The sequence below is a fragment of the Marmota monax genome, unplaced genomic scaffold (assembly GCF_021218885.2).
Source record: "Marmota monax isolate L192 unplaced genomic scaffold, Marmota_monax_Labrador192_F-V1.1 WCK01_AAM20220418_F8-fsc00090, whole genome shotgun sequence".
Classification (NCBI taxonomy): Eukaryota; Metazoa; Chordata; class Mammalia; order Rodentia; family Sciuridae; genus Marmota; species Marmota monax.
In genome coordinates, this window is record NW_026695219.1 from 1184152 (window position 1) to 1304239 (window position 120088).

The window sequence follows — 120088 nt, forward strand, 5'->3', positions numbered from 1 at the left end:
GAGTCTCACTCACCCTTTTCAAATATTGGAGGTCTTATGACATCTGCCAGTGCCTTAATTGCAATTAATGGTAGCAGGCATCTTGAATTGGCACCAGGAGCCTAATTCTACAATTACACAAAGGTGTTGTTTGTAAACATGTCTGACCAAACACAAGTAAAATCACAGCTTTCTTAACTCATTAAAAACTTCCTTCGTCCCTTTTTTTAAATTATGAAATACTTCAAACATATGGAAAAGGATCAGGTTAATGAGCCCCATGGAGCCAGTTATCTAAGTTTTCTTACTTTTAGTGCATCCATCCTTTTTCCAGTTAGTTTTAAAAATGGAAATTTATTTTTGAAGCTTAGAAAATACAGAATGGTATAGAGGAGAAAAGCTGTCATAATTCTGTCATTCCAGATCCACAATGATTTCCATTCAGGAACTTTTCAAGGCACAGTGTTTGGTCTCTGTGCTACCATGTTGTTACCTTTAGTGCTTCAGTTGTCATCTCTTTGAGCCAGTGACTGCATAGGCTCTTCCCCACTTGACAGGTTTGTAGGCAAAAGAGTTCAGATGCCAGACCCTGGTCTCAGTTCTACCAGCAGCCAGCTGTGTGGCTCTGATCCACAAATGGAGGCTGCTGAACTCACATTTTCAGGCCCCTTCCAGCTCTGATCTCGGATGTCTCCAGGGCTCATAGGCACACTTGACTCATGTCACCTCAGGGTGGGCCATGTGGGCTGATGACTGCTTGTTTTCAGGTCAGAGTCCCCTTCAACCTCATGTGACTTCATCTTTCCTCATCAGAGCAGGAAGAGAGGAGCCGGGAGGCCGTGGAGCAGTGGCGGCAGTGGCATTATGATGGGCTGTACCCTTCCTATCTCTACAACCGCCACCGCATCTGACCCCACCCTGAAGCAACCCAGGAAGACAGAACATGAACCATAGCTGCTAACCCAGGTGTACCAGCACTTCTTTCCACACAAATGCCCTAATAGGGACCTCAGCTTAGGGTGTGCTGTGGTCAACAACTCTGGTAAATACACATGCCTTTCATTCTGATGCATTAAATGTCCTGGCTTTTGCTTTTTTGTGGATGATTTTCCAAGATGAGCAACCACCTGTGGCTCATCCTAATCCCTAATCTATATTGGTTTCCCCTCACTTAGTCATTGTCCCCAAAGCAGATCTCCTGTCTGATTGGACAGGAGAATCACAGTAAAGAGAGAAATTTTGTGTTTGCTTACAGCTTACAAATAAAAATGCTGACTTAACCATATGTATTATCATCTCAAATCTCCAGTTGAGCAAGGTATAGACTTGACCCCCCCACCCCCCAGTGACAATGTTAATGCTGCTGACTTGGTTGTTAGAAAAAAATACTAATACATTTGTTTTGGTAAAAGCCTTCAAAGGATTGCCGAGTCCAGGGACTTCATTCCTCCAGAGTGTTAAGATTCATTCCTGATTCTTAATTGCACCCTTCAGAAGCCACAGTTACAGTAAGGCCAGTTGTATAAACAAAATGAGAAACCCTTGGTTGGCATCATCTCACTTTTCTTTATAGTGTCTTATATTTGTTTCTCACTGTTGCCATTAACAGAGTACCACAAACCAGGTGACATGAATCAATGGAAATTTATTCTCTCACAGTTCTGGAGCTGAAAAGTCTGGAACCTTGGTGTTGGCAGGGCCACATTCCCTCCAGAGCTCTAGAGGTATCCTTCCTTGCTCTTCCTGCATCCAAGAGCACCAGGCATTCCTTGGCATATGGCAGCATGATGCCACCCAGCCTCATCATCATATGGCTGCCTCCGTGTGTGCTTTCACATCACCATCCCTCTCATGTATGTCTCAAGTCTCTTCTTCTAAGGACACCAGTCATATTGAATCAAGGCCTCACTCTACTAACCTTGTCCTAACTTGATTAGGACCTAAAGACCCTATTTCCAATAAGGTACCATTCACAGGGACTGAAGGTTAGGACTTCAAAGTATCTTTTGAGGGGCACACAATTCTATCCCTTCCTTTCCTCTCAACCACTTTGCTTTCTGGTCCCAGGCTTATCACCCCTACTCCCACTATTGCTCCCCACTGACCTCCAGAAATTGCACACTAAGAATGGGAAGGAGTCAAAACAACTTAAGTGGGCTCTAGAAGATAAAGAGGACTCTAGGTGAAGAACAAGCACCCACTCTTCCCCAGATTCCCATCTCACCTGTGGGCCCTTGCTTCCCTCATATCTGGGGTCCCTGGCCAGCTAGCCCCCACCTGCCTTTGAGGTTGGGCTTCCAGGGCAATATAGGGTGATTTTATATAAGGGTTGCTATGAGGAAATTTTACCTTCATGGTCACAAAATATTACACCAGAGCTAGGGTGATCAATCATGTCAGGAGACTTTTTTAAAAAAATATTTTAAATTTTTTTAGTTGTAGTTGGACACAATACCTTTATTTTGTTTACTTATTTTTATGTGGTTCTGAGAATCGAACCCAGGGCCTTGCACATGCTAGGCAAGTGCCCTACCGCTGAGCCACAACCCCAGCCCCAGGCCAGGAGACTTTGTAACAATACATGTATTTTTAAGTTAGTTTTTTAAAAAAAAGTCTTTAAAAATACTCCAGTTATTAAGTGATTATGTGCCAGATCACCTCATATTTAACAATCAGTGCTATCATTTTCTTCCCACAAACTCCAAGCAAGAGCTGACATGACCTTGGGAAGATGAGGTGGGCAGTGGACAAACTCTCATACTAAATATAGTTTTATCTTTTTTCAGTGCTGAGGACTGAATATTGGACCTTGGTCATGCTAAATACATGCTCCACCACTGACCTTTACCTGCAGTCCTATCATTAAATGCTATTTGTTGTGCAGGAAGATAGAAGGAACACTAGGGTTCACAATTTGGAAACTAGTGTTAAGTTTCCAAGCACAACAAAGGGCAAATGGCACTGTTTTTAGTGGCATGATTTTAGTGGCATAACTAAGGAGAATATTTTGAGTTAGTCTTCTTTACCTGTGGCCCAGGTGTACCTTCCAGATACTTCTCTGTTGGGTAACAGGTGCTCAGGAATTATCTGTGCTCGTTTTCCCTCTAAGGACTATTTTATATTTACACCATTAGTGGCGGTACTGGGGTGTGAATGCTCCCTCCACATGTCATTGAACAGGCTGGACTTTGTTCACCCATTTCTTCACTGGTAAGATAGATGAAATGTGAGTTGCAACTTCTATGCATTTCAAACTGGCTGCATCAAACTTCCCTGTGAAGATGTTAAGTGCTTACTATCACTGGGACATCTTTGCTAGTCTTTTTATAAAGCAAGCAAATTGAGAAAATTTGCAGAAAAACTCATGGTTGGGGGCCCTTGAATTATTAACTATTTATGGATCTCCTTGGACCACTTAATCAAGTCAGACCTAAACAGGTAACTAGCGCTCACCTCTCTGCATGATCTGTGTATTTCTACCTGAACACCTTTGGACCTGGTGCAACAGAAAGTTTGTTTAGGAACTATAGTTGCTATAGTTTGGAGTTGGAAAGTCCTCGAAAAGCCCATGTGGTAAAGGACATGTCCTCAGCTTGGTGTATTGGAAGATGGTAGAAACTCTAAGAGGTGGGGCCTAGTGGGAGATCTTCAGTTGTGGATGTGTCCTTGAAGGGGATTGTGGGATCCTGGTCCCTTCCTCTTCCTTTCACTTTCCAGCTACAATGTAGGCAGTTTTGCTCTATTGCATGTCTGCCATGGTGTGCTCCTTGCCCAAAGCAATGGGGCCAATCAGTCATGGACTGAAACATGACTATGAGCCAACATAACCTTTTTCTCCTTATAAGCTGCTTATCTCAGGTATTTGTTATAGAGATGGGAAACTGACACCTCATTTATCTCCACTCTCCTGGAGAGTGTCATTCTGGAAGAAACTGAAATAAAATAAAAACTTGGAAATGCCTCAGCTTTTCATTGCTATTTTTACTGTTACCTGGTGAGACTGGTATTACTTGGGAGAGACAAGGATTTCAATGTTTCAAAGCATAAATCTCAACAGGAAAGAGCTCTGCTGCTTGCCTTCCTTTGCCCCAGTCTCTGATCCAAACTGGAGAGAGCAATCAGTTTGAGCACAACCAAGATGAGAGATGTTCCTGCCTGAACTACTGGTCAAGAGCCACACATGAATTTCATTTGCTTCCTGTCCCATCCCCGAAAATGAGACAGAACTGGAGCATTAGCAAGTTAGTGAAATACACTCCCAGCTCAAGGATATTCTAGGTCTGTTCTTTTGGGGCTGGAGCTCCTCAGCACTTAATCCACACCTAGATTAGAAATTCTAAAGCAGCATGTGCCTATTCTAGATTGGCTAGCAAGCGAAGTGGGCGAGTGTGAGTCCTCAGGTTGGCAAGTGGGCACTGGTGTGGGTTTAGCTCAGGTGATCTCAGATTCCGAGTTCGAATTGCAGATTTTCTGGCCTGTGGTATAAGCAAGGATGGACTCTGGCCACATGCAGTTGCCCTTCTGGCTGTTGAGGAGCCCGATGGGCCTTGAGGACCCTATTCCCCTAAGGCTGGTAATCTCGGATGACAAGGTGTTTCTTAAATGAATTATAGTCGTTCCTTGAAATCTGAGAGGGATCAATTCTAGGACCTCCCTGGATACCGAAATCTACAGATGTATTCAAGTCCCTTAGGTATATGGCATGAATTTACATGTAACTTGCACATATCCTCTGATATACTTTGAATCATCTCTAGGTTTATTAAAATATCAAACACAATGTAAATGCCAAGTCAAAACCTACACTGTATTGTTTGGGGATTAATTGCTATATAGACACAATTTTTTGGTCTATAGTTTCCTCAATCTGTGAATACAGAATTTGTGCATACAGTAGGCCAACAGTACTTTTATTACCTGCCCATCTGTATATAGAAAAAAAGCAAAGGACTGTTCTTATTTCAGCTGCAAATCAAAAGGAGCCACAATCTGGTCCATATCAGTCAGGATAAAACAGCCCATGCCTTCTGGTAAACCACCTGCCTCTCCCTTGTGCTAGTAAGCAGGTGGATGGCAGCAAATAAATTCTGACTCAGGGCCACACCACACAGCCACCTGCCTGTTGTGTCTGCAGGAAGGAATGTTGGGGCCATACAGATGTCAAAACCAGAATGGTTTGGAGGAGAGATCGTTTAAAACAGAACAAAGTAAGTTTGTCCTTGCCTCTTCAATGACCAAGGTTGGCATGTTGGCTCTAAATAAAGAATTCCAGCCCAAAGGGCCTAAATAAGAATTTGATTACTCGTTCACTCCCATCCCTAACAAGGCCTCCATTATACTTCAGGGTTTTCAAATTTGGCTCAGAATTCCTTTGCTAAAATCCAAACGAAGTCATTTCCTTGGCTGGGGGAAGGATGCCAAAGGTAACATGACCAGGAATTTGAGCAGCCACATTTAATAGGAAATTAATGACAGAACAATTTGTATTTTTGGACACTGACCTTGTCCAAAGTGTGGCCTTTGGACATTCTTTTGCTTACTCTTCTGTTCTTTTACTACTATCCTTTGTTCTTAAGGGCTTCCAGGTAAGTGGTTGAAAACAAATTTGTTAAAGATTAATTTTGTTAATTTTTTATCACCAGTTTTGCACAGTGCCCCCCTGCCCCCCCAAATAATGCTCTTAGGTTTGATTCCCAGAACTGAAAACAAACAAATTGTGCGTGTGTGCTTGTGTGTTTGGTGCATTCCAGGGGAAATTTTGCAACTTCTTATCATATGCCTTTATTTACTTAAGATTTTTTTGAAAAGAGATAATCATTTTTGTGAGTCCCAGAATGATTTTTAGTTTTTGAAGTCTTGTTAGGAGAAAGTTTCATTTCTAATTTATTTTCAATGATATTCTAATGCTCTCACAAGTTTTCTACAATTTAGAGGTTCTGTTTCAAGCTTGTAAAAGATTTGTATAAAAGCAAATGGGTTAAATATTAATGTTCTAGTTCATAGTTGATAACTTTGGCATACTCTGTGATCCTATAATGCTGCGCCCCTCCCCTAACTCAGGCAAAGGCAGGGCCCTACTGAGGTGGATGGCGCAAGGTGTCCATCCTCTGGAGGAGTGCAGCATGTTTCTGGGAATGGGCTGGTTTGTTTTTGTATTCCTGTTAATAAGTATAGTTGCAACTTCTCTTATGACCATTAAGCATAAAGGAAAAAACATGACTTTCCCAATTAATGCAACTATTTCTAAAGAATAAATCTATTTGCAATGATTCAGCTGTGGAACGTAAATTGTTAATGTTTAATGAGAAACCCCCATAGGAAAAACAGTCAAGGAAGTTTTTGAGAAATTAAATCAAAATCTAAAGAAGAAAAATTAATATTAAGACAGATTAATTAATATTAAGGTACTGGGCAACTTGTTCTCGTTCCTGTGCACAATGGTTTGATGCTCTTACTCTTGACTGATTAAAATTAGTAGCCTTTCTTTTCAAGTTAACCATTTGTCATAACCATGGCGCCGGTTCTAGTCTGTAAGTCAAGAAAGAATCATCAAGGTATAGGCCAATAGTCTAGGACATTTCTAAATATTATTAAAAGCTAACTAAGCGGAAACAGCTCAAAGTAAAACGCAAACTGAAAGTAAAAATGCTTGCTTATGCACAAACCAAGATACATTCTTCTTATCCAATTGTAGCTACGTAAAATTTTCTTTCCTTGAATAATGTTTCCTGTTTTGTAACCACAGAATACTGTGAGCCTGCCAAAATGAAAAGTATATATGATTAACTTTACAAGTAAAGATTGGGATTCAGCACCTTCACTCTTGTGTCTGTTGTTTCTCCGCCCCCTTTTGCTAACTCCTCACCATCCATTCATCTCCTGAGACCCCCTGCTGAAGCTGGACACTATAACAAATCAAGACTTTAAAAAAAAAAAAAAAATCCAAAAGATGCCTACTGAGATGTTTTCCAGCTCACCTCAACTCAGGGTGCTTTGGGTGCTGCTTCCTCTTGAAGGACCACCCTCCAGGAAGCCTGGCCTTTCCTCCTGTGGGTTGGCAAAGGACAGTGAAACGGGGAACACACAAAACTACCCTTTGTGTGGCTGAAGACTGGTGATCTTAGAGCATCCTGGGCCTTTCACATCCATGGAGGGAGAATGGGGCTCTGTGCCAGGTTTCCTCACGTTTCCTCTGGAGAGGGCTGAAGGAGATCCTTCCTGAGGCATGATATCTTGGGAGGTTTGTCACTGCTGGAAAGCTTTGCCCCTTTCCACATTGCCTTTTTTAAAAAATTAAAGTTTGAATACCTAGCATGTGAGGCCCTTGGGTTCGAGCCCTAGCACCACATACAGACACACAATGTGAACAGGTAATCTACATACATGCTTTCAAACTTACAAGGGACAGAAAGGAACATAGTAGAAACTACATCCCTCTTGTCTCCAAAGGAGACCACCGTTCCCACATCTTGAGGATCCTGAAGGTAATCTGTGTACACCTAAGAATCTATGGAAACTTTTTGTTTTTATTTTTTAAACATTAAAATTCATTTTTGTCCAGTAATGATTACTTTACCTATCGAACCATTTTTATCATATAAAAAAGATGGTATAGCTAATTTATAGTTAAGCAGTTTTCAAAAAGTTTCCTACAGGAACGGCAATTTTTTTTGAGGTTTGGGATATGGCTGGTTTTCCATATGAAAACTAAAGTGAATATTTTTTCTAGACAACTCCTCATTGATTTAGACACCATAATACTTTGGGGTCTTAAATATTACACTTGTGATTCTGAATCATTCATTGTATAGACCCCTATCCTTAAATATTTCCCCAAGTAAAAACAATAACAATAATCTCATTATTATAAAGCACAGGCCTTGCAAAACAATTTTTTTTTTTTTTTTTTGGTAATACTTGTGATTGAACCCAGGGTCTCACACATGCCAGGCAAGTGCTCTATCACTGAGCTACCTTCCCAATCCCATCTAGTTAATTCTCAGGCAGGGGCGTGCTAAATTGCTGAGATAAGCTTTGAATTTGTAATCCTCCTACATCAGCCTCCCTAGAAGCTGGGATTAGAGGTGTGCACCACCATGTCCAGCAAGCTTGTGATCTTATCAGCTCATGGCTGACCATTTATCATGCACTCAGCAGAATTACGGCACCAAGAGGCAAGATATTTAATATTTTGTAAATTGATTTACATGAGAAACAATCTCATTACACCATTAGATTGCTCTCCTGAAGTCATTATTGAAAAAAAATAAAATAGTACAACTTTTAGTGAGGACAACCTTTTTTATGCCTTTAGCACACAAACAAGTACCTGTCATAGTTTGGATCTTGAGTGTCCCCTAAAGGTCCCTGTGTTAAAGACTTGGTTCCCAGCCTGGTGTGATTGGGAGGTATAAATTTTCAGATGTGGAACTAGTGGGAGGTCTTGGGTCACTGGGGTTGTGGTTGTGGCACTGAAGAGGACTGTGGGTTTCCTCTTCGTCTTTTTTTGCTTCTCAGCCATGAGGTGGTTTTGCTCCATATCATGTAATCCCAACATGATACACTGCCTTGCCACAGGCCCAAAAGGAACAGGGCCAACCATCCTCCAAAACTGAGCCAAAATAAACCCTTCTTTATAAATTGAATACCCCAGGTATTTGTTATAATGATGGAAAACTAACACAGTACCTGAATAATATACAACTAGACATTACTTCCATTTTGATATATTTGCTAATTATGTAAAAATAAAGCTAGAATCAAAAACCCAGGAATTTACCAAATCCAGTACTTGAATTGTTCTCTCTCAAGGTCGAACCCACTTGTGCTGAGCTAATAACATCACTCTGGGGAATTATGAGAAGACAAAAACTAGACTACTTTCATAGATCTTCTGCCCAACATTACTCAAAATACTTTCATGATACTTATTGGTGAAAGAAAGCACTTGTATCCAGAATATACATAACTCAATACAATAATTAAAAAAAATAAAAGTGGATGAGTAGACATATGTTATAAAGACACATGAGGCTGGGCGTGGTAGCAAAAGCCTATAATTCCAGCAGCTTGGGAAGCCAAGGCAGAGGGACTGCAAGTTCAAAACCAGCCTGAGCAATTTAGCAAGGCCCTGAGCAACTCAGCAAGACTCTGTCTCAAAGTAAAAAAGGTGTAGGGATTTAGCTCAATGGCTAAGTAGCCCTGAGTTAAAAACAAAAACCAAAAAAAGGACATGAATGGACAGTACATGAAAAGATGCTCAAATAGTATTGGTTACCAAGGAATTACAAACTAAACCATAATAAGATGCCACTACACACCCATCAAAATGGCTGAAAAGACAATATCAGGTATTGGGACTATGGAGCAAACAGAACCCTTGCACATTACCAGTTGGTGTGTAAAATGGTACAACCACTTTGGAAAACAACTTGGCAGTTTCTTATGAAGCTTCCCATATAACCCAGAAATTCCACTCCTAAGTGTTTGCCTGAGACACAAAAATACTTTTACTGCTAAAATAATTTTAGCAGCTTTATTCATGACAGCCCCAAACTAGGGACAATCCAATCCAATGTCTATCAACAGGTGAATAAACAAACCATTTACAGGGAAGCCAGCAATAAAAAAGAAAAAAAAAAAAAAAAAAAAAACATTGATAACACACTAAAATGTGAATAAATTTAAAAAATTATGCTACGTGAAAGAAGACAGATACCAAATATGCCCTGTATGATTCCATTTATCTGAAACTAGAATGTAAATCTGTAGGGGCTGCGGTGCAGATTGATTGGCAAGTGGTTCAAGGCCACCTTTTGGAGGAGAAAGCAACATCTTGCTTCACGTTTGTGGTGTGACTACATGGGTATAAACAGTTGTTCAAATTTTCCAACTATACACTAAGGCATGTGCCTTTTACTGTATGTAATCTATACCTTAATAGAATTGATTTTAAAAATTATTGTTAGCTAAGTCTTTGCTTAAGAAACCTTACTAGGGCTGGGGTTGTACCTCAGTGGTAGAGTGCTTGCATCACATGCATGAGGCCCTGAGTTCAATCCTCAGCACTATGTAAAAATAAATAAATAAAAATAAAGATATGTATTCATCTACAACTAAAAAAAAATTTAAAAAAAAGAAACCTTACTAAACTTGTTTCAAATAAGTCTCAGCGTTTATTTCTAAACTACTTAACCAATTTCTAATCTGCAAAATAGAGTATACCTGATCTGGAACTATTTGGGGAAATACTATATAGTAATTGGTTATTTGTGGTTCAATGTTTGCAATTTCACCTAATTTGATTTATAGCTTCTAAATCAGTTCTTGAAGTGCTTTTGTGATGACTTGCATGCAGAGTAACATTTTCCTCATTGAGGATAGTCCAACAGTGTAGCCATTCTTTTAATCTTCAAAATTTCTAGACCTTTTTCACAAATTGTTGTCAACCTAATAAGCTAACTGATCTCTTCTACCTTTAATGCCACTTAATCTTTTTTGTTTTTTTAGATGTCACCCAATTCTTCCCAAATACTGGCATGGATCAGAAATGCTTATCTTCCTGGCAGAGCAAAAGCTCTGATGGGTTGCTACTAGTGATGTACTTAAGCAAACAGATCTATGCTCCAGATTAGAACAAACAAATGTCATTAGACATTAATTAACCTGCTATAAACAGCATTAAGCTTTTCTTTTATCATGAACTTTTCCACAGAAACCCGGTCCATGCCCTCTCTTCCTTGACCAATGTGAAGCTTTTCATATTTCCCCTTTGGGGAAAATTCTACACCAGCCATTCAGAAGTTCCTTATTAGCTATTCTGAATTATTTTTACCTAAAATACTTGTTTTATTTTTGTTGTTTAGAAAGGGAAAACATTTTATCATTATAAAACTCAATGAAAGGTGATTTTATTTTAAAAAGCCAAGTTTTTTTCCTCCAAAAAGAAAAAGGCACAACAAGAGTACCAAAACCAACCAAACAAAAACCCCCCACAAAACCAAAAAAAAAACAAAAACAAAAACAAAAACAAAAAAAAAAACAACAAAAACTATTGTAAAAATTATAATCTTCACATCAGGTTCTCCACAAAGGACAAACGGCTTCTGCTCACTCTGCTTACTTACCCTGCTCCGATGGCCTGTGATGACACAATACCCTACTAATGACAGGTTAAAAAAAAATTAAACACCTGTTCGATTTGTATGAAAGCATTTAATACATGTTGATAAACAGGATTAAAAGACTGATCTCATTAGGAATGTTTTCAAGGCCTACAAGTAAGTTCCCCCACCTGTGCTGCACCCCTCACCCCACCCACTCATTGCTCAATGTTCTAAAACACCTCAAAGGAAAGCCCTGTAAGATTTAGTGTAACTAAGGAGTAACTCTAAAAATTTATGTGAATGCAGTAATGCAGTCATCTAAAGTGAGAATAGGAAAGACCAGGATATCTTGATTTTCCATTTGTAAGTCAGTTATATTTGGTGTAAAATTAATTCAACAGAAGAAAGTATTTAAGAAAAGTGGACCGGCCTATTAACAAGTTTTTGTTTCTAATGGTGTCAATCAGAAACATGGGTAATGCAGAGCCAGTCCCTTGCTTTTCCAGAACCACAAGAAGCAAGACAGGTTGTGAAAAAATGTCTGAAGTTAGGGTCATTTAAAGCTATTCAGAAATTTAGCATGTTCTTCTCCTCTTGGCAATAGGGTTTCTCCTCCAATCTTTGGACCAGTCTTTTCCTAGAAAAATGAGAGTACTTAATAAGAACTGGTTTAACATTATTTCCCTGGGTCACTAAAATGGGTCACAAATTAACACTGAAGTGATTCCACCTCTATAGTTTGGATCTAATATGTCCCCCAAAGGCCCACATGTTCAAGGCTTGGTTCCCAGCATGGCATTACTGGAGGTGTGGAACTTTTAAACAGGTGGGGCATAACAGGAGGTCTGAGGTCATTGGGGTTGTGCCTTTGAAAGGACTGTGGAACCCAGGCCTCTTCTATTTCATTCCTAGCCATGAGGTAAATGGGCCTCCTCTGCCATGTATTCTCACTACAATGTGTGGCTTTACCACAGGCCCCAAAGCAATGGGGCCACAGCTAAAATCCAGTTTAACCATGGATTCAAATCCCTAAAACTCTGAGCTGAAATAAACCTTTCCTCTTTTTCAATTGATCAGCTCAGTGGTTTGTTAAAGTAACAAAAAGCTTATGAATACACCTACCTTTAGCATTCCATCTCGTTCCCATTTGTAGAGGCCACAATTACTGAAAGAGAAAAGATGGATTTACTCAGTGGTGGTGTATATGCCCACACACTTAAAGACAATGGGGCTCACTGTGCAATTAAGGAGAAAAAACCATAGGAAATTATCTATGTACTTTTAAGGTGGGGATGGGGTAAGAGAAAAAGAAAACAACCAGAAAAACAACAAAAACCATAAAAGTACAAAGCTGGGAGGTTAAAAAAAGAAATTCCCTAATGATTTAACTTAAAAACCAATAGTTTCAGAAGAATATATTTGCAATGATCAAAATTATATGGGACTAAGATCTTAAATACTGAAGACACATCTACAAATCTACAAATAAGAAGAAAAAGAAGCTCCAGTAGGATAATAAGAGATAGTAACAAAAAATACAAAAAAGAAAAGCATATGAACTGATATTAAAAATATCAATAACCAAATACATAAAATTTAAACAAACTATCAGAATGCCACTTTGTACTCTGGCAAAAATGTTGTTGAAGATGGGGATATGGAGGCCCCTGTGTAAGCCTGATGGAGGGAAGACTGGCCTAGTCACTCTGGAGAGCGACCTAATACTATCTGGTCAGTTCTAATCCTGGGTACATGCCAAAACATCTCCTATACCAGACCCTATGAGGACCTAAGGGGTGAGTAAGGGGTATGGAAATCCATGGTTGAATGAGCAGTATTATCAATTGATGGAATACACTAGAGCAAACAGAGAGCAAACAGAGGTATCCTAAAAACACTGAGTGAAAAGAGACATTAAGATGAGACATTTAATATAGTGCCATTTCTGCAAAATAAAAGTGCATAAAAACAAAAAATATTTTACAAAAAAACAAAAGCATAATATTAATCATGTGAGAATGGTTGATTATGATGTTAAGAGATGGGAAGAGGGGGTGAGGAAGGGGATAAAAAGAACAAATAAATGAGGAAGATGGTGAGTGGACCAGAGATGGAGGAGGAAGGATTCCTCAGCCTCCCCAAGAGGATGACATCACAGTATGCCTTTGTATCTGAGCCCGCCCACAAGTATACACAAAAACAAATAAAAGAACATTAAAACATGTATACTTTCTCATATGTTAAGGAGATTTTAAGTGAAGAAAAGATTCTTGGAATGGAGAGAGAAAAACAGTTCTCTATCTTAGTCCCTAATAAGTACATATATTCATTCACCAGCCCAACTTACACATATTTCATTTATTCCATGAACATTTTTGAGAACTCTATGGGCCAGACACCACATTAAGAGTTGGGGATATAGCAGTAAAAAGGAAATGTCCCTGCCCCCCAGGGATTCCAACTGTCAACTATAGTCTTGGGGATATCCAGAAGCTCTAAGAAGACATGGAATACTGGTCCTATCACATAGCATCACATAGTAACACCAAAAGACTTAAGGAGCCCTGCATGCGACAGAAAACCCCAAGCAAAGCTCATACCTGCAGTGCTTCTTTGGGAGCCTGTCAAGGGAGATGCTTCTGTTTCCACAGGGACACTTGAAAAACCTCTTGACACCATCATGCCAGTGGTAGTCATGTTGCTCGCTGACACAGGTCTCCAAAGGTTTGAAGTGGGTGTAGGCACACTGCACAAACCAACAGACCACATGTCCATGAAGAGCTTTTAAGGAGAGACTGGGTAACCACCGTCTGGTCCAAGTACACAGTGTCATCCCCTTACTGCCTAGGTCAATGCTGGGGATGTTACCACCTTATCTTCTAGCTCTGTGGATCAAGTGATTTCTTGACTCTCCCTCATACTGATTACTATTTTTTTCTAATATCTACCTGAACTTCTAGCCAGGCATGAAGTATCCAATAACTTCTGTGACATTAGAACAACACTGAGGGCCAAAGGAGCACAGTGTTGTAAATTTCTCAACAGCTTAGGATGGTCTGTCTTAGACTCCTCCTTATAGGCTACTGATGATAGATAATGAGGCTTGGGACTTATTTAGAAAGGCTGATCGGTAGCTTTTTCACTTTCTCCTACAAGATCTATGAAAAATATATAAGCTTGTTATCACTCCAATTTTACAAGCAACAAAACCAAAACATAATTCATCTTTAGTTTTGATCCCTGAAAGGAGAGAAGAGAAGAAATGGTAGAAAGTTGAAATGGGTACACTCACTGTCTTACACGTCACTACTCGACACTTCACTTCTCTGATGCTTCTCATCTTTTCTTCCATTTGTTCTTTTTTTATCAGTGGCTCGAAATAGCATTCCTGGAGCTCAGCCTCCAACTGAATGACAAAACAGCCAGGAGTATTTGCACAAATTCCAACATATGCTCAGGCAGTTGGATAATAACAATAATCAGTTGGGATAATAATCAAAATAGAACTGAAGAGACAGGCTAAATGTTAGAGAACCCTACGTAGTACCTCAAGAATTTCAAACCAAAGATGAAGGTAAGTAGAAATGAGCTCTTAAAATATGTATCAGGGAGAACCAAAACCATGAAAATATTTGGTGATTTATAAAACACCAAATACAAATAAAAACAGCTAACATATTAACACTGTCATTAGGTCCAGTGTGCACCAGCAGACAGTTATTTCTACTGTTCTAATACAGACTCTATAGGGGGGAACATGCTCGAGAGATCTCCAGTGATGACAGCCCCATTTACTAGGCACTGGTCCCAGGTTGAGCACTTGGCAGAACTTCCTGGGTGCTGAGAACAAGAGAAAGGATGAGGGGAGGGAGGTGTTTTCTATAGAATGTGGACACAGCTTGAATTGGCACAGCTGCACAAGGCAAAAGAATTCAGTGTCTGAGGACCCATGAGGAAGGAGCTCATCTCTACGGCCTTTAGGAGTCGGCTCTGACATTTCAATTGCCTGAGTTTTAAGTCCAGTGGAAAGATGGTTTATAACCGTCTTGTTACTTGTTAATCAAGAGTGAAGATCATCAGGCATATCAGCACTAAGTGGAAACAACAGTAGCCCCAGAGACATTTTGAGAATGTGTGGTGCTTTTTTGTTATCGTCATGATTGCTATCTCCACCATTGGCAGAGAAAAGGGATGCTATGCTGTCTGCAATGCACAGAACAGTCCCCTACAAAACAAAGGATTGTTCCTTATCCTATTTGGCTTCTGTGTATTTATGGGACATCCATGTGCATGAGAAACCTAATTATAGGTTTTACATATAAATCTGTTTTATATATAACCCTAAGTTATTTGTGCATGGTTTTAACATAAATTGAATATTCCAAGAGCACAACTAGGTAACTTCTGTGTACACTGAGGGTTTTCCAGGATAATTCACTGTTTAAAACAAAGATTATTTAAAAAAAAAAAAAAAATAGGCCCATGGTACTTAACAAGAAAACACAGCTACTACGTGAGTTCTCATTTCCAGCTGTGTCATGTACATTTATAGATTCAAGCCTCTAACTACTTCATTATTTCTCTTAGGGTAAGCTATGCCCAAGCACTTCTAATAAAAAATGTTATTTTCCTCTTTTTAAAAATTTTTATATTAGTTAGGATACCATGCTAATATCTTTGAAATTTTAAGTATAGGTAATACATATCATTCATGAATTTTATTTTATGATAAAGAGCAATAAAAAAGTACTTCTGATTAAAACGGTCTTTGGGAGTAATGAGGTTAACTATTGATGCAGAGCATTTGAAATGTCAACATTAAAATATTTGAATGGAAATAATACCTTTCCATATTGCAAGGCAGAAAATATTAAGCAGTATGGGGCCATTTATACGTAATCTCATTGTCATAACTACATGGAAACAATTTTATATACTGAAGTCTGTTTAAATAATAAACAAATTACTATTCTTCAGTATAAGGACAAGAGCAAAGCTAAAATTATTTGAAAATATTCCTGCCTTTCAAAACAAACCCAAACAAACTGCCCTAGTTACTTCTTGACATATGTATAAGAAAGTTCTTTGTTCTACAACAAAGCACCTCAGGTTTGAAGGACATTGACATTGCTCTGATTTTTGGGGTTCTTACCTCTTTCTGGATGCCTGTGTGCTTTGATTTTGCTTTTAGAATTTTCTGGAATTCCTCAGATTCCAGGTAAGAGAGCTGCTCTCTCCTTTTTTTCTTTGCAGGCTCCAATTCATCCTCAGCTAGAGCAGAAAGAAAAAATGTTAAATATAACAGAGAAATCTGAGACAGCATAGATCCCTGTTCTCTGCCAATGGTGCCTCAGATGTTTAGCTTCCTCCGACTGTCTATTGGGTCTTTCAACCTTGAGACCACAAAGAAAGCTTAGGGAGTAACCCAAGCGGTAGAACCTAGAATACAGGGGTGACCTGATCGCTGGATTAGAATATCTCTTTCACTTTAACATAAGGAGCTGATTATGATAACAGATAACAAGAAAAATCCTATTTATAAACCAATTAAAAAATGGCAACACCAACCACAGAGTTTTAAAAATGAACCACAATTTAAAACAAAGGAATTCTATTTATTTCAAAGTAAATCTTCATGCTAATGCATTCTGCAAAGATTCAATGAGGAACCTTTTTCCTGATGGTTCAAATTGTGTATTAATTTCATTCCAATTTAATGTGGTTATAAAAACACAATCAGTTTCAATCTTAAATCTTATGTGGGGGAAAAGCAAGTGAAAAAATGACTTGGGCTGGGCATAGTGGTGCATGCCTATAATCCCAGTTGCTCAGAAGGCCAAGGTAGGAAGATCACAAGTTCAAGTCATCTCGAAATATAAAGGGTTGGGGACATAGCTCAGTAATAGAGCGCTTGCCTAGCATGTGTGAGTCCGTGGGGTCGATTCCCAACACCACCAAAAAAAAAAAAAAAAAAAAAAAAAAAAAAAAACTTATCATCAGAGCACTGGTTATGGTTTAGAAGTTAGAGCATTTCCCTAATAAATGCTCTCTTTCTCCCATTGCTAACTTTAAAATGGTAGTACCTTGAGGAGAAAATGTATTGTTCTTTTCTACACGATTCTTCACTTCCAGGACATTCTGGGAGTCCTTTTGTTTCTTTGTAATGTTGTTTGGATCAGTTTTTGTAAGAATCTGGCCTTTTGCCCTTAATTTGGAGATAGCAGCCAACTAGAAAAAGAGAAGAAGCTAAGAATCTAAAGATGAAATAGGTACCCAAAGCATCTTCCCCTTTCCAGCTATTAACCAGTAGAGTCTGGCTATTTTCTGATGGAAATTGACAAAGTATTTCTTCATCTTACCTAGAATTAGTAACAATTATTAGAATCTAATAACAGAGAGACAGGTCTATAAACTGATGAATGAAATTTCAGTTTACTTAAATGAAACAAATAGTTTAATATCATAGACTACAGGCCTCTAGATCTATAAAGGGGATCACATGATCATTTTGGAAGTTTTAGAATCAGAATTCAGGTAGAATTCCAGCTCATGCCCTGAGTAGCATGTAATATTACTTTATTTCTCAGTCTCAGTTTCTACATTGATAAAAGGGGATGATGATAGCATTGACCTGTCTTATTATAAGGTTCTAGTTGTCTGGATTCAATGAGACAAGGCGCATACCTGAACATAGGACAGGCATGGCACGCGCAGAGTAATATTACTCAATATGTGCAACTGCTGTTATTATTGATGTTACTGTTATCATTATTATAGGTAAGGGGCTTGGGCTTAGAGTGAGCTTTCGCCCTTAATTGGGTTATTCCTGGTGATTAGAGAAAAGCAGAAAGAAGTTCAATCAAGGGACTAGGGCAGTTGACAGATGGTATTCTGGATACCCCCCACCCCTACTTCAGCCAAAGCATTTTAGCTTTCATCTATTGACAGACTGGACTTCTGTATAAGGTTCTTTTTAAAGAAGAATTCTTTTTTATTTTTTTTGGTTGCTGGGATCCAACCCAGGGCCTTGTGTGAGCTAAATACACACTGTAGCACTGAACTACACCCTCACCCTAAAGAAGGAGTCTTTAAACCACTAGTTTTTAGTCTTGCCTCAAAAATTCCAATTTTTTCCTTAACAGCAATGTCTCTAGCTGCAAAGCAATATTTTCCTGGAGGCTATCTCCTTTAGCCTGATTCAGAACAGTTGAGACAGGGCTCAGTTTTCTTAGATTAAATGAATGGTATCAGACAGGGCTCAATTTTCTTAGATTAAATGAATGGTATGTGGATACCATTATCATTTAAAGTTCCTTTTACTCTACATAACATGATTGGTAAATAACCACTAGGCATCTAGTGAACATGAGTTCATAGTTTGACACCCAAGCTGTGTCTTACGGAATGCAAAATCAAGCACTAAAGAAAATAGAAGACAGTTACCTTTTTAGCTTCTGCAACTGCACTCAGTTTTGGTCTTGATGGTGGTGACTCATCAAAAAAGAGAACATCTTCCCCTTCTGAGATGCCTCGGCCAAGCTTAGGCACCTGTGTGGCCACTGTGCCTTCCAGCCCTGGGAACTCAGCCACTGTTCTCAAAGACTGAAAAGTGGGAAGCTGAGATGAGCATGGAACAGCTGGGCTCTGGACTTTGCTGGAGCTTTGAAGAAATCTTTAAAGAAACATGCAGAAATAAAACACAGGGTTTTACACAGATGGAAACTCCAGAACTCAAAGTGGACTGAGAGACTCTAGAAGGCCACCAGCTGATAACTAGTTGTTAGTAAAATAATTTCTTCCTAGGTTAATCATTCAAGTTACACACAAAAGAACAACTCTAACACTTAGATTAAATGACTTTTCATTGAATAAGTTCTGACTGTTGTATACTTTAGTACTGATGAACTCTTTCACCACCAACTGTCTTTCCAATGGGTATCTTCTGCAGGGCACAGTCCTGAAGCTAAGGTGTGGACAGAAACCCAGCCTATGATTAGCTCTAGGACCTGCAGGACCTTACTGAATCCCTCTGCATTTTAGTTTACTCAACTGGGAAGACAAAAAACATAGGATACATTTGGAAGTCCTTAATAGAGAGGCATTGTAACCTTCATGGTGATTATACATGGTTTTAAGAGTTATTTAAAATGAGTGAATCTCCAAACTAAAAAGCTTCTTCTCAGCAAAGGTAACAATAACATGAAGAGAGAGCCTACAGAATGGGATAAAATCTTTACCATACACACCTCAGACAGAACACTAATCTCCAGGATATATAAATAACTCAAAAAACTTAACATCAAAAAAACAAATAATCCAGTCAATAAATGGGCTAAGGAAGTGAATAGATACTTCACAGAAGAAATAGAATTTACCAACAAACATATGAAAAAATGTTCATCATCTTTAGCAATTAGAGAAATGCAAATCAAAACTACTCTATGATTTCATCTCACTCCAGTCAAAACAACGATTATCAAGAATACAAGTAATAATAAGCGTTGGTGAGGTTATGGGGAAAAAGGCACACTCACACATTGCTGGGGGAACTGCAAATGGTACAACTACTATGGAAAGCAGCATGGAGATTCCTCAGAAAACTGGGAATGCAACCACCATGTGACCCAGCTATCCCACTCCTCGGTTTATACCCAGAGGACTTAACATCAGCATACTACAGTAACACAGCCACATCAATGTTTTATAGCACCTCAACTCAGAATAGCAAAAGTATGGAACCAACCTAGATGCCCTTCAACAGATGAATGGATAAAGAAAATGTGGTACATATACACAATGGAATATTACTCAGGTTTAAGAAGAATGAAATTATGACATGTGCAGGTAAATGAGAAAATCATGCTAAGTGAAATAAGCCAAACCCCAAAAAACCAAAGACGGAATATTTTCTCTGATAAGCAGATGCTAATCCAAGTGTGTATACATGGGCAGGAGGGAATGACGGGGGAAGGGAGTTTGGGAACAATGAAGGAACTTCGGCTTGTGCAGAGGGGAGTGAGGGGAAGGGAGGGAGTATAGGGATGGGAACGACAGTAGAATGAAACAGACATCATTGCCCTATATACATGTATGATTACACTACTGGTGTGACTTTGCACCATGTACAGCCAGAGGAATGAAAAGTTATGCTCCATTTGTGTACAATGTGTCAAAATGCATTCTACTGTCATGTATAACCAATTAGAACAAATAAAAAAATTAAAACAAAAACCCTTTGGTAGTCTTCAAATTCTTTTTGGAAAATGCCCTTATATTTAAAAAAAAACAAACCCACAATTTAAGAAATACAACAACAAAATAGTGAACCTCAAAAATCATTTCGTTCAAACCCTTCATTTTTAGATGAAGAAACTGAGGCCCAAGGTCACATTGCTTACAAATGACAGACTCACAACTGGTAGCAGGTAATCTCAGGCCAGTATTCCTTTCTCTATCATTGAGCACTCCTGTGAGCTCTAGGCTAGTTTGCAAACTGCCTATCAAATCCTGCCTGAAGGTATGTTTTGTATTGCCAGCAAAATCCTGAAAAATGTCATACTATAATGCCTTCTAGCTGACAGGTAATATTTATTTCCCAATAGGCTCACAACCCACTATATTTTAATGTGCATATACATATTTATGTCACCTGGAGGCACATGATAAATACCTCTGTAGATATCCTATCAGAATCTCAAACTAAGCTGCCTGAGATCAAACCCTTCTCTTATTTTTCCAAAGAATTTCCCCTTGACTTTTAATTGAGTTTCCATGTAACCATTCACCTTTTTAGCAGCCCAGACTTGGGACAGCAGATTGGTTAAAACAGTGTAGTAGAATGGGTGGAGGCTGAAACTCAGCTATTACCTTCAGTTACATTATTAGTAAAACCAGGACCATAAAACATTGTCAGGTTGAGGACTGAATGAAATCTGTATTCAGGGAGTGACTGCTTGGTGCACGTAAGCACCTATAAACAGTGGCTGTTATCACTATCCAGACAACCTGAGTTCAGGAATCTCTGATTTGTCCACCCTCCCTATTTCCACTTGATTTTACTTCAAAAATGACTCCTTATTTTTAGTGCCTCATTTTTCTTATTTATCTGAATAACTAAGTATAACAATTTACTCATTGGCTCTGCCTGTATTTAAAAACCTAATTGTAACAAAATAAAAAAAACGAGAGCCAAACAAGTGAACATATCTTCCCTTTCTATAAAAATCCTCTTCATGCTTTACTTTCTCTTTTTCCACAGTGGTACTAACTAATCTACATCTGGTCTCAGGAGTCACTAGCTTAAGTTAGAAATGTAGAGCCTTCAGTGCTCTTCAGGTGATGACAAAAAGGTATCCAACCAAAATGTGAAGTCACATTTTGAAATTGAAATTGATTAAGAAATTCAAAGGATTCCCAAGATAAGTTACCGAAACAGTGAATGTTAAATCTGCTCCTCTTACCGTTTCTGAATTTCTTCTGATTTCCTCTTCCTCATCTCCAACATTTTCTGCTTCTGCTGCTTCAGGAGGGCCGATGCTGAGATAGACTGGATGGCAGGTTTTGAGTTTCCCATGATCCCTGAAACACAAGCCCATCTTAGGGATTTCCCTGAGAGCCAAGAACTAGGGCCCACACTGCCGCCTGTGAGCTGACTGTACCTGAAGCCTTGGCTTTTGCTAAGTGTTCTTTTAAGTTTCTGGCTCCAAATGTTGGCAGGTCCATCAGTTCCCTGAACTCCTCAGAGCAAGATAAGGCCTTCTGGGAAATTCCTGGGATGTGCAAACATTGGCTTTAGAAAGGATCTAAAATTCAGATGGTTTGATGTCATAGGATGTGTCATTTTTTTTTAAAATATATTTTTTAGTTATCCATGGAAACAATATATTTTGTTTATTTATTTTTATGTGGTGCTGAGGATCAAACCCAGTGCCTCACATGTGAGAGGCAAGTGCTCTGCCACTGAGCCACAACCCCAGCCCTAGGATGTGTCATTTTAAAAACCCTGTACTCATCACAATTTCATCATTTAAAATAAAGCAATGGAATGTCAAGAGAAAATACAGAGCCCTTGACCCCTAACATCTGTCTAGGACTGCAAGGGTATTGTAAGTATGTTATTTTTAGTAATGACTAGAACACTAGGCACTAATATCTGTGGGGTTGTTTCAGACACTATTTCTATGCTAGGCCTCGGCCATGTTAAGACCTAAAGTACACAATAGGCTGGCATTCTCTGATTTAGAATTATTTTAACAAAAGATAACTGATAGGACTGACCAGGAATTTAAAACCACTGATTCTAATGCTGGATATTAAGAGTCTGACCCAGATACACTAGGAAATCTTAAAGCACACAAAGCCAAGGCACAGCTAAGATCAACATGTACGTTTCCTTTATGTCCCACTACTGGGCTTCATGCCTTTAGCTTAGGCCATATTACGCATTAAGTGCAAGTGATGGCTGGATATTCAGCACCTAAGAGTATAAGCCACATAAAACATATTTCAACTGGAGAAAGAAATTTATGATGAAGAAACTAAGTTACCGAGTTTTTGCTGAGTTTCCTGAATGATCAAGTTTGTGCCCTTCACAACCAGATTACTTAGAGTAGTTTGAACCTTCTTCTTAGGAGCAACAGCCGCAGCACTGAAATGACAAGACCCACACCATGAAAGAAAAAGCACCAACTCCAATGCTCTGACGAGTAAAGGTCACAGAAATAAATATTCAATGTATTTACTACCAACTGTTGAAGTCTCTCAAAGCACCATGTAAGTAGGCTTTACTAATGCCATGACCTGGCAGTGTAACTGGTTTATGTGGAGAATAAGAGGCAACCTACAAATTTGCCTGAGGCCATTTTGGAAGGGCAAAAGAAATACAAAATATGTCAATATTCTAGAAGTCCAGGAATTTGTCTTAAGATGATTAAGCTTTGTGTAGAAATTGAGGATAGTAACTAAAAATTGAGGATAGCTTAGTTTATGATGTTATAAATTAGAATCACCATTAATGTTCCTCTAAGTGTTTAAAAGAGCCAAGAATAAGAATAGCAGGTAACCACTAAAAATAATGACATTAAATATTTGACTAGGAAAACATTATTTTGTGAGGAAAAAAAGGGGTCACAAAGAAATGTATAATATGGCTCACTTAATATTACCAAAAATTCAAACTTAAAACAAAAAAAACCCAAACACCTGGGTGCATAAATACCAAACAGCTAATCATTTTCTAGGTGGTAGGATTATAGGTGACTTTTACTTTCTTCTTTTGGTTGAATTGTATATTCTTATTTAAAAATAATGAACAGATATTTCTTTTTAGCAATGTGGAAAAAATACTGAAATTATTTTAAATCATAAAAATGTGTTTGATATTATCAAATAAACAGGAAGTGTGAATCCTCTTGCTTAATTCCTGTTGTATTGGGAACAAAATGTGTTTAATGATAAACCAACTAAAGCTCCTTTGTGCCAAGTCCCACCTGTCATATCTTCAGATGTGCTCCTTACAATATAGTGACAGGGCCATCGATCATCTACTTCAGGAACTCTATAGAGTTCTACAGTCTGAGTGTCTGCCCTGCAGCATCCCACCCTTATGTGAGACTTCATAGGGTGTGTTCACTAAATTAAATTGGGTTCTAAGAGGTCTGCAACCTTGATCAAATAGTCACAACAAAATTGACTCAAGGGCTATTAAGACTATGATGAGCTTACTCTCAATGGTATGCCGACAGCCCCCACAAAATTACACCATTTGTGTTAGAAGCTAAAAAAAAAAGTACGGGCTCTGATTAAAGATCATGACTGCCTAATCACTCCCTTCTGTATGCTTTTCTCTCTAAGAATAGAAGTCCTTGTCTACCACATTGCAGGCAGGAAACTATGAAAGATAAAACCTGGACAAGTATCCTAGGTCAGTTACAGAAAAGTCCAACCAGTGGGTTTACTCTTAGGAAACAAACAAAACTCTTGCCCCAAAAGAAGTCCTGAGAATGTCTTACATGGAAGCTGCATATGATGCAGAAGACACTCCTCCATAGTAAAAACCATCTTGACACAGGCGCTCTTTTAGACTGGCACCTTTGCGTGCAAATTTCTTTGGAATACGTCCTCCGGAGAAGGTGGATTGCAAATCAGCTCGCTTTGCACTGAGTTTCTTGTACTGAGCCTGGATGTGATACTGACAGTACTCACAGTCATTCTGCAAAGAAGAGCAGTTGATGAGGAATAGGATTGAAGCCCTGGGAGCTGCAGGCAGAAAGAGCCTCTTTTCAGCCTCACAACACTGTCTACATGCAGAGTCCCCTAAATGTTTAGAGCAGCATTATTCATATCTGCCAAATGTAACTCAAATGTCAAGCAACTGAAGAATGGATAAACAAAATGCAGTCTGTTCATGCAAGGGAATATTATTTAACCATAAAAAGAAATGAAAGAATATTACAATATGGGTGAAACTTAAAAGATGTGGTAGGCAAAAGAAATCAGTCAAAAAGGTCACATTCTGTGATCACATTCTATGAAATATTTAGAATAGGCAAATGAGGACCCAGAAAGTAGACTAGTGCTAACCAGAGGCTGGAAGAAGAGGGACTGGGGAATGACTGCTAATGGGTATGGGTTTTTTTTTTGAGGTAATGAAAGTATTCTGAATTACATGGTTGCACAATTCTGAATACACTAAAAAACTACTGATTATATATTTAAAAGGGTGAGTTGTATGGTGTATGATTTACATATCAATGAAGCTATTTTTTGTTTTTTTTTTTTAAAAGAGTCATAAGGAAGTTATATTAGAATATAGACTAAAATAAGCTTCCTGGTGTGTTTCATCATTGTTGGCAGTGAAAAACCTCCCTACCCTTAGCTTTTTAAACTGGCAATTATTAACCACACATTTCACTTTCTCATTTTGAGTATTCCTGTTAAGTAGGAAACTCAGTTCCAATTTAATCATTTCAGCTAAAATAACTAAACTCTAATCCTAATTACTTTTCTTTAGCAGAAGCCATCTTAAACAAGTTTGAAACCAACCAAATTAACAGTCTGTGTACAAGGCTCTCCATTTTTCTTCTTGGCTTTACATGTTCCCAAGTCAAGAGCTTCACCCATAATTAAAACCTTCTGAGGATGATCAATAGACAAGCACACCTAAAGAAAAAAAAGCAGGGTAAGAGTTAAAAGCAGACAAAAGCAGGGTCTCTTAGTAGCAAGAATGGATAAAAGAATGGTTGGTACTGATTTAAGACTTATTGGTCCAAAGGAATTTAAAACTGGGGCTCTATAAAAGAGATTTAGAAGTGAGAAAACATTCAGCTTTCTTCTCAGTAATGATCTCTTCCTTTCTCTTGGCTATTAGAATTGGTTTTTTTTGTTTGGACTTGCAAAAGCTCAGCCTCAGAAAAGGGATCCCATTTTGCTTTCCCAGCAATGGTCTAGCTATAAGTCTCAAGACTTAGCCAATGAGACTTCAGCAGAAATTGGTAGGAAAGCCCTTGCTTTCCTAGTAGGAGATAGTGGCTGGCTCATCCTTCCTCTTCATTTGCTGCCTTGAATGGTGATATGATTACAGGAGGACAACCAGTTCTCCCCCTTCTTGCTTGCAATTCTCAGGCAGAATGTATTATGAAAACAGGTTCTAATATAAGGAGGAACTGTCCTGAAGAGCCTAGATTTTTATCCTCAACCCTCTTAAAACAGGATGTCCTATAATACTTGAGGTTGGTGTGTTATACAGTCTAGAGTAGAGTACTTTTGGAAACTGGCTAGTTTTCCTAAGTCTTAGGGGGATCAGTTAACTATGGATCATGGGCTTCTATGGATTATTAGAACCTATCTATAAGTAATAAAGTTACTTTGCCTGGCTTGTGAGAGCATTCAGCATCAATGGACTCAAACTCTGGCAGTCGGGTTTGTGCATAAGCCTCTTGCCTGATCTAAAATTCTAGCAGAAATTGGCAAGGTGTTTCGAGTCCTTTACTGGGAGTGGTATCTGATACAGTAATTCTGCTCCACAGTGATGACTGGAACTTCAGTCATCTTGTAAGTAAGGGGGAAAGTCAGAGACTCACAGAGTCATTGCCATGACATTACTATACTGCCCATGTTTAGATTTTTATCATGTAAGAAAAACAAACCTCACCATTTATTTTTTAAAAAACAAACTATAATGAAATTTTCCTATTACCTGTAGACAAACACATTCCCAACAAACAGATGAAGATCTGATGAAAACAAGGAGTGAAATAACATTTTTTTTTCCTTTCCTTACTTTTGAATTTAATCTGACAAAAAGGCAAAGCTTGCTGGATGAGGGTAAAGAAATTACTTGGTGCTAATTCATACTGGGTCTAGATTTGTAATTTATTAGAGAAGCAGTGGATGGCTTGAGAAGAGGCTTTGATTCTAAACTACAGTTATAACTGTAATAATTAATGGAGCAAAATTCCTTGAGGCTACCATGAAAATTTATGTAAGGGATCTAAGGAAACCTGAGCATAAGAGTTCAAAAAACTCTAGGAACCTTGGAACTAATTTGAAAAGATAGAGTGAAGGTAGTTGTTACAAAATACTTTGGAGTAGGTAGAAATTCAGAACACTGTGGATGATTAACAAACACCAGATTAATGGAGACAATAATATAAAAGCATGACTCATTTTTGGGGGGTAGACCAATACTAACATTTTTTTATAAAACTCAGCTAATTTTGTAAAAACAATCAATCAATATAATCATAGACACATTCTTACCTCCTCTGAACCATCCTTGGGCTTCATGGGATTAGCATTTAGCAATCCTATGACAGTACCTTGCTCCGTTTTCCAGAGTCCTTTATGAACTTCCCCAAACAAGAATAATGACACATATCGTGTCAGGTCACGAAGATCATTTAGTCGCCAAATGCTAAATGTTTTCCCCTGAAAAGAATTTTTATTCTATTTTTAATTTGAATTTTTGAATTGTTGATTACCCTGTCTCTATTTATGGTTCAGGTGCTAAAGTACTGTTTTTGATACTAGGGATTGAACCCAGGGGTGCTCAACCACTGAGCCAGTTCCTCAGCCCTTTTATATATTTTATTTAGAGACAGGGTCTCACTAAGTTGCTTAGGGCCTTGCTAAATTACTGAGGTTGGCTTTGAACTCACAATCCTCCTGCCTCAGCCTCCAAAGCTGCTGGAGTTACAGGTGTGTGCCACCATGCCCAGCAGTTCAAGTTTTTCATTGTAGGAAAATACAAAAATATAATGAATCCCAAAAATACAATCATCAAATGTCTGCTAATCCCATGCAGTGGGCCAGCACCGCCTTTTTAACCGCCGCCCCTGGCACACACCATTAAGAGGACAAGAAGCTACAGTGTTACCATTTAATAACTTACTGACATAAACTTATACATGTAAACAACTTCGTATCTATCAGTTATCACTGATTAATTTATTATGCGCATTTTCCCGTTTATGAAATACCTAGAAAACCTAAATTGAAATGATGGTGAAATGTGATGATCATTACTATCCAAAGTACATGTATGAAGATATGAATTGATGTGAATATACTATGAATATAACCAGAGATATAAAAAAATTGTGCTCTATATATGTAATAAGAATTCTAATGCATTCTGCTGTTATACATAAATTTTAAAAACTTACATAAAAAAAAAGAAAACCTAAATTGAGCAACATATATACCACTTATGGTAACTTTGACATAAATATTTGTTTTTGGAGATCCATTCTTTTGAGAAAAGAAGGTGAATGATTAGCAATAGTATCCATTAATATTATTGACATAATTAACATTATTAATGATAATAAGTTATATAATAAGCTCTAGATTATGATTTCCAACCTATTTTAATGCCTCTGTGTCAATTTCATTGAGATATTCAAGAATTCAAAACCTGGGACTTAACTGGTTAAAGAAAATTGGCTGAGCTTTAAAATTTCAGAAGTATTATTAAATATTTAGAGAAAACAACTCAAAATGTGAATCACTTATAACATGAATAACCTCCAAAGACACATTTTAAAAAACAGAACTGTTTGAATAACACTGAAACAAACTATTTCAACAGGGGTGTCCTAGGACAGGTCTAATTAGTGAGTTAGTGCCCGTACTATAAAGCATTATAATTATTCTTCCATGGGTTCATGCAATGTCTTTCTTGGAAGAACTGAGATAAACTTTCACATCTACTGTTTCAATGTCATCATAGCCAGTGTGAAACAATTAAGAACTTAATTAAATGAAAACCATATTTGTTCACATTTATCCCAATAGTAATAGGGCTCAATCTTGGTGTCAGATCTTATAAACAATCCATGGTTGGAAAAATCTAAATTGGAAAATAATAACAGATTGAGCATGATTAAGCACACTATTTTAAAGCTGGAATGGATTTTCAATATAACCAAAGCCAGGCTTCATTTTGTGGATAAGAAATGGAAGTCTTTCAAGAAAGATTAAGAGTCAACCTGAGGACCTACCACTATTTTAAGGGAGAACGAAGCTTAGAACTCAGGTTTTTTTCCCTTGCTAGGTCACAGAGTTTTTCCTCACACTATGCCTCAGTCAACTGCAATTTTGAAACTTGGGAGATCTTTTGGGAGAGCCACCAACTTAAAGATACCATATTGTGTTGCCATAGGCCAGAGATTTCAGCACTTTTGTGATTGATACTTTGCATTTACAGAGATCTCCAAAGGATCTGTGAATTCAGCCTCTCTGATTACTTGCCCTTTTCTCCTCCACAGGAAGGATTACAGTGTCACATGGATGTCCACATGTATAAAATACTATGAGAATGATTTGAACAATGAAAAGCCCAAGATACCTATATAACTAGCTTTTTAAAAGATAGGGCATTCTTTACATATTCCCCTTTGTACCAACACAAGGATAGTGAACTAGATTTTTCAAAGTGAAATACACTGACAAGTAAAAAATTAAGGATGTAAGTTCCATTATCAGTTTTCAATGAAGCAGCTCAGAAATCAATAGCATGGCTCACATTGTTAGTACTCTGTGGAGTGACTTTCTTCACTATAACCCCAAATGTCACCCAGTCCATTTCTTCCAGTTTCTCACTTGCCATCTTTTCCTTTATCTGAGACAGTCTGATTAATTTTCGGCCAGTCATTTTCTTGTTCATTTCTGTGGAGGATACTCTAGGTCGCCTAAGTTAAGAAACCAGCAATAAACAGAATATAATTCTAAAAAGAGACATCTGGCATCTTAAGCAGGTGATAAGAGGAGGTGTTACAGGCACGCACCTCTACAGTTTCTCAAGGGATTAAGTTATATAATATAAACAATACACACATTTTTACAGCAGATAAATAAAAATCAGATAATTTTTAAAGTGAGGTTTGCCTTTCCACAAATACAGATCTGGGATTTACACAGAATAGAAAAAAAAAAAAAAAATCACAAATCCTTTAAGTGCTAATAAGTTATAACATGTTATAACATTCTTTTTAAAAATTTTTATAAAACTGAATTGATATTTAAAGCTCATCAGTTCTTCAAGAATTTTACAGGTTCTACTATTTCCAACCAGACTTTTTAAAAAACAAATACTCTCACAACAATAAAGGCTTTTGAATTTAGCTTTGATGAATACATTCTCTTTTTTTTTGGTATTGAGGATTAAACCCAGGGGTGCTTAACCACTGAACCACATCCAAGCCTTATTTTTTTAATATTTTATTTAGAGACAGGGTCTTGCTAAGTTGCTTAAGGTCTTGCAAAGTTGATGAGGTGGGCTTTGAATTCTTATTTCCTCCTGTCTCAGCCTCCCAAGTACTTGGGATTATCAGCATGGATCACATGCTCAGCTTGATGAATATATTCTTATTCCTAATCATTTGTCAAAATCTGGTGAATTTTCAAATTGTTCTTCTATAATAGAATATGAAGATCTATTCTGCCCATACTATATATTCATAAAAAACTCTACTATCCTCATTCACCTATATGTATTTAAAAAATTCTATATCCACTAGTACCACAAAAATAAAAAGTAGACTAAATTATACCTAAATAAAGATGAAAAAAACCCTTAAAACAGTGACTATCCCTGTTTCCACCTCAGTTTCTAATTAAATATACTATATTTCCATTTTCTTCTTAACAGATATTCTTTATTCATCATGAAAACAAGAATAAGTCTTCCTTAAACATTTTATATGCAACTGTCCTGAGTTAAACCCAGTGCTACTGCTGGTCTTATTGCCAAGTTTTGTACAGTTCAAGAGTTGTTGGTATTCTGTCAATCTGCTGCACCAACATGCTACTTCTAGAAGTTTCTGTCTACTGGGTAGAAGAGCCACCTAGTGGTGCAAATGAGGGAAATAAGAGGATTGTTACACATACTGACCTGAGTCGCAGGCCAGAGAAGGCTTCCACAGAGACCTGCTGAGCTGGTAGTGCCCCAGAATTCCCTGGTGTCCCCAAGCTCTGTTCTCTAGTTATCCCACTGGGTTTGTTCCCAGGAACAGTTTGGAGTGGTTGGGAGGGTGCACTTGTCATCTTTGAAAATGAGCTCTTGGCCTCTAGAAAGTTACCTTAAAAATTCAGTGAAAAGAAAGCCATGATGGATGAATGCAAAATTTGTTTTTACAGTTTCTTTTTTAATCAACTAATGCAAAACAAACAAAATGAAGACAGAACAAAATGAAGCCCACAAGACCATTTCTAACCTACCCTCAAAATCTCTGCAAAACAGCCCAACACAATATGATGATAGCCACCAGTTACAGGTAGCCACTGATTACTTAAAATGTGACTGGTGCTTCTAAGGAAATAAGTTTCTAATTTAAATAGATACATGTGGCTAGTGGTTACTGTATTAGAATGTGCAGTTCTAAAATACCTATATTCTATGTAATGATACTTATTGAATGTTTACCATATACAAGATTTCAGTAGATTCCATTCAGAAGTGAAAGCCTTCCTTTAGGAATAAATAATTAGAAGAGATCTATGCACAGATCAAATTCTAACTTGGGCATATCTAAAGTTAATTTCCCTTTTGACTTTCCATTCCATTTGTAAGACAGGGGAGAAAAAGGGGTAGCAGGGTATTCTGATTATTATTTGCATTAAATATCCCTGATGTGGTTACTTTTTCATTTTGGAGGTGTTTGTAATGCTCCCAAAGATCAGAAAGCTTGAGTATTTTCCATAATAAAATTTCCCTTGTTATATAAGATTATGTCAAAGGGACTTTGGATCATTGCTCCCAAGCTAGGAGTCGTGACAACTCTAGAATTTTAGAATTAGAAACCATGTCCATGTCCTGCCTCCTCAAAACAAATCTTTGAAAACTGCCTAATGAAACATGCTAGTAATGCCAAAGGTCTCAAGAGAATGGACAATTTTCATGAGTGAATAAACTGAATATAGAACTTGCTATCAAATTAATATGACCACGCCAAGACTGCAACTATTCTCCATTACCACATCATAGGTCAAAGCTATTCAAAAGGGCTTTTTTGAACAAACATGACCAATAAATACTGCTTCATTTAGGCTTCTTTATCTCCAGACCATTTTGTCTCAAGTTTTTTTGAAGAATAATCACTTTGGACAAACTGAAGCAATAAACCAAGACCAATATAGGGTCTATAAATTCTTTTCATTGTGTGTGTGTGTGTGTGTGTGTATTTGCTTACCATTCTATACTCCTGGCAAAGAAGTTTTTTTTTTTTTTTTTTAGTTCAATGAACATTTGTTTTATTTATACGTGGTTCTGAGGATCGAACCCAGTGCCTCACGCATGCTAGGCAAGTTCTCTACCACTAAGCCAAAACCCCATTCCCTCAAAGAATGAACATTGCTTAATACAACCCAGTTTCAAATAAAGTTTTACCATTTTAAGGGCATATGTGCCTTACTCTCCCAAGCCCGAAGATTAAATTTCCATATTCCCAGCATGAGAACTTCATCCACATGTTATACTTCAGTCCAAAGTACAACTTTAAGACTACATGGTTAAAATAATTCAACCTATTAACTATTCAGTAAGCATTTACTGCATACCTAAGGGTTTTCTAAGTACTTTGAGATGTACAGGAAAGGCACAAAATATATCATATGGTTTCCATTCCCAAGAAACTTATTTTTCTCAGTGGGGACATAAGACAGACCAAAAGACTATAGATAGACACACACACACACACACACACACACACACACACACACGACAATGCCAAAATATATTTTAAACAGAGCGAGAGCAGTGGCAACCAGTGAGGCCTTGAGTATCACACCTGTAGAAGTCTTTGGTTTCCGAGCTACTCGCTTTGTTCTTGGTAGGGCAGGGACATCAAGCTCTGCAGAAAAGCATGTTGATTCCTGAATTCTCTGAACTTTCTTCTCCTTAAGAAGGGGCCGTGGAGACTTACTTTCTTGATTAAAAATAAATTAGAAAAACCAATTTAGGAAGGGGTTCAAAGGCTATTTTGCTAGGAGTTGAATTCAAAGGATAATGTTACAATTTCTAAAAGACACGAATGTATACTATTATCAGAATTACAGTCTTATTACCAAGGGATTTATGTGGAAGGGCTGGACTTGCAGGCTGTTTAAGTGATGCTGCTTTTAGCTGTTCCTGTAAGGATTTCATTCGCTCTTGCAACTTCCTTAATTCATCTAGGAAAGAAAAACAGATTTAAGAACAAGGAAGGAAAAAAATGGATACATGAGAAAAATGCTGGCAATATTTTGCCTGTCCCCCACCTCAAAACCTTAAGACTCTCAATATAACCACATACTTAAAGCTCATGCTTAATTTTTACTCCAAAGAGGTCCCTCAGAGAAATAAACTTTTCATTTCTAAGCAATTACGACTCTCATATCTAAGCCAGTTAAGAATCTGTACCACAGATATTATTGATGCATATGTATAGTTAATTTTTAGGAGCAAAGAAATAATTATACAGAGCTGGGGTTGTGGCTCAGTGGTAGAGTGCTTGCCTAGCATGCGTGAGGCACTGGGTTTGATCCCCGGCACCACATGAAAAGAGCCATTCTGTGGAGGATCAATTATGGCTGGCTGACAATGATCCAAGGAAGCCTATGGATGCTGAAACATAGATTTGAGTATCTACTGTCTTAACTACCTACTGAAAAAATTTTTATTTTTACAAAGTCATTTATCTCTACCCTTGAATCAGCAAGTATTTTGATGAAAACTATCAGTTTTCTTGGATAGTTGTGGTCTTGGAGTCTGTTGGCAAATGGTTAGAGCACCTTGTAACTCCTGATTGGTTTTCTCTTGACTAGGTGCAGGAGCCAGGAGGACCTTGTTTTCAGTTGACTGCAATGTAGGAACTTCTTCCTCATCTGTTAAGTCCCCCATGTCCCCAAAGAGAGTGGCCAAATTTTCTTTCTGGTCTTCCATCTTTCCTATTTCGTCAACAGCCTCTTCAGTATACGATTCACCATCACCATCGGCATCAAAGAGTTCATCAAACGTGTCAGGTTTACCATCTTCCTGGGGCAAGGAGTTACTTTCTTCTGAATTACAAGCCAAGGCTGACTCATTTTCCTCTAGCAGAGCTGTTAGCAAAGACAAATCATCTTCCTCCACTGGAAGAAATAAAGGTGGGAAATTAAGCCTACCTGAGAAATTGCTCATGACAAGCATAGTTAAACATTCAACATAACAAAACTATTAAAATCAATTTACAGATTCACCATTTTGCCTGATACCTTGTTGTTCTCCTTGTACCTACATTTCCTGGCCTCAGATACTTCTTAGAGGGCATAAGGCTAAGAAAGAAAGGACTAGGATCTGCTTAGTGACTACAGCGGCCCAGGCCCTGGGCTACATCTTTTTTACCTGTGCTACTTTAATTGATGAGACAACTTTCTGCATGACAACTTCCATGAGGTTCAGCCAACAAAAGAATAATTAAAAAACAGTAAACATAGATTCAGGCCTTAGCTGTGTTTGCTTCCTCACTTTTTAACTATTTTTGGGTTTTGTTTTTTTTCTTAATACAGAAAAGTATACTAAAAGTATTCATGTCCCATCATCCAGAATTAGCCATCACTAACATTTTTTTTTTGGCCTTTTAAGTAACACTTAGCAGGGATCTATCATGCCAGATCTTATCCCAACTTCTTACCACTCTCTATAGCAATCACTTTCATAATTTGGGGGTATCATTCTGGCCCATTTCCATACTTTTACATAAATATATAGGTAGTAAGAATCAATGTATGATATTGTTGTCTTAAAAAGTCACATAAATATTTCACACTGTATTTATTACTCGGTATTCATTGGTCATTCTATATTGCTTGTAAAATTAGACCAAATCAAAATAGTTCTAGTTTATTTCTTTTATTTTTTGTATCATATTCTATAGTAAGGCTGAATCAATAATCCATTTGGTAATAAATAACATTAGGTTATTCCCAATTCTAAATATGCTGCAACCATTCATATATATATATATATATATATATATATATATATATATATATATTTATCTTTTTGCACATGTGTGTTTCTTGGAAGTGAATTGCTGGTTTGTTGGGAATGTACACTTCCTATTTTACTAGATACTGCTAAACTGTTCTCCAAGTGCAAGGACACCAGTATCTTGAAATTTTTTTGCCAAAGATGACTTAAAAATTATCTCACTCTTTTGATTGGCATTTCCTGGATTACTGGTGAGGTTAAGAATCTTTTATGATTACTGACAAGTTGTATTTCTTCTTTCTTAATTAGCTTATTTTCTTTGCTCATTCCCTCTTCCCCACATTTGGGCACTATTCCTTTATAAAATCAGAGGTATTTAGAGCAAAATGTCAAGGATATCTGACCGATTGCCCTCATTTGAAAGATTAAGGGCTGGAATGAGTAGGAACTTGTTCAGATTCACAGGAGACAGTGGCAGCCTGGATTAGTAAGGAGTTCTCTAGATCAACAAACCAACCCCTTCTACCACTCTATACTCTCATAGCAGATGGAAAGAGCAAAGGGCTAGACTTATATTCTAGAATGTTCTGACAAGCCTAATGGTTAAGAGTCAGATGTCATATAAAAATTGGTTTCAATTGTTTGGTCAACAAAGACTTCAAGACTGCAGCATGGAGCATGAGAAGAGAGGTGATCCTAGCTCCCTGTGCTTCAGAGAAATTGCAACATCTCTAAATCAAAGCAGAGAGGCCTCTACTACCTCTCATTTCTAGCTGCCAAAGATAGTACATCATAGGAAGAGGGCTTGACTCTTTTTCTTTTCATTTCTTTTTTCATAGTACTGGAGAATGAACCCAGGTGCATGCTAGGCAAATGCTCCCAGGGGGCTCCATCATTAGCCCCCAAAGACTCTTAATTCCCATGCTTCTCTCACATGTTCTCAAGTTCCCTGACAAAATCTTAACCATGAATAAGTCCAACCAACTACCACCTCTATGCCAGCACACTACCTGGTCAATATTACTGGGAAAAGACATGTTATCATGCTAATTGGCCTACTTTTAAATTTATGCCAGCAATATCAAACAGGCATTCAACAATGCTCAAAAAATGCTTCCCTAATACATTTCCTTTCCCTTTCCCTACTTCACACAGCCTTTCCTCAAACCACCTATACCCCCACCCCTCTTTACTCTTGGCTGATGACCTTGATTTATATTTTGCAGAATAAATAGAAGTAACTAGCTTCCTCATTTTTCACTACCAAATCTGAACTATGTTCTCTGCTTACCTCCTGACAATGGATAGTGTGCAGTCCTATTTATAGCAAATTCTCCTGTTTATATACTAGTTCCCTTTCCTTCAGCTTCAAGAATGTCACTCTACAATTACCAACTCTGTCTCCTGCATCAACAATTTTTCTTTTTCTTCTGAGCATTTTTATCAGCAGACAAAGTCATTCTCGAGACTCGTGGTAAGATAGTTTGTTGTTGTTGTTTTTAACTTTTAATTTGTTATTATCTTACTCCCTTGATGAAAATGTAAGCAGGAACAATGTTCAACAGTGTATCCCCAGTACCAGTAAACTTTTTATTCTCTTTACTTTGGCCAAATTGTGAAGCCATGCCAACCAAATTAGTTTTTCCTATTGGATACTATGATTTCTTAGCACATATCCAAGCACCTCTTATTTTCATGACCACCTCATAGAAAAAGTTATGGTTTGTGTTACATAAACTATTCTACAGGAATTGCAATGAGTTTCATATATATCACAGGGTAATGAATTTCTACATTCAGTTTTATAATCTTTTTTCCTTTAAAAAGTATAATAATCTTGAATTTTTTAAAAAATCTAGTTTCAAACAATGACCTCAAATATGCAACCAGAAAAATAATGCATTTTATTTGTCAAGATCCCTTTACAATCAACACAGTCATTTTTATGCTGCTTCAGGCTAAGCTTTGCAAATAAGAGAAATATCTCTTTACTGACTAGTATTGTGTACACATCTATGAAAAAATGAAAGTTAGAAAGGACTGTTAACAGTTGGGGATGTAGCTCAGTGGGACAGTGCTTGCCTAGCATATACAAGGACCTGGGTTCAATCCCCAACATTGAAACAACAACAGAAAAGACTGTTAAGAAGTTTTAACTTTGAGAGATGCTGTCCTTGGGGGTGGGAGGTACCCTGGGGATGTGGCTCAGTGGTTAAGCAACTCTGGGTTCAATCCCCCACTATCATCACCCTCAAAAGAAGAAAGGACAGTCAGAATTTTAAGTCAGATCTAGACTAAGACTAAAACGATTTCAACATATTTCCACATCAAATGGAAGCTCCTGAGGTCTGACTTCCTGGTTCAAATCCCTGATCTGACAGTTTGACCTGTGATAAGTTACTAAACATCCCTGACTTCTTGTCTATAAAATACAGTGGCTGTGAAAATTAAGTAAATTAATATATGTAAGGATCTTAGCAAATGCTTGCCACATTTTAAGAACCTCAGCAAGCAGTATTATGAAAGACAATTACAGTTGCCAGAGGGAAAAGAAAAATCTCACCTGGTGAAAACATATAACATTCAGAGACTAAAATGAGATCTCTTTTGAACCACTGAAATAATATTATGCTCAGAGTAGGAAAGCATTTTCACTATTTTGTAAATAGAATAACAAGTCCATGCAGGAAAGGGTGGTTTTCCATGAAACAAAGAGAAATTAAGAAAATAACCAGGTCTTACCATCCATGCTGTCAAAAGTTGTGACCAGGAACTGAAGGAGGATTAGATGGCCAAGAGGATGAGTACTGTAGAATCTTGGCTGTGTGAAATCAACACAAGAAGTCACCTTTGATTCTTTTTGGTCTAACAGTGCATATCCAACAAATCCCATGGGCTATAACCTTAGAATTCGTCTAGAATCTGACAATTTCTCATCTTTTCTCTGCCCACAGCCAACACGATCTCCTCTTTACACGTAAACAATATTCTTTTACTTGTCTTCACACTATGATTACAGAAATCATTCATTGGTGAAATGTAGAGTAGTTTGTATAATACAAGGTGGTAGAAATGAGACAGACTATGAATAAGAATTATTGAGGCTGGTCTAAATACTAGGGCTGGTATCCCATATTATTATAACGCAAACGATGTTGACTTTATTCATAGTGGCTTAGTGTGTAACTACTTAGTTCCAGCCTTTGTCAGAATTTTAATTCAATACTAGTTAGCAAAGCACAGAGGAGCTTTTGAAGATAAAAATATATCATTCTGTGTGCTCTCCAGTTTTTCATTTAAAGTGACTTATTAAATTGCAAGGCTATTTAGACTTAACTTACATATATGTCACTTTCACAAGTGCAATGTCAAGATATTGATTATGGTGCTTTCTTTTTATTTATTGAACAAACATTTCCATGGACCCCATCGTGTGTAATGTAGGATATTATTCACCAGGGAATCCAGTGGAGAGTTAGGAGCAAACTTGGTTCACTGCTATAACCAGTCCCCACCTTCTCTCAGAATATACTCATTCACCCTCATATCCAGGGCCATTCAACAAGTATTATGGGTTTTATTGCCAAACTATAGCTCAAATCTTTCAGTTCTCTCCAACCTCACTGACAAAACCCTAATATGAGCCACCATTAATCTTTTATCTGGACTATTATGTTAGCTTCCTATATTGGTTTCTTTGCTTCCTACAATCTATTTTTCATACAACAGTCACTGTAATCTTTCCCTAGTAAACTTTTAGGAACACATACAAGATCATAGTATTTCCTTAACTGAAATTCTTTAATGGTTTTTCATTGCACTTAAAAACTAAATTTACAAAGCCTGCGAGGCAATGGATACTGTCTCACCTTGTATTTCTACTGCCTCATCTTTTCTGTATATACCCCATCCAACTCTACCCACCTCCCAAACTATGCTCCAGCCAGACTGGCCTACTTTCAGGCCTCAGGCACTTTTGTTTGGAAAGCTCCACCAGAGCTTCTCATCCTCACTTAACTCTCCATTTTTCTAAGTCTTTCCAGAGCAGCCTATCTGCTAAGCTTCCTTCTGTATTCTTCTCATCATAGAGGAAAGGAAGATATCCTTTCGACTATCTCATGGCACATCATCCATCACCGTGAACTTGTTTGTTATTTATTTTCCTCCTTAGACCGCAAGCCTCCTCCTAAGGGTAGACATCCTGTGTCCGGAGGCCGGCAAATGCACGCTTTCAATACTGGTTAGGAAATTAAATTACTGATTAGACAAACAAAGAAACGAATCAATAATGAACAAAAGGCATTCATTTGACAAGTATTTTTAAAGATTACTCTTTAAAAAACAAAACAAAACTGATTTCTTAAGTAGGAGACCCGGAGCCCAGGCGCCTTCCCCGCCGTGCCGCACCCTTAGTGCACCCGCTCCAAGCCGGTGCTCAGCAGCTCGCCCCCGCTGCAGCCCGATCCCGGACCTCGCCCACTCGAGCGCCCACGGTTCTGCGCCTCTCATGCTCAGACTCCTCCAAATCCTCCCACAGACGCGCGAGGGCCACCCGCATGCCCAAAACCCGCGTTTCTCACCAGGCGCCGGCTAGGAGACTCAGTCTACCGCGGAACCCGCCAAAATTAAAACTCGGGCCAGCCCCGGCTTCTGACGTCAGACGCATGCGGCTGCGGAACCGTACTGATTGGCTACGCTAGAGCTCTCCTAGGCGAATACCAGGGGAGCTAGCAAAATGCGGCTCCTGCGCAGAGCAATCTGACTTGCCTACGTCACCGGGCGCCCTCTTTGTTGAGGGCACCCGAACTTCCGTGAAGTGCTTCGATGGACCCTGTAAAACAGAGTCTGGCGCCCCCCAGCGTCAGGATGCCTTTACAATATATATATATATATATATATATATGTATATATATTTATGATTACACTTTAATAGAAATACAGGTACCTGCAGAACATAGGCCCACATGAGTATTCTCTACCATGGTGTTTATTTGAGAACTTTCAGATCACCAGAATCTAGAACTTGTGCCCAAATTCTGTTGTCTACATTTGGTGTATGGTGCCCTCTACTGGCTATTCTAGGACTGTGCCCTTTTCTTTTTTTTTTTTTTTAATTTTTTATTGTTGGTTGTTCAAAACATTACAAATTTCTTGACATATCATATTCCACACTTTGATTCAAGTGGGTTATGAACTCCCACCTTCACCCCATACACAGATTGCAGAATCACATCAGTTACACATCCATTGATTTACATATTGCCATACTAGTGTCTGTTGTGCTCAGCTGCCTTTCCCATCCTCCCCCCTCCCCCCTCCCCACCTCTCCCCTCTCTCTACCCCCTCCACTGTATAACCCTGAGGGTCTCCTTCCATTTCCATGCAATTTCCCTTCTCTCTCCCTTTCCCTCCCACCTCTCATCCCTGTTAAATGTTAATCTTCTTCTCCTGCTCTTCGTCCCTTTACAATATTTTTATTCGCGGTCCAAACTCAGTTCTTCACCATGATAAGAACTGAATGATGTAGTTCTTCGCAGCTGCATTTTCTGGTTTCCATGAGGTGGAGGCTAAGAATTGCTGTAGAGAAGCCCCGACATTTGCCAAACGTTTACTGCTGCGCTCACAAATTTCCTGTGGGGTAAGTAGATAGAGGTCGAAACAAGCTGGTTGATTATCTCACTTAGCTTTGCTGGCCTTATGTCCAGTTGATATTTGAACTCGTAAACAAAAAATTCTATTTTTGACTGCAATCTTCGGGAAATACTTTTATTTTTAGGTTTCCTTTCACCATTTGTAAAATGTGGGAAATCTAGATGACATTCCTTGACTTACAAACCACTATTCCCAGACCAGTTCTCGGTCCACAGGTTTGAGAATTGTAACTGGTGTCAGAGTTCACAGTAACTTGGCAAGAGGCCATATTTTTCACAGAACACTCTGTAGTAAATTCAGACCTCTTGGTGTATTTACATTCTAAAAATAGTGTCCGGGGCTGGGGTTGTATTTGGTCTCAGTGGTAGAGCACTTGCTTAGCATGTGTGAGGCTGGGTTCGATTCTCAGCACCGCATTGTGGTATATATGTGTATTAAGAATTGTAATGCAAAAAAAGAGGACATGTATAATGGCATAAAATAAAAAAAAATTAAGTTCATTGACAACTAAAAAAAATTTTAAAAATAGTATTTGTACATAATGTTAAGAATACAGTTTCTAAGTGCGATTTATCTTCTACATAAGTTCAAAGACTTCCGAGCAGACAAGTTTTTATTTTTTATTTTATTTATTCATTTATTTATTTATTTTTAAGAGAGAGTGAAAGAGGGAGCGAGAATTTTTTTTTAATATTTATTTTTTAGTTCTCCGCAGACACAACATCTTTGTTTGTATGTGGTGCTGAAGATCGAACCTGGGCCGCACGCATGCCAGGCGAGCGCGCTACCGCTTGAGCCACATCCCCAGCCCCAGACAAGTTTTTAATGGACCAAAATGATCATGTCTTTTTTTTTCTCTTGAGGACACTATTCAGGCATGATATTCCTGAAAGAATTCCTCCAAGCAAGACACTTCGCTGGGGAGAGTTCCACTTTATTACAAAAGGCTGTGGGCTTATATAGATCTAAGGAGAGGTGACAGGGCTTAGGTAAATGACCTGTCACTCGTTTATTGGTAAGTTCTTCCAGATGTCAGTTCCGGAGCCCACAAAATTAGTTCTTATTGGGGCTAAGGTTTCCTGCCAGCGAGATTTGAAATTGGCGCTGGCAGGAAAGGGAGAGGCAGGAAGAGAAGCTCCTCAGGCGCCATGCTGGGGTTATTTGGGGTGTAGCTGCCATTATACCTTTTCCCAACAATTCCCCCAAAGCATTTCATGTAAGATGTTATTTTGTCCACTGCATCTGCCTTCATTTTAGAACAATTAAAACCAGCTTTAAGATGACTGAAAAACAAACAATCATCTACATGGATTTTTTTCCTCCGTGTATTAATGCTCCTTTTATGAGCTCAACCTGGGAGCAATACCTTTTGAGAACTGTGAGTGCTGAAAATTTCACAGTATTGAAGAGACTACAAAAATCAAATTGAAGAAAGGCGTTTAAACTTATCACTGCATCCAATTATAAAAGTTCATCATTGATTTAATTTTAGCTATGGTGTAGAAAATCCTTGACCAATTCTGATTGGTAGTCTAAAGTTGGTTTCTTCACCTTGACTTTTAGGTCCTCTTTGCATCCCATGCTATGCAAGGAGTAGGAAACAGTACCAATCTTTAAGCCCTCAAATCTTCTTGGAGTGAGGGATCAAGTCATTCTTATGGAATTTAGTATAGTGGCAATTTTGAGGAAAGAGATGGGATTGATTTTGAGAAAAAATGAGAGTAGACTTTGGACCCATTGAAAGTGGGGATATTAAAGAAAGAGAGGGTGAGGATGACTGATAGATTTTGGATTTATGCAACTGGGTGTTTTTTGAGGCAATGCAATGAAATAGGGGACACAGGAAAAACATAACATGTTTAGGGGAGACAACAGATTCAGTTTTCAGTTTCATAATGAGATGTATCTAAGATACTGATTAAGAAAGGCCAAACAGTCAACTTAATCTCCAGTCTGAGGTTCTTGGGAGAGTTTGATGTCTCCTTAGAATAAAAACAGAGGCCCATGAACAATAGTTTTGAGAATCATAAAAAAATACCTAAAAATGAAATCTAAACAGAATCTATATTGCAGGGGTTCTTAATCTTTTTTGGGGTGTGTGATATCACAAACCCCTTTGAGAAAATACTGAAAGTGATTCGATTTTTCGTCTTGGAAAAATATACACTCAGAATCTGAAGATTTTGTATCCTTTTTCAGGGGTTCACATATTTTACTGAAGTTCATCCATAGACACCTCTCAGATTAAGAGCCTCAGGTGTAGAAGGTAAGAATTCTGGGGAGCACAAGAATTTGAGGGGCAAGAAGCAGAGGTAAATAGGAGCAGCCAAAGACAGAAACTGAGTAGGAGCAGCCAGAATGGTTAGGAAAGTTGATGGTCCTATTTGGGTGTGATAGTGCATGACTGTAATCTTAGCAATTTGGGAGGCTGAGGCAGGAATATCCCAAGTTCAAGGCCAGCCTAAGCAACTTAGTGAGAACCTGTCTCAAAATAAAAAGGGTTGGGGATGTAGCTAAGTGGTAGACTGCCTCTAGGTTCAACCTTCATTACTATAAAAGAGAAAAAACAAAAAATTGAACTACCCTTATCCCAAGGCCATAGGGCACCCTGACCATGACCTTCACATGCCCCTGTTCTCTCCCATCCTTCTTCCAGCTGTACCCTTTCCCACAGGAAGATGAGCCCCAGGACCAAGGGAATATACCACCAGCATCATGGACAACCCCCTGTAGTCAAAGCTTTATGTCCTAGGCTCCTGGAATTTCCTAATCAATTGATCTAAGCCTGTGTCAAGGGCCTTACTTGGGCCTCAGCCTCTGGTTGTCCTTCCAAGGGCCAATCCTTTTGTCTAAGATAGTGGATGGGGTAGGGGTGCAGGAAGCTTGAATAGCAGGCTGGGTGTCTTGTTGCTTGTGAAAGAGGCCATCAAATGCAGCACAAAACAAGGTTGGGAGGCCTGAGGCTCACTGTTCATGTGCCATAATTCAGTGTGATACCCTAAGAGATGGTTAGTTTTAACCATAAATTTTAAAACAGTACACATAGAATATATAGGCCTCAGTTTATACTCTTGCCCCCAGGTTTTCCCAGTATAAGAAGAGGTGGGTCTGCAGAAAAATGATGGCATAGAATGCCAAGAAAGGAGACTTTTAGGAAGGAAATGGCCATTGTCAGTGCTATAAAGCAGTGCTTCTTAAAGTATGGTCCCTGGACCAGCAGCATCAGTATTACCTGGGAACTCATTGGAAATCATATGCTTGCCTTTCTGGCGGTGATGACCTCCCCACGAGAACATGCCTCTCGCAAAAAATCTCCTTCATCTCTCTCCAGAAGAGAAGAGGAAACACAAGAAGTGGTGCCTGGTGCAGAGCCCCAATTCTATTTCATGGATGTGAAATGCCCAGGATGCTATAAAATCACCACAGTTTTTAGCCATGCACAAAGAGTAGTTTTGTGTGTTGGCTCCTCCACTGTTCTCTGCCAGCCTACAGGAGGAAAAGTAAGACTTACAGAAGGATGTTCCTTCAGAAGGAAGCAGCACTAAAAGCAACCTGAATCAAGATGAGTGGGAAAACATACCAATAAACACATTTTGGATATTAAAAAAAAAGAAAAAATATATCACTTGCTTGGGCCTCATCTCATATCTGTTGAATAAGAAATGCAAGATAGGACTGGACATTTCTCTGTTCAGCCTCTGTAATATCTTTCTATAGCACTGGTTAGAGTGTATCAGAATCACAGGGAGGGCCTTTTAAAATATATCACAAAACAAGAAAGGGAAACAAAAGAGAAAGTTTAGTCTCCAAAGGGCACAAATGCCGTGAGTCCATTATGCTGCCGAAGTTCTCATTCTTTGTGTCCAGTTACATAGGCTCTAGCTCATATCTCCTGAACCTTTTCTTTCCCCTGCATCCTCACTCTTTAGTCTCTCATCATCTTTCATTTTTAGCTATGCTGATCCATTTCCAGTCTCATACGATTCCTATCCATTTCTCTTGTTGCCTCCATTTATAAAACAATCTTGGCATCGCTTTTCCCTGAAAAAAATCTATCAGTCACCTCTCAGTTCCTATAAATTTCAAACTTGTAGACTCAACTTCCACCCAATTTTCCAATAATCTGAACTCTCTGTCTTTCACCACTAAAGTAGTCTTTTTTTTCCAGCTACACTGTACTATTCCTTCTTCCTCAAGTATTCCAAGTACTGGCATGCCTCAGAGCCATTGTACATGTAAATCCCTCTGCTTGGAATGATTTCAACCACTGGGTAAACATCAACTACCTGGTCAGCTTCTACTCATCCATCTAAGCTCTGGCCAAGCATCTCTCCTCTGTGGAGCTCCTCTGGATCCCCTGGACTAAACATTCCTATTTGGTATTTCCTTGAGCTCCAGACTGGTCTTTTTCATAGAACTTGCCATGGTGCTCCCTAATTGTTTGTATCTTTTTCTTCCTACTATAACGTGAGCATCTGGAGAGAAGGGAACCATGTCTTGCTCATCTTCCTACATCATCCTCTATTTTCTCTCGCTACTGCTGTTGGCGTACAATGTTTATGGAAAGGAAAAATTAAATAGCACATTGTTTTTTTTCTTAACAAGTTACTGACCATTTGGGGCAATGTCTGGATTAGAAGATTTTAGGGAGGATCACATGAGAATATCCAGTACATTTTCACACAAAACAGCCATAATAGTCCATTGCCTTATGTAGAAAAGTGTTAGGCAAACACGTGGTTCCTATTCCAGGTTTTAACAGTGTAATATGGGAGATATGACAATGTATAAGAGACAAATAACAACAGGTGACTACCAATTTTGCTAGAGGGGCAGGAACAAATAGAGAAAAGGAGGCAGGAACATTAAAGGAAGTATGTAGAAACTAATTATCTGGAGGATGATGGACACAGGTCAAAACCTTTTTTATAAATATTTTTAGTTATACATGGATGCAATATCCTTATTTTATTTGTTTATTTTTTTATGTGGTGCTGAGGATTGAACCCTGCCAGTGCCTCACTCATACTAGGCAAGTGCTCTATCACTGAGCCACAACCCCAGCCCCCAAAACCTTTATTTTATACATAATAAAAAGACATGTTTGAGCAAATGGAAGAGGAAGGTGGATATACAGAAGAAAGATATGGCTAAGTACTCAGACTGCAGCCTTGAAGGTTGCATGATTTTAACTGCCACATACTACTATGCAACTTTGGATAAGTTACTCTTCAGTGACTCCACTTATTTCTCTGTTCAGTAGGGATGGTAATTGTTATTCCATAGGACATTTGAAGATATTTAAATGGAAAGACTTGAAAATATACACAATATGCCTGGTACATGGAAGCATTAAACGTGTACTAATTTATATTCTCATTACTCCATAAGGAGTTGTTTCAGAAGATTAAACCTATTAAAGATGGGTGCTCAGGAATTGAAAATTCAAGACACTAGGGGCAGAGAACTTGTTAGAAGGTTGTGACAGTCACAACTATGAGAATACAGAGACAAATTGGGAGCATATGAAGGTAAACCTATCTGCTTTGGTAACTGACCAGAGGAAAGCACCTGTGGTAGAAAAAGGAGAGGACAATGTCCAGGGTGTTACTACCTGGGATACTGGCAGAACCATAGAAATATACTAGCGACCTAGAGAGGAGCTGGTTTTGGATAGGCAGAGATGTGGTGTGAATTTCAGCAGGTTCTTTAAATTTGTGACTGAAGCCAGGGGGATATATAGCCAATACCCCAAACTGTATTTGAAACCCTCTTAACTTAAAAGGTTTCAAATACAGTTTGGGATATTGGCTAGTGAACATAGTTGAGTTCTCTAAGTAGACAGAGTAGAGGTGTATTATCTTTGAGTATATTTACCTAATTAATGAGCCAAATAATGAAACCAGTTGTTCTGTCCTTGACCCAGGAGGAGGGAATGCTATTTAAAATGAGATTTATTAGAAGGGGGAGGGGAGGGGAGGAAGTTCAGTGTTCCAATTAATCCATAAGAATATTCAACATATTTCTTCCTTGGTTTTGCTGGATAAATAATTGTGTGTGTGTGTGTGTGTGTGTGTGTGTGAGAGAGAGAGAGAGACAGAGAGAGAGAGAGAGAGAGAGAGAGAGAGAGAGAGAGATAGAGATATGAAATAACTTTCACCCTTGATTATAGATCCATATATTTAAAAGACAAATGGCTACAGAAAGTTCACTAAGAGTTCTGGAATCCGTACTTCTTGTATTATATACTTTACATTTCTAATTACTTAGCTAAAAAAAAAATCACTCAACAATTAAAAACATTTTCCTGAGAAGAGTACATAATTTATCTCAATAATTTTTAAGCCATGAACCATGTAAGTCAAAGGATGCCAAAGAAAATGCTAAATTTATATTTCATCTGCCTTTCATAGCAAAGTAATTTGGGTATTTTTTGTTGTTTCATTAAAGCATATGAAGATTGGTCCATATACTTGATTCCTGTTGCACTTAAAAGCTGCAACTAGCTGTCATATCAGATTTCCACCACTGATTTAATGATGGCAAGGTAAGTTTGATTTTGTATTAAAATAATCCCAAGTTATCTCTTTCATTAGGGTCAATGGAACTCTTAGCCAATCTTCACAACAATCTTGATTTTCTGATGCACACAATGAATTTTAGGGTGTTCATACTAAATAATCTTGTAGTTCAAAGTTATTTTTTCATTAAAATTAGTGTCAGTTTTTAGAACAGCTTTAGGATTATAGAAAAATTGAGTGGAATGAAAAGAGAGTTCCATATAGCTGCTTGAAACAGTTTCCCCTATTATTAATATCTTGTAATAATAATACACGTGGGTCATTTGTTATAACTGATAAACTAATATTGATACATTAACTATAGTCCATTTGTTATGTTAGACTTCATATATTCACCATCACTGTATCATAAGAATACTTTCACTGCCCTAAGTCTCTGGGCTTCACCTATTCAGCCTTTTCTCCTCCCAATCCTGGAAACCACTGATCTTTTTTCCCATTTCCATAGTTTTGATCAGATCAGAGGTCATATAGTTGGAATTATACAGCTTATAGTTTTTTTAAGACAGCTTCTTTCACTTAGCAGTAGTTGGACACAATAACTTTATTTTATTTATATGTGGTGCTGAGGATCGAACCCAGGGCCTTGCACGTGCGAGGCTAGCACTCTACCACTGAGCCATAACCCCAGCCCCATCATTTTTTAAAATTATTGAATAATAGTTCATTGTATGGATGTGCCACTATTTGCTCATCCTTCCATATATTGAAGGTTATCATGGTTGCTTCCAAGTTTTGGCAATTATAAATAAAGTGGCTATAAACATTCATGTACAGAATTTAGTGGCTGTAAGTTTTCAATTCATTTGGGTAAATACCAAGGAGAATAATAGTTAGAGTGTAAGATAAGTCAGCTTTGTTTTGTAACAAATTGCCAAGCTGTCTTCTACAGTTGCTGTACATTTTTTATTCCCATCAGCACTGAGAGTTCCAGTTGCTCTACATCCTCACCAGCATTTAATTGTTAATGTTTTGGATTTTAGCTATTCTAGTAACTGTGCAGTGGTATCTCATTGCTGATGTTTTTTATTTGCTTTTGTTTTTGTGGTACTTGAGATTAAACCCTGTGTCACTCTACGTGGAGCTACATCCCCAGTTCTTTTTGTATTTTGAGACAAGGCTTCAAATCAGAAGTTGCTGGGGCTGCCTTCAAACTTCTGCTCCTCCTGCCTTTGCCTTCCAGATATCTGGGATTACAGGCATGTGCCACTATGCCTGCCTTATTTGCAATTCTTAAATAACATATGAGGTTGAACATCTTTGTATATGCCTGTTTTCCAGCTCTATATCTTGTTTGGTGAGATATCTGTTCATCCTTTTGCCTGTTTTAAGATTTGACTGTTTTCTAAATTTTAAGGGTTCGCTGTATATTGTAGATGGCAGCTCTTTATGGAAATGTGTTCACTAAAGACTTTCTTTCAGTCTGTGACTTTATTTTTCTAAAATAATGTTTTTTAATCCTTTATTTTATTTATTTATTTTATGTGGTGTTAATGATTGAACCCAGTACCATAGTAGACAGGCACACTACCAATGAGCTACAATTCCAGCCCCAGCTTTAATTTTTACAAAAAGTGTAAGGTCTATGTCTGGACTCTTCCTCTCCTCTGCCTCCTCCTCCTTTTTTGCATGCGTATAAACATTTGTGCCAGACACATTTATTGAAACAAACTTCTTCATTGAATTTCACTTATTCCTTTTTCAAAAATTAGTTGATTATATTTGTGTGAATCCATTTCTGGGCTTTCTGTCTGTTCCATTGATCAATTGGTCTAGGTTTTTTTTTTGTTGTTTGTTTGTTTTGGTTTTGGTTTTTGTTCTTCTGTTTTGCAGTGTGAGAGATCAAATTTGGGGCAATATACATACTAAGCAAGTGTTATATCCTTGGTCCCTTTTCTGTTTTTATGCCAACGTCATACCATCTTGGTTACTATAGCTTTCTAGTAAGTCTTGAGGTCAGTAGTATCAGTGTCTTTACTTTATTACTCTTCAGTACTGCATTGGTCATACTCTTCTCTTTCCCTGTAAAATTTAGCATTACCTTGTTAATATCCATAAAATAACTTGTTGGGACTTTTAATTGAGATTACATTGAATCTATACATCAAATTGGAAGAACTGACATTTTTAGAATATTGAGTCTTCCTGTCCACGAACATGATCTCTCTTTATTTATTAGAATTTTTTTCCATCACAGTTTTATGGCTTTCCTCATAGGTCTTGTGTATATTTTACTAGGCTTATACCTACGTCTTCCATTTTGTGTGTGTGTGTGTGTGTGTGTGTGTGCTAATGTAAGTGGTACTGTGTTTTTAAATTTCAAGTGACCATTCCTCATTGCTGGCATGCTAAAATTGGTAATTTGTCTCTTCTTTCTTAATCTGGCTACAGGTTTACCAATTTTATTGATTATTTCAAAGAACCAGACTTTGGTTTTATCAATTTTCCTCTATTGATTTACTGGTTTCAATTTCATTGCTTTCCACTTTTTTCCCTCTTCAAGTCAAGGAGAGAAGCTGAGAGCTAACGGTTTTCACCTACTTGTCCTGCACTGAATTGGGGGAAAGTACTATGGTAACTGAGTGTAATTTCTGCTGTAATTTTCATTTCTTTTCTTCTGCTTATTTTGCATTTAATTTATTATTCTTTTTTTTAGTCTCCTAAGTGGAAACTTACTGATTTTAGATACTTCTTCTTTTCTATATGTGCAATCAATGCTACAAATTTCCCTCTTAGCACTACTTTCTCTGTATACCTTGAATTTTGACAAAGTATACTTTCATCTAGTTTAAAATATTTTAAAATTTCACAAGGAACAATGGTGCATGCCTTTAATCTCAGTAATTTAGAAGGCTGAGGCTGGAGTATCACAAGTTTGAGGCCAGTCTCAGCATCTTAGTAAGACCCTTAGCAACTTAGTGAGACCTGTCTTAAAGTAAAAAATAAAAAGGACTGAAGGTGTAGCTCAGTAGAAAAGTACCCCTGCTTTCAAATCCCCAGTACCAGAAAAAAAAGTAATTGATTTCAGTTTAGACCACATAAAAATAAATAAACAAAATAAAGATATTTAAAAAAAAATGTTTGTTTTGGAGATGAGTGATGACTTCCAAGTTCCTCACATGCCAAACTAGATCAAAGTTATTTTTAAATATAATAGTTGATGATTTAATATTATTAAATGATTTAGTTACCTGATTTTCATTAGTTCATTAATATTTCTTAGTTCCCCATATTTCTATTGTTCCCATTTAACAAGACTTAAGAATATAGCAATACACATACTATAGGAATTGATATATGTATCAATATATCAATGCCTTAAAAAAGGGACTAAGAGCCTGATGCAGTGGCACATGCCTGTAATCCCAGCAGCTTGAGAGGCTAAGCAGGAGCATGTTCAAAGCCAAGCTCAGCAACTTAGTGAGGCCTTGAGCAACTCAGCAAGAACCTGTCTCTAAATAAAATATAAAAAGGGCTGAGGATGAGGCTCAGTGGTTAAACACCCTGGGTTCAATCCCAGTATTTAAAAAAAGAAAGAAAGAAAGAAAAGAAAAGAAAGAAAGTAAGAAAAAGAAAAGGGGCCAAAATTCTTATAAGGGAGATGATGACATCATCAAGATGGCAGCATAGGAAGCCTCAAGCCCTCCCTCCCCCAGAGAGATGCTGACTTAACAATACATATATCAATTCCTTTTGTGAGAAATCAAGAAGATAGTTAAGATGTTCTTATACCTGAAGTTGAGTATAAAACAAACATGTAGGCAAATTTGTGGCACTTAATTGCTAGACAGAGTACCTCCCCCTGACTTAGTATAACATGATCAAGAGAAAACTCCCAGCTTCTGAGTTCTCCTTGGGGTGGCAAAGAGGAGAGAATACACCCAATATTGCAAATTTCAAAGGTTTGCCTGAGGGACTGGTTTCTATCCCATCTCAAGCCCAATACTGAGAGTGGTGGGGGGTGGGGGCAGGACCGCATGGATGAGGATAGGACACACAGGACACACAACACAACACCAGGCTGGGATCTTCTGAGAACAAAGAAGATCTGGATTAGCATACATTCAGTTACCATAGTACTTTCCCCCAATTCAGTGCAGGACAAGTAGGTGAAAACCCTTAGCTCTCAGCTTCTCTCCCTGAGGAGGGAAAAAAAGTGGAGCATGCATTCAGTTTTTAGTTAGAGCTACCCAAGAGACTGGTTTTTGTCTTGCCTGGTCAGAGTGCTGGACAGGAACTTGTATACTACAGATGGGGGTGGGGATGAGGGTGGGGGTGGAGTGGGGTTCTAAGAATGAGAGTTGAGTAGCTTGCTGCTGCTGTAGAGGATCTATATCACAGCAGACACAGGCCAATACATCTTGGTAGGCCCTCCCTTGGGTAGAGAAGAGAAGAGTGAAGCACATGTCCATTGTTCCATCTTTGTGGGGGGAATTCCCAAGAGAAGAGTTTCCATTTTACTTATCTTAGGGTGCTAGTGGGACCCAGCATACTGTAGACATCTGGGTCCCAGAGAGTTGGGAGGCTTGCTGCTGCTCTAGAGAATTGTAGTGTAGCATACAGAGGCGTTTTGGTAGCCTCTCCCTCAGGGAGAATGAGAAGAGTAGAATGTGTGTCCAACATTAAAGAAAGAATTTTGAAAGAGACTCATCACATTCAAGGAAGTCTCCATAAGGCTGTAAGCAATTTGTAACAGAAAAACGTGCAGGCCAGAAAGGACTAGGATAATATATTCAAACTGCTGGAAGAGAAAAACTGCCAAACAGAGATAATATATCCAGCAAAACTATCCTTCAGAAACGAAAGAGATACTTTCACAGATAAACAAAAGCTGAGAGTTCATCAAAAAAGAAAATAAGGGGCTGGAGTTGTGGCTCAGTGGCAGAGCACTTGCCTCAAACATGTGAGGCATTGGGTTCAATCCTCCTCACCACATAAAAATAAATAAACAAAATAAAGATATTTTTAAAAAAAGATAATAAGAAAGGAATTTAAAGTATGTTGCTGCAAAAAAACAGAAGAAACAAGAATAAAGACAGCAAAAGGTAAAGACATGAAATTGGTCTTGGCACTGATTTTTTACATATGACACCAAAAACACAAACCACAAAGATGAAAATAGACAAATGGAACTACATTGAACCCAAAACCCCTCTGTCTAGCAAAAGAAACAATCAACAGAGTTGAAAGGGCAACCTACAGCATGGGTAAAAATACTTGCAAACCATATATAAACAAAATATTATGGTCTGAAAGTATTTAATAAGGGGTTAATAGCCAAAATAAATAAGGAATACCTGTAACTCAAGAGGGGGAAAAATTTAAAACTATACAAAGGACTAGAATAGGCATTTTTTCAAAGAAGACATATAGGGGCTGAGGTTGTGGCTCAGTGGTAGGGTGCTTACCTAGCACATATGAGGCACTAGCACCACAGAAAAATATAACATTTTTTTTAAAAAAGAAGATGTACAAATGACCAACCAGTATATGAGAAGACATTAACATGACTGATTATCAAGGAAAAACATACCAAAATCATAATGAGATATCACCTCACCTATTAGTGTGGTCATTATCAGAAAAACAGAAAATAGCAAGTGTTGACAAGGATGTGGAGAAACCAGAACTCTGTTCTTACTATGGTAAGAATGTAAAATAGTACAATAAGGAGTTTCCTCAGAAAATTAAAACAGACCTATCATATGATAGGTAGTTATCTGAAAGAACTGAAAACAGGCTCTCAAAGAGAGAGTTGTACTCCCATATTCATGTAGCATCACTTATAGTAGCTGAGAGGTAAAACACCTGAATGTCCATCAGTAGATAAATAGATAACGAAAATGTGATATACATATACAAAGGAATATTACGCAACCTTAAGAAGGAAATCCTGCCATATATAACAACATGGATGAACCTTGAGGACATTGCTAAGTGAAATAAGCCAGTCACAGAACAACAAATACTGCATGATACACTTATGTAAAGTATTTAAAATAATCAAAATCATAGACACAGAAGGTATAATGGTGGTTGCCAGAGGCTGAGACGGGGAAAATGCAAATTATTTATAGGTACAGAGTATTAGTCATGCAAGATAAAAAGTTCTAGAGATATTCTGACAGTTATGTACCTACAGTTAACAATACTTATAAATCTGTTAAGGGTAGACACCATTCTTTGTGTTTTCATCCCCCCCACACACAAGATTTCTATGAGGAGTCATTAACTGTTATTATGGAACAAAGCGTTTGAAGATATATCAGAATAAATAAATTAGATAAGACATATACAGAGCTTACACGTTGTTTACTGAACTGGTTGATTCCCTTAAAACAGCCTTAATGTTTTTTTTTTTTTTAATATATAACACATTATTTATTACAGTCACTATTTGTGCCAAATATCACTAAAGCTTACTCCTCATAATTGGAATTTTGTCCCCTGTGATCAGCATCTCCATTTTCCCTATCTAACCCCTTCCCCATCCATTGGTAACCACCATTCTATTCTCAACTTCCAAGAGTTCAACTTTATAGATTTCACATATAAGTAATACTATATGGTATTTGTCTTTCTGTGTCTGGCTTATTTCAATTAAACATGATGTCCTTCAGGTTCATCCATGTTACTGCAAATGACAGGTCTTCCCTCTTTTTAAAGGCTGAATAGTATTTTCATTGTGTATATACACCACATTTTCTTTATTCATTCATCTAATGACGGACACCTAGGGTGCTTCAGTGTCTTAGCTACTATGAATAATGCTGTAATGAACACAGGATACAGATAACTCTTCAATGACCTTAATTTAAAGCAACCATAAGAACTTGCCTTCATTTGTCATACTTTTAGTTATCAAGCAAATGATTTGGTCACAAGCTTAATAAGCTCATTCATATCGTTATTTTAGACTTTAGATTTCCTGGATATCTATATTTGAACAAAGTAAAAGAATATCCACAATAACTTAAACATGAAACCATTTTGTTTTCTTCTCTATATAGGATACTATTGAAATCTATTTTATCCAATATAAAAGGATAAAAACATTTATATTAGAAACTATAAACAAGTAAAGAAAAAATTTCATTATAATTTTAGAAATGTCTTTTACAAACATTCTCCCTGGGATGTATGTATGATAATCTTTTAATCTAGATTAATAAGGTGTACAGTGTATTCTCTTGGCATGAAGATAACTGTAATTTGAATAATATGTTCTTTTGGCATGAATTAACTATTTTGATTCATATTTAAATACACATAAATGCATACATGCATGTACATATGTGTGTAATCAAGTTTGTCTAGGAGAGATCTTATCGTAAATACAAAGGAGATCTTTTATTTTCTCTTAAATGTTTTAGGAACTGGATATATAAAGATATTGTTAACTTCTATGGCTTGTCCAATACTAGTTAGTAAACTACAGGTCTAAAATAAGGCAAATCCCTATCTGTTCACCTTCTTAGTAAGAACAACTTTCTAATTCAAACGTGTGTTGGTCTCAACTAAAGGATCTTGTTCAACTTCATCAAATTGATAAAATATATCTTACAAAGTAAGCTTATATTAAGCTAAATGAGCTTAATACAGAAAATTCATACTATGAAATCAATCATATATGAACAATGTAAAAGATTCATAAACAAAATTTTATTTTGTAATAACCAGTTCTTGTGATTATGAAACTTAACACTGTGAATGATAAGAAATCTAGTGAACTTAATCCCAGTGACTCAGGAGGCTGAGGCAAGAGGATGGCAAATTCCAGGCTAGACTCTGAAACTTAGCAAGACCATCTCAAAAAAAAAAAAAAAAAGTGGGGTTGGGGGAGGTGGGGCATGATGTAGCTTAGTGCTAGAGTGACCCTGAGTTCCATCCCTAGTTTCCCTCTCTAACATATATGGAGAGAGAAAAAAAGAGAAATCCAAGGAACTTCATGTCATGTATGCCAACATTTTTTGACTTGTCCTAATATTAACTGAAAGCTCACCATACTAGATGAAAAGCGGTATGTCACAACTTTGGTACAATTACTATGGCTACAATAAAACTACAACATATACAAAAACACATAAACCCAAAAGATCCAGTTTCAATAGATACATAATAACAATAATTTGCTTTAAAACTATTTAAAAGACATTTTTTTCCTGATTAAATCTGTGACCAATTCATTTTTCCTGCCTCCTTAAAAGATTCTCAAATTTATCAGTGAAGTTTCTTGTAATTCCCTGAGCCCTGTCACTTTACATCCCTTGCTATTTAACTGTGTATTTGCCCACATAAACAGAACATAAAAACTACTGAATTTATTATCAGAAGGGCAGTGGTTAAGGATTCCATTTTGTGAGCTCATGGAAATCCACAAAGTGTTCTCTTAGAATTGATACATCTTTTTTTTCCTCCTAAAACAAGCATAATGAGGCAAAATATTTGAGTGAAAAAAATAAGACAAAAGTACAAGTCTTGGAGGAAAAAGCTGACATTTACCAACAGTTTGGGGGAAGGTGAAACATCAACACTTAAATGATGCAGTCCATCACATGAATCTGTAATGTATCTATGTCAGGCAGAACTTCTCCACACTTGGGACAGGAATGAATTGGAATACTCTGTGGTTGCTGTTGCCGCCAGTTCCTATCCTCAGCTCCTGGGAATAAGCAGGAAATTAAATGTTTCATTAGTTCCACCTTGAAAAGAACTTCTGCTTGATTTTAATAACATGGTTTTAATTTGGTCATCTGTTAAACTTCATAATCAATACCCAGTGGGATACCATTCCCAATCCTTTTTATTTTTTTAATTCAAGACAGGGTCTTGCTGAGTTGCTGAGGGTCTGGCTAAGTTGCTGAGGCTGGCCTTGAACTTAGGATCCTCCTGCCTCAGCCTCCAAAGTAGCTAGGATTACAGGTGTACATCACCACACTCTTTAATGGAAGACATCACTGTGTGCACAGAGAAATCTCCACAAATAGTACCTGCTGCTTTTCTATTATTTCAGGATTTAAACTATATTCTAGGTGTGAGTCTGAAAAGACAGTTTCAGTTCTAGGTACAGGACAATATAGGTTCTGGATAGAAGCAAAAGAGGGAGAGAATATGAAGGAAGGAATAAAGTGAGTATGGAGGGGTCTCCTGCAACAGTATATACCTTTTCAGAAGCAAAACACTCACTCCCATTTATTCAGCAGACACTTGTAAGCCCTCATGGATGTGCAAGAGACTGCTGTGTGCCAGGATACTGACAAGGTGGGGAAGCCAGGTAAGAGAAGGGGCAGTGGTGATGTGGAAGTGGGGGAGTGTTAGACACTGTGGGCTTGGGTAGGAGTAAGAAAAGAGCCCCAATGCAGAAAGGCCTCCTGGATGAGTAACCTATGAGAGGAGCCTTAGAAAGAATAGGAATTGCCCAAGGAAAGTCAGTGAAGAGAAACAGCTGAAGAATGCATCCTGCAATTGCCCCCAGTTCTGAGTTAGGTTGAGGTTGAAACCTAAATCAGAGAATGTTTGAAACAAGCTCTTACTCTGGGTATGTCCTAGATCAATACAAACTGTGATCATTGCTGAAATTTACTTCTGTCTCCTGGGCATCTCTCTGGCCTGACCTTTCTGGACCAGTGCAAAGTATTTTGTGTTTTTAGAGTCTCGGCCCATACTTTGGTTCAGCCCCAAAACTTTGTTTTTGGATCTTTACCATTGTTATTTGCTTCAAAATACATTACTGAATTCAATAACATGTAAGACTTTCAGACAAAAAAAGAAATTTAAGAAACTTTCTATTTTCTTTAAATTTTTTCAGTGCTAAGACCCAGATCCAGGGTCTTTGCAAACTGGGCAAGTGCTTTACTAGTGAACTACATCCCTGGCCCAAGAAGCATATTTTACTATCTATATTCCTCATAAAGCATGATTTTTGAAGCAGGGCTTTCTAATTGTCCCATTGCTTGAGATTAAGAGTCAACAAACTTCTGTAAAGGACCAAAGAGAAAATATTATATAGGCCTTGCAAATCATAAATAAAATCTCTGCCACTGTAGCATGAAAGCAGCCAAAGACAGGATGCAAACAAAAGGGCATGACTACATCCCAATTAAATTGATTTGTAAAAACAGAAGACAGGCCAGATTTGGCCTGTGGATTGTAGTTTGCCATTGGCATTGTTGGTTCTGCATTTTAAACACTGTTGCCTCCATGTGTGCTTTTTGTGTGTGTGCGATAGCAGCCTGCTCAAGGTTCCCTCTGCCTTCTGCCTCTTCAATCCATAAAAAGTTTAGTCAGTTTTTATTATCAACTGATCATACTCATTTCCATCTTTGCCTTTTACTCTCACATTACACTTATCCAAATCCTAGCTTCAAGGTCAAGGTTAGAGTCATGTTTTTTTCAAGGCTTTTCTCAGTTCTCTGTGCCTTTATGATCAGCTTTTTCTGTTATCTTCACCACCATTCCTTTTATTTACCTACATGCTATCTTGTACATGAATTTATGTTTTTATGTGCACATTCTGTCTCCAGTTATACCACAGCCCTTAAGGACTTGACCACACCTTATGCCTTTCTATTCCCTGTCACTTAACCAAGTCCTAGAACAGAGCAGACACTGAAATGGCTGCTGCTGATGACAATGATGAGATTTATCAAGAGAGACTTGTTTAAATCAGTTTTGTTAAGACACTAACAAAATCTTAAGACAGTCCTCTGGAATATTTTTTATGACAAAACAGCTTATTTAGACAAGAATAAATGTATACATAGAAAAAGACTTTTAGATTATAAATGTAAGTCAGAAACTGACCAGTCTTTTTTATGTAAGTAGGTTTTTGACTTATAAAGAACACAACCATTCCTTAAGACATCCACGTGCAAGAGACTGACCTTTTTGTAAGGGGTTCACTTGATGCTTTGACTAATATCCCTTGTGGCTTTGAATCTTACAAGTTTTTTTTTTTCCCCCAACCTTTTTCTCCCTGGTCTTCTCCTTCCTGATCTTCTTTTCCCTAATCTTCTCCTTCCTGATCTTCTTAATCTCATTTTCTCTGAATCACCTCTTTAAAAACCCCGTTCATTCTGATGGGCAGAATCACAGCTTTTGGGACAGGAGTCAGCAATAATTTGACCCAAGACTACCTTGTTGGACATTTCTTGAATCAGACACATATAGACAGGCATGGTAGTGACAGATTCAATTTCCAGTACTGATGGGGGGATTGGGGAAAGAAAAGAAAAAAGAAAGGAAGGAGGGAAGGAGGGAGAGAAATCAGATGAGTGGAAAGAAATCAAAGGAGTAGGAAGCTGTAGGTTTCTGAGAAAAACATAGCTTTACCCACTGATGCTAAAAAATGCCTCAGGGTAATATTTTTTAAAAAATATTTATTCTTTAGTTGTAGTTGGACACAATACCTTTATTTTATTTACTTTTATGTGGTGATAAGGATCGAACCCAGGGCCTTGCACATGCTAGGTGAGTGCTCTACCGCTGAGCCACAACCCCAGACCTAGGGTAATATTTTTGTTAGATCAAATGATAGCTTTTCTGCATTTTCCCCCATGAATAATCCTATGCATATTTTTAACCTGAATTGCTACCTCTAATGTTTAATCTTTTTGTTGTTGTTCCTGTAATAGGATTTTGGCCGGTGGGGGAAGGGGAGAGATAGGAAATAAAAAAAGATACTCAGAGAAATTTCCCTGAGATTTATCAGTTCATTATATGTATTAATATTGTGTCCTTACTGATGATAATATTGCAGTTCCATTTTAATAGTCAGTTGGTATGTGAAGGAGACTTAAACTGGTAAAATATTTACAAACAAAAAAGTTAAGGAAAGTTTTTTTGTGATATTTAAGAGGGATCCTGAACTCAGACTCTACTTGATGGCACTGCCATTAGTTTATTTTTTCTAGCTATGTTAGTCTTTGATCTTGGAATTTTATTTTTTAATACCTAGAATCAAGAATAATATTTTCCTTTCAGTGATTCATTACAAATTACAGAACATTATTACTAGCATATTATTAGTGTACTAGTGTATTAGTACCAGTATAAAATCATTAAAAGAGCACCACTCTTTTAAGATGTATCATGATCAGTTTTACTTAGGAAATTAAAAATTGGATGTATTTCCAAATTAAATGATATCTGTTGTACTCAGTATACTATGTAGTAGTCAAAGTCAGATAACCTTTGGTTCCTCTTCCAATTCTGCTCCCAACTAGCCTTATAATCCTGGGTTACTTAACCTTGTCAAAATTTTAGTTTTGTCTTTTATAAGAAAATGATAATATAGACCTCATGGAATTTTTTGAGAATCAAATCAAATAATACAGATGAAGTTAGATCAGCAAAGTGCCTGAACATAGTAAACTCTCAAAAAAAAAAAAAAAATGCTAACATTATTATGTGCAAAACACCAGATATTGGGTGAAAATATTTCATCCAGAAGCCAGGTGTGTTGGTGCATACCTGCAATAGTAGTGACTTGGGAGCTGAGGCAGAAGGATCACAAGTTCAAGACCAACCTGGGAACTTAGCAAGTGCCTTTCTCAAAATAAAAAATAAAAAGGGATGGGATGGGAATGTAGCTTAGTGGTAGAGCACTGCTGGGTCCAATCTCCAGTACTAAAACAAGAAAATGTACTGTCCTGGGAGCTCATCATTTAACAGAGGTCTAAAATACATATTTCAACATATAAATACTTAAAAGATAGCAAAAGAATGAAGTATTTTGGAAGTTCAGAAAGGTAACAATTTGGAGACGGGAAAATATGAAAAAAAAATTTTTGGCCGTACTGGGGATTGAACCCAGGGGTGCTCTACCACTGAGTTATATCCCATTCCTTTTTATTTTTTTATTTTGAAAAGAGGTCTTGCTAAGTTGCCCAGGTGGCCTTGAATTTGTGATGCTCCTGCCTTAACCTCCCAAATTACTGGGATTATAGGAGTGTACCTTTCTGAAATGGGTTTAAAAGATGGGATAAGAATTAATTGGAAGGAGAATATAAGAATACAGGAATATGCATATGGAAAGGACACCTACATGAAGGATACTGCACAAATAAATATATGCAAGTAGAGGCTTAAGATGAGTTGAAGGGGATGATGCAGATGACCTAATATCTGTAGACTACAGCATGGGGTGAAGAGTCAGGTCTGGAATTAGTAATGGATAGAGATCTGAGTACTAGGGGAATAAGACTGAAGGGTGCTGTATTTTGGGTAGCTTAATTTGAAATCCCTTTTATAGAATATAGTGGGATTTTTTTTTCTTTGAGTGCCTTATTAGTAGGATATTCCCTGAATATCCTAGACTTGAATGTGACTCACCTCTTTGGATAAGGTAAGCCTGCTGGTCTGGGTCACTTGTTCTTGCCCCATGCCGGCTCTGCATTTCCATCAAGGATTGCCTACTGGGATTAAAAACAACACTATATGTGATGTTCTGCAACTCTGAACCATGACAACATTAAGCAGTCAACAAAAGTATGGGGAAAAAAAAGAGTCAAACTGCAGTGTCAAGGTTCATAAAAATCAGAATGTGAGATTAAATTGATTTTTTAAAAGAATTTCATTAGGACCTGAATGAATTTTATTTATTTTTACATGGTGCTGAGGCTTGAACCCAGTGCCTCACACATGCTAGGTGAGTGCTCTGTCACTGAGCCACAACCCCAGCCCCTTAAATTGATTTTTATATAATATTGGCACCAGCATACTGTGAGGTAAAAGTAAGATCTTTAAAAATCAACTAGGAAATAACCAAACTATTAATTGATACTAGAATGGATTAGAAAATAAGTTACATATTTCTACACTAAGACACTACACAGGTATTAAAACAATGAATTAAATCAGCATGAATCAAAATAGACAGCATTTGAAATCACAATGTTACATAAAGTTACAGAATAATCTCTACACTGATTATTTTGTAATTTAAAGAGAAATAATATTGTTTTAAAATTGGGGTGTGTGTATACACACATGTATAATACAGATGGGAAGGCTACCCACTAAACTCTGATTGTTCAAAGCAAAGGAAGAGGAGAATAAATGAAGGATGTGGAACAAGAGACTTCAACTTTATCTAAAGCTCCCTTTCATAAAAAAAAAAATTTTTTGAAGCAAAAAAAAAAAAGATATACTAGCAACTGTCAATTCAGAATTGTGTATATTTTGCTGTGTATTATTTTTTTCCTCTGTATTTTTCTAGAATTTAAAACTTTCCCAAGATGAAATTTTAAAAATCAAGAGAAATTTTGGAAGTATTTTTTTTCAAAGCACATTAGAAATTTAAAGTGTATAGTATATTTCACTCACGACTAGCAGGGTAACATTTGGACACATAAAACATATTTTCACAGCTTTTCTCAAAGCCAAGAACTTGACTGGGTTCCAACAAGTCTCTGTCCAGCTTTGTTAATAAGCCAATCTCAAATGTAGGAACACAAGTGTAGGTAGAGTGATTCTAATAGCTCAAATTAGGAAACATCTTTGACAGGTTACCTCTCCTACAGCCCATGCCGTCATATGTTCTGCCTTCCTCTTGCTTTACCTTACCTGCCTCCATCTTCAAAAGCATCGTTCTCTTTTAGCAAAATTGCCAGCTGCAATGCCAGTTGCTCCTTTTCTTCATGAATCTTCTCTCTCGCTGCTCTTTCAGCATGAAAATCAGAACAATAAACCTCCATCTGTTAGAGGAAAAAAAGTAAAGAAGTTTCTACTGAGATGAATGTGGATTCCCTGCAGATCACCTGTTTATAAGGTTGAGAGTACTGCATCCTTAGGTAGGCCTTGTGAATGATAGGTACATACTCCTGCTAGAAACTTTCCAGCTGCTTTCAAATAATAGATATGAACTGTGTGTTCATGTGTGCTTAAACAGTTAGGACCCTGAAACTGCACTGATATAGGTGGTTTTGGCAATATATGCAACGTTAATTCAGTAAAATACTCCCGTTTCTTTTTTTAAAAAGGTATTCAGAACTAATACAATATAGTAAGTGGCTTATTCACTTTTCTAGATAAACTTAAGAATGCTGCTCTTAAGCTAAATTTAAAATATAGAAAGATGCTATTTATTGAATTCCAGACACATGTGAAGTCCCCGTGAGGATGTTCATTTCCCATATCAAAAGTCCTGGGATTGGGACTGGGGTTGTGGCTCAGTAGTAGAGCAATTACCTAGCATGTGTGAGGCATTGGGTTTGATTCTCAGCACCGCATATAAATAAATAAAATAAAGGTCCATCAACAACTAATAAAATATTTTTTAAAAAGTCCTGGGATTGTAGAATTGCTATCCTTATTTTATAAACTAGTTTAATAGCTCTTAATCTTTGGAAAAATTGGCCATATCAGTATATGAACCTAGACAAAAGTCCATTTTTGCAAACTACTTCTCTGCCCCTGAGATGGCTCCAATGATCTCCATCTGTTGGTATTCATACTCTTCACAAGAAGAAGGAGCAAGCAGAGCACTTAAGATGGCTTTTTACTAAATGGAACCAAGACACTTGGACACATAGGAAAAAAATATAAATCCAAATTCTTATCTCACTCTGTATACAAAAGCCAATTTCTGATAGTTCATAGATCTTAATATAAAAAATAAAACGGAAAAGTATTTAGAATACAACAAAAAAGAGTATCTTCTTGGCCTTGGAGTAGTGAAAGTTTTTTAAACAGGACACAAAAAAGGTACTAATTATAAATGGAAAGACTGGTATCTTGGACTAGTATAAAGTTAAGAACCTTTCTCATCAAAAGACTCCTTTTTGAGGGCTGGGACTGTGGCTCAGTGGTAGAGTGCTTGCCAAGCACATGTGAGGCACTGGGTTTGATCCTCAGTACCACCTAAAAATAAATATATAAAATAAAGGTATTGTGTGCCTCTACAACTAAAAATATTTTTTAAAAAAGACTCTTTTATGAGAGTGAAAAGGCAAAAACAATGATAAGGGTTTATATCAGACTATATATGGAACTGATAAAATCAAGAAAAAGCCAGACAGACCTAAAGAAAAAATGAGCAAAGTTTTATCAAGCACATCACAAAAAAGAATACCTAGAAGACCAACAAACATTTGAGAGAGTACTCAAACTCATTAGTCATCAATGAAACACCAAATAAATGTGATACCATTACATACTCCCAAAACAATAAAAGTAAAATTGACTGATAATAAAGGCATAGATAGGACCGTAGAGCAATGGAAACTCTGTGGATGGGAGTGAACATTTCCAAAGTGGTACAACCACTTTGGAAAACTGTTTACTTTCTACACTGAGTAACATGCATAGCCTGTGAACTAGCAATTCCACTCTCAGGTGTGTCCTCAACAGAAAATGAGTGCCATGAGAACAAAGATATCTACAGGAATGTCACAGTAGCATTAATTATAATGCTGCAAATGAAAATAACCCATTTTCCTATCAGTTTTGGAACACAGATGAATAAAATTCATTTGAGCTGTGCACTCGGCAGACTGGGGGTGTAACTCAGTGGTAAACATTTGCCTAGCATGCATGAGACCCTGGGTTTAATCCCTAGCATCACACACACACAGACACACACACACACACATACACACATGACATTGGCACACTTTTTATCAATTTAAAAGTTTTAAATATTTCACTGGTGGAAGGAATATAAAATAATGTGTGTGTGTATTAAACACCATCACTTTTGCGTTTGCAAATCTATTTGGGGCTTATCCCACTCAGTTGAGGTTCCACAGCATTTCTTACCTGAGTCCTAAGGACACCCATGGTTTCCAGATCCTCCTCCTGCTTGGCAATGGTCTGTTTCATTTCATCCATTTGAAGCTGCTTGGAAGCCAGTGCCCTCTCTGCCATTTCCAGTTTTGCATTTAGTTCCTGCAGCACTGCCCTGTCCACTTTTTCTGACTACAAAAGACAATTTGATTCTAGAAATGTAGTCTATGTTAGTGAAATGTTAGATAAACCTTTAGTTTTTTTTTTTTTTAATTATTAGCTTTGTTGGGCATAGTGACTTACACTAATAATCCCAGTTACTTGGGAGGCTGTGGCAGGAAGATAACAAGTTTGAGCCCAGCCTAAGCAATTTAGGGAGGCCCTGTCTCAAAAGAAAAAAATAAAAGGATCTGGGGATGTTGCTTAGTGATAAAGTGCCTCTGGATTCAATCTCTAGTACCAAATAAATACATAAAGAATAAAAAATAAAATAAATAAAATCATTAGCTTTAAATTAGTCTGTTCATTAGCAATACCAACTTACTCAGAAAATCGGATTCATTTAACATATGGCTTGCAAATCATAGTTTCCTGATTTATTTATTTATTTAAAATGTTTTTTACATGTAAATGGACACAATATATTTATTAACATATTTATTTTTATGTGGTGCTGATAACGGAACCCAGTGCCTCACACATGCCAGGCAAGTGCTGTACCACTGAGTGGACAGGGCAGTGCTACCACTGAGCTACAGCCCCAGCCCAGTTTCCTGATTTAAAACAACAGTATTTTTAAAAGATAATACTGAAATAGAGACATAATAAGCCCCTCCAGAATTGACGAACTCTAGATAGGGCATTGGGGTGGGAGGAGAAAGGAGGGGGCAGGGGGTTAGCAATGATGGAGGAATGTGATGGACATCATTATCCAAAGTACATGTATGAAGACATGAATTGGTATGAACATACTTTATATTCAAACAGAGATATGAAAACTTGTGTTCTATATGTGTAATAAAAATTGTGATGCATTCCGCTGTCATGTATTTAAAAAATAAAAGCAATTAAAAAAACAACGCCCTCTAAAAAAGAGTATATTTATAAAAATATAAATTCAAAGACTTTCTAATTCAAAATTTCCATTGTCTATAAATGATCACACCATGCTGGGCATTATTATCAATTTAAATTGCAAACCAGTGAGTCCAGTGTTCCAAGTTCACTGCCAGCAGGCAAACTAGCCTTGTACATGTGAATGGCCCCTCCAGCCCTAGCCAGCTTTCTTACTGTACACTGTGCACATAGGAGACCATGCTCTTAGCTCTCCTACAGCTCTCTCTACCTACTCTGAGAAATACTAAATGCTTACTCTCTGATAGTGGGACATGAACACCACCTTTGTAACACAAAGCGCATTGAACATATGTGAGAAGTTGTAAATATTATGTCACAAGAAACCAATTATAAACTGAAAAGCAACTTTTGAAATGGGACTTAGTCAAGGATTCAGGTAACCTTTTTTTAGATATAAAATGTTCAACAGTTTCCATTAATCAGTAATCTATTTTTTCTATGAGTACCTCTTTCCTTATTAGTTCCTCAATTGTTTTCAATGCATTATTATGTTCTTGAAGAAGCTTGTTGTGGGTTGACTGTAGAATGGCTAACTTGGACCTATTAAAAAAGATATTAATAAACAGAATCTTGTAGGAGGATATCACAAACTCAAAGCCTTGCCTCTGAATCATCTTCTGAACACTCAAGTAGCAAAATCTCCTCTTATCTTTATCATTCCACCATTTACTAGCATTTTCTTACTCTCAAAACAATAGTGTCTGGGGGGGGGGAAAGCTAAATACAAAGAATAATTTTGTTATAATAAACCTTTAAAATTTTATCCCTCCAAAGAATCTCATAGTACTCTTTCAGATAAATAAAAAACAAATTTTGTGAATTTACTCTCTATTCTTAATTCCAATCTGTATTTTAAAAAGGTATTCTTTTGGGCAAGCTCCCATTCTGCACAGTGTACTCACTTTCCATCCTCTGTTTTAGCTTGCTCCATTTTGATTTCTGATCGCATGCTTTCCACTTGCAGCTCTAGCTTCTTGTTATTATAAACGAGCTCTTGCTTTTCATTCAGCTCTGCTGGGGTTGCAGAATTTTTCCTTTCAAGGGCCTGGCATCTAAGAAAGATGAAGATAAACAATGCAATTTCACTTCTCAGTGGCTTTTCAACATATCCAAAAAACAGGTTAAATTCAAAGAAGTTTAAGGTCTGTAGGATTTATGAATGTAAAGTAAAATATTTATCCATTCTGCTTCTTTACTAGACATGTCCATATTTCTGAACTTTTATGTCTAAAAATAAATAAGTACAGATCTAAAGTGACATGAGGTAGTGTCATCTTTGAATAATTGGTGTATGTAGTCATATAAATATATTTTTCTTAGCTAAATACAGACCAAAGTAGAAGTTGGCTAGCAATTATTCTCATGTAGTGATCCATGGGTACTTTTATATTTGAAAAAGTTCTGTCAATCACCAAAACTTGGATTTCTAATAAAGACTCAACAAAGGAAAAAGGAAGCCCCCACAGGTTCTCTTAAATATCAAAAAGAGAATTTCGATCTGGGGTTGTGGCTCAATGGTAGAACACTTGCCTTGCATATGTGAGGCACTGGGTTCAATTCTCAGCACCATGTATAAATAAATGAATAAGATAAAGGTCCATCAACAACTAAAAAAATTTTAAAAAGAGAATTTCAATATAATAATAGCAAAAACAAATCAATGACAGCTATGTGCAAAGCATTAAAGCCAAGCAAATTAAATATCTTATTTAACTTGGCGTACATTAGAGAAATTATGACACATAATTTACACATGACAAAACTTAGGTGCAGAGAGGTTAAATAAATAACTTGCCCAAGGTAATAACACAAACATGTTATATTTGCTATGTCTTGGGTAACTTCTTAGATCAAAAGAAATAAGCAAATGTAAAATTCTCAATTTATATGCTAGCTTTAATGATTGATTAAACAACAAATTGAGATGGACTTTTTCCTAAACTTCACTCAGTCTCTTTTCAGCTTTCTTTTGTGTGTGTTCACATCAGTGTTGTCACAGTACAGGCAATCTGGCTTGCTACTTTGCACAGGTGCCACATAGGCTAGTGTACTTAGAATCAAAGTCCCCATTCTTTCATATTACAACAAGAATTCCATGCTTATACATTAATCTGTACATTAGTGAATTCATATTTTACATAGTCCTGTTTTTCTTTTACTCACTAACATAGTAGCATATATAAAATTATAGTAAATATACAGTAAATATTATAGAACTATATTTCTATATAGTAACATACTTAATAAAAATGTGTATTTTTCCAAAGAGGATAAAAGCAGCCTCTTTCTCTTACTTTTCTTGAAGTCTCTTCTTCATCAGCTCGGCTTCACTCAATTTTGTATGAGCCTCTTGAAGCTCCTTAAACAGTGATGTCACCTGAAGGTTCAACATTTCCACTTCGCTTCCAACCTATCATACAGGAAATAACAAACATTCACACTTGATTATCACAAGATTAAATGAACTTCTTTGTGAGAAAAGAGTCTGAACCACTGGTATGGAAATAAGACTGACTGGTGAATAAAGTTTTCACAATTACTACCCCAAATATCTTGCATGAAAAGAAATATTTTGGATACAATTCTTCTTCCTAATAGAGCATTAATCAATTTGAATGCTCTTCTAATAATGATTTTTTACTACTAAAAAGTAATCTTACATATGGCTCAGTGATCATAGAGATTAGAGAGTATCAAAGCACATCCCTATTTATTGTTTATCAATTCATCTACATATTTCCTAACTAATTTATGTTTCTAGTTTGCACAACATTTTCATTATACAGCCTTTTCCTTGACAGTCCTGTAATTCATAAATGAGTTTTACAATATCTTGGAAGTCTTGATACTTCTGTTACTGATAGTTGAATTAGTTTTTGTCAACAGAGTGCGGTTACACACTGGTGGTTGCTACATCTGTTTTCTAAATAGTCTCGATTCTTTTGAATACATGGCCAACAGTAGGCATTTGATATATAAATTTTGTTAAATAAGTCCATTAGTTAAAATGGCTATTTTATATAAGTACCTACCACATGGACTACTGTGGCTATCATAACTTCATGGTTTCATTAACTCTTTCTAAATTTAAGACTCTTCAGACTGAAAGATACATCTCTAAGTTACACACAACAGTGAATGTACATACATGGACCTTTCTTATTCCAAGTACTTTGTTCCTACCATTAGAGACATACAACCAAGATCTTTGAATTCCACAATTTTCTGAGTTATATCCTCAAGTAATCTCATTATAAAGTAGATGAAGTTCCTTTTTAATGTAGTGAGCTTTCTCACATAAGGATTTAGGAGACAAAAAGAGATATAGGAGTGGTTTTGTAGAATACTGATTGAAATATATCTCACTATAATTAACACTGAGTGAAGCTCAAACTAGGACAAGAAATATTAGAGAAATAAAAAAAAATTTTACTATTATTTCTACATTTTTTAAAGCTAATACACATCACAGTCACTGTATTACTCTTTATCCACTGGGTGTGTCAGCAGTCTTGGAATCTTAGTACCCACAGTCTCTGTGTCTTTCTCCTCTTCATTCTCTTTTTCTGTGCTGCCCTCTGTCTGGGTCTCAACTTCAGAACAATCATTTGCTTTCTTTTCAAAATCTGAAATTCTGAAAAATTACAGAATGTTAAAAAGTTACTTTCGGCTCAAAAGGAGTAGCAATTACAGAAGTACTCCAAAGAACACTTCAAAATCTGGGTAAAGAATCAGGGTTTTTCAAAATCTCTACATTCACTGTATTAGCATTAGTTTTGTTTTTCATTCTAAGACTGGCTAGAACTGATGTGATTTAAGATATGAATATATGTAGAAGTGAAACCCAAGAATAACTCATTTTGAATACTGCCTGTTTTCATGTGACTGGACTATCCAAAAATATTTTTAAAATTTCTTGTGTGTGTATACACATGTAGATATGTGTGTGTCTTCCATGAGTGTTTGTCCCACTTATAAGAAACTAACAGAAGGAAAGACTTTTCCTTTAGGATCTATCTGAATTTATAAGTTCCTGAACAGACAGACACAGCACATTTTTACACTGAGTCATAATCGTAGGAAAGCCATTCCAGTATAAATGAAAAAAATGGAGATGGGTTAAATATAGGAAGTCGAGTATGTGCATATAATTCTTCTTCTACCCCAAATGCTATGAAAATGACTTTCAAAAACCTATGTGACTATAGGAACAAAGAGAAGGTGAAAGCAAATAACAAAATTTAGAAAGCACAGGACTGAGTGGGGACAGGCTCAGCATTCCAGGAAGGTGACCCTGAGCCAATAGTAGGGAGCGCCATTAAGTAACATGATTTATACTATGGAAACTCCAAAAAGGCTGGGGTTAGTGGGTACCTCTGGATGTGGTAAAGGTGGAACCTGTTTAAAAAATGTTGTAAGATAAAAAGTAAAGGATTCTGGACTCAAAAGAGTTAAGCAGAGAGATTGGGCCTTCTATTTAAAAGGGAACAATTTACATAGATACAGCTGAAGGCCTCAGCCTTCTTTACCTACTCATCTCAAGAACACTGGCATCTAGAAAAATGCCCTTCAGGCAGGAGGTTAGAAGCATCTTCTCAGGAGAATCTGACTAGGACAAGGGAAAAGATTTTAAGTTTCAGACGTGAGGTTTCCCCAGGAACCTCCCAGCTTATCTCCCTCCAGATGCTCACAACGCTTCAAGTAACTTCTAACTCTTACTTACTCTTAAGTCTCATCAAACAGCCAAGATTTCCAGACAAGATTACCTTAAAATAAAACAAATATTTTCTACTGAAAGTAAAATATGCCAGTGGGAGGTGGGAGTGCTATCCCCAGAGACATAAGGAAATATATTGCAGTCATTGAGAAAGGAACATTAAAAGCAAGGAAGCATGTGCACATGTACACCCACGCATGAGCACTCCCCCAATACAATAGAGATGAAAACTGAAAAAGGAAAATGAGAAAGAGATGCCAAAGATGAGCAAAAGTTAAGAAAATCAGATGATGGGTCCAGGAGATCCAATTCAAAATAAAACAATAGTAGGTTCTAGGAAGGCAAATAAAGGAAAAAGAGACTAGGAAATAATTTTTAACTTGAGATTATTTGTCAAGAAATGAAGGTCAGCCAGGAGTAGTAGGGTACATCTGTAATGTCAGTAGCTCAGGAGACTGAGGCAGGAGGATTATAAGTTCAAGGTCAGCCTCAGAAACTTAGTGAGGCCCTGAGCAATTTAGCAAGACCCTGTCTTAAAATAAGAAATTAAAAGGGCAGGGATGTTGCTCAGTTAAGGTCATGAGTTTGCAGAATGAAAAAGGTGCAAGGTTAAAAAACAGGCTCACACCCAGAGCACATGTGAAATTTCAGAATACTTGAGACAAAGCAAAGAACTTTCAGAGAAGAGGAAAAACAAAAAGTTTTCATACAAAAAGATTAAGTATCAGAGTAGCAATAGATTTCTTAACAGTGAAGCTAGAATACAATGAGGTGACGCTTTCAAAAACTGGAAAAAAAATAATGTCCAATCTAGAATTCTGTATCTAACCCAACTATCCATTAAGTATAAAGGTAGAGAGATTTTTTTTGATAAGTAGACCTCAGAAAACATACGCCTCATATTCTCAGTATGAAGATGTAGTGTACACTACTTAGTAAAAGAGTAAGAAAGACACTGGATTAAGGAAATGAGATCCAACACTGGAGAGCAAAGGAATTCCACAGGATGATGCCAAAGAAAGATGTTGAGATGACTACAATACAGCAGGACCCAGAAGTGACCACGTGAGACTCTTGGAGAAGATTCTGCAAGAAAAGCACACTACTATGCTATCAGTGTTTTGTAAAGTAATGAAGAGATTTCCTCACTGGAAGAGAGTACATGGGGAAACTCAGTGCTAGGGTTTGAATGTCGCCCTCTGAAACTGAAACTTATGTTGATTAATTGCCATTGGCATTATAACAGTATGGTCATGCATGGATTAAAGCTGCTTCAAGCTCAGGAGTGAGAACCTAATAAAACAATGACAGTAGCTCTCTTTTTCTATTGTGCATGCTTGCTTGCCTTCTTCCATGTTATGACATAGTAAGAAGAACTTCAGCAGAAGCAGCCCCTCTATCTTGAACTTCCCAGTCTCCAGAACCAGAAGCCATATAACTTACATTGTTTAAGATGTAAGCATCTATAGTATTCTGTTACAGCAGCAGAAAACGGACTAAGACTTAAGCAAAAAATAAAGCAGTGTTAGAGATTGAACCTGGGGCCTTGTGCATGCCAGGCAAGTGCTCTACTACTGAGCTCCATCCTCAATCCTTTTTTAAATTTTATTTTGAGATAGTCTCATTAAGTTGCTAAGGCTGGCCTTGAACTTGTAATTCTCCTATCTCACCCTCCTGAGTAGATGGGATTACAGGCTTGTGCTACCACAATCAGTAGCAAATTTCCAAAAAGGAATTATATACAGAGGTTAAAAAACGTTTTGTCAAAAGGAAAAGGGGTCATGGCATAGAATATAGCTCACCTGTGAATTGTGTGTGTGTGTGTGTGTGTGTGTGTGTTGTGTGTTGTGTGTGCGCGCTAAATAATCATCTAAATAAATTTCAATATAATCAATTTCAGAGGCAGGGAAAGGACAAAATGGAGGGATCCAAAAACATATGTGTGGTGTTGATGATGATGTGTAAGAGAGTTAAATCTTCAACATGCATAGTGGGAGATTAATAGATTATGTACAAAATGTTTTAAAAAATTTAAATAACAATTTAAGCCTAATATATGAAGGTAAATATCAATAAAACCAAGTAAATATGTTGGAAGTGTTTGAGAAGAAGGAAAAAGTATCTGGAATGGCTGGTCAAAGAACTGTTATTTTTCTGTAAGAAGCTTATAGAACAATTTATTATATGAATGTAAAAGTGATTTTTAAATAAGGACTTAGTCATGAGAAGAAGATTAACATTAAACATGGATGAGAGGTGGGAGGGATAGGGAGAGAGAAGGGAAATTGCATGGAAATGAAGGAGACCCTCAGAGTTATACAAAAGTACATACAAGAGGAAGTGAGGGGAAAGGGAAAAATAATACAAGGGGGACAAATGAATGTCAGTAGAGGGGGCAGAGAGAGAAGAGGGGAGGGGAGGGGAGGGGAGGGGGGACAGTAGAGGATAGGAAAGGCAGCAGAACACAACAGACACTAGTATGGCAATATGTAAATCAATGGATGTGTAACTGATGTGATTCTGCAATCTGTACATGGGGTAAAAATGGGAGCTCATAACCCACTTGAATCAAAGTGTGAAATATGATATATCAAGAACTATGTAATGTTTTGAACAGCCAACAATAAAAAATTTAAAAAAAAATAAATAAAAAAACATAAAAAAAAATTAACCAAATGGATGATCCAAAAAATAAATAAATAAGTAAATAAGGACTTAGTGATGATAAAAAGTAAAATAACACTGGATTCTGTTAAAGTTTGCCAAACCTAATTGGTGTACAGGAACTGTCTCTGGCTAAGCCCAATAAATGGGTTAAGTACCAGATGATAGGGGGCAAGAGGTTAACCTTTACACCACCACTCACACAGGACACAGGTTTTTGACTTATAATTCAGTTACAACTTAATTTTTATAATTAAATTTACAATTTTTTTTTTTTTTGTGGTGCTGGAGATTGAACCATGGCCTTGTACATGCGAGACAAGCACTCTACCAACTGAGCTATATCCCAGCCTCAACCTTTCTTAATTAAAAAAAAAAAAAAATATATATATATATATATATATATATATATTTATATTTTAGTTGTAGTGGTTGGACACATTACCTTTATTTATTTATTTTTATGTGGTGCTGAGGATTGAACTCAGCACCTCCCATGTGCTAGGCGAGTACTCTACCACTAAGCCACACACAACCCCAGCCCCTCTTAATTTTTTTAAAGCATTTTTTAACTTTTATTTTATTTATTTATTTTTATGTAGTGCTGAGGATCAAACCCAGTGCCTCACATGTACTAGGCAAGCGCTCTACCACTGTGCCATAACCCCAGCCCCAACTTTCTTAATTTTTTACCTTGAGCTGACTTTTCATTGCCACCTCTTAATTTTCCAGGGCTACATTTCTTATAGAATTTCCTGCTCCTTACTGGCTATCAGAATATGTTTAGAAACACACATATTACATGAAATATTAATCCTGGCAAAACTGTAGACAAATCTACTATTCACTTTCCCCATAAATCACCTAAAAATTTTTCAGAGTAACTTTTATATATACATTTAGAACAACTGTTTCCTATGATTAATGAAAATGCTTGAAAACTGACTTATTTCAGAAAAAGACATGTTATATATTGCACATGTGTTTTTATCATATCTGTGTATAGTGTGTGAAAATCAAGCCAGGTTGTTCATGTGTCAGTGATTTTGTTCCTTAGTTTCAGACCTACCTTATCTAGGAGGAAATCCTCCTATGCCCACATAGAGAACATTATTCTCAGCAGCTAGTTACTGACTTGTTAGTTGTTAAATATTGAGAGAAAGCTGGTTACAAATCAGAAATTGAGAGTTATTGAGAAAGAGATCTTTACAGGGTGCTCATGTGAGGCATGAGGACCTCATCTCAAAGGCAGGCCTGACTCATTACCTACAATCTGAAGAAATAAATACCTCTAGGCATCTGGTAGAAAGCTATGACTTTTTCGAAAGCAGGTAATATAATTTCGTATGAAAGATCATTATTTATAACTAGCAAGTTCCTAAGTTTATACTTCTACTAATAAGGCCAATCATATTGGTTTAAGGATGAATTGTGTTAAACTTGACTTTTTGGAATGGTATATAGAACTTGAAAAATAAAATATGCCTTTAAAATACAAATATACTGACTACCCATTGCTGTTAAAGTTCTCATTCACAGAACATCTTCTTTTAAAACTCAACTATAATAATAAAAAGAATGCTTTTATTTGTACTACTTACTATGTTTTTGAATTTACTGAAAAGAAAGGATGATTATATTTCCTCATTAGAAGACAATGGAGGTAGTAGGTTCCTAGACATTAACTCTGAACTTTTCTGAATAGTAGTGTGTGGGGTAAAAACTTAGATGCCTCCATGCCCTTTTCACCTTTGAAAAGAGTTGATCACCAAATAAGACACTGGACAAATACTGACATGTCTTTCAGGTTATTTTTTTTTTCATTCTGGAAAAAAAAAACTTATATTTAACATTTAAGAAGAGATCTCCTTATAGTTAAAATTCTAAACTGCTTCAACTGCAAAATACTTTCTTTTTTCCTAAGAGAGGATTGAACCTAGGGCCTCTCAACATACTAGGCAACTGCTCTACCACTGAGCTACATCCCCAGCTCTGGAAAGTATTAAAGTGCTGCAGTATAAGATTAAGCCAGACATGGTGATGTATTCCTATAATCCCAGAGACTCAGGAGGCTGAGAAAGGGGGATCAAAAGTTCGAGGCCAGACAGGGCAACTTAGCCAGACCCTGTCTCAAAATTAAAAAATTAAAAAAGGGCTGGGGATGGAGCCCAGTGGTAAAGTACCGCTGGGTTCAATCCCCAGTACCACAAAGACAAAACAAAACAAAAAAGCAACGGATAATGTCTGAGAGAATTAATTATGCCATAGTATATTATGATTAAATGTTCCAGTCACAAGAACCCTAAAACTATTTATAACCTTCCCTGCATCTTATACTATGTACTTTGTATTCTAAAAAGTATATTTATAAACAGAAATTACTGACTTAAAAATGCATAAGACACATAAATGTACCCCTGAAACCAGTCTAAATGATTTTGTTTACAACAGCATTATGTTATAGCTATTTCCATATAAAAAGATTCATTGGATATTTTTTAAAGTGTATGTATCCAGAGGAGGAGGTACCATTTCTCAATTCATTCTATGAAGTCAATATTAACCGAGACCAAAACTAGACAAAGATATCTCAAGAAAACTATGAATTATTATCCCTTATATATTTAAGTCCTCAACAATATACTAGCAAACTGAACCCAGCAACATATAAAAAGGATTATATATCATGACAAACTGGTAATACAAAGTTGGTCTAACCTGAAAATCAATTAATATGATATACTATATTAATAAAGGTTTTTCTAAAACCATATGATCAACTCCATATACACATAAAAAGCATTTGAAAAAATCCAAACCCCTTTCATGATAAAAATTACAACAAACTAGAAATAGAAAGGAACTTCTCAACCTGATAAAGGCATCTATGAAATACCCACAGCTAACATTATATTTAATGGTAGAAGATTGAAAGCTTGGAGTTGAGTACTTGCTGAGCATGCAACAGGCCCTGGGTTCAATCCCCAGTACCACTCTCTTCTACCAACACACACACACACACACACACACACACACACACACACACACTGAAAGTTTTTCCCTGAAGGTTAGGAACAAGACAAGGATGCTACATTTCTAGTTAATACCACATTACAAGTTCTAGCCAGGGCAGTCAGGCAGAAAAAGAAATAAAAGGCATTCAGATTAGAAAGGAAGAAGCAAAACTATCTCTATATGCTAATGATACAGTCTGATTCTGTAATAAAAAAAAATCCTGAGGATTCCACTAAAAAATTAGCACTTAATAAATGACTTTAGTAAGGCTATTGGACATAATATCCACATACAAAAATTGTTTGGTTGTATTTCTATGTAATGCCAATGAGAAAGCCAAAAAATAAGAAAACTATTCCATTTACAATAACATCAAAAAGACTAAAATATTTGGGAATAAATTTTGCAAAAAAAAAAAAAAAAAGGCAGGATGTGTTGAAAAGTACAAAACAGGACTTGCCTAGCATGTGCAAGGCCCTAGATTCAATCACCAGCACTGCAAAAACAAACAACTTCCCCAAAACAAACAAAACCCCAAACCAAAAATCCCTGAACTATTAAAAATACAAAACATTGGGCTGGGGATGTGGCTCAAGCGGTAGCGCGCTCGCCTGGCATGCGTGTGGCCCGGGTTCGATCCTCAGCACCACATACAAACAAAGATGTTGTGTCAGCCGAAAACTAAAAAATAAATATTAAAAAATTCTCTCTCTCTCTCTCTCTCTTTCTCTCTCTCTCTCTCTCTCTCTCTCTAAAAAAAATTTAAAAAAATAAAAAATAAAAAAAAATACAAAACATTATTGGAAGACATTAAAGAAGATACAAATAAATGGAAAAGCATCCCATGCTCATAAGTCAGGATATTGTTAAATGATAACACAACCCAAACTGATATATAGATGCAATGTAAACCCTAAAAAAAATCAAGACTGTATGCCTGCATAAGGACAGGACAAATATATAGATCAACGAAACAGAACCAAGAGCATAATGAAATTAGCCTTCTAATCACTCCATACATAATAATGAACTCAGAATGGACCACAGACTTAAATGTAAAGTTAAAACAATAAAAATCTTCAGAACACAGAGTAAAGCTTTGTGATACTGGGTTAGACAATGACTTCTGAGATACCGTACTAAAAGAATAGATGACAAAATTAAAAGAGAGAAATCACATCAATATAATTTTTTTTCTTGCACTGCAAATAATATCATCAAGAAAGTGAAGGGTTGAGAATGTGCTATAGTGGTAGAATATTTGCCTAGCATGAGCTGAGTTCAATCCTCAGTAGCTCAGTAACATGAAGGAAAAAAAAATGGAAAGGGAAAGGGAAGGATAAAAACAACCTACAGAATGAGAGAAAATATTTGCAAATCATACTTTTAATAAATAACTAGTCTATTTGAATAGCTATTTCTCCTAAGAAAATTAAACATGAAAAGATTCTCACTACGGAATTAGAAATCAAAACTACAATGAGATGCCAATTCACATCTACTAAGATGGCTAAAATAAAAATGGTAGACAAGTGTTGATATGGATGTGAAGAAAGTGGAATACACATATACTGCCAGTGGTAATACACAATGGTAGAGCCTCTTTGGAAAATGATTTGGTAGTTCCTCAAATATTAAACAGACTAGTAATTCCATTCTCTAGGTATACACCACAGAGAATTAAAAACATGTCCAAGCAAACACTTATATCTGTATGTTCATAGAAGCATTCACAATCAACAAATGTTCATCAAGTGATAAATGGGAAAATGTCACATATCCAATGTAGAATATTATTCAGCAGTGTTATGGTTTGGATGTGAGGTATCCCCCAAAAGCTCATGTGTGAGACAATGCAAGAAGGTTAAGAGGAGAAATGATTGGGTTATGAGGGCCTTAACCCAATCAGAGAATTAATCCCCTGATGGGGGATCAACTGAATGGTAACTGAAGGTGGGTAGGGTATAGCTGGAGGAGGTGGGCATTGAGGTGTTGCTTTGGGGTATATATTTTGTATCTGACAAGTGCAGTCTCCCTCCCTGGTTCCTGATCATCATATGAACCTCATCTCCACCATACTCTTACACCATGCCTCATCTGGAGCCCCAAGGAATGGAGCTGTCCTTCTGTAGACTGAGACCTCTGAAACCATGAACCCCTAAATAAACTTTTCCTCTTCTAAAATTGTTCTTGTCAGGTCTTTTATTCACAGTGGTGAAAAAGCTAAGTAAAACAAGCAACAATAAGGAATTAAGTACTGATATATGGTACATTGTATATATATGAACCTTAAAAATACTATGCTAACTGGGCATGATATTGCACACCTGTAATCCCAGCTACTCAGGAGCCAAGGCAGGAGGATCATCCTGTCTGGGCAATTTAGCAAGACTCTTTCTCCAAAAACAAACAAACAAACAAACAAACAAATAAATAATAATTGGAGGCTGGGATATAGTGCACTAGTAGCATATGTGAGACATGTGAGGCTCTGAATCAACCCCCAGTACTAGAAAAAAAAATCACTATGATAAGTCAAAGAAGCCAGTCATAAGAGTCATAAAAGATCACATATTTTGTGATTCCATTTATATGAAATGCCCAGAATTGGCAAATGTATAGAGACAGAAAGAAGATTACTGGGAGGCATGGGTAGTATAGACACACTAATGGGATTTGGATTTCTTGTATGGTATGAGGGAAAAAATATTCTAAAATTATATTGTGGCAATGATTGCACAACCCTAATACAGAATATTGCACAATATTGTGAAAATATTGAAATGTAAATTTTAAATGGAAGAACTGTGTGGTATCTTAGTTATATTTTAATAAAGTTATTAAAAAACAGTGTATACACATTTCAGGTCAAGCTATCTCATACCTTTCTTTGGCTTCTTTGAGAGCAATTTCAAGTCTCTCCACCTTCTGGTTTCCTTCCCTTAGGCAAAGTAGGAGCTGGCTCACAGTTAATTCTTCAAATTCCAAATAATTCTTGGCATCTTTGGCAGATTTGCTCCTATATTGATACCACCACCACATTCAGTATAAAGGTTAAAAGGTTTTTTTTAAATAAAAAAATGAAAACCAACACTTAGAGTAGCCCAATATAACTAAGACCAGCTTAAACAAATTGTTTTCCAGAACATTCTCCAATTAATTCTCATCTACTGACAGATGCATGGTCCCAAGACCCATATTGCTATGCTCCTACTTACTTTCTGGGGAAGGTGTAGAGACTGACAGTGAGACTCCAGAGAAGATAGCCTTAAAATATAACTTGCTGTTTCTGAATGGTCACTGTGTAAGTAAGACCCCAAAACTCGCTTTCCGAGATCTAGTCTCAAAGAGGACTCAGCCAAACAAACTACACTGGCCTTTCTCCAACTTGAGAAAGTCAATTTTACAAGTCAAGAAAACATTTTTTTTCTTTTTGTTTCAAGTAATCAAAGACAAATATAGCCAATGTTGTCAAATATTTTTCTTGACTTCAAAATATGATTGAATAGAGACATTTTAATGACAAACAAAACCATGGCTACCACTCTAAAAACATTCAGGGACTATGATGATGCCTATGGCAGGCACTATTTCAGTAAACTACTGGAGCTCACAAATCTAATAAAGAAATTGAATTCCATTAGTAGCACTCCAAAGCTCAAACTCTAAATCTAGAAATCAATCTCAAACTCCTTCTGATTATCATAAATAACATAGAGTTGTTGTTATTTTTTTTTAAATAGCACGGTGGCTTAAAAGAAGAACTGATCTTTGCATGTGGTATGAATGAGGAGGAAGTGGCTTGAAATTGTCAAACAATTTTCTTCCTTCCTTATACTTCCAGGAAAGTCTTCTGATATTAAAAATAGCAACTTGGGGAAAAGTTTTAAGAATTTTTAACCTAAAAAGAGAATAATATTCACTTATGCCAACAGCCATGTTTGATGAAAGAATATTGTCTAATATTTTCTCTCTGATACAAAAGCTTGGAAACGTGATTGGATTTTTTTCACCTTTTATAAGTCATTATCTATTCTATGTACATTCATCAAGTTATAGAAAAAAAGGTTTTAAAAGTCTATGAGGCAATCTGGGGATGTAGCTCAGTAGTACAGTACTTGCCTAGCATGTGTGAGACCTTTGGTTCAATTCCCAGTACAACAACAACAAAAACAATCTATGCAGTGCTAGACACAGTGGCTGTAATCCCAGCTACCTGGAAAGCTGAGGAGGATTGCAAGTTTGAGGCCATCCTCAATTTAGCAAGAACCTGTTGCCCTTTCATTATTTAAGATGTCTGTTTCCCAGTATCTACTTGGTTCAGGTAAACTTGAGACTCCACAGATAAGACACCTGGGCACTTTCAAGAAACTCCTACAATGATTGCTAGCACTAACAATAATCGTTAGAGAGGATCACCAGCACTGGTCACTCTGGCTTATAACTAGGGATGAACAGGGAGATGAAAGTGATACATCTCATTTATGGAAGCTGGGCAGCCTGGTCCAAGTCACACAGCACTGGTAAACAAATTAGCAAACATGGGTCTTTGGGAAGCAATATCTTCTTTTGATGGAGGGCAGGACTCTTTTCACTTCTTACCTGATGGAGATGAAACACCTACAACAGAGTAGTCTGCATTAGTCAGCCTAAAAAAAGGCACCAAACATTGTTTTTATTCTCCGCCAGTTTGGGCTACAACATTAAATAGCATTCAAACTGAATATTAATGAAAGGTCCTACTATAAATCAATAAAAAGTTACTTCTCCAGCCCATCATGTTTGACCTCCAGTGACAGACTCAAAGGGACAAGACTGCCCCATCTTTCTGCCTGACAGTTCTAGTCTTTCATCACATACATGTCAATGGAGTCTGTTCTTGTAGGCTCAAGACTATTCTTGATTTCTTTTAATGTTCCATCTGCTTCTCCTTCCTGTAAAAGCAGAAATGAAAGGGATTTAACACAATATATCTACAAGACAAATTGTTTGTCAAAAGAAAAGAAAAAGGGAAAAGATCAAGAATTTTGATGATACAACCCAGGAAACTACGCAACATTTGAATGTGAAATGATTAAATTAGGTCACTCAAGTGGAATGGAAATTTACTCTTCCCTCAGCCTGCACACTCTGTCAGGATTATAAATATCTAGGCCAAGGCGTAAAGGTCAGACTCTTCTCATTGAACACACTCACCCAGACTCCATAAACATAAGCTTATCTCCTATCTTCTTGGCAGTTCCCTTTTTCCCTAGGTTAAGACCACACAGCTAACAATCCCACGTATCTTTCTTGTGCAGCCCTTTAAAATGTAAAATACTAGAACTCTGTGAATCAAAGTTGACAAAGAGGCAATTTTCTTTGGATGAGGCTTACCATCTTTTTTTTTTTTTTTTTTTTGCCAAATTAGGGCTTGTTAGAAATTTGCATGCACCATAGGCCATTTAGGGATGTTAAGTAAGACTAAAGCAGTATTTGCAAGGCAGTTATATTCAAATAAACTAATAGGGAAATCTTCAAAAATTATAACAGATATTGTAGATATACTTCCTAAATCTTTTTTTTTTTTTGATACCGCACTGAGCCACACATCCAAGCCCTTTTAATTTTTCTATTTTGAGATAAGTTCTCATGAAGTTGCTTATAGCCTCACTAAGTTGCTGAGGCTGGTTTCAAACCTGCAATCCTCCTGCCTCAGCCTCCTGAGCTGCACTTTCTAAATCTTGTGCAGTATTTTCAAGTTCACAGCAGTGAGACAAGCACAACTGTCACTTATCTGTGAGGCAGAAGATGATGTTAACTGTAAGAGAACAAGCCTAATTTGGAGAAGTCCGATATACTCTTTGGGCTTCCTGAATTTTATCAGTTATTTGCAGAAGGTTAAAGCTCTTTGATCAAATTTCTGCTTCAGTAATCTTCCAGGAGGGACACTCTGATAAAGGAGCCTTTTCAAACCTAAATTTCTCCTGATTTTGGCATGGATAGTAAGGTCACTAAGAGCCATTTTCCAACTCTGTTAATCTTTAGTGTGGTAAGTGAATAAGGAAGACCCACAGTAATATTCCAGAATACCTAACAGTTCAGGTGCTTTTCAAGTTGATCCCCACTACCCCTGACTGATCTATAAAGTCCATTTCCTCTTTCAGGGCACAATTTATCTCTTTTCCTATATCAGATCTGCACTTTGACAAAGCTCAAATGACCCTCCTATATTACAGAGGATTTTATCCTTGTGTGTTTTTCTCCTTCACTGTCCAATCTTTTGTAGTGTCATTGAAGGAGAGGCCCCTACATGATCTACATACCCATTCTGCTCTTTAACAGGACTATGTGTATATCCAGAAACAGTCGTAACAGATACTTCACAAGAGTTTAGGGATCAATATACACCACCTTGCTTAGCTCACTTCATTTTGGGTTGACAGGAATTTGACTTTGACAGCACTGGATTCAAACTCAGTTCTCATATACCCCTCAACCTGAAACAGTGGTCCACTTTATGCTTTGAGTATAATTCTTACTGCTCTGCCACTGCAACTTATTTTTTTAAATGGACATGTTTCTTTCTCCTCCTCTCTCCTGGCTCCTCCCTAATCTCAGGGGAAACAGGATTACCTTTCTTCCCCATCCTAGGCAGAGTACACACTCACCATAGGAATGAAGTAATCCAGACTTTGGGGATGGTACCAGAAGTTCTCAGAAAGGTCTTATCTCCCAAATGAACAAGTGAATTACAACTCCAGAGAACACACAGAATATAGCCTTTGAGTCACCTCTTTAAAAGCCCCCTGTTCTTGCTGATGGGCAGAGTCATGGCCGTTGGGACAGGAGTCCCCTGTGTTTCTCTTTTGCTAGCAAAGCAATAAATCTTCTTTTTTCCTTTTTCTCAAAATCCTGTCCTTGTTATTGGATTGGCTTTGTGGACAATGACCAAGATTTTGGCCACAAATCTACCACCAGAACAGCTCTTCCCTCTCTTCTCATTTTTAATTTCCATGGTTCCTCATAAGATTTTGAAAAGAGAAACCCACAACTAAAAAGTATTTAAAAACCATTTGTTACTACATTTGATCACAATTCTGCTCATCTAAGTGAAATGGTCTTACAGCTTTGAGACCTGATTTAAAAAATGACCAGAAAGTTCATACATGTTTTTTGTTTTTGAGTTGTTTTTAGGTCAGTCACAAAACATCCAATTTGCCAGGACAAGTTGGGGAAAATGTTTATATCTTTTGTCATAAAAGGTAATTTATATTTTTCATTTTAGCTAGGAAACCCTTGCAAGCATTGTACTTAAAAAAAATGGGAGCCAATTTATCATTGCTACACTGAAATTTCCTCATTATTTCACTTCCATCGTTGGCAAAAAATTGTGGTAATTGTTTCCTCTGTCTAGATGAGGCTTTATAGTTTGCTTAAAACAAGACCAAAAACAAAACTCTTACAGCCATTTTGATTTCAACAAAGGAGTCTTCTGAGGAGCCGCTGGCAGTCAGCTTGAGCTGTAATTCAGACACGATGCCCAGCAGGTCTGCCTTTTCAGCCTGAAGGCGTGCCACTTGGGTCTTCAGCTGTTCCACTTCCTGCTCTGCTACCACCTTGGGAACCCTAGAGTCACCAGTGGGGTCCTGGAAATGACAAGGAGAATAGCACATAAGGAAATCAAACCAAAGGCCTACCCATCAAACTTGACTGTCCTCACACTCATGGACAAGGCTGTTTTCAATATCTTTGTCCCCTGGTTTAAATAGAAAACCCAGCTTTTACTTGACATGTATTTTAACAGAACATTTAAGGTGGAAATTTTTACTGTGTGTGCGTTTCTGGGTATTGAACCCAGTGACTCTCTACCACTGCGTTACATCCCTAGTCCTTTTTATTTTTTATTTTGAGACAGATAAGTTGCATAGGCTGCCCTCAAACTTGAGATCTTCATGCCTCAGTCTCCGGAGTAGCTAGGATTCATATGACACAATGCCCAGCATTTTACATTATTTGTGCTGTACTCAAATAACAGAAATTTAAAATGACTTCATGACAAGAAAGTAAGTCTTCAATAGCACATTGGAATATGGATATTATGAAAAGAACCAACCAGATTTTGGCAATGGTGATTTTGGCCAAAACTCTAGAAAACAAGAAGAAAAAGCTGTGCTAACTCAAACTCCTACCTTTTTTCCTCCCTAGAAATGTCCACTTATCCCCGCTCTCCTTATACTCATGATATCTAATTAGAAGCCAAAGCACCAAGGATATTACTTGGTCCCGTGACAGCAAAACCCAAATCCTCCCAATATGTAAGCTGGTGGGTACAATATTCTATGTTGGTGTTTGAAAGTTGGTAAAAATAAATCTGTTGAGAAATAGGAAATTTAAAATTCAGAGATTGGTACCAAAAGCAAAATAAATAAATAAATAAATAAATAAATAAATAAATAAATTTTAGCCTATAAAAACTAATATCCCACTAGTGCCTACTATGCATTGTGTTCACCCTGTTGCAATGACTGCATATGTCAACATCACAGGAGAAAGACCCTTTTCAGGTGTGGCATTTTCACTTGGGAATAGGCAGAACAGATCTTGTCTATACTCTGCCCATCACTGGAGGTATATGGCCTTTAACAGAATCCCTGAAATTCCTGGCCTCAGTTCTTTTAGGTTAGAAAGGAAAATGTGACACCACACATAGTTGGTTCTCTCCCTAAGAAACCTCCATGGCTCTATGTGCATGACAACATGCTTCATTTAGTTCCCTTTCCAAATTAGGAGTATAGATGCTTGAGAGCATCAGAAAATTTCAGCATTCCCTGCATCTTAATAGTACAGTGAAAAATAACAAATATTTGAGACCAGCCTTTAAAGAAAAATCTTAATTCTCAGAAACTGTTAGCCTAATTAAGTATTATCAACATGATCTCTAAACAAATAATTTAAATGAGTGATCCCTAACTTGTAGTCAGCATTGTCTGAAAATTTCCTCTCTTAACCTCTCTAAAAGATTTCCCAAGAAACAAAGAACAGGCCCAAAGGTTCAGAGTGGAACTTTAGCAGTATGAGAAAGACACGTGGCTGGACCACGAACCAGTTACTGACTTGTAACCCGACGGGCCTCCCGCTGCCCAGGTGATGCTCTGCCTTCAGCTGGAGCAGTGCCGTGCTGGGAACTACCACACATTCAAAGGAAAGCAGCTCAAAGAACCCCAAGAAGCAAGTTCCAAGGAAAGGTCAGAAGCTGTGCAGTCTCTCTCAGCAATGACTCACACAAAAGAAACAAAGGTGAAGAATGAAACAGGAAAAGGATAGGTACTACCTCACCTAGAACCAGGAACGATTCCTTTTTAGGAATCATTGTGTGTGCCCTCTTGACCTCTCTAAGGACATTTTGTAGAAAGCATTTTTATACACTTTGGTATAAGGAGAGAAAATAGAGTTTTAAACAAGTGTTTGAGGATCAAGGATAAAAAACTGACATTAGAATCTCAGATTATTAGTCTAAATTTTCTTTTTCACAATTCCCTTAATTGTACTCAGGAAATAATAAATCCAATTATTTTTCCATGAAACTCCTTATAAGATAATCCTTCAAATTTCCCTTCATTTACTACTGAAATCCTTTCCTTTGCTTCCTGGATTAGCGCTCCTATGGTTTAGCTCTGATCTCTATTCCAACTCCATTCTTTGTTGCTCTCTTTCATCACTTTGAGCCCTTACCACTGACCTTCATGTGACACAATTTGTCTTTTCATGTATTTGTACAATCTTTCCTCCCACTGTCCTGAAAATGTGCCTAAGTTAATATGCAAACTTAGAATCCTAGAAGGATTCTATCTATTGACCCTGCATAGCCATTTGTACAATTAAGGTAGAAAACACTCCCTTGGAGAAAATTTTAATGCATAATTCAGTGAAATCAGACAGAACCACTAGTGCCTGGCCTCACCCTGAGGATCAGAAGGTAGACCTCCAAGGGAGATCTCTATTCATCCTCATGTGGAGTTTGTGTCCTCTGATTACCTGCCTTGAAACAGCTATCCAAAGCTTCAGTTTCTGATTTTAACTTCTTCCAATTCTGGAGCTTTCTAGGAAAACCCATAGGCAGATAGCTCAAAAAGATAAACTGCTTCTGGAAGCTGCCATCTTGGCTTCAGGGTAATAGGCCTCAGCTGGCTAAAGCCAATAGTCAGCTCACATTCCAAAATCCAAGGAAGCAACATAATTTAAGATATTTTCTTCTTGAGATTAGAAAATCATTCATATATCTTAGGTGATCATTTCTTCAGAGAATTTTACCTCAACAATATTTAGCTAATGAGAAATTCCCCCCACAAAGAAACAACTTCATGCACTTTGAATAGTAAGACAAGTTGACGGATCAGGCATGATAAATCTTACCAACAATACAAATATAAATTTATTCAAGCAGAATATTCATCATTCCATGAGCAGGATGATGAGTAAGATCATTGATATGAACTGTAGTATTTTTGTAATCAACTTTTCATGTTTTGGATTATTCATCCCCCTTTTCAATTACTTTTAATTTTCTTTCTATTCCTTACCCATTCAAGAAAATAGAGATCAACAAAGTTCAAGGTAAAAAGTCTCAAGAAAAAAATCACTCATAGCTAGAATACATCCTCCCTAATACAACCAAGTACTTCATTTTCCAAAGGGTTAAGTGCCAGGTTGGAAGAAAATGAATAGCAGATGTCCACCCAAATGAACAATAACCAGTGACCCTTGGTATATTGGCAGGGACATCCAATGTGTCCTGGTTTGTTTTTCACTAACACCTTTGACATCTACTCTCTAGTATGAATACATTTCCCAGGTTACTTGGGTGATATGTCTCTTTCTCTTTAACCATGGCAACTCTATAGCCAGCCTCTCATCACAACGTGGCATTTGACAAGTCATTTTTCAAAAGGAAATGTAAAGTGAATTATCTCCATTTTAGATTGAGAGAAAGGACAAAGTCAATAAGTAAAAATACTGAGTAATAGATGTTTTAAATGTAATTTTTATCAGAGACATAATCTAAAAGCCAACAATTGGATGATTCAAAGCAGAGGTCCACCTGCATCGCTATAATGAATATGAAATGCTGATTTATCGCCTCAGTATTCTTTGGACTACAGTCAACATGATTAAAGCCTTACAAATTTCTTTTCCCCAGCAGAGATTATACAGGCTTAAGACTGCAATCAAGGGCTGGGGTTGTGGCTCAGTGGTAGAGCGCTTACCTAGCTAGCATGTGTGAGGCACTGAGTTTGATTATCAGTATCACATATAAATTAATAAATAAATGTCCATCAACAACTAAGAACATATTAAAAAAAACTGCAATTAATTTTTTTTCACCAAAACACTTTATACTAAAACTTGTCCAGCCTGAATCATGAAAGGTTTTCACCTAGAAGTCTAGACAAGTAAGATTCTATTGAAAATACTAAGAAATAACATCATAATTTATCAGTCTTCTCACCTCAAGTGATCTTTCTGATTTCCCTTTTAGTTTTCCAAGTTCTTCCTTCAATTTTTCATTTTCATGACTCAAGGCCATCAGGCGCTCTTTGGCTTCTTTGCTTTGTATCTCAAAAAACTGGCGTTCTTCCTTCTGTTTCTCTGTCCAGGCTGAGAGTTCCTCAAATCGCCCTTTCATAGCTTGATTATTTAGCTTCATGGCTTCTGTATGGAGGTCAGAATGAGGAAGTCACACACACCAGGAGAATGGACCAAATAGGCCCACAGCCCACTTTGCCACTTGGCTCTGGATCTAAACAGGCCAGCCTTGGCCTGGGCCCAAGGATCAGCAGGAGAAAAGACTATATCCGGGTGAGTGGTTTTTGCTTTCAGACAGGACTAGTGGGTCTAACATTTCTAGTCCTCAAAGTATCAAGAAAAAAAAAAAATGATTTGGATACCTCCACTATAGCCCAGATTCCCATTTCTAACTAGGAGACTAAGAAAGGTCCTATCACTCTGTGATGAGAACACCCATTCTGCCAAAAGCCATAGTTTGACATATCAGAATGTTTCCTATGAATAGGTAATATTTAGGACTAAGTCTGTATTCAAAGCAGCCTTCCTTTGTTTTCCTCCTTAATAGACTAAATATCACTATTCTATTCCCCTGAGAGAATATTTTTTCTCTTTTTTTGCAGTGCTGAGGATCCATCCCAGGGCCTTACACATGATAGGCAAGCATTCTGCTCTGAGCAACATCACCAGTCCCCTGACAGAATATGTTTTATTCTTACGTTATCAAGAGGTAAAAAACAGAAAGCATTTTAACTCTACCAAAAGCCATCTGGGCTCAAGAGGAGGTTTGTTACAAAGGAATTATGTTTCATAAAGGCCCCAGGTGAGTGGAGAACACATGTAGGGTGGCTGCTCACCTTTCAGCTGGTGGTTCTCAACCAGGAGCTCCTTCATCTGCTGCAGCAGCTCCTCTGGGGTGAATGTATCCAGGCTGGGGTGAGCCAGAATGGGGGGTCCATTTCCTGTGGTCTCAATGGGACTGTCCCCCTTTTCAGTCAGGCAGCTGAGAGGTTGGTGGGACATGGCAGAAGTTCCTATGGAAAAGCCACAACCTAAAAATCTAGCCATGCCCCCCTCCACCAGGGGTGTCCTTGAGTCTCACAGATCCATTAATAATTACTAATATTTATTTCCAAAGTTGCCAACTTTCTCCACTTGCATTTTGAACTTTTTAAATTCTTTTTCTGTTTTAAACAAAAAGGCATATCCCAGTTTCAGAGAAACATGCATGTGTGTATACATGAGTGTACAAAGGGGTACAGTAAGAAAGACTGGAAAATGAGAAGGAAGGGTATGTGTAGACATGTGCAAAGCATAATTAAATAAATTTTCCAATGCAAATCTTTAAGTTAAAATCTCATTACTTTGAGTGAATTGTATGATATGTGAATTATATCTCAGTAAAACTGTTAATTTCCATATATTTACTTCTCAAATTTTTGGTTAAAAGGAAGGGGAGAGTTAACATTTTTTTCAATGCTTAATTTGTGCTAAAACACCACCCAAACCTGTCATTGCCCTATATTCTTCATTAAAAGTCACCCGGGTAGCTATTTTACTATGAAGAAGCTGAGTTCACAGAGGTATACAGCTTGTTCATGGCCAAGAAGTGGCACAAACAAGTATCAAAAGATGATTTCCACACCCACCCAATCATACAATAAAGGTGCTACTAAATACATGGCCTTCAATATCATATTTTTCAAAGCATATACCAAAAAAATTTAAGTCATCTTGCTATTTTGTATTCTGAAAATATTTCTACACATACACTTTATTTTGTAAATGGGGCAATGTGGACTTAAAAATACAAGATAACAGTACATACCAACTCTATTTCTTTATTATGTACCACCCAGAGAAACAGGGACATCATTCCATGACTGGCTATATGCTCTGTGAAAAATCTTTTATCTTCACACTTTTTTTTTCATCAAGAACTGATGTGGATGGGTTATAAAGCTATACAAAAGCCACTGACACCAAAGAAGGCCCTAGGATGAAGAAGTGTGCAAGCCCATTTTTAATGGGAGAAAGGCATTGCTCTAAGACCCATCAGCTCCTCATGATTACAGAGCCTGTGTGGCCCCTTTGAATTGTGCATGAAATCAGTCACTGCAAGACAGAGGCAAGAGAACTGCCTTCTAACATATAACAAGAGGCAAGGGTTTCAGCCCTCTGTCTGTTCTTTGGAAATGAGAGGATGGCACTCTGCTTTTGGTTGTGAAGAACTTGTAGGCAATCAGAGACAATGCTACCACCAATAGAAACAGCAGGTCCTGCGGAGCCACTAAGCCATGCGATTTCTACCTAAAGCAGTCAGCACAAAGGAATGCATACTCATGAACTAGTCATGAGAATGGCTACTTTATGAATGGAAAACACTGATAAAGCATTTTACTCAATTCTGAACCTCTTACATTTATGTCTTACACAAGTAAATTGATCTAGAAAAAAGGTATCATGGTAAAATGTTCCATCATTTAGCATTAAGGAGCTAAAGCAGACTGCTCTTCTCCCCCAGCAAAAAAAGAAAAAAAAAAAAAGAAAGAAAAAGAAATAAACTGCTAATGTCTATCTATGACTTTCATGAATTTTCTGAACAGAATGATCTTGGTGCCAACATTTCATTAAAATGAGGGTTTCCTTTTTTTTTTAATGGGGTTTTCTTATAACAGTTTTCATACCTATTTTGCAGAGGAATAATGAAGTTCTAGGTAACAGGCCTAAATGTGTAATTCATCAGCCAATATAAAATTTCCTTAGGTATTCATCAATTACATTATAGTTTGCAAGGGTGCATATCTCTCTCTCTCTCACACACACACACACATTTTTTTTCTCTTAGTACTAGGGATCAACTCCAAGGCCTTGTGCATGCTAGGCAAGTGCTATACTACTGAGCTACACCTGCAGCCCAAAATATTTTTTTAAATATCTAAACACTTATCTGGAGATGTGCTCAGTTTCGTCTTTTCATATGAACAAATTTTCCCTTAATTGTCTTTCCAAGGGAAAAGGAATAGAAAGGGAAAGGAAGAGGGGAAGGGAAAGGAGAGGGATGTTCCCTTGAAAAGTATTCAGATGTTTTTCCTCCTTGACCTTCCTTGACACCTTTACCAAGTCTATAGATAAATCCATAATAAAGGTAAAAACAGTTCTAGTTGTTATATCAGTGCTTCCAGCTTTTTCAGATTGTCCAGGTTTTATAAGGACATTCGAAAAAGCAGGGTTGTGCTAAAAGAGGCAGTAGAAAAGCACTTATACCACTAGCCAAATGTGTGGCCTTGGGAAGTCACCTGACCTGTTGTGATAACTCACTGACTGGTATAGCAGATGATATGCTTCATTGTTGCTCTCAGCTCAGCAACCCTGTAAAAGGTATTCTTTGGTTTCTAAGATTATAGTCCTACTTTACCCTTCAATACAGACACACCCTCATGAGCATGCCTCTCACCAATTCATATACCTGTCTTAGTTATGGGAAACTCTTTTTATCCAATATTGTTAGGAAAAATTAGTTTTTAATTCAAATGTCATAGTAAATAAGAAGTTAGCATGCATGGCAACCATAGCATATAGATTCTATCAAAATTTTACTAACAGTAATTTAATATAAAATAATTTTGGATGACTCAAGGGCACTTTATGGTTTTAGAATGTTCTGGAGGAATCATTATGAGTGATCTCTGTAGAGTGCACATATGAAATATCTATTGGTAGAATGCCAGTTAGGGAAAACTTACAATTAAGTTTTAACATCACCTTGAGAAACATTCAAGTGGGCAAACACGGAGGTATATTATAAATCTTTGCACATATATTCAAGGATTACAGAAATTGGAACAATGTCATTTAGTCCAAAATTCTAATAACAGATTTTCTCATAATAATCTAAATGACCTCAATCTGAAGTGTGTCAGTTCTCAGAAAAAGTGATATTTAATAATGGAAGGATTGAGCACAGAATTTGTCAATATTTCACAATTAAGGAAGACTGATAACTACCTGGTAGGTAGAAGGTCAAAAGCAAAAATCTAGATTTTATTCTTAGATCTGCTACCTGAATTCCTAACATCATACATTCGTATTTTTAATTCCAGAGATCAAGTAATTATAGAAATGACTTGACCTTGGAGACATGGAAATAAATCTCATTCCTGAGTTGGCCTTAGAAATAATCTAGTCCAACTTCTTATTCAAAGCAAGAATGTCTTGTCTAGTTTACACGGTGCACGTTCACAAAACAGGTTTGAATACTTCAATGACAGAAAACATGAGCAATAATTCAAGTTGTGGGCACTGTCTCTTCTATTACAGGATGGCTGATGGCCAGAAAACTGTAATGTGTTAAGTAGAATTTACTTTACACTGGCTTCTACCCACTAGACATTAGACACAAAATAAGATTAGGCCCTTACCCTGGTGTAGTTGTGCCTTCAAATTTGCTACTGAAGTATTCATGGGTTCAATCCCTACGTGGATAAATCACATTTGTTGTTGTTGTTGTGTTTGTTTGTTTTTGGTACCAGTGATTGAACCCTGGGGTGCTTAACCACTGAGCTACACCTCCAGTCCTTTTTATATTTTATTTTGAGACAGGGTCTCACTAAGTTGCTTAGGGCTTTGCTAAATTGCTGAGGCTGGCTCTGAACCAACAACTGTCTAATCCTCCTGCCTCAGTCTCCTGAGCTGGGATAAATTAGTCTTAAAGTGAAAACTTGTTTCTTGATCAGAGATAATAGTTGGCTCTTGGCAGTATAGTTGGTTCTTCCAGTATGTATTAACAGAGGTGCTAAGATTCCAAGATTGCATCAGCTAAACCCATCACCATACTGGAAAAAGAACTTAAAGAGTATTTATGCATCCTACCAGTGAGGTAAAAGAAGTCTTACTATTATATACCAGAAATTCTAGTTTGATGTGGTATCTTCCTATTACACAGAAAACAGAAACAGCTTTAATCTAGTCGCCAAGATAGGAACCTGGGAGTGATGCTTGATACTTCCAATTCCCTCTTCTGTCAAGTCTAATGGATTTTCAAATAGTAGTCTCTTCCACCCACTAAATGTTTCTTAATCTCCTCTTCATCCCCATAGGCTTAGCTCAGGCCCTTCTTAGTTTGTCTGGACTTTGGAAATGCTGACCACCATTGAGAACAGGATTTTTTGTTTGTTTTTGTTTTGTTTTGGTCTATTTTGTCTACTGCTGTACCCCCAGTCCTAAGGACATTATGTAAAACATATAATGAAAGATTCAATATATCCTTATTGAATGGATTTTAATAGCTGCCTAAATGGTCTGACTTTTATCTCTTTCCATTTCAGTCCCATTGTCTCTTCTATAACATGAGGTCATTACCTGAGTACAACTATTCTTATAAGACAGAGTTCTGGCAAGACAAATATGGCCTTTCAACATACCTATCTACCGGTGTCATCTGTTACCAAACTACTCATACTCAGGTACACTGAAAGGCTCATAATTCTCTGTGTTCTTAGCCTCTGCACCCTTGTCTCTCTTTTGTCATTTGCCTTAGATATCTGACTCCCTTTTTGCCCTGGGAAACTTGCACTGGACAGTTCAAGGTCCATCTCAAATATGATGTCATGTATCAAATGAACTCTTTCTTCTCCTAAGCACTCAAGAGCAATTTGTGTCTCAACCTCCTTGGCCTTCTTTCCCCACACTGTTGTCATCTTATGCCCATCTATTTTCTCTCCATGTTATTCTTACTAAAGACTGCATACAGCAGGCTTCCAAACATGTTTGCTGAAATGAAATGAAAATACAGCATAATGAAGTATTTTTAAGTCTAACACCTATAAAATGTTTTCTGCTGTATAAATGACAAACCCCACATGCTGGTATTATTATGTTTTCCTACAGTTCTATGGCATTCGCTTCCAGATTTTTTAAATCAACTTTAAAACCTATTTTAAAAATCAAAATTGCTTTTTAATATCACTGCAAAGGCATCAAAATATTATCTCATAACATATATTCTCATGCTCCATTGTAATACACATGTTGAAGTGGAAACAATGAAAACTTTTAAAATAGATTTTATTTTTAAGATTTTAATTTTTTTCCCTTTGCCTTTTGTTTACCATACCATAAATTCTAAAGAACTTATTAAGTAGGCTAATTCTAGGGGCTGGGATTGTGGCTCAGCGGTGGAGCGAGGCGGGACCCGGGTTCGATCCTTAGCACCACATAAAAATAAAGGCATTGTGTTGTGTCCATCTACACCTAAAAAATAAATATTTTTTAAAAATGGGCCAACTCTATAAAATTCAGATAAGCAGGTTTGAGGATCACTGGGTATTTTTCATGGTGAGAACACCTACGTGCTACTACTTGAGAATCAGAAGGAAAGTAATACACTGATCAATTCCTTTCAAGTTTATTTAGAGGGAAATCTCAATTCTGTATCATAATATACAGGTTAAAGTTTTGTTGTAAAACAAAGACGGTGTTACTTTTATAGTGTTGTACACAATATATAAAGAACTCCTAAAACAGATTCAGTGAAATAACAGATCACACACCCTTCAGACTCAAATCAGTCCTTGTCCACTACAAACCACACTCAAATTGCCCTTGTCTTGTCCATTCCAGGGCAGTCCCTGGCCTTGGCTTCTGCTCTGGGTCCTCTCTAGTACAATACAAATAGGCCTGTCCTGGGAGGCAGCCTTGGCTCCCCACCTCTTCTTTCCCTAGGTCAAAAGAGCCAGATGGCTGGCTGCTCGTTACAGTGCTGCTCTGCTAGTTAGTTTTTAAGCCTCTGAGCATCCTGATACTGTCTTCTGTATTTTTCTAAGTCTTTCCGTAAGGCTTTAGTTGTCCATTTCATCCTTAAACACCTCTGTGGCACATATTTCCATAAACAGTGCTCTTGGTGGCAAGGCCTGGCCAGAAGCTAGGTTTCATTTCTTCTGAGCCTGTTTATTGCCTCATCTTACACATTTCTGACTGTAAAAGCAATTCCTTTAAAGTTCTCAGCCTCATCAAATATTCATTCTCTTCCCTTCTGCTGTATATCTATCTGTATAGCTACATAAAGTAAAATCTACATATATATGTAGATTTCAGAGAGAGAGAGAGAGAGAGAGAGAGAGAGAGAGAGAGAGATATCACACACCTTCCCAGACACAACGGTTTACGTTGACGACTCTGACCTGTCCAGTAAGCCCACCACCTTGGAGAGGGGTCACTACTCTTTCCTGTTCCTGGAACACCTCACTGATAGTGTTTTCATGTCTTCCAAGAGTGCACCTTTAACCACTTCCTCCTACAAGAGGACATTACCCTCAAAACACCTCGGTGACCTGCAGAGGAAATCACCTGCAGCTAACCAAGCCGGTGTTTTTACCATTCCGGGGCTCAGGAACCCTCTGGGTGGCCGCACCGGTCGCCCTTTCACAGCAGGTCATGATCCCGGCCTGAAAACCCTCGCAAGGCAGTTGTCCCACGGGAGGTATGCCCCATGGCCGCCCCAACCCTCGTCATCCTCAGCCGGCAAGCTCGGGCCGCAGTGAGCCGAGAGGGGGGAACCGCTTCCTGGGCGAGAAGCACTCGCCAAGGAAGGAGCCACCCCCACCCAGTCCCTGTCGCCCCCTATCACAGCTCACCGGCCGCCGGCGATCGGCTTCTCTCGATGTCACTGACCCCTAGGCATCGTGGCCCTGGAGGAGAGCTCCCGGCCCGGATGTGGACGCCGGCTGGGAGAAGGGCCAAGGGCGGGGACCGGAGCGGCGGGGCTGGGGGGCTTACGCTCGGCCTCGCGACCCGCCCGGCGCCGCTCAGCTGACCACAGCGCCAGCTCCCAGCCTCCGCCGGGGAATTTCCCAGGCTCCGCCCACGCCACGCCTGTGGCCACGCCCCTCGAGGCCTCGCCCAACGCCCCGCCCCTCCTCTCTCCTGCTTGTGTCCAGCGTTCCACCCTCACTGCTTTCGTGCAGTACCAAGCTCCCCACCGCAGTGGGTAGGGAAAACGCTGAGGTGTCAGACAAATGTCGTTAAATAAGATAAACTACGAATTAGAAGAAGCGTGTAGAATTGGTCTTCCCTGACCAGAGCCGCAGGAGGTCTTGGAAGGAGGAAGAGGGTCCCAGGCAATGTCTTAAAAAAAAAAAAAAAAAAAAAAATATATATATATATATATATATATATATATATATATATTAGTAGTAGGTAGACACAATACTTTTATTTTTATTTATTTTAATGTGGTGCTGAGGATCGAACCCAGCGCCTCGCAAGTGCTAGGCGAGCGCTCTACCGCTGAGCCACAACCCCAGCCCACCCCCACCCGCAATTTCAAAATGAAACCTTTATCTGTTTTAAATCTAGGCATAATTAACAGCATAACAGCTTTGCATCCCAAAGGCACCTCCCCTTTTGCCTTAATTGAAAAGAAAGTGTTCAGGATGCTGATTGGGCTCTTATTCTTACAGATCTGTTAACATCTGGATGCTTCAGATGCCCCAGACAGGTGGGATTAATGGATCAATCTGGATCATATTTGTGAAGCAGCCTTTGCTTCTGTGGGAAGTATTGATCTATTATGCCAAAGAAGGGAAGATGCTTCTGCATTGGATAGTAGAATTAAAGGGCTGAAAACAATAGGAGAGAAGATCCGTCCTGGTTTGCAATCCAAACATCAAAGAAAGCATCAGTGAGGCATTGTCATAGGACACAGACTTCATCTGATCACAGGGCAAGGACTTAGTCAAAGTGTTGAGATCAAAAAGGGGATCCCAGAGCAAGACACTTAAATAAATTAGAGTGGGATCCCAGGTGGTCTGGGAAAGCGTCTGTGAGCAGATTTGTGTTTAGGTAGAAAAGAATGTCATAACAGGGAAGAACTTGATCTAGGAATATAAGTGTTGAGGGTTGCTCATATCAGTGGGAGTAAGCAGCGCATGATTACTAATCTATGGCTGCTCACAAATGGGAAATAAACAAAATCCTAATCATTGCCAGGAGCCATTGTGCATGCCTATAAACGCAGATACTGCAGAGGCTGAGGCAGGAGGATCACAAATTCTGCTGGCCTGGGCAGAATTAGTGAGTTCCTATCTCAAACTAAAACAAAAACGGCTGGGAATGTGGCTCAGTGGTAGAGCACTTGCCCAGTATGTGCAAGATCCTGGATCCCATTGGCAGCAACACACACTCACAAACCCTCCTAACCCAAAAAAGGGAAAAGGCAGAAACACCCTCTCCTGGTGTACTGCAAAGGTATAGCTTTGCTGTCTAGATCTCCTGCTGCCTGGCTCTCAACAGTCCCCTGGTGTTAATTAACCAAAAGTGGGTTGGGGTCTGAGAATATAGGACAAAAACAGTTTCTCCCATACTCTTACTCCACAATCAACACAGAAGAGTTCTATGACCTCTGGTCACCAAGAAGTGTGTGTATGTGTTAAAATGTCCCCCCACCACCAACAACAACCAGCTCTGTGGGTGACATTGGCTGGGTGTCCATTAATTCAATTATAACTTTCTCCACCTGGATGTAGTGGCAGATACCACAGGATAAGGATTCAGTCTCATGAGACTGACCCCCACTTCCAATGCCATTTGCAATATCCAGGTTGTTTGACAAGAGTTTCTAGCCAACTGACAAACTAACTATAAATTGGGGTTTCCAGGAACCCCTTTGTTTAACCCCAGGGCTGCAAATGCCACAAACATACTATTTACTAATCACAAAGAAAAAAATCAAAGGATTCAATGGAGGGGGTTTGGGTATTACAATGGAGGGCTGCATTGCATTTAGAAGCAGGGGAAATGTACAGGATAGGGGGCATACCCACTGCCCAGGTGGACAATCTAACATTTCTTTAGATATTTTATGAGTACATTCTTCTACTTTACAACCAAAGTCACTGCTTTGATCCTCATCTAAAGTTTCCCCTCTCTATTTCCATTATCACATTCTTCAGAGTCCTTCTTAACTACTTTTTGGAACAACAAACTTTCCTAGGTACTAACTAGTGTTTTCCCAAACACTCCACTCCTTCAGTGCCTCAGAAGCCCTTAAATGTACTGCCCATGTCTTTTGGAAAGTCCTCAGGACAGAGCTCTGGAGCCCTGCATCCATATCTTACTAGGGCAGTACAAAGAGCAAGAACCTATCAACAAGGATGTTAAAGTAATTAAGATTGCAAGTCCATTCCATACCCAGGGAAGTTCTTGTGCTGCAGGTACACAGAATTCTGAGTAGATCCAACAGTGGGTCTGGTTGGCATGATGTGCAACTTCTGTTGCCCAGTCCAGGAAAAGGTTACTTGTTGCTAACCTATGGAGAATATGGCAAATGTTTAATGGGCACCAATAATGGCAAATAAGCTCCATGGGGCAGTATACCAGTTACTGTGTGATCTTGTTGTTAGTAGAGGACCCTACAAAGTAGCCCTGCCTAAGCAAATGCACCATGCCAAGCTATCTGTTTGCACTTTGGGGGCATAGAAAGAATAAGACACTCTGAAATGTAACTGGCATAAACTGATACAAAGTGTTCCTCAGGTGTACAAGGGTGACATCACTGGTACTTGTGAGGGCCAGGTTCCCCACACAGTGGGCTTTACTTGTTAGTTTAGGTTTACAAGTAAAGTTTAGACCCACAAGGGATCACAGTAAGGCAAATCACCAGCGGCTTCCATGGTCAACTAATACTCCTGTCTCTGATATGTTTTCAGGTGCCAGAAACAGTAAACTGTTACTTGTGCCCCAAGCCAGTTTAAGAAAATGTCCAGTAGATTTTTTTTAGAGTTGTAGATGGACAGCATGTCTTTACTTATTTATTTTTATATGGTGCTATGGATTTAACCCAGTGCTCACACAGGCTAGGCAAGTGCACTGTCTCTGAGCTCAGCCCCAGCCCATGAGTTTACATGAGTGAGATAACATAGAAAAGTCTGCATGCTGCTGATGTCTGGGTTTCTCATTTAATGCCCTCAGTGCTTCAGGCAGATAAGCATTCCACGCCTGCATAGAGTTGCCCCCAGTCCTTAAGACTTTTTTCAGCAGGCCATTCATTCCAGTTAACCCAGTTCCTTTTAAATAGTATAGCAGATGGAAAACCCACAATATGTCTTGGTTTTGAGCCCACTGTTATATGTCATGGCCCGTGAAACAGTCTCCCAGTCACTCAATTACCTGTGGTGTGCCATACATGGAACTCAGCAGGATCAGTCCCTTAATAATTGCCTTTGAATTGACTCTTTTACTGGGGAAGTCTTGCATCAAGCTTGTAACTGTGTCCACACAAGTCAATGCATAGCAGGTCCCTTCTGATAATGGGAGAGGGCCAATGTACTCTATTTGCCACTGCTGAAGAGGGACAGCACCTTGTTTGATATGCCCCTTGGTGGCATCCAGTCATTGTGAGTAGTGCTGACAGCAAGCAAGACATTGCTGGAATGCAGTGACCATATCAGATATCTTCATGTGCAGTCCCCAGTATGTTATAGCTGGACACACAGTCTTGTCCTGCATTATTAATCTATGATGTAGCCAAGTAGCAATTTTCTCTGCTGTATCTTCCTCCAGCCATCTTATGTTTGCTAGTTGTATGATCTTGACTGGTTCTACTCTGATGGTTATGGGCTTTGTGGCAAGAAGGGTAGCATAAGTAGCATACAATTATTTTTCCAACAAGCAATAATGTTCCCTCACCCCTTTCTATACTGTGAAAAAATCAACAAGAAGTCTCATGTCCCTTAATCCAATGCCAGGAGCCCCAACCAAAATCATTTGGGCTGACATGGACAGTAAGCTCAGTAGGTATCAATCAATGTGTCTAGTGTCCCAAGGGCATGCACCTGTTTTGTTGTTCATTTGGCTTGATTAAATAACTCAGTACTCCAGTCAGTAGAGTCCTATAATGTATCCCTCCTGCACAAATTACATAGGGATCATTATAACTGACCCAGATAAGGGAATGGAAGCCCTCCAATGGCCCAGTAGCCCCACAAATTCTTGTATTTGCTTACTATGTTGGGAGGTAGACATATTTGAGCTTTATCTATAACAACCTGAGTTATAACCTCTGTTTTACTTGACCAGACAACACCAATAAGCCAGGCCCCTGCACTTTTTTAGGATTTACAGCTCATCTTCTCCTTTGCAAGTCAGTCAAAAGCATGGGGGTAGCCTTGGTGTGCACTGAAAGAGAATCAGATATGATCATTATGTAAACATTTTTACCAGTGGAGGTTGGAGCCAGGTTTATTACCGTATCATGACACAAGGTGGGGATATCCTTGAGGTAATATGGTGAAAGTCCATAGTACACTTTTCCCACATGAAGGCAAATGGGTCTCAATCCTCAGAAGTTGTATCTGTGCTAAAAGGGGCATTATCAAAGTCTAGCACAGAGAGGTATATTCCCAGTTGAATGCTGTGCTCCTCTCATGTGGCTATGATGAGAATGGCTGCATAGAGGGATCACCTTATTTAATTTCCTATAGTCTACTGCCATGTGCCAAGTTCCATCCTGCTTTCTTACCAGCCAGCCATGTGAGAGTTAAAAGTACTGTGGAGCCAGGCGTGGTGGCACACGCCTATAATCCCAGCAGCTCTGTTTGGGAGGCTGAGATAGGAGAATATTGAGTTCAAAGCCAGCCTCAGCAACAGCAAGGCACTAAGCAACTCAGTAAGACCCTGTCTCTAAATAAAGTACAAAAAGAGGGCTGGGGATGTGGCTCGGGGGTTTAGTGCCCCTGAGTTCAATCCCTGATATCCCCCGCAACACCAAAAAAAAAAAAAAAAAAAAAGAACTGTGGATTGTGTGAATTATATTTACTTTAGCTAATGCATTTATGGTCTGTTATCTCTTACTGGCCTCCAGGGAGCTGATCTTGTTTGGTGGCAAAAATTCAGCAGGAAGCCAGGAAAACAATAGGGAGATGTTCAGTATTCTCTTAATGTGCTAACACATTCTTAACAGCTGACACATCTCCTGGCAAACAGGGCTCCCCTACTGTGGTTTGTAAACATTTACCCCATAAGGTATCAACACCTACACTGTATACAGGATGGAAGCTATGAACTCCAGGTATGGGGTGGGTGGCAGGTGTTCAAGCTGCAACATCAGTGTTGCAACTCTGACTCTCACTGTTTCCCCATATCCATCAATAGCAGTTAACCTGTTTGAAAATTTGTCAGGATTGCCATTTATCAATGTACCTTCAGTTCTCTTGTCTAATGCTGTTATCTTCTGCATATTTTTTGAAGATTAATGTGTTACTGATTCTACACATGGTCTCTGATCCAGAGACATAGCTCAGACCTCTGAACCTTGACCTCCTCCTAGTCATCCCACAATCAAAGGGTTCTAGTGTGTGTTGGGGGTGAGGGGAGTGTGGGCTCTGCTTTTGTTACATCTCCTAATAGGAGATGCTTTTGTCTCCTTTTGAAGTAGGAGTCCAGTCTACCTTTCTGACTGTCTCCCTTTTCTTTTCCTTATTGAGAGTTAATGGCTGAAATCATTTGTCCTTTTTAATAATTGCTTCCATAACTACCAGGGTGGCATTAGGCTATTTATCCATTTTCCTTTCATCTACTCCTGCTGCTATTAAGTCCACCCACATTCATTTATGGGAGACTTAGAGAGGTCCTTCCAGTTTGGGTTGAGTTTACAGACTCCCATTTTCTCTCTCAATCTTTCTGTCTCCTCTAGATCTGCTATCAATGGCTGCTTGCTGGAGGGGCTGCCCTACTAATGGGGTACCATAAATGGATGAAGGGGCTACGTGTAACACCGCATCTCTCATCCTGGCAGTGAAAGTCATACTGACCAGCCCTGGAAAGGGCTGCACATAGATAGCATGTTTCATCCCCAGGTCCTGCAAACAGACCTGTAATTCTCTCTTAGGAGCCCAGGTGCTTCTGGGCATAGAAGTATCTCCTAAATTTGACCAAGAAGCAGCCAAGCTAGTAATGACCCCACACTTACATCAGCAGCACTGGCCTAAAGTCACTGACGCAAAGCAGGGTGAGCAGTTACTGAAGTCATTTTAGGTAGTTCTATGCCATTCAATATTATCCCCACAAATGAAGCAGCCATGCTGGTGTACTGTTTTTTTTTTTTGTTTTTTTTTTAACTTTCTGCCTGAACTTGGACCTCTGTCCCACCAGCTCCACAGGGGCAGTGGGGGGTATGTGGTCTCTTGGCAGTATGTAAATATGGATTTGGAGCTGGAAATAGATGTGGATCTGTACCCTCAGGCCATTCCTGGTGAGTCTTTACCTTTTGGACAACTACCAGTCTAGCTTCCATTATATCTACATCCTTGACCATAACTTCTGAGTCACTGGAACTAGTAGAGTTTCTGAGTGGGTCCTATGTCTGAGGGCCCAAGTATTTGCTAGTCACCAATGCCTAAATACAGGCTCTGGCCCCATGGTGTCCACTCATTTTATCCTAAGGGTACTCCATGACTTGCAGGTGTTTGTCTGCAAGTTCTAAATGCCATGACAGCCCATCCTTGCTCTCAACCTGTGCTAATTGGACTTCTCTTTCTAGTTTAAATTATTTCTATACTCTAATGTGAGTAGCTAACTCCCAGATTGTGACTTACTTTAATGCACACATTAGGGGCTTTGTCACCAATGCCTGACATTTTTAAATTCTCTTTCCCATGACTACTTTGGATGCTCTTCCAAAACTTGCAGCACCTCTATTTGGATTTTCAGGGTGTCCCTGAATGTATGCAGTGGTCCCCACCCATCCAATAGGGAAGCCACTTCTAAACACATCAAGATTTGTGGCCAGCCTGGATTTTCCCCACCGACCCCATGTCCCTTGGCAACTCTGGAGTCAACATGTTTCCTCTTTGGGTTCCTGCCAGTTACACCAATTTTCAACTCTAAGGATGTAAATGCCACAAGTATTCTGTTTCCTGATGCCGAAGAAAGAACTTGGAGGATTCAAAGGAGAGGTTTTGGACATTTTATAACTCTCATGCTCCTTGGGGAGAGGAGAGTTAGAGAGGGAGAGGGAGAAGGAGAGAGAGAGGGAGAGGGAGAAGAAGAAGGAGAGAGAGAGAATGAGAATATAAACTTCTTGAGGTTTTTGTTGTTGTATAACCACTGGGATAATTCAAGCATCAGAGACGTGGTTACAGCTGTCCCCTGGGAAGAGAATCCCTCTTGGACCTGCTAAGTGTACCTGGTGTGAGGCACATTCCACTTGTTAAATAAAAATTATAGGAGGATGTTGCTTTGGACTAATTTTTTGCATTAGGCCCCAAAAGACCAGACTAAAAGCCAAAATGAAGTCACTCAAGCTAAAGATCCATTCACCAAGCTTAAACAAACCGTGGGACCCCAGATCAGAGAGCATAACTTATTTATCCCACCTGAGATTTCAGTGTTGCATAGCAAGGCTATCTGCAGAGCCAACATAGCCATAGACGTCTTCAGTCACTGGTTCTTATAATCATGCTAGAAAAATTTCAGATGAGTCACTCAATGGCAGTCATGAGTTTATTAGAAGGAATAGGGAAAAGGAAACACTTTCAAAGGAGAAAGGGAGAGAGTGGGTCCTCTCAGCGCTTCTTGCACTCCTATTTCATTAGGGGCCCCAGGGAAGTTTCCATGGAATCCTGGCCAGGTCCACCTCTTCACTTTTGACTGATAGAAGGATCCACTGTGTATCATCTTACCCCATGTAGAGGAGATTTTACTATTACAATGACATGCTAAAGACCCAAGTCAACTCTGTGTCACCCTGGCCTGTGCTGACTTGTTCCAATTGTAACTTTTTCTTATAGATTTTATTTTTAGAGGCTTCACTTCTAATTATCCTGTCTCCCTAAGTTCTGGAAGATTAAAGGTCTCCCTAAGTCCTGGTCTGTGTAAAGGTCATAAAAATCCCCTTTCAGGGAAACCCATGCACTTCTTAATGGCAGGTAGGAGTCCTTGGGCCTGCATTTCTCCTTCAGATAACAGGTTGTTTTCTGAGGAATGTAGAGTATCCCACTAACTCAAGCCAGGCAAGGCCAGAGTGGCCTCAGGCATATGCCCTTCAAAAGAAAGCATGTGGGTGTCAACACAGTTCACCCAGTCCACAGAACCATCTTCCCAACCTCACATTGCCACACTTATGTATGTCTGCCATCTATTATCAGGATTAGAGAAAGAAGAGACAAATTTCCTGGTCCAGATTCAATTGATATGATAATGAAGTGTCCTAATCTTTACACAGGAAAGTAAACTTTTGTTACCAATTATCTATTTAATGTTTTGTCTCTCTATCCTTGCTTTACAATGAAAGTAAGTTTGAAATGGCCAATTCACTTTTTGGTTTTGTTAGTTTGTTTCAGGTTTTCAGTCTTTTTTTTTTTTTTTTTTGTCTAGAAATCTAATCTCTTCTACTTGGCTCATCAGACCACTTATTCTGTTTTTTTGGTATGAAGTGTTGCTGATTCTAAAGTAAAAAATAAAGCCAAGCTGGGTGCAGTGTTGCACACCTGTAATCCCAGCAGCTCAGGAGGCTGAGATAGGAAGTTGCAAGTTCAAAGCTAGCCTCAGCAAAAGCAAGGCACTAAGCAATTCAGTAAGACCTTGTTTCTAAATAAATTGCCCAGCTGTTCTTTAACTTAAAATCCTTCTGCCTTAGCCACCCAAGTCACTAGGATTATAGGTTTGTACCACCAAACCCAGCTGATTATTTCATTTATTGAAGGAACGTTAATTAGTTTGTATAAGAGCTGCTTCAGACCCTGCTGGAGTGTTATGTGATATAAATTAGGTTCATTATACCTTTCTAAAACTCTGGCAGTTCTGAATTATGAAATGGAGCTTGCTCCAAAGGTTTCAGATAAGGGCTTTGTATCTGGAGCACCTGCTACCTGAGGACATCGAGCATGTTAAAGGCATAGTGTGCATAAGGCACTAACAGGAGACCTGGTACCTAGTGTTTGCTGCTATGATCTTTGCTAAGCTCAGAGCCAGCAGTCTCTCAGCCTGAGTAGTTGGCTGCGGGCCTCCATCCTCCTCACACTTCATGAGTAGCTGGAATCCCAGTGTAACTCAGAGGATTAAAAGTCCTACATGATTTACTGCCTCGCTGCTGTGGATTTGTGGTGGGTAATACACAGCAGAGTGTGGGTTTTAGTGAGATGTTAATGTGTGTGTCAAGTTCTTTGTGTTTCTCCCCACCCTGGTCTCCTGTTTTGAGTTAGTAGCTAGTCCCCTTGTGTTTCCTACCTCAAGGGCATCTATAGGATTTTGAGCAATAGCTCTTAGAAGAAAAATCTTTCTTATTGTCTTTTCAGAAAACCCAATCTCAGAAGGTACATTATCTACCCCAGTGTCCTGGAGGGTGAAGGGAGAGAGCAGGGTAGAGTGGGGGATTTCACAGCAGCTGGAGGGAATGGGGAGGGGCCGGTGCTCTCATGACATCCAGGACTCACACTGTTGTCCCTGCTGCACCAGGACAGATGGTGATCTCTTGGAGGTGGCACAGCCATATATTGCATCTATTAGATGCCTGCAACCTTTGGCAGATTCTGGTGTCTAGGCCTGTCATGGGAAACTGCAGGGCAGCCTTCTCTTTCCCTAGAAGAATGCCCTATTAGATATTGAGGGCATTATCTGTGAGGTTGATGGGCTGAAAAATAAATGACACTTACTCCAGTGGATCCCAAAGCCCTATGATATTTTTTTAAAAAATTTCTCATATCTTTATAGGCACAGCTAAAGCTACCCCTGATATAGCATTTTTAACCTTTTCCCATCAGAATAAAAAAAAATGAGCATACAAAGGCAAAGAAGTTTAAGGAAAAAGCAAACCAGTTCAAGTTTTTTGGGATTGAGAGTTTTCCTAGAATGTAAGATTTTCAGCACTAAAACCAGGATGACTCTTGGTCACTGTGTTAGGCCAAAAAAAGTGTCCTTCCCCCAATATCTACAGCCTAATCTCTGGAACCTATAAATGTTACCTTATTTGGAAAAAAGACTGTGTGGATGTGATTTAGTTAAGGATCTAATCTATCTCTAAGGAGATAATCTTGGATTATCCAGATGGACTCACAGTGTCCTTAGAAGAGAGAGGCAGGGAAATTCTTTACAGAAGAGAAGGAAAGATGATCATGAAGGCAGAGATGAGGTTGCTGTGGCCAAAAATCAAGTCATACTAGTGAGCATCAGAAGGAAGAGGGAAGAAGGTTCTCCCCTGGAGTCTCCAAAGGAGTGTGGCCCTGCTGAAAGTTTAATGTTGGCCCAGTGATGTCAGTTTTGGGTTGCTAGCCTGCGTGAGAGAATAAATTTCTGTCCCTTTAAACTACTAAGTTTGGGGTCACTTATTACAGCAGGTATACAAAACTAATAGGGTCATCTTACCAAGATTCCCTCACTCTCTTGGTTGGAGTTTTTGGTTGGAAACAGAAAAACTCTGACCACCTTAAGGAACAAGTGAAGTGGAAATCCAAGTGCTGAGGACCGAATTAGACCAAATTATATTTTTTGCTTTTGTGATTATGTCCAAATGTATCCTGATATTATATATAACTAAAAAGAATCAACAGAAATACTTAGAGGAAAAAAGTGAAGAAAAAAAAAAAAGAAAGAAAATTCAGAATAAGAAACCTAGCTAGGCTGCTGCAGCTGAGGGAAGATGAGACTCTTGACTGACAGGTCCTAAATGACTGTATTCAATGGTGGAAAAAGAGTTTATTGGAGCCAAAATCAGAGATGCAACACATTATGCCTGGTTCTTAAGTGTGGCTCCCATGATTAGCAACACGAATGCCACCTAGGAACTTGTCATACATGTAGATTCATGAGACCCACCTCAAACCTACAGAGTTAGGAACTCTAGGTAGGCACAGAAACTCAAAAAGTCTATGGGAAGTGAGATAGCCCCTCACCTTTCGGGTGGTTCTGAAGGAAGCCAATCTTTGAGAACTGTTGATTAGATTAATCAAGGCTTGCTTATCTTGACCTAAATACCGTTATCTTCCTCACTGCTTTTCTTCTGCATCCTAATTTAAGGTAGGCCTTTAGTGCCTCTTGCCTAGATGATTTCCATAGTGTTCTAATTCATCTCTATGCTCTGCTCTTAAATTTCCCAAACATTGTTCAGAGTAAACTATATAAAATACATACATGATCATTTATCTCCTGATGAGAATCATTTAATAGCTTCCCTGTATTTCCAGTCTTGGAGTTCATCAAGATAACTGGGGAACTTTCTATGATACAACTTCTGTGTGTTTTTTTGGAGCAGGGATATTGGGGATTGAATCTGGGGTACCTGTATCACTGAGCTGCATCCCCAGCCCTGTTTATTTTTTATTTTGAGATAGGGTTTCCCTAAATTACCTAGGCTGGCCTCAAACTTACGATCCTCATGCCTCAGACTCCTGAGTCACCGGGATTACAGTGCCAACATGCCCAGCTCTATGATACAAACTTTTGAACATTATTTGAAACCTAGCTAGGCTGCTGCAGCTAAGGGAAGGTGAGACTCTGACTGACAGGTCCTCCATGACTATATTCAATGGTAGAAAAGGAGTTCATCAGAGCCAAAATCAGAGATGCAACACATTATGCCTGGTTCTTAAGTGTGGTTCCCATGATTAGCAACATGAATGCTACCTAGGAACAGTGAACACTGACAGAGCCTAGGAATCTAACAATTGTAAAACAGGCAATCTGTAACTGGTCCATAGACCAGTATTTGGAAACCAGTTCCTACAGATTAAGTCTAAAACTCTCAAGAGCTTCCCCCTTTCCTACTTCAGCCATTTGTCTCCTACCAATTTCTGCCTTATGTCATGTGTTTCAGTATACTGAATGACTTCTCTTTCTTTTACCTACTTAGTCTATAGAGTAAGTAATTATGACCACTTCTGAAATTTTATGCCTAGCATAATACATGACATATTTGTGGAATAAAATGGTGTCATTTTTTTTGTGTGTGTTTGATTATAATACATTATATATGGTGTGATTAGCACAGTTTCTGAGACATCATTTAAACCAGACAGGCATATAAACAAAGAGCAGTATTTAAACAGCAGTGAAAGTATTATATTCAGAGTAACTAAAATTGGGGTTCTAACTAAAACTGTCAAACTCTAAATTCTTTTGCCTTTACCACTTGATTTTTTTTCTTTTCTGTTTATTAGTAGTTGGTTCTTACAGGAGAGGAGATGCCTGGCAGATAGAGTATAATGTATTACCTGCCACACAATAATAGTAAATTGAATTGAAATAATAGCAAAATCTAATGATAATGTTTTTTCGAATTCATGAGGCAAAAAAGAAATGAGTAACACCTCCATTAAATCAATTTTTTATTAAAAAGATTCTGCAAATTCATTTAAATTTCCATAGATCAGTCTACAATTATAGTATTGATTTATTGAAATAAATAAATTGAAGTCCCTATTTGGGATATTTAGAAAAAATAGTTTAAAATAACTATTTGGGGGGCTGGGGATGTGGCTCAGTGGCAGAGTGCTTGCCTAGCATGCACAAAGCGTTGGGTTTAATCCCTAACCCAGCAGAAAAACAAAAAAGACCTATTTATTTTACTTTTCCAAAGGATTTAAGCAGATGGTTTCTGATGTATGGTGCAATGCTAAGAACTGAAGAATGTCTTTTTAAAACATATTTAATGTGGCTTTTGATAGCAACTTCTGCTGAGATTGGGGGTGGAGAGGGGACAGAGGCAGAAAACATCAAAACTCCTTGTCAGGCACTGCCACCTGCTGGTCAGTTCTCAAAATGCAGCCTTGAACTCATTAAAAATATAACTCAAAGCCAGGTGCCCTGATGCAGGCCTATAATCCCTGAAGCTCAGGAGGTTGAGGAAGGAGGATCTTAAGTTTCAAAGCCAGTCTCAGCAACTTGGTGAGGCCCTAAGCAACTTAGTGATACCATGTCTGAAAACAAAAACAAAGGGCTGTAGCTGTAGCTTAGTGGCAGAGTGCTTGCCTAGCATGTGTGAGGCATGGGTTTCAATCTTTAGCATCACATAAAAATAAAATAAATAAATAAAATAATAATTATTTTAAAAAAAACAATAGAAAATCAGCTGTGGATGTGGCTCAGTGGTTAATAACCCTTGGTTCACTCCCTGGTACCAAAATATATAATACATACATATTTTATTTCTATCTATCTGAAACCCGTACCTTGGCTACTGTGAATTGTGCTGCTATAAACACTGATGTGGCTGTACCATTGTACTATGTTTATTTTAAATCTTTTGGATATGTATTGAGGTGTGGGTATAGCTGAGTCATGTATTGGCTCCATTCTTAGTTTTGTGAGGAATCTCCATACTGCTTTCCAGAGTGGTAGCACTGATTTTCAGTCCCATCATCAAGGTAAGAGGTTTATTTTTTCCCCCACATCCTTGCCAACATTTATTATTATTTTCAGTCTAGATAATTGCCACCTACTCTGACTGGAATGAGATGAAATCTCAATGTATCTTTTTTTTTTTTGGGGGGGGGGTTGCTGGGGATTGAACTCAGGGAACTCAACCACTGAGCCACATCCCCAGCCCTAATTTGTATTTTATTTAGAGACAGAGTCTCACTGAGTTGCTTAGCACCTTGCTGTTGCTGAGGCTGGCTTGGAACTCATGATCCTTCTGCCTCATTCTCCTGAACCGCTGGGATTACAGGTGTGCACCACTGCGCCCAGCTCAGTGTATCTCTGATTTGCATTTCACTGATTCCTAGAGATACTGAGCATTTTTTCCATATATTTGTGGGTCATCTGTTTTATTCTTTTGAAAATTTGTTTAGTTCTTTTGCCCATTTATTCATTGGGTTATTTGGTTTTTTGAGTTTTTGTATATTCCGAATATTAATGCCTAACTGAGGAGCAAGTGGCAAAGATCTTCTCCCATTCTGTTGGCTCTCTTTATACTCTTAATTGTTTCCTTTGCTATGAAGATTTTTGATTTGATGCCATCCCACTTATTGGTTTTTAATTTTATTTCTGCTGCTTTAGGAGTCTTGTTGAGGAAGTCCATTCCTGAGTCGACACTTTGAAGTATTGGGCCTACATTTTCTTCTAGAGGTTGCAGGTTTCTGGTCTAATTCTTAGGTCTTTGATCCACTTTGAGTTGACTTTGGTGCAGGGTGAGAGATAGGGGTCAAATTTCATTATTGTAAATGTAGATTTCCAGTTTTATCAGAATAATTTGTTAGAAAGGCTATCTTTACATGCATATGCAGGTAAATGGATGGAGTTAGCCAATCTCAAAAAACCAAATGCCGAATGATATAAGGGGGCTGATTCATAGTGAGATAGGGAGAGGAAGCATGGGAGGAATAGACAAACCCTAGATAGGCAGAGTTGTTGGAGGGGAAAGGAGAGGGCATGGGGTTATAAATGATGGTGGAATATGATGATCATTATTATCCAAAGTACATGTATAAAGATGAATTGGTGTGAATATACTTTGTATACAACCAGAGATATGAAAAATTGTGCTCTGTATGTATAATAAGAATTATAATGCATTCTGCTGTCATAAATAAATAAATAAATAAAATCAAAGAGAGAATAAATATAGATTATAGAGTTTAAAAAGGCTATCTTTCTCCCAAATGTATATTTTTGTCACTTTTGTCTAGTATGAGGTAATTGTATTTATGTGAGTTTGTCTTCTAACTCTTTCATTTGTTTTCATGCCTGTTTTGGTACCAAGTACCATGCTTTTTTGTTACTATAGCTCTGTAGTATTATTTGAGGTCTGGTATTGTGACGCTTCCTACATCACTTTCTTGCTAAAGATTGCTTTGGCTATTCTGGGTCTCTTATTTTTCCAAATGACAGCACAATTCACAGTAGCCCAGGCATGGAACCAACCTAGGTGCCCTTCAACAGATACATGGATGAAGCAAAGGTGGTTTATATACACTATGGAGAATTACTCAGTCATAAAAAAGAATGAATTATGGCATTTGCTGGTAAATATATGGATGAAACTGGAGAGTGTCATGCTAAGTGAAATAAACCAATCCCAAAATGTCAAAGGTCAAATGTTTTCTCTGATGTGGAAGCTAATCCAAAATAAGCAGGAGTGATAAAAAAGAAAGAGAGGGAATTTCATCAAAATAGAGGAAATATCAGTAAAGCCAATGAAGGTGAATGAGGGAAAGAAGGGAAGTAAAAGGGAAAAAACTGTGGAATAAATCTGACCAACTTTGACATGAGCATACACAGATGTGGCCCTGTGGGTCTCAGCATCAGGTGTATCCATGGACACCAATTAAAAACCAAAACAAAATGAAGTATAAATGGATTGAAGATGGAAGGCTGGAGTGGAGGGAGGCGAGTGGGGTAGCACAGGGCAAGTGCTGGGGACTGATTTGAAGCGGGTTGTGTTTCATGCTTCTGTGATTATTTCAGGGTGTATCTTGGTGTTTTATATAACTAAAAAGAATAAAATGAATATATATGTATATACATATGTAGAACTCAGAGTTCCAATTTCTTGTTATTCAAATGTATATAAAAACTGGGATTCATAAAACAACTATATTTGAATATTAATTAGGTACAAATAAAATTTCAAGCTATTGAAACAATAGAAAGAAACTTTCCTTAGAGTGTAAAAGACATGATAATTCCATATATATTTTTAAAAATCCCTGTTAAAAATGGCCATTGCTATCATTTAACCACCTGCATGCACAGAAACCAACAAATTAAAGAGCCCAGAGGCCTACCCTCTCCAAAGTTGACTAGATTAGAGATAAATTCGTTTAATTATCCCAGTCAAGGGCTCATCACCATGTTCTCTCTGCACTTCACATGAAGAGATCATAAAAAGTCTAAAATATGAGACTTGCCTTTGCTTGGCACAGTCCGGAGCCCCTTGCTATTCATAGTTGGCACGTCTTGTTCTGCATCTGATTCTGACATGGTCAGCAGCAGCTCGGGGCTTAGTTCCTGCTCAGCCTGGAAGGAGCCATGGAGGTCAATGGCAGAAGGAGTTGGCTTTGCTATGCTGGGTGTATAGACCAGGGAGGCCAAGCCAGGACGGGGAAGGACCATACTGAGGACCATGCAGACTGCATTTCCATGGGACACGTCCCAGCCAATGGTTAGTATGAGTTTTCTGGATGGGACTTCTCCTGCCTTCAGATTTTTCCTGTGTTGCAAAGCAAATGTCCTTTCCCCAAGGTTAAAGAAGTTTTGTTGACAGTTGTGATGATTTTCTTTAATGTTCTGCAGTAGTCTTTTCGTGAGCGTGCAACTCAGTCTTGGGTTTGAATTGATAGTTACCACTTGAGAGACTCTAGGATGTTTGAAGCAGTCTTGGGGCTAAGCAGATGTGTTTCATCAACCTAGCCCCTTAAGTGACTGATGCTGGTGACTCTCTGAGTCTGTTTCTTACTCAAAATTTCTTATCTTCAAGTTCATATATGACTTCACCTATGGACTTACAGGGTTCCTGAAACTATATGGATTGTGTGTGTATCATGGTATTATATATATTTTTTGTTCCCAAAGTATCCCTAGGCTTTCACGGAGTTTTCTAAGTGGTTTATAGCTTCTCCCCATCCCCCAAACACTTAAGACCATCTGTGATTATGAGATTAGATGAAGATTCTAGTGGTACACAATTCCCAGGGTGGTTGTGGGGATACATTAGAATGGACAAAGTCACAGGAAGAACATCTGGTGCATGTATATGTTAGTTTCAATGAGGGGATCAGACAGGGGTCAAAATTATTCCTGAAAACAAGAGATACAGTGTATGCAATTAAGATGAACTCTGAATGGATGTACTGCCAATCACATAGTAACTGGCAGCATCCTGTGTCACTTGAAACAACCAAAATTAACAACAAAACCGAGCAAAGTTGAACAATGCTGGAGAAAAATGTGACCCTACTAAATTATATTTATGTTATTTGATGCAGCAAAGGAATTTCCAAAACCAATATTCATACATACAATTTTGTATATACATATTTTTTTTTACCTTCTACAATGACGTTAGAAACAAACTACCAAAAAAAAGATGTCTGCTGCACTTTTCTGCACACAGAACTATTCTAGAAACATCTCATAGAATTAACATTCCTCAAAACACACTTTGGAAAACTGATTTTGTTGTATAAAGTCAACAGTCAAATTGAATGTTCATTATCAATTTTGAGTGATACCATGCTGAAATTGTAATACGATTAAATTTCATATAATTGCATTTTAATTTCAAAAAGTTGAAGCTGTAAACTGTAAGGATGTCTTTACTAGGATTATTACCTCAAATTAGAAGATTCATTACACTCAAAGGAAAGTCAGCACAGCAGATCCAAGAGAGAAGATAAAATCGTCAAAAGATATGACATACATTTAAGACATTCCTATAATAAAAAGGTTAATTCTAATACCAGGTACAAAAAATGCTTTTTAAAATTCAATCAATGAAATTAAGTAAATAATAGTACCCATAAGAGTTCACTTTATTTTTTCCATAGCCATAATCTAATTTTAAAAAAAATTTTTTATTAGTTGCTCAAAACATTACAATGATCTTGACATATCATATATTTTATTCAAATGGGGTACGTAATCTTAATCTTATTTTTCCACGTGTACAGATTGCAGGATCACATTGGTTATACAGCCACGTTTATAATAGGGCCATACTAGTGTCTATTGTATTGTGCTGCCCTTCTTATCAATTTTAATTTTCTTTCCTACAATGCCTACTCCTAAATGCTATTATAATGCTCTTTCTAAATCACAGGTCTTCTCATATTGTCCTCATAATTAAACACTTGCAGTGGCTTCCCATTGTACATTCAGTTAAGTCTGACCCCTTCAAAAATACCATTTAATGTAATCCATAACCAGGCATCAACCAACATCCAAATTGGTATTCCTCAGCTCACTTTGACCCACTCTGATTTTCAACAAAAATTTCTGAGATTTTAACATGATTTAGGCATGATGGTAAGTTGTAAAATATTCTGTTTCAAGCCAGGTACAGTGGAGCACGCCCATAATTCCTGGGTATTCAGGAGGCTGAGGCAGTAAGTTTTAATATCTTAAAAAAAATCAAATAATTAGAAAATTATGCCAAAAAAATAAAATCATGTCAAAAGTTTTATTCATAATTCAGATCAACAACATTTTCAAACATCTATTCTGCTTCAGGATATTCCCAAAGTAATTTTGGACAAAATTGAAATTATCAAATTGCAAGAAAATTCCCGTTACTTTTCATTTTAAAATGAAATTTACCTTTTTACATTTGGAAAGTCCAGATGTAACAAAAGTTTTTTTTTTTTTTTTTTTTTTAAAGGTCGGGGGAAAGTTGAGAGCAGCCTTTCCATGTTACAAGCACAGGTCTTAGGCTAAGGCCCAGTAAATCTTCCCAAAGGGTCCAGGGCTTGGAATTGGCCAGTTAGGGTTTGTCCGCAGCCTTTTCTCTCTGGTCGCGGAGGGTCTGCCCCCCCCCCCCCCCCCCCCAGGACCTCTCAGGCTTCTGTCCATTGTGGTGAGGTCTCATCGACCCGCAGATGAGGGCGCTACCCGCCGCCCAGGTCTAATGCGCGGTCCAGCCGGGGCGTCCTCTGCCCTTTCTGGGCTGGAAAGGGCTGACAGCCTCCGCTGCGCTCCCGCGCCACCCTTCTCACCACCGCGCCTGTCCTCCGCGGTGGCCTCGCCTGAGCAGGACAGGCTGGGCTAGGAGACCCGGCAGTGGAGGGCTCCACCAGACTCCGCTGCGGGGTCCTGGAGGGCATGAGGCTGCCGCACTTTACAGTCTGGCCCGGCCATGTGCAGCCATAGGGGGGCTCCCGGGAGTGGTTGCGCTTTTCCAACACCAGGATCGCTGCCAGACCCCAAAACAGACACTCGAAATCCCCGTTACTTTTAATTTTAAATTTCTTTTGTCAGATTCAGATTGGGGCCTCAATGCCTTTCCAGATTAAAAATAAAAAAGTACACTACATAGTCTTCTGGCGCTGGGTTTAGAGCGCTTGCCCAGCATGCACAAGGCCCCTGGTTCCATTCCCAGCACCAAACAAGACAAAGTTCTTGGGTGCCTAGTAGGTCATTTTATTTCACAGTGCACCAGGAATATTATTTATGTTTTTCATATTGACAGTCAAAACCTAGTTTAACCAATTACTCTAATATTCAACAGATTTTCTTTTTCCTGTGATCTGTTTAATTAGTGGGCTCTGAGTTCAAGTCTCCAGCTGAAGGTGTGTTCTATTCAAATTCCATCCGCATCCTTCTGTACATGTTGAAGGATGAGCTGGATTAGCAGGAATCCTTGACCCAATATAGATAGTCTGTTCATGTTGCATAAACTGCCCAGAGTTACTTTCATAGAAAATCCTCTTTCACAGCCTGGCTGGCTGTTCTTGGCCACTCGGGAGGACCTAATGAAGATGGTGCGGCCGCCCTACTCATACTCATCACCATAGCCATCCAGAGCTCGCCCGGGGACAACCTCAAGCTCGCCACATCTTCCAGTTCCTGGCCGTCAGCTTCCTTTTCTACCAGTGCAGCAAGGCTGGCTGGCAGAACTCCATTCGCCACAACCTGTAGCTCAACGACTGCTTCAGGAAGGTGACCCGTGACGAGGACGACCCAGGGAAAGGTAATTACTGGACTCTGGATCCAAACTGCCACTTGATGTTTGACAACAGAAACTTCGTCAGAAGCGAAAGAGGCGTTCCAAGGCCAGAGGAGCTCTGTGGTAACTGCAGGGACTTCCAAGTCAGAACACCTGTCTTCGGGACTGCGGACTGACCAGAGTGGGTGGCACACCGGAGGGATACACACCTCCTCGGTGCTGTGGCCAGTCGCCCGAGACCGAGGGCGCCAAGAATCCCGTGTCCCCTTCGGGGGCCTGGTGCTGGCCTCTGGCTCCTGCATCAGCACCTTCTTCAGCAGCCTCGGCACCCTTAGCGTCTGCAGCAGCGGGAGCATCAAGCGCGCCAGCCCAGCAGCTGCTACCTGGGGGTCCAAGGCGCTCAGCTGCCCTCAAGCAGTGCTTTCCCCTGCCACCTCCACCTCTGAAGCCTCCGCAGACACCGTCGCTGAGCACCAGCATGGCAGCAGTCAGTGATCTTCCTACTACAGCCCCTTCCCTACCACAACCCTGGGCGCCAGAGCAGCCCCTTCAGTAGGCCCCTGTACAACTTTGGCAGGGTCAACATCTATCTCTGGGAGGCCTCTGAGGTGTAGGCCATGCTTCTCAGATTTTCATAGCACATCTGAGGTCTCTGCAGTGCGGATTCCCAGTGCTGGTCTGGGGCTGGGCTGATTCTGCGTTTCTCCCTGGTGATCCTGTTACTACAGTGGAGGAACCAGGTGGAACAGGGAACTCCTAGAACCCAGCAAGCTTTTACAGGTTTCCTGAAGATGAACCTCTGGGGAGAAATCCACCTGCATTCAGACCCAGGTAGCCTGTGAGCCCTGTGAGGGCAGGGGTCTGTCCGGTTTGTGGCTCTATGCCAGGTGGTGGGCTCAGAAGTACTTAGGCAGGTGGAACAAGCCCTGAAGTTGCTAGGTGGGAAACGAAGCAGCTGGCACCTGGAGCCGGTGGTTGGACCCACCAGCCAAAGGCTTGCAGAGCAGCTGTTTGGCTGTCTCCTGTCCAGCAGCTTTCTGATTGTTCTAGAAAAGACAGGTAGTTGGCTCTTTATTAGGAGACCTCTTTGTCTTTGGCCCCCAGTTATGGTTTGTATCAGTGTGTCCCAGGGAAGCCCTACAAATCCTTGAGGTGTACCCAGCTCATAGGTCACCTCTGGTACTCTTGAAGTACTAATTGCAATAAAACCATGCAGTCAGGCAGCCTGGGCATCAAGCATTGCTCTAGACTTGACAGGCTTTAGCCCACGGAATCTTCACCTTGCAGGAGTGGTGGGGAGAGCCCTGTCGCATGCTTGCTTTCCATGCAAGGGATGTGGAATTCTGAGATGAGAGGTGACTTGCCCAAGGTCCCAGAAAGGAAATGGTGGAGCTGGGCCCTGGCTCCAGAGCTGGTGCTGGTAACCTGTATCCTAGGTGCTGAAGCAAACTGCATCATGGGCAGACATAAGTAAGTAGGCATAGCAGGAGCTGGATCTCGCTTGATCAAAGACTCTGGTTGAAATAGCAATCCCTGGTGATGTTCCCCTGAGCAGGAAAGGGGGACACACACCAGCTCTGCCTCACTCCTGCTGCCCAAGTCCAAGGTCTGGGGTGACTGCTGAATCAGTTGATGACATCCTGTCCCTCTTAGCTCCTATCCTGGGTATTTCATTTCTTAACCAAGTATTGTTAGAATTTTATTAAAAATAGTTTTAAAATGGAATTTCATAGTTTTTAATATGGTTTGTATCAGTGTGCTGCCATTTGTGGTCAAATTTTTTTTTAATAGATGCTTTCATTACCTTAGCACTCCCTTTCACTTCTCAGAGGCATTTTCCCTGAATAACTCTCATGGTCACCCTCCCAATGCCCAGCAGAGACCTGGTACATTACATGGCAAACACTGGGCCATTATTTGTTTAATAGTAAGTTATTTAAAAAGAGTTAATTAAAAATGAATGGTTAGGGGCTGGGGTTGTGGCTCAGCAGTAGACCACTCGCCTAGCATGTGTGAGGCCCTGGGTTCGATCCTCAGCACCACATAAAAATAAACAAACAAATAAATAAATAAATAAACTAAAGGTGTATAAAAAATGAGTGGTTGTTGGATTTATGGGAACAGCATTCCACTCAGATGAAGATAGCATCCAATGAGTCACCTTTGTGTCACATTTTTAGACTTTGATGTGAGCATTTTTAGACTGGAATTTTTTAGAATCAGGATCACATGCATATTGTAAAAAAAAAAAAAACCCAACCAAACAAACAAAAAGCCTTTTCCCTATGAAATAGGGAAAAGCAGAATATTCTCTTTAAGATACAATATTTTTTAAAATGTTTTATTTTGAAATAGGGTGTGGAAAAAAAATCATTATGGGCCCCCTCCCCCTGCACCGGCCAGGTAGAGGGAACTGTGACCACGCACAGAGCAGGCCCAGCGGCCTGCTGAGGGGCAGAGCCGCCCCCCACCCCCCGCGCCTGTCAGGTAGGCGGAACTGTGACCACTGACAGAAAAGGCCCAGTGGCCCGCGGAGTGGCAGAGCTTCCAATCACTCCTGCAAGGTAGGCGGGCCTGCGACCCACTGGCAGAAGAGGAACAGCGGCCTGCTGAGAGGCAGAGCCGCCCACTCCCCCCCGCACCTGCAAGGTAGACGGAACTGTGACCACCATCAGAACAGGCCAGACCTGCAACCGAGAGACAGAACAGGCCCAGTGGCCTGAGGAAGGGTAGAGCCGCCCCCCCCCGCGCCTGCAAGGTAGGCGGACCTGCGACCCACTGGCAGTACAGCCCCAGAGGCCTGCAGAGGGGCAGTGCCGCTGCCTGCGCCTGCAAAGTAGACAGAACTGTGACCACCTACAGAACAAGCCTAGCGGCCCGCAGAGGGACAGAGCCGCCGCCCGCGCCTGCGAGGGAGACTTTGCAACTATACAAGACCAATATAAATATATAGGGGGAAAATTCAATAGCACAACAGTTTCACCAAGTAGAAAGGAACGCGAACAGTATGAAGAGACAAGGAAAGAAAGGACCACACGCATTGCAGGTCAACTCAACGTTAGAAGAGGTAATAGCTGCAGCAGATGGAATGTCAGATAAAGAATTCAGGATATACATGCTTCAGATGATCTGGAGTCTCAAGGAAGACATCAGACAGCAAAATCAGACAATGAAAGATCACTTCAACAATGAATTACATAAACAAATCCAAGAAGCAAAAGATCAACTATACAGGGAAATAGAGGTTATAAAAAACAAACAAACAGAAATCCTAGAAATGCAGGAAGCAATAAGCCAACTTAAAAACTCAATTGAGAATACTACTAGCAGAGTAGAACACTTAGAAGATAGAACATCAGACAATGAAGATAAAGTATTTCAACTGGAAAAGAACATAGACAGCTCAGCAAGACTGTTAAGAAACCATGAGCAGAACATCCAAGAAATATGGGATAACATCAAGAGACCAAACTTAAGAGTCATTGGGATACAGGAAGGGACAGAGTTTCAAACCAAAGGAATGAGCAATCTATTCAATGAAATAATACGAGAAAACTTCCCAGACTTGAAGAATGAGACAGAACCCCAAATCCTAGAAGCCTACAGGATGCCGAATGTGCAAAATCATAAGAGACCCACACCTAGACACATTATAATGAAGATGCCCAACATACAGAATAAGGAGAGAATTTTAAAAGCTACAAGAGAAAGGAAGCAGATCACATTTAGGGGTAAGCCAATCAGGATAACAGCTGATCTTTCAACACAGACTCTGAAAGCTAGAAGATCCTGGAACAACATATTTCAAACACTGAAAGAAAATGGGTTCCAACCAAGAATTGTGTTTCCAGCGAAATTAAGCTTCAGGATGGAAGATGAAATTAAAACCTTCCACGATAAACAAAAGTTAAAAGAATTTGCAGCTGGAAAACCATCTCTTCAAAACATCCTTGGCAAAACATTACAGGAAGAGGAAATGGAAAATAACAATGAAAACCAACAGTGGGAGGTAGGACACTAAAGGGGGGAAAATAATCAAAGAGGAAAACAAACCATGTTTAGTAACATAAATAAACAAATATGGCTGGAAGAACAACCCATATCTCAATAATAACCGTAAATGTTAATGGCTTAAACTCACCAATCAAGAGACACAGGCTAGTAGAATGGATCACAAAACAAGACCCAACAATATGCTGCCTACAGGAGACGCATTTGATAGGAAAAGACATACATAGGCTGAAGGTGAAAGGTTGGGAAAAATCATATCACTCATACGGACTTCGGAAACAAGCAGGAGTATCCATACTCATATCAAATAAAATAGATTTCAAGCCAAAGTTAATCAAAAGGGATAAAGAGGGACACTACATACTGCTCAAGGGAACCATACACCAACAAGACATAACAATCATAAATATATATGCCCCAAACAATGGTGCAGCTATGTTCATCAAACAAACTCTTCTCAAGTTCAAGAGTCTAATAGACCACCATACAATAATCATGGGAGACTTCAACACACCTCTCTCACCACTGGACAGATCTTCCAAACAAAAGTTGAATAAGGAAACTATAGAACTCAATAACACAATTAATAACCTAGACTTAATTGACATATATAGAATATACCACCCAACATCAAGCAGTTACACTTTTTTCTCAGCAGCACATGGATCCTTCTCAAAAATAGATCATATATTATGTCACAGGGAAACTCTTAGACAATATAAAGGAGTAGAGATAATACCATGCATCCTATCTGATCATAATGGAATGGAACTGAAAATCAACGATAAAAGAAGGAAGGGAAAAGAATACATCACTTGGAGAATGAACAATAGGTTACTGAATGATCAATGGGTTATAGAAGACATCAAGGAAGATATTAAAACATTCTTAGAGATTAATGAAAATACAGACACAACATATCGGAATCTATGGGACACATTGAAAGCAGTTCTAAGAGGAAAATTCATTGCTTGGAGTTCATTCCTTAAAAAAAGAAAAAACCAACAAATAAATGATCTCATACTTCATCTCAAAATCCTTGAAAAAGAAGAGCAAAACAACAGCAAAAGAAGTAGAAGGCAAGAAATAATTAAAATCAGAGCTGAAATTAATGAAATCGAAACAAAAGAAACAATTGAAAAAATTGACAAAACTAAAAGTTGGTTCTTTGAAAAAATAAACAAAATCGGCAGACCCTTAGCCATGCTAGCGAAGAGAAGAAGAGAGAGAACTCAAATTACTATCATACGGGATGAAAGAGGCAATATCACAACAGACACTTCAGAAATACAGAAGATAATCAAAAATTATTTTGAATCCTTATACTCCAATAAATTAGAAGATAGTGAAGGCATCGATAAATTTCTTAAGTCATATGATCTGCCCAGATTGAGTCAGGAGGATATAGACAACCTAAACAGACCAATATCAATTGAGGAAATAGAAGAAACCATCAAAAGACTACCAAATAAGAAAAGCCCAGGACCGGATGGGTATACAGCAGAGTTTTACAAAACCTTTAAAGAGGAACTAATACCAATACTTTTCAAGCTACTTCAGGAAATAGAAAAAGAGGGAGAACTTCCAAATTCATTCTACGAGGCCAACATCACCCTGATACCTAAACCAGACAAAGACACTTCAAAGAAAGAAAACTACAGACCAATATCTCTAATGAACCTAGATGCAAAAATCCTCAATAAAATTCTGGCCACTCGGATACAAAAACTTATCAAAAAAATTGTGCACCATGATCAAGTAGGATTCATCCCTGGGATGCAAGGCTGGTTCAATATACGGAAATCAATAAATGTTATTCACCACATCAATAGACTTAAAAATAAGAATCATATGATCATCTCGATAGATGCGGAAAAAGCATTTGACAAAGTACAGCATCCCTTTATGTTCAAAACTCTA

At 38.3% G+C, this 120088-nt stretch overlaps 3 protein-coding genes, 1 long non-coding RNA gene and 3 pseudogenes across 8 annotated transcripts in view; 4 read left to right on the forward strand and 3 right to left on the reverse strand.

Annotated features, from left to right (window-relative positions):
- Positions 1–1328, forward strand: part of LOC124085023 (unique cartilage matrix-associated protein) — a 9487-nt gene extending 8159 nt beyond the window's left edge. The window contains exon 5 of the mRNA XM_046432507.2: positions 793–1328. Within this exon, the coding sequence (XP_046288463.1) occupies positions 793–890 (98 nt within the window). The 3' untranslated portion in view covers positions 891–1328. The remainder of the gene's footprint in view (positions 1–792) is intronic.
- A 3803-nt stretch (positions 1329–5131) lies between these two features.
- On the reverse strand, positions 5132–9611 carry LOC124084997 (small ribosomal subunit protein eS27-like; annotated as a pseudogene).
- A 1562-nt stretch (positions 9612–11173) lies between these two features.
- LOC124085020 (protein MCM10 homolog) lies at positions 11174–39157 on the reverse strand. Of its 3 annotated transcripts, XM_046432503.2 has the most exons (20): positions 39114–39131; positions 37276–37354; positions 33354–33692; positions 32649–32753; positions 32372–32509; positions 30478–30664; positions 29110–29275; positions 26844–27011; positions 25128–25244; positions 24095–24294; positions 22631–22731; positions 21743–21853; positions 21545–21662; positions 18528–18756; positions 17168–17312; positions 16237–16355; positions 14377–14490; positions 13685–13830; positions 12207–12249; positions 11174–11721 (listed from the first exon to the last, which is right to left on the reverse strand). In XM_046432503.2, the coding sequence occupies exons 2-20, from the start codon at positions 37280–37282 to the stop codon at positions 11638–11640; spliced, it is 2637 nt and encodes an 878-aa protein (XP_046288459.1). In that variant the 5' UTR covers positions 37283–37354; positions 39114–39131; the 3' UTR covers positions 11174–11637. The 3 variants fall into 3 exon arrangements, 2 of the variants coding, with proteins under 2 accessions (XP_046288459.1, XP_058431187.1); XM_058575204.1 differs by lacking the exon at positions 32372–32509; XR_009225715.1 differs by lacking the exon at positions 11174–11721 and having other exon boundaries at positions 12206–12249; positions 14385–14490; positions 39114–39157.
- Positions 39158–39881: 724 nt separating this feature from the next.
- LOC131423748 (uncharacterized) lies at positions 39882–42606 on the forward strand. Its single transcript, XR_009225716.1, has 3 exons — positions 39882–40171; positions 41049–41200; positions 42385–42606. It is a non-coding gene; the product is annotated as an uncharacterized LOC131423748 (long non-coding RNA).
- A 662-nt stretch (positions 42607–43268) lies between these two features.
- On the forward strand, positions 43269–43790 carry LOC124085021 (small ribosomal subunit protein eS27-like; annotated as a pseudogene).
- Positions 43791–54408: 10618 nt separating this feature from the next.
- Positions 54409–94402, reverse strand: LOC124084984 (optineurin). Of its 3 annotated transcripts, XM_046432461.2 has the most exons (14): positions 94203–94400; positions 87426–87602; positions 86513–86715; positions 82470–82652; positions 79885–79958; positions 77909–78043; positions 68160–68262; positions 66923–67038; positions 65531–65680; positions 65075–65168; positions 63525–63683; positions 61332–61462; positions 60099–60181; positions 54409–55428 (listed from the first exon to the last, which is right to left on the reverse strand). In XM_046432461.2, the coding sequence occupies exons 2-14, from the start codon at positions 87589–87591 to the stop codon at positions 55301–55303; spliced, it is 1725 nt and encodes a 574-aa protein (XP_046288417.1). In that variant the 5' UTR covers positions 87592–87602; positions 94203–94400; the 3' UTR covers positions 54409–55300. The 3 variants fall into 3 exon arrangements, with proteins under 3 accessions (XP_046288417.1, XP_046288418.1, XP_046288419.1); XM_046432462.2 differs by lacking the exon at positions 77909–78043 and having other exon boundaries at positions 94203–94402; XM_046432463.2 differs by lacking the exon at positions 63525–63683 and having other exon boundaries at positions 94203–94402.
- Positions 94403–113876: 19474 nt separating this feature from the next.
- LOC124085015 (forkhead box protein I3-like) lies at positions 113877–114771 on the forward strand (annotated as a pseudogene).
- The last annotated feature ends 5317 nt before the right edge of the window (positions 114772–120088 follow it).

Bases quoted from the DNA above. Each gene is read 5' to 3' on its own strand.
- LOC124085020 (XM_046432503.2), bottom strand. The intron at 30,665-32,371 runs GTGTGATACTCA...TGAATTTTTAAG, and splicing joins GAAACCAAAGACTTCTACAG to GTAACTTTCTAGAGGCCAAG. The intron at 12,250-13,684 runs GTATGAGCTTTG...TTTCTCTTTCAG, and splicing joins CTCCCAAAGAAGCACTGCAG to TAATTGTGGCCTCTACAAAT.
- LOC124084984 (XM_046432461.2), bottom strand. From the start codon at position 87,591: ATGTCCCACCAACCTCTCAGCTGCCTGACTGAAAAGGGGGACAGTCCC. The intron at 61,463-63,524 runs GTAAGAAATGCT...TTCCTCTAACAG, and splicing joins TGGGTGTCCTTAGGACTCAG to ATGGAGGTTTATTGTTCTGA. The intron at 55,429-60,098 runs GTGAGTCACATT...GCTTATTCCCAG, and splicing joins GGCTTACCTTATCCAAAGAG to GAGCTGAGGATAGGAACTGG.